Source organism: Lygodium microphyllum, chromosome 2 (assembly GCF_053477565.2).
Source record: "Lygodium microphyllum isolate KBCC chromosome 2, Lygodium_microphyllum_v1.1.10, whole genome shotgun sequence".
Taxonomy (NCBI): Eukaryota; Viridiplantae; Streptophyta; class Polypodiopsida; order Schizaeales; family Lygodiaceae; genus Lygodium; species Lygodium microphyllum.
Genome location: NC_141136.1, coordinates 71070721 through 71214899, shown reverse-complemented (window position 1 = coordinate 71214899; position 144179 = coordinate 71070721). Strand labels below are relative to the sequence as shown.

The following is a 144179-nucleotide window of genomic DNA, read 5'->3' as shown; positions in this document are numbered from 1 at the left end:
TGTTTCTCTTCTTGTTTTTCATCTTTTGACCAGTGAAACACGAAATAATATCTCTGGTTAGTGGTATTTTGCTAACTATCACGTTTCACTGGTGAGATCTTCAAATAACTTTCATCTTCAAGTAGTGTCCGGTGAAACGCGATTTCTTCACTGGCTTTTGCCTTGAACACCTTGTTTTCGCGTTTCACCAGTTAATTTAAAAATGTTCTCCTTTTTTTATTTTTTCTCTTGAAAAATGCAATTTTGGCGCCTCTTTCCATGGTTCCATCTTGTTTTATTGGACATTGTTGCCATTCTGCTTTGTTTTCAGGGATAAATCTTTTGTTGGTCAATATGACAAAGAGAAAGCTATCTCTAGAAGGAATGGATGAGGAGGAGCTAATGGAGACTTCTGATAATATGCTCTTTGATTTCTTACACACAACTGGAAATTCTTCCAAGTTTAGCTATATCAGAGAAATTTTCAATGTTCCTTTTGATTTGAAGGAGTTATTGGAGGATCTTGAAGATAAACTTAAGGAGTACATATATTTTTATGATAGACATGTGCAAGGTTTAGAAGTCAATGGATTTGTTCATTATAGTGATGTCATGGGAGCCACCAGTACATCCAGGTCAACTTTGCTAGGTAGGTTCAACCTCATTGATGAGGAATTCAAAAAGAGAGAAACATGTTGCCCTTTCCACAAGTATCAACACCAATGCCTTCTGATCCACAAGGACGTTGGATTTATTGTGTATCTTCAGTACATGGAAAATTCTTCTCCAAATATAGACCAACAGGGAAAGCTAGAGGATATTGTAAGTATGGATAATGAGGTCAAAAAGAAGGAGGAGATGTTCCAAGAAGATATTGAGAATCAACTTGTCCAAGGTTTTGATGTAGGTTTGTTCAAGCGTGACAATATCACAATGGTGGAAGAAAAGGAGATCGAGCCAAGTCACAGGTTGATGAAGAAGGTCCTCTTGCATGTGTTCCAACATTTTCCACTTATCTTATCAACAAGAAGAGATATGTGTTGCTAAATGATATTCCATATCTTTTTTATCTTAGAGAAGATTATTGCTTAGCAATCCTTGCAGGTTGGGACAAAAATGACATGAATTTTATAGGTTATGAATAAGAACCACTAGCAAGTCTTGATGTTGAGGGAGAGAATTTCCAAGACAGCTCTATAGCCTTACATACATGTATTAATCAGATCGTAGAATACGAAAAGGGGGGGCTACCTACAGAAGAAGAATTCTTGCAGGTCCAGAAGAAACTTCATATTGATGATGTAGGGTATAAAGAGAGATTGAAGTCTCCATCAGATGAGAAACCCCAGAGTTCAATAAATCTTTATGATGGTAGTCTTCTCGAAGAAGACGAACACCCTAAGGTATGAAATATAATTCGAAGTTACCCATTGAGTTTATGTTAGACTATATTATGCATTATAGATAAATATATTATATCTTATAATGTTATGGTTTGTTGTGTAGATTGAGATTGAAGATCTGGACAACTTTCTTGGAAGGGCCAAGGGCTCTAGGCCAATGAAGCTTGGAAAAAATCAAAGCCTTGGCCATTATATTGGAAACTTAAACAATCAAAAAATTGTAATATATCATAGTAGATTGTCAAGCTCTCCAAGTCTACCAATGATGGCTTTGAGAGCTATCTCAAAGGTAATTGGATCTCAAGTTTTCAGCAGAGGTTTGGACAAGATCATTTTAGTGGAGAAGGAAGAAGCCATAAGAGTTTTTGGCTTCATGCCTGGATACAGTGGATCTAGAGCTGGATATTTTGGAGTTCTTGGCTCCTATTTGCTCTCTTATGTAGGAGATAGTAAGAATTTGAAGCTTCTTCCAGGCTATCGGAAACAGGAGTTTTTGAAATACAGAGGTCTTATTGAGTGGGATGAAACAAAAGATTCCTCTAGAGGCCTTGTCGAGCTACCTGAAACTAAGGACTCCTCCGAAGGCCCTGTTGAGGTGCCTGAAACTAAGGACTCCTCTGGAGGCCCTGTTGAGGTTCCTAAAACTAAGGACTCTTCTGCAACACAATCAGACTAGAAGATGCCAAAGATTAAGGGTTTCTTGAAACCCATCTTTTCCCAACTCTTTGTTTGGTTTGTAACCATTCTGTAAATCTTTGCTTTGCGCAAGAATTTAAATGTCTATCTTTTCTTCTTTGGGTAACAATTTGTATAGTCCTTGCTAAAGATGATGTATTGCTTGATGTGGTTTTATCTTTAAGCTTGAATTTATGCCAGATTTGTCGATAGGACCATTGAAAGACCTCTAATAAACTGTTGCCTTTGTGTCTTCCACATCCATGTCTTGTGTGTCTAAAATATTTTGTTCTTGCTTGATAATGTGATTTTTCCATACCTTGGGTTGACCACATAGATAGAGATCCATATTGTTTAATAAAGTATGTAGCATGGTTGTATAGAATATGCTGCATAGTCAACAAATAAAGAAAGTTATTAAAAAACATTATATGAGTTCGACAATGAACAAACAAACATATACAAACTTCTTACCATATAGTGAGTAAAGTGTTGATCACCCCAAGCTTCTATCATCGCCTTTTTGAAAAGGTTCAATTGGTTTTTAAAGTCTTTGAGATCATCATCATTCCATTCAGTCTTATCACAATAAAAAAACACTTTGTCTAGTGTTTCCCAAACTTTAGATTTTCTATTCCGAGCTTGTCCATTATCAGTGTGATCCTTAACTGCATTATGTAGGGATTCCCACTTATTAAATTTAATAGTTGAGCCACCATTTCTCAAGTTTATCTTGCCAAGTCTCCCATGAAAGCCTAGAAACCTTCTAGCCTTCACTCCACCAATAGATGGTTTTTTTGGGACACAATTACCATCCTTAGACTTCTGAAGATCTAGTTCAATAACAACATTGCCACCATACAAACCAATTGTAGAGAGAACTTTTTCAACCTTTTTTATAGCATCTGTTCTAGTTGATAATGGCTTCAGCTTCCGTGCAAATCCTATATAGAGATGAACAAGCTTTTCAATTATCCTGCAAAGTGCATGAAGTGTATAAATATGGGCATTCGCTAAAGGAATGTCCAAGACAGGTTTAAACTGTGGATCCTTATTGTGCCTAGAGGGAGCTCTATTCCAATTGCTTGAGTTTAACTCTACAGTTGGTGACATGCAGTATAAGCAAGGAGATCTCGAGTTGGCTCCCTTTGATACATTATACATACATTTGAGTGTCTTTAGGTCACTAGCTATGTGCCACTCAATCCTGTAGTTCCCAAATCCTTCAACAAATAGCTCTTCTCCCGCTTGTTGCCTTTGAATAACATTAGGTATTGATATTTGATGAAAAACCCAATATAATATATCAAAATTCTCAGTATCTACCTTAAATGCTCCTAGCCACTAGATGTTATATTCAGATTGAATACTAAATGATGTTGAGTGAGACGAAAGTGCTCTATTCATCAAGGTGATAGAGATTCTCTCCAATTTTTTACATTTCAGAATCTCACTTTCATCAAGTTTAATCACAAATCTAGCCACTCCCTGTGCCTCTGCTGACAAGTCATAAAATTTGATCATTAAGCATTGTAGGGTGGGCAAGTCAAGGAAAATATTGTTAAATTCATTGCATGTAACCTCCTTTTTCTTGCCCTTGAAGCTAGCCTTGATATGAAAAGGCTCACCTAGAATCCCCATCACTTTGTTATTAACTCTCTGTCTAATAGTCCTAACCACAAATAGCTTCGGAAGTATGCAATTGCGTACCTGTCCTTGCTTCATATTTGATTGTAAAAGCTAGAAAAGTTGCATATAAGCATCTCGACTAATACCAATACTATCTAGTGTCTTCTGTACTAACTCAGAATCCAAAGAATGATCCTTTACAAATGACTCCAAGCATTGTTTCTTTGCCTTTTTAAATTTCTTCTTCTCCAAAATATCCTTTGAAACTACTGAAGGAAGAAGATGATAATAAAACTGAGCTGCTTTTAAAGAATCTCTTTCACTTACATTTGGTTGTAGAAGAGATCTAAGCAAAATTAACATCACAAATCAATGCAAGTAATTTAAATAAAGCCATATTTAAGATTTTTCAAGTGAAAAAAAATATACCTTGCTACTTGGATTCTTTTACCACAGCCTCCTCCTCCTCGTTTGAGATTCTCAATATTTTTAAGAGCTCTTTGTCGATTTCGAAGGCCTAATAAAGTTTGCTTTCGTTGATAAGCTTTGATATGCTTTTCCAATGAATGAATTTTTTGTTGACAATCCTCTAGCTTCTGCAACAACTCTATATTGTGTTTCATCAAAAGATGATTCTCTAGTCCAAGGATATCCTTTTCTGCAACAAGGTTAAGTGTATAACCTAAAAATCCATTGTAGCCATCACCAATAAACCTCATTAATGATGAGCTATTATAGAAAGGAGGAGTGCTATTTCTGCTAGGATCTTTGGGATATAGCTTTCCATCTAACCAAAGACCAATATTCTTATTTCCTTCAAACCTCAGTATATGTTTCATAGACTCTGTAACCATGATAGATTTTGTTCTCTTTCTTATTGGTTCATGCTCACTATCCAACTCAATATGAAGATGATAGAGAGGTCTTTTATGAGAGCTACAGAGATCATTGGATGATTGATTCATAGTTGAGTTACAAAGATCATTGGGTGATTGATCCACAGCTGAGGATATGATTAGAAGCAAGAACGAAAACAAAGAAGAGACTACTAAGGAGAAAAAAAGAAGAGATCATTGGGTGATTGATCCATAGCTAAGGATATGATTAGAAGCAAGAATGAAAACAAAGAAGAGACTACTAAGGAGGAGAAAAAAAGAAGAGAGAAACGATGGAGGGAGGCAATCGAGTATCCACCAAAATTCAAATTGAATATTACTTTTCACTTTAATGAGGAGAGGTAAGATCTTCATTATGACAACCTTGCCAACTTTATGGCGGCCTAGATTTCTAGATTTGATGTGACCACGAGAATATCACGACAATGACTTATTAACAAATTTTGATATTTTAACTTACCAAAATATAAACCTTTTAAAATTCTATAAAATGATTTTATTTCTTAAATTGTTTTCTCTCTCTAGGATCTCTTACAGGGCATTTTCGAGATCTCAAAACTCCCCTAATGAAGCAATAGAAATGGGATGGAGATGGATTATGCTAACATTGTCATTGCTAGCATGAACATGGAAGAGCTAGAGAAGAAGATGTGGGGTGACCAAAATTATTTCAATGAGAATTAAAAGAGAGTCACAATAGAATTTGGGGAGCAAGTGCTATGTGCATGAGTGGTATCTTTTTTGCCGTGCATCAGCAAAGCAATGCTAAGTATTCTCTATGCAACATGTACATGTATTTTTAAGGGAAGGTCCCCCTTGAGGATGAGTTTGCTAGATTGTTTTGGCTCACCTCTAGATCAAAGTGGTGCTCACATTGTTTTGCTTGCCATGAGGTTTCTTTTGGGTCTTGCTTTCATCTAAAGCAAAAAGAGATTGGGTTTTGGGTTCAGTTGTTTGGCTTAAAGTGAGCCTTGTTTACATGCTTCCATGGCATGTTGATTTTATTCCTTAAGAGGTCTTGCAAATTGAATGTCCAATATGGGGTAGTTTTCATGAACTTCCTTCTTTGCTAGATAGAGAAGTTAATGTGCTAGCTAGAGCGTTCTATGTTCTTACAATAATATCAACTAGTGGAACAAGTGGCCTCTCATACTTTGGGATAAGAGAAAGAAGATCCTTGAGATGTTCTAGCTTTTTGATCCTAATGGGATTGAGTTGTTGGTCGATGTCAAGAAGATGGGTGCTTTGCAAAGGAATGCCCAAAAAGGAATTGAGCTAAGAAGAACCCAAGGAGAAAATCGTGGAGATAAGAAATAACTTCAAAAGAAGTAAAAAGAAAAAAGCATAGGTTGAGGAAGATAAATCCAAGGAAACAAACAAGCCTCAGAAGGAGGAACCTAAGGAGCAACCTAATTATCAGTCGCGATCCTAGAGATATCGAAGTTAAAGCAGGATGGAAACAAATAAATTCAACTACCAAATTCTTTGAAGTCTAACGGAGGTAAGAAATAAAAACTTTCCCTTTAAAAGCTTATTGCAAATGTTTTGTTGACAAGGCTATTTGCTATTTTGGATTATAGAGGTTCAAAAAAATATATAATGTTAATTAGCTGGCTCACTATGAACTCTTGGAATGTGAAGTGCCTAGGAAGTCCATCCAAGAAGGATGTGTTTAGTAGGAGAAAGAAATGGAAGCCCCTCTCTTTCAACAGCTCCTTTTCTGGAAAAGGAAGGATTCAACCTATAATTGAAGGATGCTTGGAAAAAAACCAACAATCGAATGGCTAATCCAATGTAGAATTAGATGAGATCCATAGCTATCATCATTGAGATTACCAAGATGTATGGCAAAGATCAGGATAGACTTCAAAGAGAGTTGCATGTTGGTAGTTAGCAATGCAGGGAGTATATTATTACAAGTCTTGCTAAGTGTTCTAGTAATGGGATGTTTTATCAACTTCTCAAAGAAGTGGAGCATTACATGGAGGATTTGCAAAAACATAAAGGTGAAGTTGCCAAAATTTAGTCTAAGGGAAATGGTATCTTATGCGGCTTGTGCTTCAACCAATTAATTTTATAAATTGATGAAGCAAAAGAAGCAATAAGAGTTCACTACTATGATAGATGATGGAGGAGGAATCGTTGAATTTCTGTAGGGATGTTTCAATCTCTTTAGAATGTGTTTGTAAATGGTCTATGCTTAGGTCCATTTGAGGTAAAGAGGTCGATGCGAAAGGGTGTTCCATTGCCCCATTACTCTTTGCCACTATAATCACCAACCCTTTGCTTAGGAATTTGGATTTGAAGGTGCAACATTGAGTAAGCAAGGGGCTTCCTATACCATTCAGAAAACACTTGGTCTCCCAATTCTTTGCCAGCAATAAATTACCAATATTGTGCAAGTAGAGAAGCAACTAGTAGATGTATTTGATGAAAGTGTATGAAAGTTTTCTAGAGCTATCTAGGGTTGTGACTAATGTGAGAAAAAGCAAGCATATTTACCTAGGATTTAATGAGTCAGCAAAGTTGCTAAGGGAGTCAGGCTTCCAAGTAGCAAAATTGGAGCAAGGGATTAGGTACTTAGGATGCCCATTGGGCATAGGTAGTAAGACACATGTAAAAGGTCATTAAACCTTGGGCAATGCAAGTGAAGAAAAAGAAAGATGCAAATAAAAGTAGCCATTTTTTTAAATGGGAGCTAAGCGTTCCTCCAAGATTCAAGGAGATAGAAAAATTTTATTTGATTCAAGAAAATTCCATTCTCTCACGCACAACCAAGTCCCACAGCTTCTCACATTCACACAATCTCATCATCCATTCTCTCGCGCACAACCAGGTCCATCTTCTTGCATGCACACAATCTTATCCTTGTTCACCACACCGCCCAATTTCCTGGGATGCATGCATGTATTGTAGTCATCAGTTGCGCAGTACAAGTTTTGTTATCAAGCATTGATAGACACTGTTCGTGGCAATACTTGGATTATCAACAAGCTGTAATCAATCATTCGTATTGCATCAAAGAATTGTAAGGCACAACATGAGAGCAATTCTGAAACATTTTTTTCTCTTAAAGCTACAACACGAGGGCAATTCTAGAACATTGGTTTCAAGTTTTTGTGGCACTCCTAAAAGATCAAGTGTATTTGATCAGAGATTGTAAGTAATGTTTGATTCCATGCTTTGGATTCTACGTCAAAGTTATCTCTTTTACCTTTCCCTATTATCCAACTTTGTAGTTGCTTGATTCTAAAGAATTTGGGTGATTTCAAGATTTCTAGCATCACACCTTATTTATTTGATTATCATGTGTCAAGATTGTGGGAGAGAAGGAAGGAGTCTCGCTTGAAGCTTTCTTGCTTGCACAATGGGGGAAGACACACAAGGGTGGAGGCTGAAAAACAGTTTTCCTCTTCTTAGTTGTGTAAGCCAAAAGAACTCTCGTACAAAGAAATAGAAGAACCCTATATATGGGTCTCAAACCAAACTCAACTAACTAAGGTGGCATACTAACTGAGCCACGAACTAGAGTAGATAAGGATAGCTATCATGTAGCTATTATTCATGGGCGGTGTACCAACCGCGTCTGCAACTGACAAGTCGGTGACATAAATACACAACGGTCACCCTGGCGTATCACGAGTGGAGCTCGATATCTCAACACTCCCCCTCGAGCTCAATCCCAATTCCTGCACACCAAGCAGGTCTCTGAACTTCGCAGCTTCTCTGCGCCCAATGCCTTCGTGAATATGTCAGCTACCTGATCCTCTGTGCTGACATAAACTAGATCAATAAGACCTAGTAAAACCCTCTCTCGCACATAGTGATAATGCACCTCAATGTGCTTTGTTCTAGCATGAAAGACTGGGTTATTTGCCAAGTGTATACTACTCATGTTGTCACAATAACTGACAACTGGTCCATCTGTAGACTGATGCATATCATAAAGTAGCTTATGCAACCAAGCTACCTCACATGCAGCCATTGCTGCACCCCTGTACTCAGCCTCTGTGCTCGACAAGGCAACTGTAGGCTGTTTCTTGCTGCTCCAAGTGACTGCAGCACTCCCAAAAGAGAACACATATCCACTGGTAGATCGTTTATCAGAAATACTACCAGCCCAATCAGCATCAGTGTATCCATGCAACTGTATCTGAACCCCAGTCTCATAAAATAGTCCATACTGCAATGTGGACTTCACATACCTGAGTATGCGTCTAGCCGCATCCAAATGCGATTTCCTTGGAGCCTGCATAAACTGACTTACCAATCCAACAGCATAGCTCAAATCTGGCCTGGTAATAGTCATATAAATCAAGCTTCCTACTATGCGTCTGTACATAGTAGGGTCTTCCAGAAGCTCGCCTGCATCTGCGCTCAGCTTCACATTCTGCTCCAAAGGAACTGAAATAGGCTTACAGCCTGTCATCCCATATTTGGACAGCATGTCCAATCCATACTGCCTCTGCAAGAGCTGTATCCCACTTGGTGATCTAATCACCTCAATGCCCAAGAAATAACGCAGCTCTCCCAAATCCTTCATCTCAAACTTCTGCTTCAATAGCATTTTCACATGAAGGATATCTTCATCACTGTCACCTGTCATAATCAAATCATCAACATAAATGACAAGTAGCATAACACCTTTCTCTATTTTTCTCACATAAAGTGAGAAATCTGCCTTGGAAATCTGAAAGCCAATAGTGACAAGATACTGTCCTATCTTGTCAGACCATGCTCTAGGTGCTTGCTTCAAACCATACAAGGCTTTCTTCAACCTGCAAACAAACTCAGGATGAACAGCATGCACATAACCTGGTGGCTGCTCCATATAGACCTCTTCTTGCAAATCACCATGCAAGAAGGCATTCTTTACATCCATTTGATGTAAAGACCATCCCTTTGATGCAGCCATAGCAATGACCGCTCTTACGGTTGCCATCCTTGCAACCGGACTGAATGTTTCTTCATAGTCAATACCATATGTTTGTGCATACCCCTTGACTACTAATCTTGCCTTGTATCTGTTCACAGAACCATCTGCATTGTGCTTCACCTTATAAACCCACTTACAGCCAATTGCATTTTTACCTTTAGGCAAAGGTACCAATTCCCATGTAGCATTTGCTTCCAAGGCATCCATTTCTTCATCCATGGCTTTCTCCCATTTTTCTTTTCCCATGGCTTCCTCAAAAGAAGTGGGTTCTGGTTCCTGTATCACTTTAACCATATATGCATAGTGAATGGCTGTAAATCCATCATATTTCAGCCTATCCACAGGATACCTAGCTCTCGTAGACCTGCGCAAAGTAGGTTCACTCCCAGGTGCTCTCAAAACATCCCTGGTCTTCCTTACTCCAGGTGTAACAATAGAAGGAATACCCAACTCATCATCAATGCTCTGTTCTGAGCCACTGGATTCACCATCCACATAAGAGTGACCTGCATTCACATCAAACATGGGCTGATCAACCTTCTCTTTTCCTTTTCGTGATACCTACATACCACTATCTGCATTACTTTGAGAAGATTCTCTTGATCTCAATCTGCCTGTCCATGGCGAAGAATGTGAACCACTACTAGAGGACGCTCCAGGTCCACTAATATTTTGTGACTGCTGCTGTGAATTTTGTGCAGCATTACCATTTTGTGCATCTACATCATCAATCACATTTACTGGTTTATACCAGCTACTCATCTCATCAAAAACAACATCTCTGCTCACTATAAACTTACGAGTAGAAGGGTTATAGCATCTGTACCCTTTTTGCTGCAGAGAGTAACCAATAAAGATGCACTTCTCAGCTTTTGGATCCAACTTGGATCTCAACTCATCTGGCACATGTACATAGGCAATGCAACCAAAAATTTTCAAATGAGAAATATCTGGTTTCCTACCAGTATACCTCTCCTCTGGAGTCATTCCATGTATTGCTGCAGTGGGAGTCCTGTTCATTATGTAGACTGCTGTAGCAACTGCTTCAGCCCAATAAAAATCTGGCAAGTCTTTTTCATTGAGCATGGCACGAGATATCTCTCCAATATGCCTGTTTTTTCTTTCTGCAATTCCATTTTGTTGTGGGGTATGACTGCATGAATATTGTTGCTTTATGCCATGCTCTTGCAGAAACCTTGCAAACTCATTTGAGAGGTACTCTCCCCCTCCATCTGACCTTAGGCATTTTATCTGCAAGCCTGTTTCTTTTTCAACCATAGCTTTAAGAGTTTTGAAATGCCCAAAAACTTCACTTTTCTTTTTCATAAAATACACCCAAACTTTTCTGCTATAGTCATCAATAAAACTGACAAAATAATGACAGCCTCCAAGAGATGCAGCTTTAGTTGTCCACACATCAGAGTGGATTAATTCCAATGGGTTCTTACTCTCTTGAACATGTCTAGGAAATGGTTTCCTTGCCTGTTTTCCAAACTGACAGGCTTCACATACCTTATGCATTTCTGCAACCTTGAATTTCGGCAAACCTGCAACAATATTTTGGGCCTGCATTGATTTAAGTCGCTGTACATTAACATGACCAATGCGTTTATGCCAGATATCAATATCTGCAACTACACCGGTCCCATGTGCAAACATTGCTGCACTCAATTCAGACATGTCTGCATCCAATGTAAACATTCTGCCCTTCTTCTTTCCTTTTGCTATCAAGCGACCTTTATTTTTCATATCCTCAACAAAACATCCATGAGGATTAAATCTGACCTCCAAGCCCTGCTCAACCATTTGACCAACAGAAACCAGATTCTTGGTGATATTCGGGACATGAAATACATCGGACGGGTATTTCTTTTTCCCATCCTGCATAGACAAAGGAATTTTTCCAATCTGCACAATAGGATGTGCAGTATCATCACCAGTCTCCACAAATCCTGGTTTTTCCATTTTTCTTGCATCCTCCATCCATTCTGCATGACCTGTCATGTGGTTTGATGCACCTGAGTCAACATACCATACATCATTGCTTTCTTCTGCACTTGTCACAGAATTATTCATGTGCTGCACCATAAACAGATGCTCATTTCTGTCATCACCCTGTCTACTAGAGGATGCATAATTTCCTTGTTGCAGTTTTCCATTCATGATGTCATTCTGCTTTTTATAGCAGTCTTTAGCCATATGACCCATTTTACCACAGTAGTAGCATTCAACATTATTGTTTGCATTTTGGCCTCTTTGCCATCCACCACGACCTCTTTGGCTCCCCCTGCCTCTAGAGTTACCACGTCCTCCTCCATAGGACTGGTTTTCTTGAGTTTGCTGCATATTCTGATTTCTACCACGGCCTCCATATCGGCCAACATTACTGTTTGCATTTTGGCCTCTTTGCCATCCACCACGACCTCTTTGGCTCCCCCTGCCTCTAGAGTTACCACGTCCTCCTCCATAGGACTGGTTTTCTTGAGTTTGCTGCATATTCTGATTTCTACCACGGCCTCCATATCGGCCTCCTCTACCTCTACCTCTACCTCTTCCAGCATTTGAGTAGAAGACAGCTTCTTTTGAAGTTCCTCCTGAAGAAGATGCACCACCATTTCTTTGCTCCTCAGAAATTAGAAGAGCAATCAGCTCCTCAAAATCAGGAAATCTTTCACGAACTGAAATGGATGTCCGAAACTGTGCATAATCCTTTCCTAGACTATTCAAGGTCACAGAAACTAAATCATCATCTTCCACTGGTGACCCAATGGAAGCAAGTGCATCTGCAATCTTCTTCACCTTCATGTGGTAGTCGTTGATGCTCATATTTTCTCTTTGCACATTGTGCAACTCTTGCTTGAGCTGCATTTTCCTGGCTTGTGTATTTGTGCTATACATTTTTGACAAAGTATCCCATGCCTCCTTTGGCGTACTTGCATCCTGAATATGCACAATCATAGAGTCTGAAATACTGATAGACAGCCAGTACATAACTTTCCTGGCTCTCTCATGCCATGCTTTGAATGCCTGCATTTGCTGTTGATTGGGAACATCAGGAAGAACTGGTTCTTCTTCATTTCCTGCAACAAATTCCCAATATCCTTTTCCCATAAGGAAATTCGTCATTCTAAACTTCCATGCCTGGAAGTTGTTCTTGTCAAGCTTTTCAGTGACAATCTGTGAAAGAGAATCAGATGCCATTACAGAAGACTGCAAAAAATTCTGTCACTGCAAAAACCACAGCTTCACCCTCACAAGGGAAAATCTGCAAAACTGGCGAAAGTGGTATTTGACCACACAGTCACTTCCTAGTGACGATTTTGCATAAACAGGAACCAAGGATGATTCTGAAACTCCCAATGTCTCTGCGCACAAGCATACGATGCAATTTCTACAGTAACTTTTCACCGACCTGTAGAACAGTGGCTGCACAGCATAAAACTAAGCCTTTTTCTGAGTGCGTGCAGAAAACTTCCACCTCCAAAACAGGCCCCGAAATGGCCTCAAATCAAAAAAACAGGGTCGCCAAGAGCTAAAGCTCTTTCCCGCAGCATATACTGCCCTCTTGCTTCACCGCGAAGGGCGTCTCAACCTGAGACAATGCACTCCTGCACTTTCCGGCTGTGCTACCTGCAGAGATCTGCTCCCAAAACAGAAAATGAAAGCAACACTGCTCCTCTTACCAGAACACCGCGAGCTTGGCTTGCTTTCTTGAGCTCCTTACCACGAACAAGGCTCTGATACCATGTCAAGATTGTGGGAGAGAAGGAAGGAGTCTCGCTTGAAGCTTTCTTGCTTGCACAATGGGGGAAGACACACAAGGGTGGAGGCTGAAAAACAGTTTTCCTCTTCTTAGTTGTGTAAGCCAAAAGAACTCTCGTACAAAGAAATAGAAGAACCCTATATATGGGTCTCAAACCAAACTCAACTAACTAAGGTGGCATACTAACTGAGCCACGAACTAGAGTAGATAAGGATAGCTATCATGTAGCTATTATTCATGGGCGGTGTACCAACCGCGTCTGCAACTGACAAGTCGGTGACATAAATACACAATGGTCACCCTGGCGTATCACGAGTGGAGCTCGATATCTCAACATCTTGTACATTATGTATGTTGTGAATCAAGTAACATGCAACAGTGTGACCAATTGCATGCACAAGAAAGGCCTAATTTTGGCATCATGAATCCAATGAGATTAATGAAGGCTGAAGATTCATAGCCTAGATTATCATATAAGACACTAGAAGTGAAGTAGGACTCTTGTTTCCCCCATTGTAACCAGGGTAATGGCCAACAATGAGAGAGGGATGGTCAATGCTAGCTTGAGTTGATCCAGACCACTAGGCGGACACACTTGAATTTGTGTGTTATCTTAAAGATAACAAACAAAAACTTTAATGCTGCCCTTTACACAATGATTATGCTTGCAAATCTAAATCCTAACATGCAATTATCTATATCTTTTTCTATGAAAATAGTTTGAAGAAATTCTAGTAAATGACTAAAGCATGTGTACAATTCTAAATCACTAGGAGGAGACTTACCCCCATTGCATGAATTCATGTAATGCATTGTTCACCACATAGTCCTTTGAACATAGTCCCTTGACATAGTCCTTTGAGCTTGGTTCATGTAGGCTATCTAGTACACTCCTCAGCCTATCCTCTTTAGAAGCTTGGTACAAGTAGGTTGTGTGGTAATCCTCTTGAGTAGCTTGGTACAAGTAAGTTGTTTTGGGTTTCAATAGGCATCCATCTTAAGTAGAAGCTATCCCCTAGAATCTCATGTCAAGAAGCATATTAGACTCAACTTGGAAGTGTATTGTGGTGGTGGTCATGTTTCATCATCATGAAGGGTATAGACTACAACATCCTGCTACGCCAACCCTGGTTGCGGAGCTCATTGTCAGAGCATTTGGGGTCGAAAGTCTACCATGAGGGTAAGAGACAGCAAGGTGAAGGGAGATTCAGGAAGAGGAGTAGATGGAAGAGAAGGGGCTTAAAGAAATAGAAGATGTAGAAGAATACTCACAGAGGTGGAGCCTGTCAATTTATTTATGCATTATGAGAAGATAAATCTCTTGTAGACAAAGAGAAATACTTAATGACATTGATCAACCTAGCTATAACATACTAGATGCCTGCCTAGGTGTCATAGCAGTTTAAAGCAAGTAGCTTGCCTAGTGTTTTCAGAGTAGGTAGCTTGAAATTTATTTGGGCTCTTATCTTGCAATAGTGCTGCTTACTACAGAGATGCTTGCCAGACTACTGCTATCAAAGGAAATTGGTGCAGCTACACATGATTTCCCTTGATTTCTAGCTTCAAGTTCATTGCTTTTAGTTGAAAATTCTTTTAGACATAAGAAACTCTGAATAAAAATGATGACCATAATCTTGGACATGCAAGGACATAATCCTGGTCTAGCTAGCTGCATGGTAGCAAGAGGCTCCTCCTGAAAGATCACCATGCGTACCTTAACCACCTACACAGGTTGCTTATGCATCTTTTCTTCATGGAAAAGGACATCATGGCTGTGAATAACCGTACGAGCTTACAAATGCCATAGGTGATAGCCCATCTCACCTACATCTCCATAACCAATAAAAATGCATTTGTATATTTGTGACAAAAGTGCATCATATAGTTTCCCTTCATTAGAATCTTGGATATATGTATACCACTTTATAATTGAAGATGATACCAAAGGAAAACCCGTGTCTATGTGTCATTCATCAGATGCCTCCCAAACCTAAAAAACTATTGAAAACTCTTGGAAAAATAGCACTTTCTATTCGATTGCCAATGTGGCATCACAGGTTCTTTTATTACCCTCCCCCTCTCCCTACCAGTTTGGTACCCCCCCAACAGCCACACATACACACACACACACACACACACACACTCTCTCTCTCTCTCTCTCTCTCTCTCTCTCTCTCTCTCTCTCTCTCTCTCTCTCTCTCTCTCTCTCTCTCTCTCTCTCTCTCTCTCTCTCTCTCTCTCTCTCTCTCTCTCTCTCTCTCTCTCTCTCTCTCTCTCTCTCTCTCTCTCTCTCTCTCTCTCTCTCTCTCTCTCTCTCTCTCTCTCTCTCTTTGTGGTGCCCTCAAGGGTCTTCAGGCGATGTTCCCCAAAGCCATATGGAAACAGATTACAAAAAAAGCTTGTGAACCCATCACTTTGAGAAAAAGTTGTTGGCTTAACCATTCTAGAGCATGAATCCAAATTGCAAATTTGTATGCTTACTAGAAGATCCTAAGCTTTTTTAGGTAGCTAGAGTATATAACATACTATCCTTGCATTTTAAGAACTTGTACAATAAAATTAGAGCTCATTGGAAGCTTATGATCATTATGGTAGTCAAAGGCGAGCAACATCATCCTTAATTAAAGAGTATATTTTCTTCTACTAAGATCAATAGGATGCCCCAAAAATTTCAACCATTTGACTAAGCAATTAAAACACTACAACAATTGATGGTTTCTCATCCAAAGCATATAAGGTGTAGAACCAAGACTATGTTTATATTGGCATGTCCAAGTTTGCAATTAGGAGTAGATTCTCACCATAGATCTTTAGCCTTGTTGTAACCCACATTATAAAAGCTTGCCTTAATTACTACAACCATATCAGCCATAGCTTTAAAAACACCCATCCATTATGTAGATACGATGTGAAAATGGACACACTAATTCAAACAATAAATCTTCATAAGTTGGGAACAAGGATTCAACCATTGTATCTAAAAGACATTCTCAATATGTTCTACCCAGGGATAGTAAGTGCTGTAGAGCCACGCAACAATTGGGAGGAAATGATCCTTTGACCAGTTGAAACACATACACCCACCTTAGCCAACTAAGCTAGGGCTCCTTGATATGGGTTCACAAGTTACCTTTGGCTCTTTATGTCCTTAACCTAGTACATCCAAGTGACATTGTAGCACCGTTCCAAGTCCATTCATACCCTGGTTGGTTTGTTAGGAGCTAAAACATGCTCCAACTTAGAATTATCACTATCATTATCAAAGGTACAATTTTAATTAAATTGATGAGAATACGTCAAAGAGAGAAACACGCATGAACAAAAACACTGAGAACAGAGAAGCAATAACAGTTTTTATTCTGGTTATGTTGCATCAGCTCCTAATGGAAATGGAGCCTTGGAAACTTGACGTGCACTAGTGATGATTGAAGCAGATTCTAGGCTCTCATATGCTGTCCTCCCCCATCCTCTCCTGCAAGGACAAGAGCCCCTACATCCATATCCGCACAGTCTTCCCCTAGAAGAGCTGTCGAAACCTCCTATGCTGCTCCTTCGCCACTACTGCCGCTGCAATTTTTCGGTACTCGTTCCCTGTCACGAGCCAGGATACTGGATACATGATCCTGGTCAATTGGGTCCGTGGCTCCCAGCCCAGCTCTTGGCACTTTGGCCTCCAGCTCCAGTGGAATGAGCCCCATGAGCCCCCCTGCTCGTCTGATAACCAGTGTGGTGGGAACTCCACATGCATGCCCAACTCTACAACTGGCCTCACCAAGGTCTGTTTGTGCAACAAGGGCTACCTCTGGGAATCGAGCATAGGCATATGCCCCAAAGGTACTATGCTTATTTGCTAATTTGGTAACTTTTTACTATTTACCTTCATGGTAATTGTGTTCACCAATAACCAAATAGGTATTTGCATTTCCAAAACCCTTTTCTCAAAGTTTTGCATCACTCGGAAAGTGTCTAGCTCTCATTGGCAATTGAATTGACTCTCATTTCATTTTAAGCCAAACATCAAAAGTTCAGTGCAGTAATAATAGTAAAATTGCAGGTGTGTATGCACATGCATGCTCATATCATAATAGCAGCAGTAGTGATAATGCTTTACAGAAGAGGGGCTACATCAAGGAGAACACCTGGGCATGCAATTTAATTTTAATTACTATTTAAAAACAAGTTAAGATGTTTGGTTACTTTTGCAAAAAAGGTTTTGGAAACCTGTGCATACACAGAATCTAGACAATTAAGGAATGCTTGGCACATAAGAATGCATGTATACAGTGAGGGAATGAAGCTAAACAAACGAGAAGCACTTGAAATGCATTAGTGTGCAGACAAACTTGCATATTTCAATGGTGATGTTATATTTATCAATGTTGACTTGTTGTATATCGAGGTTGCCAAATCACAAACTTGTGTATTCTGATAACTCAGCTAGGAGAAACAAAGAAGTGGAACAAGCTTGTTTTTTCTTCGCTAAAATGATTTTACTAAGTCTTTTATATCAATGATGCCTTCTTGATTTTCAGCTTCAACTAGAAAAGGTTATTGGGCTCACAACTGGCAATGCAAATGGGTGGGCTTGTAACTTGTAATGGGTGATGTTACAATGACTCCAAAAGCATTGGCATGTGTTGCTTATTCACCTCATGGAGGCAAAATTATTGCTGCTGGAGAGGTATATATCATCTACAAAATGACTGCGATTTCAGTCCTCCACCAACAACCAGTTGAAAAGTTCTTATGTAGAGAGCCATAGGGCTGGAGGTTTCCTGGCACTAAGCTGGGTGGTTTTTTGTTGTTTTAGTCTGGGCATCAGCCAGTTGCTGTTATTTGGTATGTGACAAATGGGTCGTGCCTAGCTGAGCTGAAATTGCATAAATATGGAGTTCCTATTATGACAAATGGGTCTTGCCTAGCTGAGCTGAAATTGCTACTGTTATCAAGTATGGTAGTGTGTTGTTCCTTGGAATCATAATGCCAAATGTGGTGGAAGCTGCTCAACTTGCTAACTTACCTATATCCATCATAGTGGCTCTATTGACAGTTGTCTTTTTTTTTAGCAAGGCCCTTGATTTTGAAAATCATTTGGCCCATGTTATTTGCCATGTGAGCTATGTTTGCATGCTTGGAAAAGGTCTGGAGTTGTAGCTAGCAATCAGAATACTGGTAGCTACTTGTGGAGAGAGCTTGTTGTAACAGTCAAGATTTTTGAGAGCTGCTTAGAAGAAGGGACTGTGGGCTGCAGGAATAGAGAGATCATGAAGAATTCGGTCACTTCAGGTGATAATCATGGTGAATTCGGTCAAGATATCCTAAACAACAGCAACCTCCTCGAGATCAAGGCCAACATGGCTACAAAGAATTCTGATCCATCTGATCAGTCCGGCCATATCATGAATCAAGTGAGTTAAGCTGATATTGCAGGGTCAGGTGGTATGATTAGCATGTCCTTAAATTGGCCATGGACATCCATGCTACTTAGCAGATCAAGCCCAGGCAGCAATGGTCAAGCATGTGTTGCAGCTCAACAACATGGGTGGATCAAGAGGCATGATTGGTGATGATGATCTACAAAATTTGCAGGATAACTTCAATTGGGTATCTTCTGCTGCTAGACATCTTCAAGTTGATAACTCAACAAAAGTGATGGATTTGGAGTTAGTAAACAATAGCCTGAATGCAGGTTTGGTTGGAGCCACTGGTTCTGGTGGCCTCTCGGGCCAACCTGTCTTCTCAACCATGCATCATGAATAACCCTGCATCATTGTCTTACCATCATCAACATCAACATCACAATGTGAGATCAGCTGGAGCTGGACTAGCTACTGCAGTAGCTTGTTGTGATCTAAAGGTACATCTATATTACATCATCATCTTGCATTTTCTTGCAAGCTCAATATTACAAGACCTGACATTGGTGGTTGTCATGCCTGTTTTAAGTATGATCAACCCTGTAGTCAAACAAGAATATCAAGATATGCAAGTACCATTAAACTTGCCTCTAGTGCTTGATCAACATCAAATCAAGATGCATAATCCTCTGAATCCATTGATGAATATTAGTGCTCCTAGTGGTTACAGACTAGCCTGTCAAAACCACATCAATTCAAACCAGAGCTCTATGCAAGCTGTGATAAATAGTTTATCTGTTAACTATTTACATCAGGGAGCTTTGCCAGCTACATCAATAGTAGGGCAACACATGCAGAATCCAGGTATCATGAATAATCCTACATCATTGTCCTACCATCATCAGCATCAACATCACAATGTGAGATCAGCTAGAGCTAGACTAGTTGCTGCAGCAGCTAGTAGTTGTGATCTGAAGGTACATCTATATTACATCATCATCTCTTAAAAGGGACAACACTAGCCGAGAGTACGTTGGAGTTCAGGTTTTCTCACTCTCAATGTTCAAAATGTGTGCTAATATTTCAAGGACTAGCAACATCAAGCACCATGGCATGGCTTTCATTAGAGGCGCCATTAGTAATGTTTAAGCACATGTACTAATTATCGGTCAATTTTGGTTTCCAGCTTGCAAGATGTCTGTGGGATGCTACCTTAAGATGATCAAATATGAAATGCCAAAGGATCATAACACAAAGGAAGTAATCACAAATGATTAGGTGAGAGTTTTAAGAATTCTTCTTGTCCTTTTCTTCAACATGGGTTTTTTAGTAGTGGATCAAATTTGAAGAGATGCAAAATTGACTTGATTCTTACGAGGACAAGTTTTGTAGTCAAATGTCTACATGCATCAAAAGTGGTCGTTTTGCTGGTCTACTTGAAAGAGGTAAAGAAAGAGATCATTGGCTCAATTTATGAAGGCAAATCACAACAACTACTTGAAGGAAGAGAGAAATTCTTGCAGTTGTTGCAAATGAAGACAACTTGTAACTAGGTTGGGATTGCCAGGTACTTTCCTGCTTAGGGCTGGTCTAATAATGTTTTTAGAGAAAGTATGTTTGCTCCAATCATGCATTGAATTGTGTTTGAAAATTTAGAGCATATCTTTCCTCTCTCAATACTAGGTGGTAAACTTCATATAGTTTATGAAGTGGTTTGAGAAAGCTTTTATGTCGTGTAGAGTATGGTTTGTTGGCTACATGTTGGTAGGGTCTTTTCCCACTATTTTGGAGCTTGTGCTAGCATATGAGCTTGAGAAGAGCTTGTGGTAGCATATGAGCTTGAGAAGAGCTTGTGGTAGCATATGAGCTTGAGAAAGAAGAGCTTGTGGGTTGGGAGCAGCTTTAAGGAGATGCTTGACATCAAGAGAGCTTGGGCAGTTGTTCCTTCATACCGGGTTTGCCTAGCTCCTTGGCTTCTCTTTCCCAATCCCCCCAAATGGCCTTATGAGGCCTTGTATTCATGATGTGTGATGTCAGCTTTCAGCTCCAGCTATGTTGTTGAGACCTTGGTAGTTCTTTAATGGTTCTGAATAGTACAATTAGCCACACTTTATTTTACCAGAAAAGGCTAAATTGGTGGGTCAAGAGGCATTAAGTGGTGGGCACGAAAGTCGAAGACAGAGCTCGAGGAAGGAATAACAGGGCAGGGAGCTGATGTATGATATACAGAAAGTTATACACTAGAAAGGAGAGGGGTGGGTCAGGCCGAGGATAAGTAAGGATGGGCATGGCAAGCTGGGAGGGGCTGCCTTATGATTTTGTAAAACACTATTGCTCTGTTTTTCTGTGATTCTGTAGTATTAAGTGGTGTTAAGGTGTAACCAACTAAAAGCTTTGTATGTATGAGTGTATAAAAAATGAATTTGGTTTCTTTATAATGCTATCAGTATACTAACTCCACAATTTGCAGCCATCATGTGAAGGATTGCAAGCTGCAACTTTACTGGTGCTAATTTTAACTCTTCAAACAGGTTATCGTCGCTGAGGGAGCAACAACACATCATTTGAAATTATTGATCCCTACATTGCTCGGGTATGAATTTTCACCAACAAAAATCTTACTTTTGATGCACAATCACTATCAAATTTTTTTCTAGGATAGCAATTAAGAACATAGTGCATGCCTTTCTCCTTTGAAGCACCCCCTATCATAGGCCCTGTCAAAAAGCATGTGGATAGACATGTTTGGGAGTACAGTCATCAATGCAAACATCATTAGCAGCAATGGGTAAGCTAAGGGTTACAGGCTCACAGTGACACATGGAAGAAGTAGGAGATGTATTCAGTAGAGATCACGCTAAATTCCATGATGCACAGAATCTGTAGAAGTAAACTCAAAAATGATCCCTTTTGTATCGACTTCTTGGAGCTTAATGAATTAATAAGAATCATTGGGCATACTGGATTTGAAGGAGTGGCTTCTTGAGTTCTCTTGAGACCATCTATGGATTGGTACTTTAGTTCACCTTGGATATTCAATAGCTAGGACCAATCTAACTTCTTGTGAAATATGGCTTGCTTGTAGGACATTTTTCATCAACATCATTTCTAATAAGAGTATCAATGTTTAGCTAGCATTTGAGCAAATCAAGGCTTATTTCTTGTGAATATTTGTCTAATCTTTTAGATGAAGCCTATGCGCACTTGAAACCTCACTACTGAGAGGCTTGTTCTATCTAGCAACTTTTGCCTATGGAGTCAGAGTGATCATGGTAGGAGCTCTTCTAGACACGGACAATGCCAACAATGTGCTTGGAGGAGGTGAAGCATATCAAACCGCATTAGCTTTATGCACTTGCAACATGGAACACATGATGCATTAGCTTTATGTACTTGGTTAGCCCTAGTAGTATGACCTTGCATACAAGGTCTGACATAAAGCTGGCCCAACATCCTGATTTCCATTAGGCCTTAGCTTTATGCATGTGCAACATGGAACACATGATCACTGTCTCAAGATACTTCTTGAATAGAGACATCTCTTTAAAACTATGGGTCTTAAATTGTATGAATGAAAATATCTTCTTATCCATATCCCTATAGTCTAGACAACAATGTTCATGATGAAGCTAAACCTAGAGGACTAGTATGCTTCTTCATTAAAAAAGGGTCATGTATTGTAGCATATGGAATACTCATGAAGCATATATTGCTTCCTCTTCAAATCTATTTGCCTACTATGGTCTGGAAATAAAATTTATGGCTTTTAATTGATCTGTTGGATGAGTTGTTCGATTTCAGAAGTAATTGGTAGTTAGTTGATGGTGCACAATGTCTTTCCCATTGAGTTGTATTCTTTGTGATTGTCATTACATATTGTTGCTACATAGTGTTTATTTGACATGTGGTTTTGCATCTCCATTAAAAGTAATTATCTTATTTTACATTTTGAAAAGGATGTGAGTGAGAGCCTTTCATAATGCAATACAAGGTTTTGTTATCAAACCATTGACCTTCTAAAATTAGTTTTTTGAATTTATGCATCCAATTCATGTTTATCCTGAATAAGATGTGTAGGCCCACAAGCAGATCTTGTATGTTTTTTGACAAATGAAAGTTGCGACATGTATTATGGTAAATGACTCGCCTCATTTTATACTATGCTTTGTAAATTTCTTGCATCATTTGTGATGATGTAGCATACTAACATCGGCCCCACTCAAGGCCCTGAAGTTGTATGTAAAGTTGGAAATCTTTGGCAACATATTCGTGCTCTTGGCTTTGAAAAACTCACTTTAAAAGTACTAATGGTAAGATTGATGCACTCAAGCCCACACCCAATTAAGTGAATATTGCAATTATAATGATAGAGCAAATCATCGTTTGCCCTTAAATAAGCTCTCAACCATAGATTCATATATAGTATATATGCCACCCACATAAAATTTTCTATTTGGCCGTTAAAATGTTAAATGTTAGCATTAATTCTTGAATGCATTTGATTTTTGAGTTTCTTAGTATCAATATCTAACCCTACATGGGTAATTATTGTGTTTGTTGAATTTATATGATTTATATGGATCCAAATCACAAATTTCTAATGTTCACACCTTCGATTCAAGTCTGTAATACATTCATGAAACAGCCTACAAGTTGTAATTGTATTCATTTAGTAGTCTTTCTTTCAACAAGTGAAAATTTGACTATATTCATTCTCAATATTTAGATTATTCTAGACATATAACAATTTGGCCATGGCAAACTTATATTAAAGATAACACTTCAATGTCATATACATGTGTTGTTTTGCGATTCCTAAGTACTCTATTTTTTATATGGCATCATGTCTTTTCCCATGGCTTTATAGTAAATGCACACATCACATACCACCAATCTTTTAAACTCATAAACATAATGCCCTTCTATTGTGCAAGGGAGATTATTTAAGTTCCTATAATAATACATTTCTTATAAAAATATCTCATTTGTAGTACTCAATGTCCTAGGCTTCAAGGGCTCTTGCTTCACTTGCATCACATTCATCCCTCGCTTTTGATGCCCCATCAAATGGTTTTGATAGTGATAGTGTTGATGTAGCTCCATTGAATCAATGCCCTGATGAGGCATTTCATGAGTTTGAGATCTCTATGTTCAATTATCCAATATCAATACCCTCAATAGCTCCACAACCACCTTCCTCTCCCACTATACAACCCTCTTGAATGTTCCAACCTCTTGTGGCTCCACAATAACTACCTACAACATCTTTGGAAAGTGTTTTTGAGCATGCCTCTCCTAGTCTTGTTTGTCTTGTTAGGCTGTCCCACTCTTTGTTGGTTCATCCTTCACATATTCCATTCCTTTCTAGAAATTTCCAAGGTCTAGAGCATAATGTAGTTATGCCTTTCCCAATCAATGTACCTCATGCTCTTCATTCACCCTCTATAGTTCCATAGTCTAGCACAAGCCAACCCATCCCTATATCTTTAGGTGATACCAACACTATGACTAGCTCATCTGCAACAACTTTAGAATCCCTTGCTCCTTCACACACTCCTTCATTGAACTCCAAAACTCGATATTCTAGTGATATAGGCTCTAATGAGAGTAACAAGAGATATAGAGGTAGCAACAATGTGTTTGCCCCAATTGACACCAACAATGATGAGAACGTCGACGATCAAGCTTAGAACACTCCAAGGTTTCTATGGGATTTTCATTCCACATGTTGTTTGGTGCAAGCAAAATGTGCACAAATCCAAGGGGGCTTGCAAGTGAGTCAAGACCCGGTAAGAGCAGTGGGAGGATGTGGCATGGATGTGTGAGGAGAGGGGACTCATGGTTTCTTCGAAGCAAGCATGGTTGAAGTGGACTCGATTATGGCCTACTTACAAGCAAATATCTGATTGGGATACCACATACCTAGCAAAAATAATAGCTATTGGATTATGTAATTCAATGATGGAGTGTATCTTTGGACACAAGCATGTTGTGGACCCTACATTAGCCATTATAGATTCATGAAATCCACCATGTTTTTTTATTCAAATGTAATTTTTGCTATACATAAATATTTCAATCCCAACTAAAAGCTTCTTGCACCTATCTAATTTTTTCTTGAACATATGAAGCTTCAAGTTCTACTAGTAGAGACCCATTCTAGAACAGATCCTAATGCCAATGGAGGTAATCTGAACACATCGACTGCAAGTGTGTCCAAGCACTCAAGGAAAAGGGTATAGTAGTAGATTTTGGGTTGAAAGGCGTGACCTCACACATTCTACAAGGAATGGAGATATCATATGAAGGGCACATGAAATGTCATGAGAAGGGACTAAATGCAGCTAGAGAAACTACATTGGAGGCTGCAAATGTCATTGCATGTTCCATTGTTGAGGTTGCTAGATCTATTAATAGGCTGGCAGATAGATTCTACAAATCTAAATTTTCTCCGTTAGGGGAAATACGGACTCAAAAAGGGCCCTTTAGCTTAAGAGTCAATGACTTTCCTAATGATAAGAGATTTAAGATAGATCAATGCGAGAGGGGGTGATGTGCACATTTTGTCCACTTCCTTTTTCCCCTTATCCCTAGCACTTATAGGCTTGTCTCCTTTTACCTCCCCCCTTTTATTTTTACTATCCCATGTTAGATAGGTCCCATGGGCATCCAAAAAGGCAACCCATAATTTGAAAATCCCCCATCCCCCCAAAATGACTTTTCCCCCCCAAAACCTCTTCTTATGACATGTATAGTCAAAAAATGCTTTTTTTTTGTGTCTTTCTACAAGACATGCTTTCAGTTTGTTCATTCTCTTACCTCCATTCCACAAATCTTCTCATTTTTCTATGCTCTCGACTTCTCTCAGCCATAGCCACATAGCCCCTAGCTTCTCTTAGCCATAGCCACACAGCATCTAGCTTCTCTCTTTCTTCCATGGTCATTCTCTTACCTCCATTCGATAAATCTTCTCATCTTTCTATGCTCACACAACCATAGTCACACAACCCCTAGCTTCTCCTAGTCATAGCCACATAGAATCCAATCTCTCTCTTTCTTTTGAGCATAATCATAGCCACACACGCTCCCATAGTCTTCCAACCATAGCCTGGTACTACCCAACTTCTTCTCCTTCATCCATGGTAATTTTCTTACTTCCATTCCACAAAATTCCTCACCTTTTTGTACTCACACAGTCATAGCCACACAGCCCTTCTTACCATCATTACCGTTCCAAGAGCATTTACATGTCAACAAACGCGACCTTGTGATTCCATATATATTGTCTATGTACACAATACAAAAGATGAATATGGCAAATGGAAAGAAGCATTGCTCAAAAAGGATTCATGGGTCTACATGCAACCTTTAGCAATAGGGCCTCATTGAGTTCATCGTCATCATGGTATACTACAAAATCATTGGAAGGGTAGAGTGCTTCAATTTTTGAAGGCTTGAGATTATGGTTTTATTGCATCAGTTCAACGTATGTAAGGTGTGAAGAACTTAAAGCTACCTCTTGGGACAACTTGATAATTTTTTTCCTTGAATTGTGCATTACTACTTTTATATTCTTAACTTCTCATAGATTTTTGAATTTTTTACTTATTCTCTCTTATCAGACATTTTTCATTTGAATCTTCTTGAGGATTAGCCTTTGGGAAGCTTGTTTGGGAGATACAAAGCTCTGCATGTGGATGTGAGTGAGATTATGATTGAAAATTCATCACAATATCTTTTATATTGCAAGATTTTCTTCTACAATTTCATGTATATAGTGTCTACATCAATTGATTCGTATGGTTCTCTTGAAGTACTTCCTTGTCCACCTCTCAATTCTTTGAAATGGCCCATTTTGCATGAGTTGACACTTCTTCAGACATCAAAAATGGAGATCACGCATGACATTTATAGTTCGTTGAGATTCAAGAGAGCTTGAATATCAGTGGATCTTTCATGGTTTGTACCAATTCTTATTTTTGCATATATCTTCAAAAGCACTAATGTGCATCAATGTCCCTCCCTGTTCATTTGTAAGGACATAACTGAGGACTTTCTTAATTCCAATTTTGAAAAAGGATGGAATGACGTTCATAATTGTATATGCACTTCTATTACTAACGTTGGATGAAGAAAGCAAGCCAATGGATTCCCTTGGAGTCCACTAAAGACATGGGACAAGCATTTGATATTTAAATTCATTTGCCAAGTGAAATGATCGATTCAATCATAGTCAGTGATTGTTGGAGTCTCCCAGATCTGCGAGAGCATCTTGTCTTGATAGGAAGTGTTCGTACACGGAGAGGTTCAGCTTTTGTATTCGTGGTAGAAAGGTGAGCTTATTTAATATTGCTTTTTTTTTTTGTTGAGACATAGTATTTCAAATCTTATTGGTCTTTTTCCTTTCAGATGGGTAAAAGAATGAAGAATTATATGTTATCAAGTACTTTGTAATAAGTTAGAATTTGTGTACAAAATGATGTATCAAAAATTAACAATGAATAGATCATTGATTTTTATTTTTGATTCTTTATATATTTTTTAGATTCTCTAATATTCTATATTTTGAATTTTTTTGGTGGATTTTTTTAACTTTTTAAAACTCTATTTAAAAATTTAATGGATTTTTAAAACTGAAACTTTAAATCCATGGCCTATTAAAATGATTTACTTGGTCTTATTTTCATTTTCCATCTCTCCAACTACTTCTCCTCTCCCAAACACTCCTCCACTTGCCTCCTTCACTTCTTCTTCCACAATGAATCGCACTCTTAATAGCTTCATGCAATTTCTTCATAACATGAAATTCACCAGGAGATTAGATCTTTACATGATCTTTTGTCCCAATATCAAGTTCTATGATACGATATTGTGGCACGGTCCAAGCTTGCAATACCCTATCATGTATATGAACATGTACTTACAAGAATATACCATTGGATTTGAGGATTATGATGAGGAATGGGCACCATACAATCTCTTGAAGTATATCAATGGTAGAGGCATTTCAAAAATGACTAGGTCATTTATGTATAAATCTCACCCATGCTTACTTCAAATACCCCACTCCTCAACAAGCTAGGGACACTTTTGGAAGAGTGGTGGTCCCAACTTGGAGGATAAAAATGGCTAGTTACCAAGGTGAAAAGGAAGGGAGACCCCCCTCCTTTCTAAGTAGGGTCCATCACAAAATATGGATAAAGCTTAGGAATGTAGAGGGGCCATGGGATAAAAAGATATGTAATGATGTCCATTAAAGATGGACTAATCCAAGATTAAGGATTTCTAATTAATTTCTTATGAGGCCCTTTTTGAGTCTGTATTCCACCTAATGATTTAGTCTTACATGTACCCCGCTTTTGATAATCTTGATTGATCTCTCTATCATTGCAATGGAAACACATTCTTCCATCCATGTATTGTCTTTCGCAAATGAATGAAAGTTTATTTGATTCATCCTCGGCTTAAATTTTGTATAAATACAAATAGCAAGGTGCAGTTATTTTTCGTCGCAAGTTTTCTGGCATTCTATCGATTAAGAACGAGTGGATATTGATACACTATGACTTCCTTCAACTTGTTTATTTTGATACATTAGGTCCTCCTTCAACTTATAAATGTTTTTTTTCTTAATCTCTCTAGCAAGACATGGCAACAATTGGGAAGTTTGTTGAAGCAATTTTTGAGGAGATCGCATTGAAGAACATATTTGTATGAGCAAAGCGTAGTCTTGATAAGATAGCCAATAAGAAATAAGGGGACAACCAAGTTACTTTGAAAGAGGTTTCATTAGTCATTTGCGAAATGACATGTGTAATGGAGTATATATTAGAAGCTGATAATGCACTTGATTATGTTAAAATCAAAATGTTTGATTTGTGCCTACCAATGGCTATAGCATACATTGAGGCCTTTTAGATCATTTCTAAGAATGAAGAAATTAAGATTTCTGAGTCAACTAATTCAATGATGATGCATGACGTGTGATTGAAGCATCGAGCAGTGCTTATTAGTTGCCATTGTGTGGTTGCATACAATAAAGGGGAGCATATTTTGAGGATTTTATGTTTCAAGACTTGATTAAGCTCCATGAAAAAAGGTAATGTTCCAATAAGAATGGATAATGGCTTGGGGATGATATAAAGCTTAGGGCCTTTGCATGCACTTTGACAAAGTACCTTATCATTTTCCATGGGAGACTTTTGACTACAAGAAGTAGCCAATGTGGTAATTCTTTAGGTCAAATATGTTGACAAAGCCAATTTCATGCTCTTGCTCTTTCTAGTAGCTACAAGATTGTGCTTCACAATTGTAAAAGGTTGAGCATTTTCTTAAGATAAAAGAACCTCATATAAATTATAAAATAAATAAATTGCTTATCCACTTTTCTAATCATAGTCATGGAAGATTGAAAGGACTAGGATCCCTCTTAGATCAAACCACTTAGAAGAAAAGAATCATACATGTGTGAAAAACAACATAAATTCTATATGTTGCATAGAATCCTTGTGAAATATAATAAGATGGAGTTGTCACACATATAGCTTGAATTCTTGCCTTATTTTTTGCCATTTGGAAAACTTGATGATTGTATATACATTAAATATACATGAATACTCTTTAAAGACCTACACACACACAAATCTTAGGTTTGAGAGCATGATGTGCATGATAGGGTATAGAATTGACATTTTTTTTACTTTTTATATCATAATATTGATACAAAATATAGATGTTATATTTTGATTTCCAATCATACTCCTTGTGCCAATTAACAATGCATGCAACAAATGGCAAATAAAACATGTGCTTTGTAGGAGTTACAGGTGTTGTAGTGGAATTATTGAACTGCAAAAGCAAAATCATGTACTATGAGATTGATTATTCGATTTATGTAATAATCCTGATAAAGGATACAAAGTCCATCAAAAGAAGGTGCAAATTTTGGTGAAAGACACATGTTATGAGAAAAGTAAACTATGAAAGCGAAAATATATATCAAACAAAACAAATTAGATTGAAATGGGTGCTTAAAGAGGATTGAAATTGCAATGAAGAAGATTGGAGCTAATAACTAAGACTCCTAGAGATCATTGCCCTCCCTCACAAGGTATGCATACTCCATGATATTATTCATTACAAGCTCTCCCTCCCTATGTTGAGAAGCCAAAAACACTTCATCATCCCAATCAATGTACTAAAGATGAGGGTTGTTGACTAGCGCACCATTCAAATCTAATTGGTCCACAATCTCTACTTCATCTTTCTCATGGTCAATGAGATGTTTGTAAAATACAACATGTATTAATAATTTTTGGCAAAAAATGAAGATCGGGTTCTTAATAATTTTACCTAAATAAACCCATGAGCATTTAAGTCTTCTAAAAGCACACTCAACCACGATCCTAGTTGAAGATTGTGTGTAGTCGAAGCTGCATCTATCTTCACTAGTGAGTTCAATCCTTTGAAATGGTGTGATCAACCATAGCAAAAGAGGGTATCCACCATCACCAACAATGAACTCTTTGATGTTGATTTCAAGAAACTCAAAGGAAGCATATATCGATCTTCTTTGGATGTGGCAATGTTTGAAGAAAGTGGAGTTAAATCACACTCTATTGTCACAAGCACACCCATACAACCCAATGTTGTTGACATAGAGGAAATGCATATCTGTGTCCTTAATACCTTACACTACCATACAATAGTGCCTATAGTGATTGACCTAGTCTGGCCCACTTTCTAATGGAGACAAATCAAGCTCTGAGTATTTTCTTCCCAATGAAGACACGACTACATCCAAAATGCTCAAAGACATCTATACATCCCATTCTAGATATAAGGCAAAGGATAGCAGTTGTTACTTTCCTCTCCATAGAGAAAATCCTACCAAGAACCTTGCAAAGGACAAGAGGAATACAACCTTGTTGTTGCAGGTCATTCTGGACCAAAGAGAAAACAACCTTGAACAAGATGGTGGGAAAGCAAAAAACCTCCCAAAATCTTGCATCATTTTTCAGTAATGTAGTGGCACCATCATCACACCATATTAACGGCAATTTCTACAAAACAAAAGCTTCATCATCATCACTATTTTCTTCTTCTAGAATTTTGGCATTATAAGAATTAAAAAATCAAGGGCTCTCCCAAGAATGATCAACAATGTGACGAGTGTTTGGAGTAGGGTTATCAATATGAAACTTGTGTTGCATGCCTTGGATGATAGCTACATGTCAATAGGCATTGACGAAAGGATCTCTTCACCAATATGTCATGATATTGTGTGTTCAAGCATAAAGAGAGAGAGAGAGAGAGAGAGACGGGGGGAGGGGCATAGAAGAGGGGTCATGGATTAGACATTTGTAGTGGGAGCTCACGCTTAACCACCAACATCCACGGACCACATGTTTCAAGCGTTTCAAGTGAGCTCTAATGGCTATCTCTCACCTAACCAATGCGCTTCTGATTCTACAAGCGTAGTGAGCTTACCTTGATGGACCAAATGAGTAGCCTCCTCTCTCAAGCACTCTAGTAGCTCCACGATCCTAGATGCAAGCTCAAGCAACCTCAAGCCTCCTCCTTCGAGCTCCATCCTCCATAGTCATGCACGAGACAAGAGAAGAGGAGAGGAGAGGAGAAGATGGAGAGCTTCTCCACCCCGGTCTATAACTATCAAGGTACAACATGAAGGGAGAAGCCCAAGTGGAAGTATGAGCAAGTGGAAGCAAGACAGGTGTGAGCTATGGCAAATGGAGAGAGAGAGAGAGAGAGAGAGAGAGAGAGAGAGAGAGAGAGAGAGAGAGAGAGAGAGAGAGAGAGATTGAAGATGTGGGAACTCCAAGAGTCACAATGTGTGACTGACCTTCCCTTTATTCAAATGCTAAAAGAATAAAGAATGAAGTGACAATGATGGGTGCCCGCCGCATGTAGTGTGTAGGTGCCACTATCGTTGTAGTAATATCTACACAATCAACTAGGCGCACAGGTGCCTTTACACCTAGCAACCTCTCATTTAAAGGAAAATGTGTCTTAACTAGAGAGCCTCCTTGCAAGCCTCAGTGGCTGCAACATACTCGGTCTCTAGTAGTAGAGAGGGTTGTGCATTTCTACACCCTGGACATCCAAGAAAGAGCACCCTTAGCAAAGGGTAAACACATAACCAGAGGTGGATTTCCTATTGTCTGCATGTCCTACATAATCAGACTCAATGTACCCCATGACTTAGGTATCCTAGCCACCATAACATATGCACATATATGTTGTGCCATTCACGTACCTCATGATACCCTTGAATGAGAGCATCTCAATGCCGCCTGCCAGGGGTAGCCATATAGTGTGCCACAACTCCCATTGCAAAAGCTATGTCAAGACGAGTGGATGCATAAGGGATCTTGGCTATCTCAGCCTTCTGCTCATCAGACTGTGGACAATCGGTTTAGCTTACCTTTACATGAGAAAGCAAAGCACATCCAATAAGCTTAACATCCTACATATGAAACCGCTCAAGGACCTTCTAGACATACTCCTTCTATGACAAGTAAAGGAGCCCCTGAGAGGAGTCACGTGTAATGCGCATCCCAAGAATATGTGAGGCATATCCCATGTCTTTCATCTCAAAGGTCTTCTTGAGCTGACTTTTTTGAGCATCAAACTTATCAGGAGCTCTCCCAGCAATCAACATGTCATCCACATAGAGTACCAAAATCAAAAGGCTGTCATCACGAGCCTTCTTCATGTATAAACATGGATCCATATCACTGCATGTATTTAGGGCTGTGAATGCATAAAAGCATCAAACTTGTGGTACCATTCACTAGGTGCCTACTTGAGGCCATAAAGGCTCTTTCTTGACTTTACGGCAATGCCCAAACCTTATGTGAGTAACCATCAATGAATGTGACAAAGTACTTCACATCTCCTAATGACTGATAGGGCACATGTCCACAATCATCAAAATGAACAAGAGCCAAAGACTCACCAATGCGTAAAGTGCCAAACTTCTTATGTGTACTATGTGTTTGCTTGCCATACAAACAATGATCACATGACTCAAAACACCTATAGTCAAGGAGTGAAAGATATTCCAAATGAGTAAGCATTCTCATTCCCTTTAAGACATGTACCCAAGGCAACAATGCCAAAGAGATACATGTGGAACTACAATCACGGTTAAAATATGATCTATGAATCCAGATACAACCATGGGATATAAAGTACCGGACTTGGCACCACATGCTAGAACAAGGTTACCACAGTGAGTGTTCTTCCGAGAAGAATCTCCAAGGTAGTGTGCTAGCAAAGATAAGACTCTTCGTGAGAGTTGATATATATGTCAAACATTATGAAAAGTAAACATACTGCCCTGAATCAAAATGCATCGGAATATCACCAATACTATCTTCAATGCCAAGTCATTCCCCAAACGGACAGATCTAGTCGTATTGCGATAGGAGTGGAACCACTCTCTATGAGGGGTTGCATGAAGAAAGGAAGACACTGAATCCATCATCCAACAGTGAGTAAAACCAAGTGAGGCATCAGTCAATTGTGACTCATCCAAAGAAAAAGTTGCAAGCATGTAATCATCATCAAAGTTAGGTTGTTGCACTAGATTAATCTCTTCAATATTAATGCTGGACTTACCAAGAGGGACAATGCTACGATCATCAGACTTAACCTCCACTTTCCCTTTGCCCTTTTCCTTGGGCTTGTCATTGCGCATTTTATGGCATTGTGGCCTGATATGTCCTACTTTTCCACAATAATGGCACGTCAAATCGAACTTACGTTCGCGGGACTTACTGCGAGACTATCCATGGGACTTTGAATAAGACTTCTGCAAGTCTCTACCACGACGGTCATGACGGTCATTCCTGCTCTTGCCATCATGGTAACCCCGAATAATCAAATCAAGTAAGCATCTCCTGCCGGAACAAAAGTTAGATATGCTAGATAAGCAAACAAAACTCAAATCATCATTTGAGTGGTATCCAAGCATCCAAGATACATCAAGTACATAGCTAAAAGCATACCACCCAATAAAGGCTTCAAGCCCATAAGATCATAGACCTCTGAAGCATCCAATGAAGTAACTGACAACCAATGTCAAATGTCCTAAGCTCAAATCAAAGCTCAAATGCATTCAATAGCATAACCAAGTATAGAGCTTCAATGCCATACACCAATCCATCTGATAGAATGCTCGAATAGCATAAAAGAGCATTAGGCAGGCATAAATTGACCCTATTAAAAGCTTGTTTGTCCTACTAACACATCTGTATGTACAGCACTAAAATGGCAGTCAAGACTGAGTAAAAGTGAGCTCAATCGAAGCATCATCCCAAAGGAAAGCATCAACAAGCACTAGGCATATGCTTTCACTAATAAAAAAGCCTTCACTCTTGCTTATTACAGCAATCAAAATGATAATAAAATTGAGCCAAATATGAACTCAAATCTGTCCAAAAGCATTCCAATGCATTGGCTAAACATTCCCCAAGTGTCTAGCATCAAATGAACATCACATAAGCTAACAGCATGATATTTTTCAAACAAATAACATTCAATCCTATTATGACATCATTGATATCTATGAGAAAACTAAGCGAAAAGAGTGCTCAAATCAGTCCAATAGCATCTCAAACTAATGGCATATGATCCCCCAAGTATCCAACCACAAAACATAGATATACACGCATCTCAAGAAACATTGAAGATATGGTTGTCCCTATTTTATGACAACATGCTATCATGTTTATACAGTTAATAGATGAAGCTCAATGACTCAAAACTAATTATCAATGCCGAGAGTAGTAAGCAATACCAAAGCCTTTGACCAATGCCGGGGAGTAGTTGAGCAAGCACAAGTGCTTGAAAATTGCCACAATTGAAAAAAGGTTTTTGTATTTTCAATCCTAAATACTGAGCTAAATACTCCCTAAAATAAGCTCAATGTAAGCTCAAAAATACCTTGAGATAGCCCGAGTAGGTCTTGAAGTTCTAAGGCAATGAGAGCTTAATATAAACCTCAAGAGGTGGAGCTATGGCTATCAATGGTAAAACCCTGCCATAAATAACTCAAATTAGAGCTGAAGCAATGCCGGATTGAGCTCGAGCTCACAAAGAAGCCACTAATACCAATTGAAGATAAAAACCTAAGTGAAAGTACGAGCAAGCGAAAGCAAGAGAGGTGTGAGCTATGGAGGATAAAATAAGAAAGCAAGAGAGAAACTCAAGATGTGAAAACTTAAACAATCACAATGTGTAACCAATCTTTCCTTTATTCAAATGTCACTAAAAGATTAAAGAATGAAGTGACAATGATGGGCATCCATCGCATGTAGTGTGCAGTGCAGATACTATTAGTGTATTGACACACAAGCGACTATGCACATGCACCTTGCCACCCAACACAACAAGAGTATAAAAGGAAATGAAAATAAGAAAGAAGAAAGATCAAGTACATTTTAAAAAAACAAATAAGAAAGTAAATCAAGGTATACCAAACACCATCTTTTCAATAGTTAATGAAGCTATATCATAAAAGAAAACTACATTTCATACACATATAGATGTCCTCTTGGAGGGATGGCGTGAAAAAACATGAAAAACTAGCTCATGAAAAGTGATAAAAATGCTCATAATCATATGGTCTAGAGACCAAAGGCCAATATTGAAAGAAAAATGCTTCGAGTGCACGGTACCATGGCAAGTCACCAAGCAAGGAAATAACTAAGAAACTCTAGTGTTCGAAAACATGGAAGATAAAGTTAAAGTATTAAAACAATCAAAATGTTTCAAGAGAACCAAACAATGGATCACAGATAAACTTACACCAATACAACTCAAAGCACAACCAAACGAAATTGGCAAGACTAAGGCATCTAAAAAAGATTGTAAATGGGCAATTTATTGAGGTGGCAAAATCATCATCCAAAAGTTCAAAAAGCCTAAGCACTAAGTTTTGTTTGGGACAAATGAGCAATGCATCAAGGTAGCTAAGTCATCATAGAAAAATTAAGTTACTTTCAAGTCATGAAGTATCACGTAACTTCAATTGATTTAATCGTTGGTTTTCTTTTTTATGCTAATGGTGACTTGTCGTGGGTTTCTTTTTTATGCTAATGGTGACTTGCCGTGGGTTTCTTTTTGAGCCAATGGCTCCTTGAAGTGGATTGTAATTGAAACTTTGATATGTCTTTGTTCTATACGCCTTTGAGGTGTCCAAAAGAACCTCTCTCTCTCTCTCTCTCTCTCTCTCTCTCTCTCTCTCTCTCTCTCTCTCTCTCTGTGTGTGTGTGTGTGTGTGTGTGTGTGTGTGTGTGTGTGTGCAAGATCCAAACCTAATCCAGCTTCTTTTCCCCTCCTACACTTCTCAATCCTTCCACAATTGTTACATGCCTTTCTTTTTTCTTCTTAGAAGACGAAAACCTAGACCCAAGTTGATATGCACTCCATTTGCTAATACTAGCCAAGAATATACATACTAATATTTTCCCATGCATATGTAAAGCCAATGAAACTTGTTAAACTGATAACACTCATAAAGGACACACAAGAAATGAGCCATGTTAGATAAGACCATTCATACAACTACCCATATAAAGTTAATTGCATTTTACAATGTCAATGTATTTTTGTGATGTACCAATTGCTATGTGATATTATTTGCATCCCATTCCTCTTGGTTATGTTAATCAACCTCATTATTGAGACCTAAAGGATAGATTGTTTTATCTAATGTTTTAATTGTTGCAACTACTTATGAATTTTGTAAGTGAACCTGCACCTTAAGGGACACATTAATTTACTTGCTTGATATAGCTTAGAGTCGTTTCTAGTGCTTATACATCAATGGCATTGGTTTTCCATTAAGATTTGACAAAATCTCCCTTATCAAGATTTGTTTACCATCAAGATTTCAATCTCAGCAAATTCTTCATAGAAAACCATTACTAAATTTGCAATCAATTCAGGAATTACATTTTTACCAAGTCTAATTGAATAATGTAACATAAACAATCTATCTAAAATATTGTATGTGCATGCAAGTACAAGTAGATTCTATCCAACTTGGTAAGGAAAATACAACGTCCAATTTGGATTCATTGTAAGTTCCTTGTTAGTATCGAAGAAGCAAGCCTATTCCTTAATTCAAGCTAACCATTGGGTCCCCTTGTTTTCGTACTATCCCTTGTAAGAGGATTGCATCAAAAATACAAGCATACAGGCACAATATGCTTGCACCTTGCAATACATTTTCCACAACATACTGAACACTGCAAAGAATGATAAATAGTGAAGATACAATCTCAAAGAAGAAAATACAATCATGCAGGCCATGATAAAGTCACATCCGAATTGGAGAACGACTCTTTCCTTTGATCTGATCAAATCAGCCAACATGTTCAACTCTGCATGACTCCACCAGACACCTCTGTTGATAGTTCATCCTCTGCAGGCCCTCCACAATCACTCACAAGTTTAGGTTGCTTGTTTGCATGTTCTGATGTGAGAGTATCCTGTGCTGGCCTTTTTGATCCCAACTGAAATCGTACATAGAAGGCTAAGGTTGGAGTACAAATAGATAACAACCATTTACAAGAAAATCTTTTTGCAAAAGATACATATCAAAAAATATGAAGTGGGTAAATCCATCATATGTAAGTGCCAATCTAACTTAATACAGCAACAATTTTAATCATCCTAGGTCCACAACCTTTACTTTAGATAGATATTTTTAATCCTGAAGTATGCATATCAACTGCACCCTGCATAGCCTGTAGCATGCAGCAATCACTAGTACATCATAAATTACATCACATCATACCTGCATTGAGCAGTAATAAATACTCTCCGATCTTTAATTAGGCCTTATACCATGTAGGCATAATGTAAACACAATGTCAACCTATTACCAAGGGTAAAATATCAGGCCATCTATTAGGGAATCTGAACTTTTTATTTAATAATCATTGATGAGTCACTCTGTCTTGAACAGAGCAATCATAAACTGGCCATCTCCTATTGCTAGAAAGGGCAAGAAGAGTCAAAATGATCTCCCTTTGTGCAGTAGAGGCGAAGGTATCATCAAAACTTATGCCGAGTTTCTGAGCAAAACCCTTGGCCACCAAACTGGCCTTGTATTTGTCCAAAGAGCTGCCACTTCAATAACTTTCCATTTAGCTGTTTGAGGCACCAGCCCACATGGCATTCTGCACAATGTGTTTGAGTTTTGCTCCATGGCTCTCCGCCAATGGTCATACTGTAAGGCTTCTCCAACTGATGTGGGGCCCCTATCCACAGGTTGCCACTTCACTCCAGTAACTTTCCATTTAGCTGTTTGAGACACGATCTCCCACATTCCATTCCGCCAATTTGATTTGAGTTTTTGCTCCATGGCTCTCTACTAATAGTCATACTATAAGGCCTCTCAAACTGATGTGGGATCCCTACCGCCAAAGCATGGAGTCATCAACCTATAGTTGGTATGAAAAAACTCTCCTAAATGGGCAGAATGCTGATGAGATCATCATGGCACATCTTGCCACTTCCCCTCTCGGACACCCTCAATACCTGCATCTCTAAGGGTCTAGAATGCCCACCAAGGAGATCAATAATTACCCCCCCCCCCCCAAAAAAAGCAGCTCTTCTGTCTCTGAAACTCGATTTGGATTGGCCATCAATCGCAAAGCAGGTAGTAATCTCATCCTCCTTGAGAGCCTCAATCTTTGGCAGCTCCGCTTAAACTAGCAAAAGCAACCATCTCTCTCGTCTAGATCACCAAGAATGGGGTGCTCCTCACCCCCCTCTAAGGCTGGAAATCTCCACAAAGCATATGTCTCTGTTGGCATAAACGTCATGAGTTTTTGGATGTACAAACCATAAACCACTAACAAGGTGTCATAGCCCACGAACAAGTGCCTTGAGGCTTTCAAATCCATCTTCCTCACTCCTTCAAATGTGGACATACATGTCACACCCAAAGATCTTGAAATAAGAAGCATCAAGTTTAGTGAGAAAATACACCTCAAATGGCATCATGCACGGAACTATTGATGTTGGGGATCAGTTAAGGATAGGTGTCATAGCCCACGAACAAGTGCCTTGAGGCTTTCAAATCCATCTTCCTCACTCTTTCAGAATGTGGACATACATGTCACACCCAACGATCTTGAAATAAGAAGCATCAAGTTTGGTGCCAAAATGCACCTCAAATGGCATTATGCATGGAACTATTGATGTTGGGGATTAGTTAAGGATATGAACAGTCATGCGGCCTTTATACAAAGAGCCTAGGGCACCTTACAATGCCCCAACATGGTCCTCACCATCTCCACCGCTGTCCTGTTCTTGTGTTCCAACACCCCATTTTCAGATGCAGTCTTGGTATTGGCAAACTCTTGATGTTTCTCTTTATCCACACAAAATCGTGCCATTTCCTTCAAGGTAAACTTGCCGACTTTGTCAACTCTGATGGCCTTCAACTTCTACCCAGATTGTATTTCTTCATAGATCAGCCAATCTGTACAAAGAGAGAATGCCTATGACTTTTGCTACAAAAACAAAGTCCACATCATTCTACTAAAATCATCGATAATGAGCATAAGATATCTCCTTCCCCTAACGGATTCTTGTTGCATAAATCTGTGAAGACCAACTCCAAGGGGATCTTGGCCCGTTGAGATGCCTTGTTGGGGATGTAATCTCATTGCAACTCCCATTTGATTAAGGAGACACATGGGGTTTGGCTCACCCCAACCTCTTGTAAGCCATGAACCATGTTACCAACAAGCTGCCTTTTGAAGGTACTCATGGTTGAGGTGACCAAACCGAGCATGCCATAGCGCAATCTAGGACTAAGAAGAAAGAACATACTGAGAAAAAGTGGTTGCATTCTTCAGTTTGTGGACACCATGCTCCTCACGTCCTTAGCACCACCTCTCCTATATGACCATCACAATTTTGGAATCACTCAATATCAAAAACAACAATCAGCCCTAGGCAATGAATCTTGCTCATCCACAACACGAAAAGCCAATATGGGACACATGGAGGACTTCCAATGTAAAAGCACCACCATGCCCATCGAGAATGACACGAATCTCACCAATACAACGAATAGGAACAAAAGAGCTGTTTCCAATATAGACATTGCTTTACATTATACATAAGTGCTCAATGCCTTCTTTGGATGGAGCCATGTAGCAAGAAGTGCCACTGTCCACAATCCACTCTCAAGCCATACCATCAACATTGCATACTTCGATGAAAATGTCTCTAACATCTCCAAATGAAGAGACATGGATGAGATTGGAATAGCCACTGCACAGATTGGAGTCATTCTTGGAATCTTCTTTTTATCATCCTCCTCATCCTTATTTGGGCAATTCTTCTTCCAATGGCCCATCTTGCCAAACTTGTGGCAAGCAGAGCCCTTCTCCTTGGATTTGTCATCATTTTTTCTCCTTGTTTAAGTCTGGCCCATCAAAGCCTTGAAATCCCCTCCATTGGAGACTGTAGCTTTGAAACAATCCTCCTAATCCAACATCATGTGAGAAATGCACCAACTATGTGTTCGGTTAGGGTTTAGTAGCACATGTGCACTCACACACACTCGTAGTGAATAAATGAACAGCAAGAGAGAAGAGAGTGCTGTCAAGTCACATCCATTATGTGAGAATCAATATGAAAGTACAACCCCTCAGTCACTAAGTACCACACCCTCTAACAACTGTTCACACGGGGATAAAACCCTTCTCCAACTAAAAGGTAAAAAGTGCCCTTGGATAAGAGAGCATTCACACTAGAACATAGGAGGAAAACGATAAGTATAACAAACCCCCCTCGAGTGAAAGATGTGGATTCAAAGTGCCCGTGGATAAGGGAGCATTCACACCAAAACAGAGGAACACTATAAGTGTAACAAACCCCCTCAAGTGAAAGATGTGAATGTATACAAGGAATAGGCAGATTAATCCCCAAATGGTATCAAGCCTAGAGCCTTGCAAAAGGCTTCAAACTTCTCTCTAAAGAAAGCTTCGTAAACACATCTGCCAAGTTGTCCTATGTAGGCATAAACCAAGTCAATCTCCCCTGCATGGAGCCTTTCTCTGACATAATGATAATGCACCTCAATGTGTTTAGTGCGAGCATGAAAAATTGGATTCCTCGCAACTACCCTGGCACTCTTAACTGTCAGTATACATAAGAGTGGGTGACTGCTGTCCCATACTAAGATCGATCAAAAGACATCTAGGCCATACACATTCCAATGTAGTTGTAAATGATGCCATGTATTTAGCTTCATAGCTAGATGTGGCCACTATAGACTGCTTGCTCTGCCAGAAATGCATAAATCACCGAGCATGAAACAATTGCAAAATATGTGTCTCATGAGGTCCAGTCAACAGCATGTCATCCACATAAAGAATGAGAATCAAGGGGCTATTCCCATCTTTGAGGACATAAAGTGAGCATTCAATGCATGGATTACTGAAGCCAAGAGCAATCACGTATGCATATATCTTCTCATGCCATGCCCTAGGTGCCTGCTTTAAACCAAAGAGGGCCTTATACATGGCACACTTTCCTTTCAGACCCTTTCTGAACAAAGCCAAGAGGTTAAGTTACATAAACCTCCTCATGAAGATCAACATTCAGAAAAATAGTATTTACATCCAACTTACACACATGCCAATCATAATGAGCAACCAAAGCAATGACACTATGAATGGTGGTCATACATAAAGTGGGTGTACACGTCTCATCATAGTCAATCCCATGCTATTGGGCATACCCTTCGGCAACAAGGTGTGCCTTGTAGCAGTTAATGTTACCATCAAATCTGCATTTTAATTTGTAACCCACTTTGTGCCTATAGCACGCTTGCCAACAAGCAAGTCACGTAACTCCCATGTGCCATTTTTATGAATAGAGGTGATTTCTAATTGCATAGCTGCTGTCCAATGTTCATCTTGTAAAGCATCACGTAAAGAAACAAGTTTCTCATTGCAGGTAGTACCAAGTGCCTTCGCAACCAAGTTACCCTCTGCATAACGAGTGGCTGCTCTAGTTCTATCAGGAAGAGGAATGAGCTGTTTATTGCCCCTAATGTATCTAACAACTATCTAGGGACTATTTTAGCTTATTATGTGACAGCATGCTATTTCCATCAAAGTGCAATTTTTTCTTTCAACCACACCATTTCATTGAGGTGTATAAGGCATACTACACTGATGGATAATACCCCTTTCAGCCAAAAAGGAGTTGAACTACCATGACATATATCCCCCACCCCATCGGTACAAAGTGTAATCAGCTTGCATTCGCTACCATTTTCAGCCAAAGCCAAGAATTTTTTAAAGCATGCAAACACTTCGGATTTGTGCCTAAAAGCATATTTCCAGAAATGAGGAGTAATGTCATGAACGTAACAAAGTACAAGTATCCTTCAATGGATTTGACACGCATGGGCCTACAAACATCACTATGGACAAGCTATAATTTTTTATTAACACGTATAGAACCACCCTTAGGAAACGAAACACGATGCATATAAACTTTCACATTCATTGTGATTAGGTGCTTTCAACAGAGGAAGATCAAGCACCATACTTTTGCTTTTTAGGCAAAGCAAACTGCCATAATTAAGATTATCAAACCAAGCATGCCATAACTCAGTGTCATTCACCATGGGGACATCAACTTGTAATGCATCCCTTGATGCTCTCCTCTCATATAAATCAAGCTGATAGAATCCATTGTACCAAGTACCAATGACAACGAGGGCATCCCCATCACTACCGTCATAGATACTGCATCGGTCCATTTGAAATTTAACCACAAAACCAGCACATGCAATGGCTAATACTGAAAGCAAATTTTTCTTTATACCTAGCACATACAAGACCTTTTCAAGCATGATGGTTTTCCCATCCATCACAATAATGGAAATCGCCGTGAATCACATACGAAGCATTGTTTGCACATACAACGGATCCCCCCTTTTGTGCATTTGCGTATGATACAAACAAGTCACTCTCAAAAGATAAAGTACCAGCGAGACAGTAGAATTTGCGGGGAGGAACACGGAGTGAACTCGGCAAACATGGAGAAGAGAAGAGAAGAGAGAAGAAACTCTGATGAATGGAATGATGAAGATTTGAATCATGGAGTGAATGTGATACAAGGGAACAAGGGTGCCGTAGCACAAGGAAGATGATGAAGACAGCCACAAACCACGAGCCGCAATGTCCTCCTGAAGGGGTGTGAGGGTAGTGGAGAGGCATGAGCGAAGAGGTGACGGACTGAATGAATCAACCATGAGGAATGAATGAGAGAATGGCCTATAAATAGGCACAATCAGTCTAGGATGGCACCCCTTTTTGGGGACTGCAAACCCTAAACACAAAACGCAGAAATGCAAAAACGTAAACTGCGGATGAAGGGTGAAGGGTTTTTCAACAGTCACAAAATGACATTATGTGCTTAGAAGCTCCACTATCAAAATACCATGTGCTGCAATTTTCAACAACTGAAAGACCATGCTCATGTGAAAAAGGATCATACAAACAACGCACAATAAAGGCATAATACTATCCAAGCTTACCAAATGTGCAGTTGCATCCTTCGCATTTGTGGAATTGTCAGCAACACTTATGCCCGATGGTTTCTTCTTTTCACTTGACATCCTCTTTGTGCATTCTTCAATAACGTGCTCCTTCCTGCCATAATTGACCTCTTTTTATTAGCACCATCATCCTTGGTGCTTGAGGAGTCCATAGAAAAAACGGCTTTGCCTTTTCCCATTGAGTTTGAGGGCTGCCATGACTTCCCTTTGTTTTGATGGCTGGCTGAAAATGCTTAAACTGTCCATACTTACATTAGAGTGATTCCACCTTGACTGCTCTTCTTGCAACAATAGTGATACCAACGCATCAAATGTATATGCATTAGCATCTCCTTTTGCAAGTAAACGAAATGTAGTGGCAAAGCTCTGATAAGTATCAAGTAGATCAGCCAAGATTGTAGATACAAAAGAGGCATCAAGAATTATTTCATCAATGTTAGCAAGCTGCTTTGTAATGTCCTTGATATGTATAATGTATCCATCCACAGAAACACCTTTTGTCATGTGCTCCATCTCAAGCTACTTGCACAAATAGGCCACATGAGTCTCATTGTGCACCTGATACAATGAAGCAAGTTTTTCCCAAGCATCCTTGGATGTTATGCATGCCCATAAATGCAAGATGACATGTCTCTTGCATGAAAGTGCAATCAAAGCATGAGCTTGGGCATCATGCCCATCCCATTTCAACTAATCTGCTGTGGAAAGTGCAGAGGGAGTTGGAACGGAAGATCAACTGCTGAGAGTGGATGAGCTAGAAGAACCTCTGACATTCTATGTAGCGGGGCCTACATGTCTAACTTCTAAACCACATACATAACCCAAAAGCTACTTGGCAACAAGTACATGCTTCATCATGTATGTCTGCATGGGATAATTAGTGCCATCCAATTTGTATGAGTCCTCAAACAAGTTGAGCAAATCATTTTTCCCTACCATTGCTTGCTGAAATATCTAGTGTTTGGTTAACCATCCACTGTCCAAAGTGCGAATGCAGTTGCAACATAAAAATAAAGCAAAGAAAGACCAAAAACTCACAATCTTTTGAAAAATTGATGGAGTCAATGAAGAATTTGCAGTTGAAATGGCTCTAATGTGTGCAAATGTCGATGTAGAACATGTAATTGGCCTCAATGTCGGTAAAATTTAGAAAATCTCACAAAAGCCCAAATTTTAATTGGTAAAATTTGAGCTCAAATGAAAAAAGCCCCAAATTTTAGTGCAAAATTGAGCAATTTTGAGCACAAAGTACAAAATCTCCAAAATTTTGCAAAGAGTTGAGATTTTTAGGCAAACGCCCCAATTTCTTGAAGAAATTTGGGAGAATTTTGTGCTTGTTGTAAAATCCCCAAATTTTAAATGACTTAATGTTGACTAAGGCTTGGGAGGAGAATATTTCAAAGGAAAATAATGACAAGCAACATGTGCGCAAGTTGTCTAGCAAAGACGTCAGCTTTGCAAAGACTATCACAACTATATATCATATGGCGTAGCTGACATGTAGCTGTCAGCAGCTTTCACGGCAAGCGGTAGGCATGAGGAGTCAAGCAGCACATTTGAAAAACCAACAAGTATCAACACTGACTATTCTCGTTTTCTAGTCAACACAGTCAGGAAACATACTGTCAGGAGCAATGTAGCTAGTCGACAAGCAATTGTGATAGACTGGATAGCATGCAAAGCTGCCGGTACAGATGTGCAATAAGTAGCCGAGCTTGCATTGATAGTGGCACGCAAACACAGAAGGAAAGCAGTCGAACTCAAGGCTCAAAGCCAACTATGGCAGCACGCAAGCAAGGTGGCAACTAAAAGGTATAGCTTTGATACCACTTTAGGTTAGGCTTTAGCAACACATGCACACTCACATACAATCGCAATGAACAAGTGAATAGCAAGAGAAGAGAGTACTAGAAGGTCACATCCACTATGTGAGAATAATATGAAAGTACAATCCCTAAGGTGCTAAGTACCACACCAACTAATCGGTGTTCACATGGGAAAAAAACCCTTCTCTAGCTAGAAGCTAAAAAGTGCACCTAGATAAGAGAGCATTCACAATCGAACATAGGAAGAACACAATAAGTGTAATACTATAGAGGAGAGAGAAACTAGAGACAATGACAGTGAGTGAACTAAAAGAAGAGAGTAGAGTGTGCTTGCTGAACTGAAAGATAGAGTGAAAGTACAAGACTATTTTAGGTCATAGGTTGATCTAATTAGCCTTCCACCAACTACGTTAGGCTAACTTACTCTAGTCTCTAGTGTCACTACTTTAATGTCTAAAGACATTAGGTACAAACACGCTACATTGACGCTTTAATAAGTATCCACACCACACGAATTACATAGGCACTGCCCAAAACTCGCAAATTCTAATACCGTCCTGCAATGCCGATGTGATGAAGAACAAGGCTGATCAATCATTAAAGAGTAATAAGTTCAAGCACTTTCAAAAAGCCTCAAACTTCTCACGTGGTAATGCTTTGGTAAAAATGTTTGCAACATTTTCATGTGTGGGTACATATATCAAGTTGATCTCTCCTCCATAACATCTCTCTCTAACACAATGGTAATGCACCTCAATGTGTTTCATGTGACCATAAAACACAAGATTTCGTGCTATTGCAATAGTACTCTGACTATCAGAAAGAATGGGCGTTAGACCCTCCAATGGTATATATAAATCAACTAACAATCTGTGGAGCCATACACGTTCCATTGTTGCCATGAAGGCTCCCCTATACTCAACCTCACAAGGCAAGGTAACCACTACAAGTTATTTCTTACTTAACCATGAAATGCATGAGCAGCCCAGAAAGAAACAATGTCCACTAGTAGATTGCCTAGTTTCTGAATCACTAGCTCAATTTGAATCACTATAAGCCCGTAGATGCAAGTCTCCCCCCTTAGGAAATAACAATACATGTGACTAAGTACCTTGCAAATATCTGAAGATCCACTTAATAGCTTGCCAATGTATGGTCTGTGGGCTATGCACATACCTGCTCACCTAAGATACACTGAATGTCAGGACGTGTTGCAAAGATGAATAGTGAATTGCAACATCAGATATTACTTCACCATCATGCATAGACAACTTTAAGCCTAGGAGTGGACATATGTTTACAATCTTGCATGTTGAACCTATATAAAAGCTTGTCAACATACTTTGACTATGACATGATGGTGCCATTTTGGGTGAATTGAATCCCCAAATAATAGTGTAGACAGCCCATATCTAACATAGCAAATGCATGTTTCAATTCAACCTTGAAATCTGCAATTTTATCCTCTTTAGATCCAGTGAGTAACATGTCATCCACATAAAGAATGATAATCCGCAAGTCCCCCCCCTTCATTGTTAATGTATAGAGTGGAAGCAATTAAACTATTTCTGAAAACTTTGCTAGCCAAATACCCCTTGTCAGTGGCAAAACTGACGCAACCTTCAGCCTGGATCTTGACCGAGGAGTTGTTTCCTACGTGGACCCACCCCCCGACTATAGGGCCTCGGGTATGGAAGATGTCCTCTATAGGAATCATGTGATGTGTAGCTCCACTATCCACAATCCAAACACATGTTGATGTACTTGGCTATGATAAGTGCGCCTCTGTGGTAACCTAGTCGGGAGGCAACTCACAGATGTGGATGAGACTCGCATCGAATATCCCTACGAAGACGATATGGGGCTCAGCAAACCAGTCAAACAAACCCTCTAGAGTTGAGAACATTATCGACTGAGATGGTTGACCGGTGGCAATGAAATTCTGACATTTCCACTGTCCCTTGCCATCACTCTACCTCTCCTGATGGGGGTTGCCCAACTAACAGGCAGGGACTTGGGTTTTGGTGCTATGCCTCTTGCCTTTGATCAACACTCATCATCAAAATGGTCAATCTTTTGACAATGTTGACAATACCTATTATTCTTAGGTACATTCTACCACCTGGGTTTGAGTTGAGACTGCAAGTTTCCTTATGATTCCCTTGCTTGGTTTTGATTTTGCTTTTGATTTTGATTTGAAATTTGATTTGATTAACCCTTCCCTTGCTGCCCCTTTTGAGAATGAGTAACAAGAGCCCCCTTTGAGGGATTATTCATATCAAACTAATCGAACAACCGTGCATAACGCAATAGCTGACATTCAAATTCATAAAATGTGGGTAAATTGGACAGAGAAACCACTTGTTGCACAAAATTCAAGTATTTACGCAGTAGCTTGTTAAGAAACAATGTGATCGGATCGTCAGAGGCCTTAGAAGTCCCTGTAGTGGAGAATTTAGCAAGGAGACACCGATTCTCAGTCAACTTGACTTTTAAGTCATCCAGATTAGAGATTTTGAAGTTCAAAAGCTCATGATCAAGATTTATTCGACGGGTCCTATCCCGAGCCACATAGCGGTCAGTCAAGTGTATCCATCGCTCTAACGCTAAGTCAAAATATTGAAGCTGAGAATGAAACTTAGGCAATAAGCCCTGCATCAGGTCGACAATAGCGGAGGCATTCCTAGCTTTCCATGAGCTGACGACCTCGTATGGAACAAGTGCGCGATTGGGTTGGGGTTCCAACCCCTACACAAGATCCCATAGATTCTGTGAGTCAAGGACATGTCTCATGAAGTTCGACCAAGTTATAAAATTTAGCCCGTTAAGACGAGTCTTGGCATTGAATACATGCTTGGCGGAAGATGAGGTAGAGCCATGAGGTGTCAGGAATGTGAAGTAAGATGAATGTGGAGGATAAGATGGTGGTGGTGGTGGTGGTAGTGGAGGTTTCTAATAAGGAGGAGGAGGGGAAAGAGGTAGATAGGCAAAAATAGGCTATGAGTATCCAATGAGAGCCGATTGATGCGGAGGCACTCGAACATGTAAGCCCTATCCAAATGTCAGCTAGGACACAACATAATGACCAGAGGGTCCACTAGATAATATCATGGAGGCAAATTGTGGCACCAACTGATCCACACTCAAGAGAGATTGGGGAAAATACCCAGGCTACAATGATCTCGAAAGTGTGTGAGGAGAAGCCGGAACACCGCTCGACTAAGAAAGAGATGAGGTCCACATAAGTTTGAAGAATCCCCCGGTATGGTAACTAAAAATACATATGATTCTACATGAGAGGCAACATGTGGTGCACTTAATGGAGGCCAAAAGCATGTGGCAGCGGAATAAGAGGATAGGATGGAAGGGAGATTAAATGAATTTGAGATAGGTGTAGATGTGAAAAATAATATGGGTTTCTTTTATCCATTAAATGCATTAAATTAAAATAATGATGATGATTATGCACCTACTTCATTTTAACCTTTGAAAACAAAAGTATTTGAAGGAAAAGAAGAGGAAGGAGTACTCATAGTTTCTTGTTTCAACTGCTTACCTAAACTTAAGTTCATAAAGAAATATCTATCTTCCTCATTAATCATAAACCAAAAATTGTTTTACCCACATCCTTCATCATGAAAATCATCCATACCAATAGGAAAAGAAAAATCATCATTGTTAGAATCTGAAATGGTAGACATACTTGGCTTGGGAGAAAATAAGTATAAAGGCAATGGAGTGTACTCTGTGCCAGTTTCCACTTGTGGATGGCCTGTCCTAAGTGGAGATTCCGCCCTTCTTCCATGGTCAGTAGATCGGTGCATTGAATCTAAAGGGTGAAATTCAAACTTACCTTTTATCTATTGTTGGACTCTATACATCAAAATGAGATCGTACTCGATTGTACTGATCTGGTAAAATCGTGGAACTCCATGGTAGTCCAATGTATGTATGGCCATGTCGAGAGCTTGTAAAGCAAGCTATGAGGCCCACCCCGACTCTTTCCTCGATGGATTTAGCTCGAATGTGAGAAGTGGTGCGGAATAAGTGTTCGAAGCCATCTGCCCTTATGTTGTGTCTGCTTCTTGTGTAGAGCTTTCAAATCAAGGTCTGAGTTTCTCTCAAAGAACTCGACTTTGATACCATGTGAAGAAAATACCCTAAGATAGAAACACAAATAACATTGTGCGACAAAGCACAGATTGATAGAAAAATACAATTAGGGTTAGAGTAACTCAAAGACAATGAACATAGAGAATGAATGAAATGATATGACTATTAAAAATACAATGCTCATGCAACAGACACACTATGTAGTGAATGAATATTGTACCTCGAACTTCCATATCTAAAGGATCAAAGCAGAGGTAATGAGCTAGAGGGTGTCTCGTACTCCGAGCAGATTCCGAATCACAGCAAGGCAACCTCCAAATGTCAAACACCAGCAAACGCAATCAAGGAAGGCTGAATCTAATGCAAACGGCAATGCAAGAGAGAGAAATACTAAAAACGTAGGTGAGGAGAGAGAAATACTAAAAACACAGGGGAGCAGAGAGTACGACCAAAAACGTAGATTGCAAGAGAGAGAAAACAGCAAACGCAGGCTGCAGAAGAAAGAAAGACTAAAAATGCAAGAAAAACTAGCAACAACAATCGGCATGCTAAAATCAGCTTCAAACAATGTGGTAGGCTGAAAACAGGCGCCAAACTATTGTAGATAACAATGGCCAGCTTGGACCGCGACGTCCTCTGCATCCGAGGTGTGGGCAGCAAGCTGAAATGCTTGAAATCTACAAAAGCGAGATTAAGGCTGAATGGAGGGCAACATACCTATTTATAGAAAATTTGGGCCCTCCCAAGTGGGTTTGTGCTTATGGGATTTATACACTCTCTAGAAACCCTTTTTTTTTTAATAAACAAGGTTTCTTCCTTAATTAAGGATGTTTTGGGAATATTTAAGTAAAGCTAATGCATTTTTAGCTCAACATCCACCACAATCTTTGTCGCAAGTTTGAGAGGGAAAAAGAAGAATAAAGTAAAGTCAAAGGCTAAACGACATGAGAGTTCATTAAGCTCAAACTCCAACTCAAAGAAGCCTAGATGCCCATATTGTGGGAAGGGAAAGAAGTACCCTCACCTTCCTCTGAGAGTAAAGGATGGAGCTAAAACATTTGGTTGACTTGGAGGAGTCATCTTTAGTGGTTACCTCATCTTCTGAGAGGCCTTGGCTAGTTAATAGTGAAGCTTCTAGTCATATGACTCCTCCACATGATTTGTTGCAAGATCTATGCCCTTTTTAGGGTTTTGTCACTGTTGGTGACATTGTATCGGAGCCTATTTGTGGTGTTGGCACTTTGCCTTTGTTTCCCAACCGTGCATTGAGCTCCCTTTTACCGGCCCTTTATGTTCTAGATTTGGGCTTTTCACTCCTCTCGGTTTATCACCTTACTAGGCTTGGTACCCAAGTTGTCTTCACCAATGAAACCGTTTGTATTAAGGATTCTTCTACATGGATTGTTATCGCAACCGATTGGCAGGAGCACGAGCCTTACAGGCTTCATTTCCCTTTGTTGAGCTAAAATATGCATTACTTGCTGATTAGTCTCTTAAACAGCCCCAAAACACACTAAAAACACTCTTTTAGAGTAAAACCCTAAAACAAGGAGCGGTTCGAGAGAGTTCAGTGGAAACCCTAAAACGGGGAGCGGTTCGAGAGAGTTTAGTGGAAACCCTAATTTTTGGGGCGCCCTTCCACATCTATAAATAGTTAGGCTTGCCCCATTCAACCATCATCCTTGTTTGCAGGTTACACCAGCCCACACACCCTCTACTGCTGTTGTAGCCCGCATCCATCTGCTGTCCAGCCATCATCGACTGCAGCCACATTATCTTCAGCCTGTCCATTGCTGCTGGCGACTGCTCTCAGCTGCTGGCGACTGCTCTAGACTGTCCCAGACTGCTGTTCAGCCTACTGTCCATCATCTCAAGGGTCAGTCAACCTGCGTTTTCAGCACTACAGGCCCTGACACTCTCAGACACTGTTTCAGCCTGCTGTTTACAGCAGACTGTGCATAGTTTCCAGCCTCCGATCGGTGGTACACTGCTGCGTTTACCAGTTTCCAGCCTCCAAGCTGCTGCGTTTTGGTGACCAGCCTGCTACCATTCACTATTCAGCACTCCTACACTCCGACTGGTGGTCAAAGACTTGGGATCCGTCTTCGGTGGACGTCACACTCCGACATTGCTCTGCCCTTGAGCACACCGTACACTCTTACATTCATTTACAGCATTCATTCACTTTAGAGTTGTGTTCTCTCTCTCCCTTCTTCTGTTTGTGTTTGAGTTTTGGGTTTTGCGTTTAGGGTTTGAGTTTTGAGTTTTGTGTTTAGGGTTTGAGTTTTGGCCTCTGTCTCTGTGTCTATCTCTTTTTCTTTCTGTCATGGTCGTACACTTTGTGTGTCCTCATTGCAAACTCTAGCAGTTTCCTTCGCATGGTATCAGAGTCAGTGCTCTTGTAAAGAGTATCCTGCAGATATTGTGGAGAGCTAGTCTTTGTGTGAGACACACAATACGACTCGTAACCGAATCACAATGTCCCAAACACCTTCTTCTCCAGTTCCTATGATGTCTTATCAAGCTTCTCCATCATTGGAGGCCCTGAGACAGCATTATGGACTCGGTGAGGAGGACAACACTCCACCTTCACCAGATTTCACTAGCATGACAGAGGAGAACTTTGAGGAGTACTATCGCAACAAGTATGGTGATGCTTACACCCCTCCTAATAGTTTTGCTACCACATCTGGACTGGTTGCTGAGGCTAGCTTGGCGATCCATCTTCATCATCTCAGCCATGTCCAATGTTAGGTTTGTACAATTCTTTTGTGTTGCATGAATCAAAACCCTCGCCTATTTCTTCTTTTGAGCTACAGGATCCGGATGGCTTTGCGTATGTGAACTTCAATAGAGGGGGCTCACGAAGCAGATGAAATTCAAGAACATCTACAGCTTCTGTTTCATTTGAGCATATCACACACACTTCTCACTTCCCTCCCATCCCACCATCTTCTATATCACACCTCTCATCATCTTTCCAAAACCTTGGATTACACTCCACATCTACATCACACACCCTAGGGGTTGGATCTTCCATCTCCGCTCCTAGCACCTTTTCCTTCTCCACCCCATTCTCTACCTCTTTGCACCATGGTACTTCATTAGGGGAAATGCCACCCTTTAGCATAGTGCCTCTCACCTTTCAGCAAATGAGCACACCCATAACTCCTGGGACGACTGTGATGGGCATCACCCTCACTATCCCCAGCTGCACATCTCCCATGACCACTCATACGCAGGGGTTTCCATCCTCAGCTTATGGTGCGTCTTCACACTCTCCTTGGGTTACACCTATGCAAGGATTCCCATCTTCTGCTCACCGTGTTCCCATCCCACCTCCTTGGGTTTCTCATGTGGCTACCATGCCCATGCCTAGTCAACGCATCCCTACCTATGGATCCACCTTACATACTACACGCATGCTTGGTGGGCACTCTGGGGCTCATTCTCAAGTGTACTCCACTCCCCCATTCTACCCACACTACACTTTTTCACACTATCCATCTCCGAGCACTACCACTCCTGTTGCAACGGCCAAAATTGCTTTCACGGATAAGACACGTTTTAATGGGTCCAATTTCACCACTTGGTCTAATTTCATGCAACAAGTGCTTGAATCTCAGGGTCTTTGGGACCTCGTCATTGGTCTAGAGCCTATGCCAGCAAACCCTCGACTAGCTCACCCTTATTACATCCGTCAATGGAGAGCCCACAGTGCCACAACCAATGTTGAGCTAATGCAAGGATTGCTTCCTGAGTTTCACTCTCAGTTGCAGCACTTCCCGCTCGCGTCAGAGCGTTGGAGCCACCTTCTCAACCGCTATGCGGCTCGTGATCGTACTCGGCGCATCAATCTCGACTTTGAGCTTCAAGAGTTCTCTATTAAGGAAGGGGATGATCTGAAAGTCAAGTTGGCTGAACATAGGCAGTTACTTGCCAAGTTCGCCACTACTGGCTCTCCAAAGTCAGATGACGATCAGGTTACATTCTTCTTGAATAAGTTACCCGACAAGTACTTCAATTTCATTCAACACATCATCTCCCAACCTAGATTGCCAACCTCCTACGACTTTGAGTGTCAGTTCTTGCGTTATGCGAGGTTGTATGATCAAGTCCACAAAAAATCCTCATCACAGCCTTATTCAGAGCAGAGGGGGTTGGTTGCTTCTTCTTCGGGAGGGACAACTGCTAGTGGCAAGAACTCGCTAGATAGGAAGGCAAGCCAATCAAAGGGTGACTCCTCTTCCTCAGATGGAACCAAAGAATCTAGACCTAACTGGCAGCAACACCCTAAGCAAAATCGGTTTTGCACACATTGCCAGAGAGCAAGCCATGTGGACGAGGAGTGTCGCTCCAAGGCCCAAGGTCTTCCACCTAAAAAGCCTTCGCAGACTGCTGCGACTGCACAATCCAATGGGGCTATGCCCTCTGCTCCTGCTTCATCTGCTCCTTTAGCACCCGTTGTTGTTACTATTGGACATGTGGCTTGAGGACAACCTCGACGGCCCATCTCTTTCACTACCCCTGAGGGATTGGCTGATTGGTCTGCAGGTTCCAATCCCGTTGCACTTCATGCATCCATTTCACCTTCCTCTCCACCTCATTAGGCGTTCCCTTGACAGAGCCCTGCTACTGGATATACGCAATGAGCCACCTTCTTCGACTCGCATGCCTCTAGGTCCTTTTGAATACCCTAGGTCAGTCTAGCATTCATTTTTCACTCTTAGAGTCGAACCCATGGGATTCATTGTCCTTTGCTTTTTCATTCTTTTGTCTTCTGCTGCATTTACTCACACATTCATTGCATTTATTTCGAGTTAGATATTCTTTCTGTTATGTTTTGCTTTGGAGCATCTCACCACTAACCTCTGTGTTTGCAAATTCTCATCTCTTTTGCAGGGTTTTGTCTTTTAGTGTAGGACTAACTTGCAGATTGCTTTGGTTCGATCTGGGCTAGAGACGTGGGAATACGCACCGTTCCTTTCATGGTTTCATCATCCTAGGAGTGCTTGCTCTTCTTCCAGCATGGTGGTTTCTCCTCCCGAGGCGGATCGTGCAACATCTCTCTCGATGCTATCATGGCGGTGACTTCTACCTTGCTCTTCTAGTGGGGTGCTTCATCCACTTCATCTTCTTTTATTCCTTATGGTTCTCGGCACCATATGAAGACCCACATCAAGCTCCTCTTCCTTCTTCGACATATACATCCAGGTTGAGAGGGGGTTTCTACCCTTCTTGGTATTCTACAGGCTTCAACACTTTGTCTTCAACATCGGCTTCTTCCCCCTGTTGTACCTTACCCTTTGCATTGCATGATTACATCATCCTTATACTAGGGCACTTGGGCAAGTGAACAATTTCCCCACGAGGAACACTGTCCGAGTGGCATCTGCTGCATGAGCATTATTCAGCATGTAGCATACCTTGCATCTCATTGTGCAGAGCACCACTTGCGCGGATCCTAAGGTGTTTCCACCAGCGGCTATTGTTACCACACCACCATGCTTCTTCATCACATGGATACCTCATCACCTATTTTTCCTTATCATCGATACCCTGAGTGGATGGGTTAGCTTGTACTGTTTTGTGATGTGTTGGATGTACCCTCTCTACTCCCATCTTTTGGGTCAATTATACTCAATCGGCCACATCCCATTAAATTTACTTCACTTATTCAAACCAAAAAAAAAAATCCATGTAGTTCCATCCGCCTTTATAGGGCTTGGTAGGCCACTGGGCAGCCGATGTGCACCCTTTGTCCGATGCACTGTCCTCTCTAGGGTGACTACTTGGATTTCCTTGGTAAGATAACCATCGCCTCTGTAGTCTTGGTAGGGCATAGGGCAACTGAAGTGCACCCTTTGTCCGATGCCTTATCTGCTTTGAGGTGGGACGCCTTGGGGTACATAAACATCACAATGGCTGGCCTAACCTTTCAACTCAGTTTTGGGCCTGACAGGGCGTGTTGAGCTAAAATATGCATTACTTGTTGCTGATTAGTCTCTTAAACAGCCCCAAAACACACTAAAAATGCTCTTTTAGAGTAAAATCCTAAAACAGGGAGCGGTTCGAGAGAGTTCAGTGGAAACCCTAAAACAGGGAACGGTTCGAGAGAGTTTAGTGGAAACCCTAATTTTTGGGGCGCCCTTCCACATCTATAAATAGACAGGCCGCCCCCATTCAGCCATCATCCTTGTTTGCAGGTTACACCAGCCCACACACCCTCTGCTGCTGTTGGCGCCCAATTTCTAGCCTGCAGCCTGCCTCCATCTGCTGTCCAACCAAGTATTGATGTCCAAATTGCGTGGAATTCAACCTGCATGTACATAAAATGACCAAATGCTGCACAAATTTTGCCCAAACTGCAAAAGCCCTAAGTTGCACGGGGTCCAATGTGCATCAATGTCGAGAAATTGGGTAAATTTCAGCGCAATTTGCGCTTGTACATGAAAAGCCCCAAATGTAGGAGGCAGAATGTCACAAATTCCTGCAATTTCTGAGACAAATTTGTTTGTCCTGCATCACATTCCCCAAATCTGGGAAAAGCCCCAAATTTTCTGGCCAAGATTGCACAGATTTCAGTGAAATTGACTTATCCAAGACAAATCTCACTTGCATTTGAAAATCCCCAAAAATTTTCCTGAGGCCTACGCATTCAATGTCTGCAATTTCTGGTCTAGAGAACACTGCAATGTGTGTCGGGCACAAATTTGGGAAAACCTCCAAATTTCAAGAGGAAATTTTGCACAGATTCGGGCTCCGTGCTTGCTCACGTGAACACCTGGAAGAAGGGGGAAATAAATCAAACTGAAAAAGGAAATTTTATTTCAATTTTTTTTTGAAAACAGGCGTTGACTGCCCGTGGTCCGTGCGGCTACGTGATGTCCGTAGTCTGTGCAGCCGACACCCTGTATCCGTCGCGTGTGAGCGTTTGATGCATGCCTCCAACCCCATTGCTTTGATGCACACCTCCAGCCCCGTCGCACAGCAGTCCGTTGCGACTGGACGCCTCCAGTCAACGCAATAGTCGTGCAGCAGTTGCCCGTTACGCCTCTCACCTAATCCTCAATGATTGTTGCTCCCGTTTGACGTTGGCCTGTCAGATCTGGTCACCCACTAGCAGGTGCCTGCTGGTCTTGCTAGTCTTCCGCTTGGCTGCTTGCTGGCGCCGTTGGTCTTCTACTGGACCCACTCGCTTCAGTTGTCGAGTGGACTTCTGTCAGTCCTGCGACTACTCACGATGTCTGCAGTTATCTATTGTTCTCACTGCTTGCGATGACTACCCACGATGCCTGCAGCTGTCTCTTGCCAGCTCTGATACCAGTTTGTAGTAACGGGTTAGGCACGAAGATTGAGACAGTGAGTCATTACGAGCAGGGAGAGACATAGAGAGTGAGATAGAGCAGAGTAGAGAGTGAGCACGTTTTTAGGTACAATAACGAGTGTGTATCTTTAGGTTTTTAGATAGATATATATGTGTAAGTACAAGTGCTAAGGGTGTGTTCACACCCGAGCACATTTAAAAGGCACGAGGCCTTTATTCCCAACAAGGAGTTGGACCTCTTTGTGTCCTTCTACACATGGATAGCATGCAAATTAAAGGCCTCATGCTTCTCACGTGTCACGATGCCGACGGAGGGGAGAGGGAGAGTCAAAGTCAAAGTTAGAGAGAGAGACTTGGACAGAACAAGAACATTCATTGTATGCGATCTGATTTACATTTGGACTGTTCTGCACAAGTCTGGACTTGATTTTGGGCTGAAAAGACATGTTTAGTATTCAATCTCTTGTATTGCTGATTCAGAAGCTTGTTGGTTGAATTATTTTGGGTTTTTTTTCTGAGCCATAGCCTTAGAAGTATATTGCCCACAAGCAGATTTATTTATTGTACAGGGTTGAGCTAAAGCTCCTTTGCAGTTAATACAAACCACAGATGGATTTAAATAGTTTATTGAGTTTCTCTTGGATTTTCACCTTCTCCTTCCATAGAATCTCTTAACTTCCTTATGTTAACTCTTCTAGCCAGAACCCCAGTGGTTTAGGCCCGGCATAGTAAATACCCCAGCATTTTTGGTGAATCTGATGTGAAAGGACGACCAAACAGGTATACACGATGGGAGATGCTTCAAGATCTAGTTCTGCAGATAAAGTAAGGCAGTTACTTTAGACTTTCATTGCCTATTTGCAGTAGCAACAGTTGGATTCACTCTCTAAGCATGAATCCGTTGTCCCTAAATGTTACATTAATAAATGTAACTTATTGGGTAACAAGCGCGAGAGATGACCGTCCGGGGGCCTTGGGCGCCCATACAGGTTAAGGGGAGCTTAGGAAGTAAGTGAGTCATAAAAATAGTAGAACTCACCAGGTAATGACAGCTGGCAGAGGGAGTCACAATGGAGTTCCACTCCAGCATCTTCTTGAGCATGGTTGGGTGGAGAGAGATTTTTCTCGTGCTCGTTTTCCTAGAGCTGAGTGGGGGCATCGGCAGAAGACAAAAAGAAAGTCGCGTATATAATACTAGTATCAGAGTGACTTTGATCACGTCCTGTGTTGGCGACTGCAGTCGGGCCACGCCAATCAAACCGTTGATGCCATGCCGTTTTCAAGTCGGGCCACGTTTCGCAAAACGATTACGTCCCACCAAAACGATTACGCCCCATTTCTAGCCGTTTCGGCCACGTCCTGCGTCAATACATGCCACATTAATTATAGCTCTGGCCACGGCCTTGTTCCCACGCGACCTGGCTGTGGTGTTTAATCACACCCTTACCCAACGCTCCTACCGAAAGGCGTTCTTCCCACGCCACCTGCACACAACCACTACAGATAGGAGGAAAGTCACACTGTTCCTCACGTTCTTTCTACCACTGAGCTGTAAAGGCCGTCGACATCTATCCTATCTTTGTAATCAAGAAAGTATCCCACCTTTGTCTACAAATTTCTTATATTTTCTTTCCAATTCCAGTGTATTAATGGGGGGAAAAAGAGAGAGGGGGGGCTACGAAAGCCTCTAGTTCCAGGGACCACCCTATGGTGGATCCCCATGAAACTGAAATGCAAGAAGAACACTGGGAAGAATTTTTTGCTACACAAGAACAATTTGATGATCTAATAGCTCGTGTGCAAGCACAGGTGGTTCAAATGGAGTTGCTAACTCAAGCACTCACCGAAATAAAATCCCAATTAGCTTTATTACTAGAAAGGGATAAAGGTAAGGTAGAGACCTCAAAATTTCCATCTTCATCAAAAGATCTAGATGTGACTATGCGAGATTCTAGCGAACCCCACCAAAAGCTGAGGGATAACCTAGTGTTAAAAGATATGAAACCCCCTCAGTTTCATGGGGAGGAAAAAGATAGAAATAAAGATACTATCTTTAATTTCCTCCAAAAATGGGAAGATTTGCACAAACTTAAGAATACTCCACCACATCTCCAAGCGCTGGATGCCAGTCTAACCTTGGGGCCAAAAGCATATAAATGGTGGAGAACTTTAAAGGAGGCAAATAAAATACCTGAAACTTGGGCTCAATTTGAATCGGTCTTTTTGAAAGAATTCCTTCCTGAAAGGAAATGAAAAGAAATTGGGAAGATTGGGATTTTTTCAGAAAAAAGGGAATACCTTTGCTAACATATCTCGAGGAGTATCGTGAGATAATCCTCAAATTGAAAGGAATAGATGAATTTCAAAAGACAAGAGGATTCATAAGGGGACTAGATAAGGCCTGTAAAAAGGAAGTGAAAAGGAGTTCACACAAGACTCTTGAAGAGGTAATTAAATTTGCATTAATCAATTAAGATAATATGCGTCCAGGTGCACTCACTAGTCTCACTGATATTGAGCCCAAGTCTAAGGAATTTGAGACCTCAAAATTTGTAGGCAAATCCAAAAGGAAAATGCCATTCCTTAAGAGTAAGAAACTGTTAGAGAGATCACAGCCAGGCAGGAGGTTTCAGCCTGGTGCAGTCGGACTGCACAGTCGGACTGCCATGTGGCAGTCCGACCTGCAGCAGGCAGTCGGCGCAGCCGACTAGGCATTTCTGGCGCCCTATTTCCAGGCAGTTGTCAGCTATAAATACCCGACATTCTCAGCAGTCTGACACACTTCTCTGCTCGCAGATTACAGACCGGTGACACGCGCAGATTCCGTCTCTGTTCGTAGATTTCAGACAGCAGACAGTGCAGACTGCAGCGGACTTCGAGGTGGACAGCAGGTTGCATCGTCGAGGTGGAGACACGCAGTCCAGCGCACTGCGCCCGTGTATATATCTGCATATCTTAGTATTCAGCACTCTTTATACAGCAGATCTTTATCATCCACTGTCTCTCTCTCTTCTCTCTCTGCGTTCTCTCTCTCTCAGTCCTACGCTTCCGCACCGCTGCACTCTGACATGGTATCAGAGCAGTGTTTGAGGGCTGACTGAGCGCAGAATCAACCTGAAGAGAAGTTTCCATCGGGACATAAATTTGCGTTTTTTGCGTTTAAGGGCAGACAGGAGGGCTGCGCCTTGGAACAAGGCTGAAACGAGTGTGGGCGCACAGGAAAGGAGTATAGGTGGTGGATTTGCTGCTGTTTACTGCTGTTTGACGCGGAGGAAGTTTGAGTTTTCAGCCTACAAGTGCAGGTTTTGCTTTTTCATCGCCTCCGGCAGGTAAAGAAGGTTCAGGACGCGGAAGAACCTTAGCAGGCTGAGTTTTCCCAGTCAGAGGGGGTTGCTTTTGCGTTTGTGAGGGCATTGCAGGTGAAGATGTCTACAGAGATTGACTTGGAGTTCCAGGCGATTATGGACCAGAAGGTGCCTGTCTTACTGGCTCTTCCTGCAGATCAGAAGCTCGACGGCGACAACTACCGCATTTGGCGTGTCATGATGTTGGCCATCCTTGAGTCCTATGATTTGGCGGAGTTGGTACAGGAGGAGATTGACCGGCCTTCGGTAAGAGATGAGTCCAAACTCTCTTCCGATGCTCGTGCTGAGCTGGCCAAGGCTCAGTCTCATTGGGACAAACTGAATGCCAGGATTCGATCCTTTCTCTTTCTATCATGCACTACAGCCGTGATCGCTCACATCGAGCACTTGACGGTGGCTCGAGAGATATGGCTGGAGCTTGATCAGATGTACAATCGGATGGCCCTAATGAAGCGGGTTTCTTTGGAGGTACAGATGCGGACCTTGTCCGTAAATAAGTCTTCTTCGCTACGAGAGCACATTAACAAGCTAAGGCAGCTACAAATGCAGGTTCAGAATGCGGGGAAGCCGATTTCCTCCGAAGACATGGCGATCACACTATTGTCCCAGTTGCCGCCACGATTCGGTACATTTTACTCTGCCCTTATTGCTTCGGGGCAAGAGTCTACTCTTCGTTGGGAAGAGTTGGTTCCTATGGTCTTGGACCAAGAGGAACAGTTAAAGGAACAGAATGCTTCCAAGTCAGAGGCGCTGACAGGTCAAGCCTCTCAGAAGAAGGGGAAGGACCAAAAGAAGAAGAAGGGGGATAACAAGTCCAAGAAGGACAAGGAGAAGGACAAGGACAAAGACTCCACATGTCATATTTGTGGAAAGACTGGCCATTGGAAGAAGGATTGCCCTGACAAAGACACGAAGGACACCAAGAAGAAGGACACCAAGGATTCTGGAGCGGTGGCTGCACCCTCATCAGCTGCATTTCTTCATCTAGCTATCATTGAGGACGCTTCACCGAATGCTTCTGATGCTGCGATGACGGCTCCCCAGGCCCGAGAGTGGATCGTTGATAGTGGTGCCTCACGACACATGACTCCTTCATCAGATGGTGTTGCCCAGCTGCGACCCTCGCGTGGGCAGATTCTCATTGGAGACAGCTCTTCAGTTTCTGTTGCAGGTCGGGATAAGATGCAGCTTATTCCGAATGGACGAGGTGGTACCCATACCTCAGAGGCTTTGCATGTACCAGGCTTAGGGTACCATCTCCTTTCAGTTCATAAGATTTGCTCCCTTGGCCTTTTGGTGGAGTTTGACAGTACTACGGTGCGAGTCCTTGATCGTGGATCGAGGAAGGTTCTCTCATCCGGATATGAGGAGAACGGCATTTACAAACTGAAGTCTTCCACCGCCCTCTCTACTCTTCTTCTTACCTCTCAGTCACAGTCCGAGTTATGGCATGCTCGGTTTGGTCACCTGAACTATGACTATCTTCGGAGGGCGTCACGTGGACAGCTTGTTCGAGGGTTACCGGATATAGTGGTGAGCCAGCAGCCATGTGTCTCCTGCATACGGGGGAAGCAGCATAGGAATGCCATTCCCCACACAGCTTCAAGGCGGTCTACTTCACCGATGAAGCTAGTATCTACAGATCTATGTGGCCCTATGAGGAATGAGTCCCTGCGTGGGAGCTCGTACTTCATGCTGATCGTGGATGACTACAGCAGGATGAGATGGGCCTACTTTTTGGCACTAAAGTCAGAAGCTTTCTCGCACTTCAAGGATTGGCTTCTCTTTGAGGAGAACCGATCAGGCCGGAAGTTGAAGACCTTGCGATCCGACAAGGGAGGTGAATTTATTTCTAATGAGTTTGCTCGGTTTTGTGCAAATAGAGGAATTCACCAGGAGTTTGCCAATACCAACACTCCTCAAGAAAATGGTATTCTTGAACGGAAGAACCGCAGTGTGATCGAGATGGCGCGCACCATGATGGAGCACCGACAAACCCCTCAGGTTCTCTGGGCCGAGGCTGTGGCTACTGCAGTCCACATCCTTAATCGATCCCCTACTTCGGCCGTGGAAGGGATGACCCCATTTGAGGCTTATTTTGGAACGAAGCCAGATGTTTCTTACTTTCGGGTCTTTGGGTGTGATGCCTATGTTCACATTCCCAAGGCTCACCGTGATAAATTTGAAGCAGCTTCCCGAAAACAGGTATTTGTTGGCTACAGCTCCCAGTCCCAAGGCTACCGACTGTATGATCCCGTCAAGCGGGATGTGTACACTAGCCGTGATGTGCAGTTTGTGGAGGTTCCAGCTACTTCAACGGGTGAGGAGCATCCCGTTCTTGGAGATCCAGGGGAGAGTTGGGCTCCTTCTACAGTTCCACTGGAGCCCGTGCCTTTTGATTATGATTCTGTTTCTGACACAGAGTCTACTGTTCCACCGGACACCTCTGAGGAGTTACCGCCGGTGGATATTTCAGAGTCTTCTGCTGATGGAGAACGACGAGGGGAGATTCGGCCTCCTCCTCGCTGGGCCCGTGACACACTCCGTGATTCAGGGATCGAGGGGGTTCCTGAGGAATGGGGACCGCAGGTTGGTCCACGGCGGTCACGGAGGCACCAGGCATATTCTACGGAGCTTGTTTGCTCCAACTATTGTTTGATGACCCGTGTTATGCAGGATCGAGAGCCCACCTCCGTAAAGGAGGCTTTACAGTCCGCACCATGGAAGAAAGCTATGGAAGCCGAGTTGGAGGCTATTGAGAGGAATGGCACTTGGTCACTCGTGCCTCGCCCCCCGAAGAAGAAGGTGATTGGAGTCAAGTGGGTCTTCAAGACCAAATACCTCAGCGATGGTACTTTGGATAAGCACAAGGCTCGCCTTGTTGCTAAAGGTTTTGCACAGCGCCCAGGGATTGACTGTCATGACACTTTTGCCCCCACAGCTCGTATGGCGACCATTAGAGCTGTTCTTGCTTTGGCTGGCCATAGGAGATGGCCTGTTTATCGGTTGGATGTGAAGTCGGCCTTCCTCAATGATGATCTGAAGGAGGAGATCTATGTTGAGCAGCCTCCTGGCTTTGGATCTTCCGATGGGAAAGTCTACAGGTTGAAGAAGGCCTTGTATAGCCTCAAGCAGGCTCCGCGTGCATGGAACGAGAAGATTGATTCGTTCCTCCAATCTCAGTTGGGATATCGGCGGTCCAAGGCCGATCCGCAGCTGTATGTTCACACTTCCGAGGATGGTTGTGTGCTGTTTGTCTTATATGTTGATGATTTGATTGTCACAGGTGATGATGCACAGCAGGTCCAAGAGACGAAGTCAGCTTTACATCGGACGTTCGAGATAACGGACTTGGGTCTACTCCATTTCTTTTTGGGCCATGAGATTTAACAGTCTCAGAGGGGGATCTTTATCTCTCAACAGAGATATGTACAGGAGCTCTTGGTGTCTTTTGAGATGGAGGATTGTCGGGCTCTATCTACTCCTATGGATCCGAACTGGAAGGCCACTTCCCATTCAGCTTCTCCTTTGGCGGATGCGTCCCGCTGTCGTCAGTTGATTGGGTCTTTGATTTGGCTTCTCAACACCAGGGTTGATCTATGTTTTGCTGTTGGGCTCTTGGCAAGGTTCATGAGTGAACCTAAGACGGTGCATTGGCAGGCTGCTCAGAGGATACTTCGGTATCTGAGGGGGACGTCTGATTTAGGGATTCATTACCCCGCAAGAACAGATGGGTCAGATCTTGTACTTGCAGGTTGGAGCGACTCGGACTGGGCCGGTGATGTGGACCACAGGCGGTCTACTACAGGTTACTGTTTTACCTTGGGTGCAGGTGTTATTTCATGGAGTAGCAAGAAGCAGCCCACGGTAGCCCTTTCGTCTACTGAGACGGAGTATCGGGCCGCGTCTTCCACCACATGCGAGGTTGTGTGGCTTCGGAGATTATTGGAGGAGCTTGGGTGCCCCCAGACTCGTCCTACATTGCTGCGATGTGACAATGAGAGTTGCATTGCCTTGGCAAGGAATCCTGTTTTTCATGCCCAGACGAAGCACATCGAGATCCAGTACCACTTCATCCGAGAAAAGCTTCTGGATGAGACTATCACTGTGGAGTACTGCAAGACGGAGGACAATCTTGCGGATTTGTTTACGAAGGCGCTTCCTCAGGCTCTACTTCGGAGACATTCCAGATCCCTCAGGCTTCTGCCCTGCCCAGGCTCTGAGAGGGGGTGTTAGAGAGATCACAGCCAGGCAGGAGGTTTCAGCCTGGTGCAGTCGGACTGCATGCAGTCGGACTGCACAGTCGGACTGCCACGTGGCAGTCCGACCTGCAGCAGGCAGTCGGCTGCACCGACTGGCCATTTCTGGCGCCCTATTTCCAGGCAGTTGTCGGCTATAAATACCCGACATTCTCAGCAGTCTGACACACTTCTTTGCTCGCAGATTACAGACCGGTGACACGCGCAGATTCCGTCTCTGTTCGCAGATTTCAGACAGCAGACAATGCAAACTGCAGTGGACTTCGAGGTGGACAGCAGGTTGCATCGTCGAGGTGGAGACACGCAGTCCAGCGCACTGCGCCCGTGTATATATCTGCATATCTTTGTATTCAGCACTCTTTATACAGCAGATCTTCATCGTCCACTGTCTCTTTCTCTCTCTTCTCTCTCTGCGTTCTCTCTCTCTCTCAGTCCTACGCTTCCGCACCGCTGCACTCTGACAGAAACAACCCTTTGAAAAGAAACAATATATACGGCCGAAGCTAAGTCAAGATGACTGTGATAAGGCCAAAAAAGAAAGATTGTGTTTCAATTGTCTATCCCCTAACCATGCTGCTTGGAATTGCCCTCAAAAAAAGAAGGGGGAAGATAAAGGAAAGGATAAGGACAAGGGCAAGGGAAAAGAGAAACAAATCCATATAGTGCAGACCCTGGTATTAAAGGGGCATGAAAAGTATAAATCTTTAGAGGTCTTGCACAAGGATGTACAACACAGGTGTTGTATGTAACCTTCTATGTGGCAGCCTACTTTCGGGCCACATGATTTAGTTAGACTGCGAGGATTGATAGCTGGAAAGAGGGTTAGAGTCATGATTGATGACTCTCCCACCCACAACTTCATAAATTATGCACTTGTTAAAAAGTTGAAACTTCCCCAACAACAGAGTGAGCATCAATATGTTGTTCGTATGATGCAAGGTCAGGATAATAAAATATGGGATACAATGATATCCAATTTGAAAATCGAGATCCAAGGATATAAAGACAAGCTTGATTTCCAAATTATGAATATGGAAAGAGCCAATATTGCTTTAGGGAGGGAGTGGCTATGGGGATTGGAACCATCCTTAAAGCGTAGTTATCATCATAATACATTGGAATTTGAAAGGAATGATAAGACTTTTGTGATTCAAGATGAACATGAAGTATCTGATAACCCTTTGATGTGTTCCCTTGAAGTTCAGAAGCTGACAAAGAAGGAAGCTTGTGAGGTATATATGTTATGGTCCCTTCCTGTACAAGACACTTTTATTTCTTATAATATAAAGCAACAATTTTCTTACGTTTGTGAGTTGAATGTAAATAATGAATTAAGTGATTTGTTAGATGAATTTAAAGGTGTGTCTCCATCTGACTTACCTAGTGGCCTTCCACCAAATAGGGGTGATGTAAATCACCCAATTGACATAGATAGGGATGCACACCCTATTTCTAAACCACCTTACAGGCTAAGTGAAACACAGCACCAAGAAGTCGAAAGACAAATCAAAGATTTCCTTGATAAGGGGTTTATACAACCCAACAATTCACCTTGGGCTTCGCCAATTTTATTGGTGAAGAAAAAAGATGGTTCTATGCGACTTTGTGTTGATTATAGAGCACTTAATAAAATAACAGTGAATAATAAATTTCCTATGCCCAGAATGGAAGATCTTTTTGATCATTTACAAGGGGCAAAATTCTTCACAAAGATTGATTTAAGATCAAGCTATCACCAAGTAAGAATTAAGGCCTAGGATGTTCCTAAGACGGCATTTCGTACTAGATATGGGCATTATGATTTTTTGGTGATGCCTTTTGGCATCACTAATGTACCAGCTACTTTTATGCAACTGATGAATAGTGTGTTACGGCCCTATCTGGGACAGTTTGTAGTAGTCTTCTTGGATGATATCTTGATCTTTAGTAAATCAAGAGAAAAACATTTGGAACACTTACGATTAGTATTCCAATTGCTAAGAACCCATTCCCTTTATGCGAAGAAAACTAAATGTGAATTCTTCGCACAAGAGGTCAAATATTTGGGACATATTATCTCGAAAGAGGGAATCAAGATGGATCCAGAAAAAGTAAGGGCAATTATTGAATAGCCATCTCCAAGGAACTTGGAAGAGCTGCAGATCTTCCTAGGTTTATCTGGATATTATCATAGATTCATTCGAGATTATGCCAAGTTAGTTGTTCCAATGACGGACCAACTTCAAGGAAAAGGGAAGAGTTTTAATTGGAGAACAGACCAAAATGAAAGTTTTCAAAAACTTAAGATAGCTATTGCTACAGCTCCAGTACTATTAAATGTGGATCCCAATAAACCATTCGTGGTCGAAGTCGATGCCAGTGATAGGGCAGTAGGCGCAGTCTTATTACAAGAACGTCGACCAGTTGCTTTTGAAAGCAAGAAATTAGACCGTGCAAAACCGAATTATTCTGTTTATGAGAGGGAGCTGTATGTAATAGTACATGCAATGAAAAAATGGAGACACTATCTGTACGGTGTCAAACTTTTGATCTTGTCGGATCATGAAAGCATTAAGTGGCTTAATGACCAACCAGATCTACAAGGGCATAAAGCTAGATGGGCCGAACTCCTCCAAGAGTTCGACTATGAGATAAGGTATAGAAAAGGAAAGTACAATATAGTGATTGATGCGCTCAGTAGAATGCCCATCATAAATGAATTGAGTTTTACTCAGTTCACTTCCGATTTGCTCGAATCCTTATAAGGGAAATGCCAAGTTGATCCGGCATATTCCAACATATCAAAAGTAATAGAAAATGGGGATCCAAATGGAAGGGCCTCCATTGAGGAAGGAACATCTAAGGATGTTCAACAAGAAAACGGAGCATCAGGGGTTGCTCAAATGGGATTCACGTGCAAGAATTTTACCATTGGTAATGGTTATTTACTCTACAAGGGTAGAGTATATGTCTCGAGAGATGAAGAAATAAGGCACCAGATACTCTTTGAGTGTCATGATACCCCTAGTGCAGGACATCCAGGAGATAATAAGACTTATAGTCTTATTAAAAGGCAATTCTATTGGACTGGAATGAATAAGGACGTCCTCGACTATGTGGTCAAATGTAATAAATGCTAGGTTAATAAAGCTGAAAGATTGAAAATGAAAGGACTTCTCCACCCATTAGAGATTCCTTCAGGAAAATGGGAGAGTATCTCCATGGACTTTATTGTCACATTACCCAAGACATAGAGGGGGCACGACTCTGAGTGGGTAACTGTGGATAGGTTAACCAAAATGGCTAGGTTTATTCCAACTTCAACTAATGTTAAAACACCAGAATTGGCTAGATTGTTCATAGAGAACATATACCGATTGTATGGCCTTCCAGCAAATATAATTTCTGATCGGGATAGAAAAATTGATAGTCAATTTTAGCGCACTATATTTAGGAAGTTGGATACTAAGCTTAGCATGAGCACAGCGGAGCACCCGCAAACTGATGGACAAACTGAAAGGGTTGACCAAATCCTTGAACATATGTTGAGAGCATATGTAAGTAAAAGACAAACTAATTGGGAAGAGTATTTACCGATAGCCGAGCTTGCATATAATAGTACCAAGCACTCTTCCACTGGATATAGTCCATTTATGCTAATGTATAGGTTTCAGCCCAGAGCTCCTCATGCAGTAGGATTGCACAAGGAAAAGGTTCAGGCAGCAAAGGATTTTTTAGAGGATATGAATAGTATGTTAAAATTTGCTCAAGAAAATATTAAGAAAGCTCAAGACCGAGCTAGAGCTTATGCAGATCCTCACCAAAGAGACATCTCCTTTGAGGAAGGGGAATTGGTCTATCTTAAGGTGCTTGAACAAACTAAAACCATGAAAATTGGATGATGTCCAAAACTTTCACCCAAGTATTGTGATCCTTTCACAATACTTAAGAGGGTGGGAAAACAGGCTTATAAGCTCCAACTGCCTGCTCGTAGTAAAACACATCCAGTTTTCCATGTAAGTAAGCTAAGAAAGAAGCTCGGTGATATGGATAATCTAATCTTAAATGATAACATTGAGGAGCTATTAGGTGACCAATTTATTCCACATAAACCAGAAAGAATTTTAAATGTTCGTAACAAACGAACAAGGAATACTATTTATCAAGAATATCTAGTGAAATGGAAAGATTGTTCAGAAGAAAGCTCAACATGGGAGCGAGTAAGTACTTTAGGGAAAAGGTTTCCCAATCTACAGTTGGACTTCCAAGTATCGTTTTCGAGGACGGAACCAATTCTTAAGGGGGAGGAAATATTAAATAAATAAATGTAACTTATTGGGAAACAAGCGCAAGAGATGACCGTCCAGGGACCTTGGGCGCCCGTACAGGGTTAAGCCCTAAGGGAAGCTTAGGAATTAAGTGAGTCATAAAAATAGTAGAACTCACCAGGTAATGACAGCTGGCAGAGGGAGTCATGACGGGGTTCCACTCTAGCATCTTCTTGAGCATGGTTGGGTGGAGAGAGATTTTTCTCGTGCTCGTTTCCCTAGAGCTAAGTGGGGGCATCGGCAGAAGACAAAATGACAGTCCTATATGTAATACTAAAGTTTTATAGGCTGTGGAAAGCCAACTGAAATTGTTTGATGGCCAAAATGTTTCTATATTCCTGAAGGTCCATGCTGAAAAGATGGACGTCTATGGGATTCCTCCACAAAAGATGAGCCAATATTTTTATTAGGATTTACAATTGCAAAAACACAACTACACTTCACCAAGGCCTAAAAATCGCTGAAATCTACTTAGGGATTTCTTGTAGAGAAGAGAGATATCTCTGGTTTCTATTGCAAGAAAGTACTCAAATTTGTTGTTGCTCCACTAGAAATGGCTGATTGAGTGCAACCAAACACCAACACGAGTCCCACATGCAATCGCCTATTCTTATGGGCCCAAACTTACTCCACTTGCCTGTAGACAGCCTACAAGGGCTATCACCTACCTCCAACGGCCTCTTGATCACCTAGCAGCAGCTCTCTAATCTTCAATGGTTAGCCTACTCAACAATGGCTAGAAAATTGCAACAACAATTCTCTCTCCTCCTCTCCTAACCTTCACAATGTTGCAATGAGGCTCCACCAACCTCTAACAGCCTTTCCCTCACTTGCATGGTCAAGTTTTGCCAAGTGTAAGCCTTCTAAATGCATTTTCTCAGCTCAGCCATTTAATTAATTTTTAAGAAGTAATAATTTTGAAAATTAATTTAACCCTTTCTCCTTTCCCAAAAAATTAGCAATGCCCATCCACAAGTAAATTGGCTAAGTCATTTTGACTCCCAACTTCCAAGTGGTCCTATGCATGAATTGACCCTTGAACTAGCATTAATTTATTAATTAATGCCTAGTTTCCAGTATTAGCACTAACACTTACTGGTCAAAAAAATGCCCTAGGCTAAAATTGACACTAGGCATAGTACATATCCAGTATAAATTATTACAACTTTTTCCTTCGACACCCACTAACTTCTTAGGGTCCTTGACCTGCCATTGTGAAATAACTAACTTGCACATCACATGTGCACCCCACATTTGCACATTTGATTGACAACTAAATCAAACGCTAAGCAAACTATCAAAAATTCACATCCTCGTAACAAGTAGAAAGAGAGAAAATCACACTTTTTTCATTTTTTATCAACAGAACATTATGGTTTCTATTTTCCTTTTAAGATGGAATAAGAGCTCAAAAATGACAAAACAATAGTTAGAAAAGAGAGAAACTAATAGATTTAATGATGAAGAAGTGGAGGATGATAAAGATAGCTAAAACAAAATTTGGAGCTATCTCTAGTTGCTTTGTTTCAGTCGTAGTCACATGGGATGAGACATGGGAAGAAAGAAGCTACCATCCCTAGAATTCCTCAAGTTCCCAAAATGATTGTCCCCTCTGACTATGGTTTCAGCATTGAGAACTTTTACCTTCGATATGTGGCAAGTTGGAGTTGCGCTAATGGGTTACCTATGATGGCACATGGTGACTTATTGCTTTTTCAACAAGCATGGCATCTTAAAGGCATTATTGGTTGCTCTTTTTCATCAAGCTCTCTACATGTGGCCTTGCATCTACTAAGAGGGATTACTTTTGTGTACCAAAGATGATTTGCACTCCATCTAAGGATCTTCTCTTCTAGAGGATTTTTGAAGTGTTAGCTTTACTTTCAACCATCATCGTGTTCTTCTTCATTGACTACATGACCCTAACGGAGCCTTCACGTCCCTTACTGTGCAGAGAAGACATAAGCAAGGGGCATATTTTCCTCATGGACCAGCTCAAGACCCCCGAAGTGCTTTTCTGGAGCTGATCTCATGCTCACAATACTATTTAGAATTGAGAGCTCATGTTTTGGTTGGTTGTTTTATTTTTTGGGCTACTTAAGTGAGAGTAGTGCAACACAAATTTTCTTTTTCCATGTGGTGTGAACTTCTTGAACACCATGTTCTTTTTTCTTCTTCTACCTCCCAATTGAGCTGAAAGGAGGTTCGCTAGCTTTCCTGAGAGCATACTGAGCATCTCTACATATGAGCCCACCAAAGTCTAAAGGACATCTGAGTGCCTTGGCCTAGGGTTTCTTTTTGGGCGCTTTGGCTGGCTGTTTAACTCCCACCTTGGGTGCACGGTTAGTCTCATCTAGAGTCCCATTTAGTCTCATATGACATCCTCGGACCCTACTGAATGCATAGTTCATTGGTGTTGTTGCTTCTCTCTTTTACTCTCACCCTCTCCAAGTTTGGAATTGCTGTGGCTTCCATCATCACTTGTCATAATATGGGACATTGTATTGATTGACCTTGGTATAAGCACCTTAAGATATTCCAATGGAAAGTCAACATAGTTATCAATCCTTTCTGATAATCTGGAATTCAACCTTGTATTCATTACAGCTTGCTGGAAATACAAAGGGTAGCAGTCAGCACAATCGTAAAAAGCAGAACTGACCTTACAGACAATCTAAATCAGTAATATTTGTAGTTAGCAATATTTGGCATGGTCTTAGGTTCCTCAAGCATCTACCAATGCTTTCATTTTGAAACGCCAAGAAGTTAGCAATATACACCCTAATAGAATACCAAGAAATAGGAGCTAACGTTTACAGACACTATCTCAAAGTAAAACATTTGCACATAACTTATCATAGGAGCAGAATAGTTACTTTCTGTTTTGCATGCTGATAAAATTGTCGCAGTAAGATATTGGTTGCCTCAGTTGATATAACTGCAGGAGTGCAGGGAGAAAAAAGTGGCAGAACAGCATATAGCTGATTAGTATCTAAAACAACTTTAGATATGACGAATGAAAGAGCAAAGAACCAACAGAAAACCACTCACCTTGATTAGATGGAGGTATTGTCCGATTATGTGTGGCATAGTATGTAGCAGGAGTAAGTTGCTGAAAACAGTTGCATCCAAATCATAAGTTCATGTGTGTAAGTTACTGACAACAGTTGCATTCAAAGCATAACTTCAAAAGTCTATGAAAGGTTCCACTTCTGAAGAGAAAGCAAAACAAGGAGGGAAAACAGGTGTCCAAGACAGTGGAAAACAACAGAAGATGTACATTACCCCCAAAGAATTCTTAAGAAGCCTGTTGACCGCTCTGAAAGTTGGGTTCAAGACAAACTCAAGGATAAAGCACAAGCACTAACAGGTAAACTTGCACACCCTTCACAAAACTTGCAATTATACTAAGACATACCATACAAGCAACTGTCTCTGTATATATTAATGATCCAATAAAATTCAAGGATTCAAATGTGAGCAACCTTATCTCCATCCGTAATCCAATATCAAGATCCACCAACATCTGTGTTTGCAGTAAATGCAGCATCCTCTACATCATGCAATCTCTTCTAGCTGTAGGCGAAAACCCTTCTACCCCTAGCAAACAGGTTTATGGGCAAGAGACAATATCCATGTTTCACACAAGGCCCAGTCTACTGGCCTCAAAACGCCACCTATGGCACCCTCTATACAGGTACTCGTACTCCCTTCTTCGCCCAAAGAAGAAGACTGGCACAATAGTTCAAACTATTCACTTTGGTCATGTAAAGTGGAGTGTATCCTTGATACCTTCAATCTTTGGGAGTTTATAACCCATCCTTGTAGAGGCGATCAACCGCCGAGACCCACGGACCACTTATTGTTTCAAGCGTTCCAAGCCGAGCACTAATGGCTACCTCTCACATAGCTGACACGCCTTCCATCTCTACGGGTATAGTGAGCTTACCTCCATGCCGATCAAGTTACCTTCTCTCCCGAGCACTCCGGTAGCTCCACAATCCAAGTGCAAGCTTCAAGCAAGCTCCATCCTCAAGCTCCACACACGAGCAAGACAAGAGAAGAAAATAGAAGAGAATAAGAGAGGAGAAGATGAAGAGCTTCTCCTCTCCAGTCCCTCACCCTCACACACTCACTCCCTCACACTCTCACACTCCCTCTTTCAAGCACAAGCTCAAGCAAACAAGCAAGAAGAAGAAGAAGAAGAAGAGAGCTCCTGTTAACCCTCAAACGAACGAAGGTGGAAAATCCGGAAAAGCTAAAGCAGAAGACAAAGACAAATGCCAAGGCAAAGAGAAACGGAAGACAAAGACGCACAAGGAGAAGAGTCCTAAATAAGGGAGAAAGGCACACAAGGAAAAGCGCAAGTCAAAACTTTTGTAAAAGAGCGCAAGCGCATCATGGTTTAATTCAGGGAGCGTCAGGCTCTCACCCGTGCAATTTGTAAATGTAGACGGGCGGTGGAAAGGAAGCTAGGAAGATAGAAGGACAATGGGAAAAAGGGCCTAGGCTATAGCTGGCCATATAAAAAAGAGGAAAAGGGGATGATCACCCAAAAGGGATTTAGGGTTTTGTATATAAAGTTGAAAAGTGAATGAGAAGCTCATTCTTGTGTGTGGCCAAAAGTAGCTCTCCTCTTCTTCTTCTTCTTCTTCTTCTTCTTGCTTGCTTGAGCTTGTGCTTGAGAGAGGGAGTGTGAGAGTGTGAGGGAGTGAGTGTGTGAGAGTGAGGGACCATGGGGTGGAGAAGCTCTCCATCTTCTCCTCTCTTCTTCTCTGCTCTTCTCTTCTCTTATCTTGCTCGCGGCGATGGAGCTTGGAGCTTGGAGCGAGAGGATCGAGCTTGCTTAAAGCTTGCACTTGGATCGTGGAGCTACCGGAGTGTGCGGAAGAGGAGGCAACTCGATCGGCATGAAGATAAACTCACTACACTCATAGGATCGACGGCACGTCGGCTAGGTGAGAGATAGCCATTAGAGTTCGCTTGAAACGCTTGAAGCAATAAGCGGTCCGTGGATCTTGGCGGTTGAGCGTGACCTCCCACTACATTTTGGTTCCATTGCCGGGACCAACGGATTCAAGCTTGAGCACTTGCGCGCCTCATATCGAGCATCGAAGTAAGGGATTCATCCCTGAAACGGAGCTTGAGATAGGTAGGAAGTTTGGATGTTTTTTATCTTCAAAACAAGTAAGTATTTTGGGATATTTTGTTTGTTTGATGATTGGGAAACATGGAGAAATTATTTCAGTTTTTTGCTTTCAATTCTTGTTGCATTTAGCGTAGGTTAGGATTAGGAAATCGCACCGGAGAAGGGTAGGGTTTACTGTTGCAAAACAAGGTAAAACAAGGCAAAAATCGTGCAAAAAATGGTTAAAAGCTCGCTTGTGATGCCTAAGATCGGCAAGTGAGTGATTGGGGGCATCAACACCATACCCGCGAAGAGGTATAAGAGCTAAGAGGACAAGGGAGAGCTCATTTGTGACCATTTCAGTGTGTGTGTGAGAGAGAGAGAGAGAGCCATCGCACGATTCGATCCGATCTCGCCATCGACGAGCCTACCGCTCTATTCAGGTATATGAATCCCTTCCCCTATCCCCCTAGATAGGATCTAGAGGTTTATGCTTGCTATGATTGATTAAATCACAAGAATCGAGCAAAATCGACCTCTCGCTATCGTCATCGCGCGGCGTTCGGCCCGTCCAAGCGGTCGCTTCTGGGCCGAGTCCCAGAATCGGCCCTCGGCCCTCTTTTGTTCGGCCCACTCGGCCCGAAACCCTAATCAGCCCTCGACCCAAATCTACTCGGCCATCCGACTCGACCATTCGGACCATCGACTAATTCGGCCCTCAACCGGTCCGAGCCAAACCGTCCAAGCCATAGGATTCGGCCCTCGGCCACATGTCATATTCGGCCCTCGGCCCAAGTGCCTCGGCCCGTCCAAGCCAAAATGTCCGAGCGACTTTGTCCGAGTCTGCGCCTCGGCCCGTCCGAGTCTACCCTGTCCAAGTCACGAATTCAGCCCTCGACCCATGTACCTCAGCCCGTCCGAGTGACCCACTCGGACCCTACAATTCGAACCAACTGGGCCGAGTGTAAATTTTTATCAAATTCTCAAAAATTTGACCTGACCCGGCTAGAGCTCAGCAGCACAAACTGTCCAAAGTCCTTCTGACACTCAGAACTTGATTCTGGCACATGGAATAGACGAAATCGTAGGGAGCAGCCGCTTAGCAGCTTGAAGTAGACAGCAGCGAGACCCAGAGACCTAGACGCAAAGCGCTGAGCAGTTAAAACCTAATTGGCCAAAAACAAACGAGGCACCATATTAGAAAAACCTTGAACCCTGTCAAGGCGGCCAGAAAATTGACCAACAAGCCTATCAGGCCCGAAACAAAGCGAGAGTGCGTAAAACGCTTCGAGATTGTTTACTGCACTCACCTTGAATTTCCGCACTCGAATGCACTTAAGGAAATTGAAAGCCTGATTGAGCACAAGTACACGAGAAGCAACACGCACACTGAGTGACCATAAATTGAGGATTGTATTCAATAATTGAAGGAACTCACTTAAATAAACCACCCAGAGTCGGACCAACCAGGATCGGAACCACCCAGAGTCGGACATCTAAGAATCGGATAGAAAACTGTCAAAATCGGACAGGTATCTAGAACACAAATTTTGACGCATCTAAACCCCGAAATTGACCCCAAAGGCTACGTAGAGCTAAAGGCACATCACAGATCCATCACTGGGCTGAAACTTAGAGCAAGTAGTTCAAAATTTGGCTAAACTGTCCTCCAAATTAGACCCTAGTGTAGTAATGGCTCTACACGAACATGGATTCTCACTGACAAAAGAGCAACCAAAAGCCCATACCCGAACCGAGAGAAACAGAGACCCTAGAACCTCAATGCGCCAATCTAGCCAACAGGGGCAAAAAGGCCACACTGCAAAAACACATACGTGTTGCATTCGGACTGCATCTAGTCAAAGCGGAAAGCAACAACATCAAGCTACAATAGCGAGAATGACTAGATATGACAGTCCTGACAATAGATGCTCCTTGAATAGCACTGCACTGACGAGCCAAGACATCAGTGGAAAATCCACATCTGGTTGTGCAGTTGGGGACTCAAGGGCATTTGTCAAAAGGCTTAAATTTACAAGCCAAGACCCGGAAGATGAAAACATAGTACCACCTGCTTATCTTAGGGTCAAACTCACCGCGAAAAGAGAGCATACTATCGATGCTCTGATTGATGAAGGAGCAGATTTTAATGTATTGACCCATGAGGCATGGACCCTACTAGACCAACCAGAGCTGACACCAACTAATGCAACTCTTAGCCCTTATGGGGGACCTCCACAAGCACTCATAGGGAAGTGCAATATCCTTGCAACAATTGAAACTGAAAGCTTGCCTATCCTATTTCAGATTCCTCCAAATAGTGCTAAATATGGTAAGGAAACCCTCCTGGGAAGACCCTTCAAAAGGGCGACCAAATGTGAGGCTGACTATGTAGCACAGAGGATACACTTGACACTACCGGGTGTGAGGATAGTCACAACCTTTAGCAAGGGTGACCTCAGCGAACCTAGGGGGAAAGGCAAGGAAGGTGCTGACGTAACAGTCAAGCCTACTAACGAGAGCAAGGACTTGATGGAAGAGTTGATACAAGCACAGGTCGAACAATGAGAACCAGTGAGTGAGGCCATGCTTGAAACAAGAAGATCAAGAGACAATGCCAAGGACGGGCTTTGGACTTACAAATATCGTAGAAGACCCCAAAAGAAGCCCAAGCCTTATAGACGAAGGCATCGATGGAGGGTCAGCACAACGCCGCGATGAATATCCAAAGCGTTGCTACGTGCTCAAGGGTATTACGCAGGTAACCCATGGATTTGGGTACCAAAATCCCCTGCTAAACCATCTCTATCAACTGAAGGCAAGATTGCATCAAAAGCAATGAAGCACAGGAGGAAATCTAAGAGAAACTCTAGGTCTCGAGGCAAGAAACCAGACATGAGTGTTCGAAAGAAAGAGCCTCAGCCTAGCATGCTTAATAAGCAGATGTCATATATAGCAATTGAGCATGCACAAAAGCCATTAGTGCCCAAAGAGCCTTTGATTTTCCAAGAGTATAACAGGCATCATAGGCACGACATTGCTCATGGCAAGACTAATCGCTCAACAAAGCAAATGGCACAATCGTCTAATAGCCTCGAGCAAATCATTCAACCAGTGAGAAGTCCACCTAAGAGTCCTAGATCTCCTACATCCTCTTTTTCCAAACGGACATAGGAAGCACAACAGCGGTCGTCAATGGCAGCTGCTCACTCCCAATCTCTATCTCCATCAAAGCTTCCAAATATCCAAGAGGGGGGACATGACACTAGCCGTAGCTCTCGGCCCAAGGATATGCCTGTGCAACCCAATGTGACCAAATCAACTCATCCTCGATCTACACAGATGAATGCTCAAAGGGCAACAAAAGACGCGACCACTTCCGATCGCCAAGAGTAGCCAGCCCACTGGACTAGCCGCTACTACTTCCAATCAAGGATCACAGCAGTCACAGCCCTTGGCTGTGACAATGCCCCTTGCGGAATACGTCCTTAGCAGTTTACCTGTGAAGGAGGTGTCACAACCAACTTCCTTGACAACTCCAGCACTTCCAAAGTACCTAAAGCCTAGGCTGGAGGAGTTAAACACATGGGAATTGGCTGAAGAGCTAGACTCTCCCAAAAGGGAGACAGTTGTACCCTCACAACCTGGCGAGGCTATTCAACAGGCCACGGCTATGTCCCATGAGGACACACTAGAGAAAGGAAATGCTGAGGCCCAACCAAGCACATCAACGATTGACCTAGTCCAGGGTCCTGAGTGTTGAGAGATGCACCTTCACTGACCAAGAAAAAAAGGAGAAAACAACGAAAACAACAACAGTTGTAGGTGGTTGTGGACCCCAAGAACATTGAGACGAAGAGCGCTGGAGAGCTGATGAATAAAGCATCGAGTCCATCCACCAATGAACCCATTGATGCCTCTCCTAATAGTGGTGAAACCTCAGACACATCCGTGTGCTCTGAAAAATCAAAGCACTCGTTACCATCAATGGCTGCTTGCAACACTCAATCCACCGACAATAGCACTTGCATTGACCAATCAAGAGTGGATATAACACTATCACAGCAGGGTGACAACCCTATACCAGTCACATCCAAGGAGAACCATGACGCAATAACGAAGCCTCAGGAGAAACATGGAAACCCCAAGAGCATAAGAAATCCTAACATTGGCCAAACTTGCGCATCTAGGCTTGAGCCCCCAGCTACGCTAAAGCCCAGGAAAACTCCTAGAACCTTGCAGGAGATAGCAACCGAGCAAGCCCTCGTTGAACATAGAAGTGTCACAGAGTACTTAACTGAGTTGGATGCTAAGCTCAAAGTGTTCGCACGTGTTTATGTCCTGGCAGACATGCGCGCATTCCCTAAAGAGCAACTCGAAGAATACTTGCCATTTCCCTTATCTTGGGAAGAGCAAGAACATCTTGACGAGCACTATAACAGGCTCCTATATGAACGCATGCAACTCATCTCTGGCGAGGAAGCCGACGAACTGTGCTTAACTATCACATTCAATGATGCGCTCTGCCAACCAAATCTCTTAGAGATAGAGCAACTAAAGCGACTATTACAGGGCCAAAGTCAATTTGAACAGCATTGGTGTGAAAACCGCGTTGCAATGGCCGAACTAGGAGCCCAGATCATGACAGTCTCAGAGGAGCGATTGGCCAAATGGCGGTCTTAAAGACACCCAACCTATGTGGCACCAACTTCCCTTCAAGTGCTGACTGCCATTCGGGGCACGGACTTAGCTAAACCTAGCCAAGAGAACTCTCTGTTTGATAAGGTTCTCACTGAGGAGGAGTTCCATGTTGCCAGTAGACTCGGACAAGGTTCCATGCTACTCGATGTTGCAAAATATCTATCGGTATTAAGTAAGCTGCCACGAGTACTGGATGCGTGTGCCACGCTCCAGTACAATCCAGAGTTCTACAATTGGCTTTCATCCTCATGAAATGACATGGATTCATGGATATGTATATAAATAAACAATGACTTTTGTGACCTTGTATAGACACTATCAACACACACAAGCAATAATAGTCAAGCGCAGGGAGCAAAGTTGGGGTCAACAAGCTAAGCTCGTCAGGTCCTCCTCTCATCACATATTTAGAAGTTGTGTGACCATTTTCACCTCCGGGCGGAGGACATACACCCCTCATTACCACCATAGGAAGCCCTGACCAACATCTTTGATGGTGTGGACAGGGTGCAATCTCTTTCTATATACCTTTTTCCCTTTCCGGTCTATCCTTCCGAGGATGAGCCCTGTCCCAATCCATGACCACCAGTCTACGTAACTTAGCATGAGCCAAGATCTGCTAATGGCTGGAGGCTAAATGAACATCATGGAGGCCATCCCTCTACAACAAGCACTGCATGCCTCACCCCTCCCCTTCTCGTCATATGCGCTTGATAACCCACACTATAATCCCTTACATGCGAATCGTTTTATCCTGTATCAAGGCCTAATCCTTGGTTCGCATCTTGCAGGTCCCCCTATGAAGAAGACATGGAGCACCTAGGGCAGCTGGCTTGCAAAGACACTCTCCGTTGTCGACAGGAACATGCAGCATACGCCTCTCTGCCGGTGCGCTACGTGCCTACCCTCAAAAGGTATGCAAAGAAACAAGGTCCCAAGCGACACCGCCCCTATCGTTAATATATACCACGTCTTTAACAAGCATTGGAATAGGCATTGCAATCAGCATCATAGCATTTTGAAAAGTTGTATCTTGACATGATTGCATTTGTTCGTTGTACTTGACGCATGCGACTTGCATATACTCTTATGAAGTGACAAGTGGATGCAGGATGACACAGGTCTTCGTGCAAACGTGTTCAATGCCCAAGTCACCGCAAGACCACCAACCGCACAAAGAACCGCAACAAAGCCACGCTGCCGAACGCGAAAAATCACCTTTGTGAGGACCCACATCGCACGAACCAAAGCATAGTCATGGGCTAGGCTCTCTTCTTGGGTCAAGCTCTACAGTCAGCTCACGACGGTTGTTACCTCAATCATATCAACATCGCAACAACGGCTTCTCTAACAACGAGGCTAGGGCACAATCATCACTGTCATATCCATTTCCTGAGCCTTCGAAGCTTGACATTTCCCAACCCATTGAAAGGCTGATAGCCTCAACATATTGTAATGGTTGTACTCAGGCAAGTCAAAAAAAAAAAAAAAAAAAAAAAAAAAAAGATAGAAAGAAAGAAAAAAGGCATTAAAAAAAGAAACAAAAAAGAAAACAAAAGAACGAAAAGATAAGAAGCACCCATGATCACAGCACCGCACCTAGGGTTCCTCAAATTAGGTGCGTCCAGTGACCTTGCGGCTGCCTCTGTCCCTAGTCCCCTAGCCCCCTAGCATTACCCACAATAGTTCAGGGCACATCAAGGGCAGGACAGACCTAGGGAGCTTGTCTCGCCTATGGTTAGACCTATCACCCTGACCCATTCACACAATTCCCTCTTGCACTCTACCTTAATACCATTGCAATCAATTGTGATAAGCACTGCACGAATGGCCATGAAAAGTGTTCTATTATGTTATGTCGTGCAATCACAATGCACAGGATGTCGCATACGCCTTCACATGTACTTCTTCCCACCATGGACGACTTTGCTTCATCCACACGTCGTTATGAGAAACCAGCCCGCAGTCTTCTACCTATGTAATATCTAAGTATGCACGAGCACTCACATAATATCTGCACCGAAGTATATACACAGTTTGGGTCCTCAAGTGCAGGACAATACTCTCAGCTTGCTTAGAGTTCGACATGTCTCCCAAACTAATTAAACTATGTCTTGTGCACGATAAAGAAGACTAGCACTACCCCTAGGGAGAAACCACCTATGAGAGGTTTTCAATTGCAGGTATTGAAGACTCCAACGAGAGTGTCGTTCGCTCTTCATCAACACTCAACTCTGAATTCCTATCCTTATCACCTTGTAAGCCTGCCAAGAATCATCATGTACAGAATCCCCAACAAAACGCCACTTGTACTCCATCAGTGCAAACCCACCCCCCCCTCCCAGAGAACAGCCCTACCACCAACTCCCATTGCCCTACCACCTACCACTTAACCCACCAATGTGCCCCCAACGACCTTCCTCCCCACCACTACCAACACTCCGCCATGGCAACCACAGACGTCCTTGCCACCCACGTCTTCGGTGCATGCTAACGCCTGCTACCTATGACGATGAGTGTCATGGGACTGGCACTCGTCTAGGAGGGGGATAATGTTAACCCTCAAACGAACGAAGGTGGAAAATCCGGAAAAGCTAAAGCAGAAGACAAAGACAAATGCCAAGGCAAAGAGAAACGGAAGACAAAGACGCACAAGGAGAAGAGTCCTAAATAAGGGAGAAAGGCGCACAAGGAAAAGCGCAAGTCAAAACTTTTGTAAAAGAGCGCAAGCGCATCATGGTTTATTCAAGGAGCGCCGGGCTCTCACCCGTGCAATTTGTAAATGTAGACGGGCGGTGGAAAGGAAGCTAGGAAGATAGAAGGACAATGGGAAAAAGGGCCTAGGCTACGGCCGGCCATGTAAAAAAGAGGAAAAGAGGATGACCGCCCAAAAGGGATTTAGGGTTTTGTATATAAAGTTGAAAAGTGAATGAGAAGCTCATTCTTGTGTATGGCCAAAAGTGGCTCTCCTCTTCTTCTTCTTCTTCTTTTTCTTGCTTGCTTAAGCTTGTGCTTAAGAGAGGGAGTGTGAGAGTGTGAGGGAGTGAGTGTGTGAGGGTGAGGGACCGTGGGGTGGAGAAGCTCTCCATCTTCTCCTCTCTTCTTCTCTGCTCTTCTCTTCTCTTATCTTGCTCGCAGCGATGGAGCTTGGAGCTTGGAGCAGGAGGATCGAGCTTGCTTGAAGCTTGCACTTGGATCGTGGAGCTGCCGGAGTGTGCGGGAGAGGAGGCAACTCGATCGGCATGAAGGTAAGCTCACTACACTCATAGGATCGATGGCGCGTCGGCTAGGTGAGAGATAGCCATTAGAGCTCGCTTGAAACGCTTGAAGCAATAAGCGGTCCGTGGGTCTTGGCGGTTGAGCGTGAGCTCCCACTACAACTCCTTTTGGCCACACACAAGAATAAGCTTCTCATTCACTTTTCAACTTTATATACAAAACTCTAAATCCCTTTTGGGCGGTCATCCCCTTATCCCCTTTTTTACATGGCCGGTCATGGCCTAGGCCCTTTTTCCCATTGTCCTCTTATCTTCCTAGCTTCCTTTCCACCACCCGTCTACATTTACAAATTACACGAGTGAGAGCCTGGCACTCTTAAAATAAATCATGGTGAGCCTTGCGCTTTTTTACAAAAGTATTGACTTGCACTTTTTCTTGTGCACCTTTTTCCTTTATTTAGAACTTTTCTGCACTTCTTATGTTTCCATATTTTCCTTGGCGTGCCTTCGTCTTCAGTTTCACTTTTGCCTTGGCCTTTGTATTCTGCTTTAGATTTTCCGGATTTTTTACCTTGTCCATCTGAGGGTTAACATTCCCCCCTCTTAGACGAGTGTTAGTCCCATGGCACTCACAGTCATAGATAGCAGGCTTTAGCATGCACCAAAGACATGGGTGGCAATGACATCTGTGGTTGCCTTGGAAGGTTTCTGGTGGTGGGCAGATGAAGGTTGTTAGGGTCACATTGTTGGTGTGGGTGGCTCCTGGTAGGGTGGTTGGAGTTTAGGGTAGGGCTGTTTGCTGTTGGGAATTGCGCTAGGCTGGCACATGTATTGGTTTTTTGGAGATTCTGCACATGACCATTCTTGCCGGGCTTGCAGGATGATAAAGGATAAGAATTCAAAGTTGAGTGTCGATAAAGAGCGAACAACACTTTCGTTGGAGTCTTCAATACCAGTAATTGAAAAACTCTCATATGTGGTCTCTCCCTGGGGGTAATTTGATTAGTTTGGGAGACAGGTCAAACTCTAAGCAAGCTAAGAGTATTGTCCTGCACTTAAGGACCCAAACTGTGCATATATTTCAGTGCAAATATTATGTGAGTGCTCGTGCATACTTAGATATTACGTAGTTGAAAGACCGCAGGCTGGTTTCTCGTAACAATGTGTGGATGAAGCAAAGTTGTTCATGTTGAGAAGTACACATGAAGGTGTATGAGACATCCTTTGCGTTGTGACAGCATGATGTAGCATAATTGAACACATTGACACCGAACTTTCGGTTGTTGGTAACCACTGGACGTACTCGACGAGTACGGTGTACTTCTCATGGCCATTCATGCGGTGCTTACCACGATCGATTGCAATGATACTAAGGCAGAGTGCAAAAAGGAATCATGCAAATGGGTCAGAGTGACAAGTCTAACCATAGGCGAGACAAGCTCCCTAGGTATGTCCTACCCTTAATGTGCCCTAAACAATTGTGGGGGATGTATAGAGAGCTAAGGGACTAGGGACAAGGCCAACCGACCAAGGTCACTGGGCGTACCTAATTTAAGGACCCCTAGGTGTCGTGCTCTGATTGTGAGTGTTTTTTTCTTTTCTTTTCTTTTCTTTTTTTCTTTTTCTTTTTCTTTTTCTTCTTTCCTTTTCTTTCCCACACTTTTTCTTCTTCTTCTTTTCTTTTTTTTTTTTAAGAATAACATGAGTACAACCATTGCAATACGTTGAGGCCACAGCCCTTCAATTGGATCAGAAAATGTCGAGATTCAAAGGCTGCGAAACTGGATATTACAGCAATGATTGTGTCCGAGCCTCGTTGCTAGAGGAACAATTGTTGGGATGGGGAGATACACTAGAGATTTTGCAAAACCTTTTTGTAACATGCGATGTTGGTACAATTGAGGTAACAGCTGCCGCGAGTGCCAGGTGTAGAGTTTGACCCAGAAAGAGAAAGTGGCCACTGATCACGCTGTGGGCCATGCGATATGGACAATCGCAAGGGTGATTTTCACTTCCGACGGTGAGGCTTCCGTCATGGCTCTTGTGAGGTTGGTGGTCTTGCGGTGACTTGGGCACTGAACACTTTCACACACAGATCTGTGTCATCTTGCATCCACTTGATGCTTCGTGAGAGTATATGTAAATCACATGCGTCAATTATGATGAACAGCTGCAACGCAAAAATATATTACTTCATCTAAATCCTGGTATTGATTGCGATGCATCTCATCTGAGCTTGTTAAAGACGTATCATGCATTAGTAGTAAGGAAGGATTGTACAGTTGGGGGAGGCTTGCCCCTTTAACCACTTAAAAACAAAAAGTTATGGTAGGATGGCGTTTAACAAGTAGCTCATACAACATAGGGCCTACTCGATTTGTATGAGGCGGGGTGAATTTGGGTGGTCAGGCGATTGGGACTGTGCCGATGGTGGGCTCCTGGCAGGCTGGGCAGGGAAGACGTCGACTGGGACCCAAAAGGTATAGTCCCTGGCCGTCTCGATCTCAAGAATGCCTCGAAGCAATTCATCAAATTCCTTCTTGAATCGAGCTTCCTTCTCCTCCTTTGAGTACCTAGTGCCCGAGCTTCTGGGGAGGGCCCGCACAGCCGAGGTTGCCACTCCCCGGGCATTCCCCTGAGCTTTTGTTTTTCTGGCCTGGAAAGTTTTTGGCCTGCGTCCGGGGCGGTGTCGCTTGGGGCCTCATTTCTTTGCATACCTCTTAAGGGTAGGCACATAGCGTTCTGGCAGACTAGCTTGTGCCGCAAGCTCCCTCCGACGGCGAATAACGTCCTTGCAAGCCAACTGCACTAAATGCTCCATAACGGCTACTGTAGAGAAACTTGCAAAATGTAAACCAAGGTTAGGCTTTGAGGCAAGGTAGAATTATTTGTATGGAAGGGATTAAAGTGGATTATCAAGAGCATATGAGGAGAAGGGGCGAGCTGAGGCATGCAGTGTTTGTTGTAGAGGAACGGCCCCCGTGATGATGTTCGTCCTGCCTGGACTGCGGGGCGTATTCCAGCCATTAGCAGATCTTGGCTTATGCTAAGTTGCGTGGACTGGTTGTCATGGATTGACGCAAGGCTCGTCCCTGGAAGGATAGACCGAAAAGGAGAAAGGTGTATAGAAGGGGACGATGCCTCGTCTACGCCATCAGAGATGTTGGTCAAGGCTTCCTATGGCGGTAATGAGGGTTGCAAGCCCTCCGCCTGGAGGGCCTGGAGGCGGGAATGGTCACACGACTTCTAGATGTGTGGTGAGAGAAGGATCTGAGGAGCTCAACCTGTTAAACCCAACTCTTCTCCCTACGCTTGACTATCATTGCTTATGTGTATTGATATTATCTATATAGGGTCACAAAACTCATTGTTTATTTATGTACATATTTACGAATCCATGTCACTTCATGAGGATAAAAACCAATTGTAGAGCTCAGGATTGTACTGGAGTGTGCCACATGCATCCAATACTCCTGGCAGCTTACTCAATAATGATAGATATTTTGCAACATCGAGTAGCATGGTACCTTGTCCGAGTCTACTGGCAACATGTAACTCCTCCTCAGAAGAACCTTATCAGCCAGAGAGTTCTCCCGACTAGTTCCGGCTAAGTCCGTACCTCGAATGGTAGTCAGCACTCGAAAGGAAGTTGGAGCCACATAGGTTGGGTCTCTTTGAGACCGCCATTTGGCTAATCGCTCCTCTGAGACTGTCATAATCTGGGCTCCTAGTTCGGCCATTGTAACGCGGTTTTCAAACCAACGTTTTTCAAATTGACTTCGACTCTCTGATTGTCGCTTTAGTTGCTCTATCTCTGAGAGATTTAGCTGGCAGAGCACATCATTGAATGTCACAGTTAAGCGTAGTTCGTCGGCTTCCTCGTCAGAGGTGAGTCGCATGCGTTCGTGCAGGAGCCTGTCATAGTGCTCGTTAAGATGTTCTTGCTCTTCCCAGGATAGGAGAAATGGCAAGTATTATTTCAGCTGCCCCCTAGGGAATGCACCCATGTCTGCAAGGACGTAGACACATGCGAATACTTTGAGTTTAGCATCCAACTCAGTTAAGCATTCTGCGACACTTCTATGTTCAATGAGAGCTTGCTCGGTTGCTATCTCATGCCAAGTTCTAGGAGTTTCCCTAGGCTTTAGCATAGCTGGGGGCTCAAGCCTAGATGAGCAAGATTGGTCAACACTAGGATTACTTATGCTCTCGGGGTTTCCATGTTTCTCCTAAGGCCTTGCTGTTATTGTGTCATGGTTCTCCTCGGATGTGACTGGTATAGTCCTGTCACCTTGTTGTGACAGTGTTGTATCCACTCTTGATTGGTCAATGCGAGTTCTGTTGTCAGTGGATTGAGTGTTGCAAGCAACCATTGATGGTAATGGTTGCCTTGATTTTTCAAAGCACATGGATGTGTCTAAGGTTTCACTGTTGTTAGGAGATATGACAGTGGATACATTTGTGGGTGGACTCGATGCTTTATTCCTTAGCTTTTTGGCACTTTTAATCTCAATCTTCTTGGGGTCTACAACCGCTTGCGACTGCCGTTGTTATTTTCGTTGTTTTCTCTTCTCTTTCTTAGGCAATCGAGGTGTATCTCTGAAAGACTCAGGACCTTGAACTAGGTCAGTCGTTGATGTGCTTGGTCAAGCCTCAACATTCTCTTTCTCTAGTGTATCCTCGTGGGACATAGATGCGGCCTGCTGAACAACCCTGCTAGGTTGTACGGGTACAACTGCCTCTCTTTTTGGAGAGTCTAGCTCTGCAGCTGATTCCCCTCTGTTTAGCTCCTCAAGCCTAGGCTTTAGGTGTTTTGGAAGTGCTGGACTTGTCAAGGATGTTGGTTGCGACACCTCCTTCACAGGTGAATGGCTAAGGACACGTTCCGTAAGAAGCATTGTCACAGCCAAGTGTTGTGACTGCTGTGATCCCTGATTGGAAGTGGTAGCAACTAGTTCAGTGGACTGGTGGATTGCGGTATCAAGTCCTTAGGCCGATTAGAAGTGGTCGTGTCTTTTGTTGCCCTTTGAGCATTCACTTGCAAAGATCGAGCATCAATTGATCTACTCACATTAGGTTGCACAGGCATATCCTTGGGCCGAGAGCTACGGGTGGCGTCATGTCCCACCTCTTGGACATCTGGAAGCTTAGATGGAGATAGATGTTAGGATTGAGCAGCTGCACTTGACGGCTGTTGTTGTGCTTCCTGTGTCTGTTTAGGGAAAGAGGGTGTAGAAGATCTGGGACTCTTAGGTGGACTTGGCACTGATTGAAAGATTTTCTCGTGGCTGTTAGATGATTGTGCCATTTGCTTTGTTGAGCAATCAGCCTTCTTAGGAGCAGTGTTGTGCCTGTGGTGCTCATTATCCTCTTGGGAAGTCAAAAGCTCCTTGAACACTAGTGGTCCTTGTGCACGCTCAATGGTTACATCTGACATCTGCTTATTAAGCAGGCTAGGCTGAGGCTCTTCCTTTCGAATAATTATGTTTGGTTTCTTGCTCCGAGACCTGGATTTTCTCTTAGATTTCCTCCTGTGCTTCTTTGCTTTTGATGCAATCTAGCCTTCAGCTGATAGAGGTGGTTTAGCAAGGGGTTTTGGTACCCAAATCCATCGGTTACTTGCGTAATACCCTTGAGCACGTAGCGACGCTTTGGATATCCATCGCGGCGTTGTGCTAGCTCTCCATCGTTGCCTTCGTCTATAAGGCTTGGGCTTCTTTCGTGGTCTTCTACGGTTTGTAAGTCCAAAGCCTACCCTTGGCATCGTCTCCTGACCTTTCAAGCCTCGCCTCACTCACTAGTTCTCTCTGTTCAACATGCGCTTGTATCAACTCTTTCAACAAGTCCTCACTCTCATTACTAGGCTTGCATGTTATGTTAGCACCTTCCTTGCCTTTCCCTCGAGGTTCGATGAGGTCATCCTTGCTAAAGGTTGTGACTATCCTCATACCCGATAGTGTCAAGTGTATCCTCTGTGCTATGTAATCAACCTCTCACTTTGTCACCCTTTTGAAGGGTCTTCCTAGGAGGGTTTCCTTTCCGCAATTAGCACTATTTGAAGAAACATGAAATAGGATAGGTAAGCTTTCAGTTTCAATTGTCGCGAGGATTTTGCACTTTCCTATAAGTGCTTGTGGGTGTCCTCCATAAGGACTAAGAGTTGCATTAGTCGGTGTGAGCTCTAGTTGGTCTAGTAGGGTCCATGCTTCATAGGTCAAGATATTAAAATCTGCTCCTTCATCAATCAGAGCATCGATGGTGTGCTCTCTTTTCGCAGAGTTTAACCCTAAGATAAGCAGGTGGTACTATGTCTTCATCTTCCGGGTCTTGGCTTATAAATTTAAGCCTTTTGACAAATGCCCTTGAGTCCCCAACTACACGACCAGATGTGGATTCTCCATTGATGTCTTGGATCATCTGTGCAGTGCTATTCAAGGTGCATCTATCGTTAGGACTATCATATCTAGTCATCCTCGACGTTGTAGCTTGATGTTGTTGCTTTCCGCTTTGACTAGATGCAGTCTGAATGCAACAGGTACGTGTTTTTGCAGTGTGGCCTTTTTGCCCTTGTTGGCTAGATTGGCCCATTGAGGTTCTAAGGTCTCTGTTTGTCTTTGTTCGGGTATGGGCTTTTGGTTGCTCCTTTGCAAGTGAGAATCCATGCTTGGGTAGAGCCATTACTACACTAGGATCTAATTTGGAGGACCTATCACGGCGCGCTTCTTCTCCCAAACCTACTTGGAGGAGGTGCAAGGGGGCAAGGCCCCCTCTGTGGGGGTCCGGCGAGGGAGGGCATGTGGGGGTCCGGGGAGGGAGGGCAGTCCCCTCCGGCCCGCAGGGCCATTATGGTAAATGCCATGCGCGATTTGAAGGACCGTTTATAGCCAAGTTTTGAACTACTTGCTCTAGATTTCAGCCCAATGATAGATCTATGATGTGGTTTCGGCTCTATATGGTCTCTCAGTCAGTTTCAGGGTCTACACGTTAAAATTTCAAAGAATCCAAATTCGGCCCAACAGGTCCGAATTGCAAGGGCCGAATGCAACTGGTCCGAATGTCAAATTCGGCCAGTCCCCGACAGTGGTTGTTCGAGGCCCGAGTGGCCGACTGGCCGAGGGCCGAGTCAGATGAGCCGAGTCAAGTGAACCAAGGCCGAATGGTGAATTCGTGTTGGTCCGAGTGCTTCACTCGGACAGGCCGAGTCAAAGGCGTCCGAGTATAGTTGGTCGAGGGCCGAATACTAAAGGGCCGAACGGCCGAGTGGTCAGAGGCCCGATTCTGGGACTCGGCCCAAAATCGCCGTCACTCGGATGGACCGAGCGGGACGCGATTTTTGCCGGACTTCAAAGAATTTGTCGCACCAAGAGATCGAGGCCTTCCTCCCTGTTGAGCACCTCCAGATCCAAGCTACTCATGTAGGAGAAGGTATGGAATTACCTGTGCTTGGCAAATAACTCCTAGATGACCAGATAGAAGCAAGTCCACGCAATGAAGCTCTCTCCAACTCTCATGAAACCCTGCAATGCAAAATGTGGCCTTTCTTGCTACTCCAGGCCCCTTATCACCCTGCCCAGGCCTGTACTCACCTTAGTCTTGCTTCCTTTACTAACATTTAACCCAAATTTTCATTTTTTGCCATTCTATTATCTATTTCAGCCTGTTATACAGCAACAGAAAACCCTACTGTGTGCTCCAATGTTTTGCTCCTATCCTTCCTAAATGCAAGAAAAAATCATAAGGGAAATACCTACACTACTCCATCATGCTTTCCCAAGTCCAAAAACCAAAAACCTACTTGCTAAGGAGATCGAATACCTCTTCAAACTCCCTCGCTTCCTACCTACCTACCTCAAGCACCAGTTCGGGGAAAACCCTACTTCAATGCTCGATTCAAAGCGCGCAAGCGCTCAAGGCTTGAATCCGTTGATCCCGACAACTAAACCAAAATGTAGAGGTGATTAATCGACAAGACCCACGGACCGCTTATTGTTTCAAGCGTTCCAAGCTGAGCACTAATGGCTACCTCTCACATAGCCGACGCACCTTCCATCTCTACGAGTATAGTGAGCTTACCTCCATACTGATCGAGTTACCTCCTCTCCCGAGCACTCTAGTAGCTCCACAATCCAAATGCAAGCTTCAAGCAAGCTCCATCCTCGAGCTCCACACTCCAAGCTCCATTGCCGCAAGCAAGATAAGATAAGAGAAGAGAAGAGAATAAGAGAGGAGAAGATGGAGAGCTTCTCCTCTCCGGTCCCTCACCCTCACACACTCAATCCCTCACACTCTCACACTCCCTCTCTCAAGCACAAGCTCAAGCAAGCAAGCAACAAGAAGAAGAAGAAGAAGAAGAGAGCTCCTTTTGGCTACACACAAGAATGAGCTTCTCATTCACTTTTCAACTTTATATACAAAACCCTAAATCCCTTTTGGGCGGTCATCCCCTTATCCCCTTTTTTACATGGCCGGCCATGGCCTAGGCCCTTTTTCCCCTTGTCCTCTTATCTTCCTAGCTTCCTTTCCACCACCCGTCTACATTTACAAATTGCACGAGTGAGAGCCTGGTACTCTTAAAATAAATCATGGTGAGCCTTGCGCTTTTTTACAAAAGTATTGACTTGCACTATTTCTTGTGCGCCTTTTTCCTTTATTTAGGACTTTTCTACACTTCTTGTGTTTCCATATTTTCCTTGGCGCGCCTTCGTCTTCCGTTTCACTTTTGCATTGGCCTTTGTCTTCTGCTTTTGATTTTCTGGATTTTCCATCTTGTTCGTCTGAGGGTTAACAACCCTATTGCTCATCCAATGGAGGATCCCAAAGTGGGATGGATCATGCAGCCCTATGAGATCAGCTCAACTCTAGAGCTCAATCTTTCTTCTTTATGAGCTTATAGGTTTCTGTCCTAATGCATGTGCACAGGTTGCGGCAAGCAACGTAGGTGTGGACAAAGCTTGCTTCTTTGTACCATCAGAAGACATTTACCCACCAGATTACTCTCCAATAGAAATTATGAATACTTGATGTTGATGACTCTTCCACACTAAAGGACCACATCAACAAGTTGGATGACATGAGGGATGAGCTTGCATCTCTTGGCAAGATGATATCTTCAAAGGATATGGCCATGATTCTTTTGACTCAACTACCCTCACCCCGGTTTGGTATCTTCTACACCAACCTTCTTATATCAAGGACCCGTGATAAGGAGCTTCTATGGGAAAAGCTTGCCATGTTTGTTTTGGAGCACGACAAGCAAGCCAAAGAGATAGCCAATGGATCCACCACCACCAAAGCTTTTTTTGCATATTCAAAAGAGGGGAAGAAGAAGAAATGGAAGTCAAAGGCTCAACAACAGGAGAGCTTCAAGCTCTAACTCTGACTCGAAGAACCCTAAATGCCCATACTATCGGAAAGAGACATACCCAAAGGAGAAGTGTTGGAAGTTATACCCTCACCTTAGTCCGAGAGCAAAGGCTAGAGCTAAATCATCCAAGCCTTGCTCTACCTCTACACCATTTGTTACCCAGAAACCTATGTTTCTTCATATCCATGTATTGGAGAAGCCTTCTTCAATGGTTGGCATGTCTTCAAAGAGCCCTTGGCTCATTGATATAGTGGAACTTTGAGTCATATGACTCCACAAGGAGATTTAGTACAAGATCTTCATCTCTCTGAGGGTTTTGTCACTATTGGTGACATTTGTTCCATGCCTATTAGTGGTGTTGGCATTGTGTTGTTATTACCAGACCGTACTTCCTACTCCCTTTCACAAGTCCTACATGTTTCAAACTTTAGCTTTCCACTCCTCTCCGTTTATGGCTTGACTAGACTTGGTATCCATATTGTCTTCATTGAGCAAGCCGTTTTTATTGAGGATTCTTCTTCGGGAGCTATTTTGGTGAAAGGTTGACAAGAGGGCGGGCTTTACAAGCTCCATTACCCTTCTTTTATGCAGGATCCTTCAAGGCAATTGTCTATTGCTACACCTATTCCCACTTGTGCACCCTCTATTCCACAAGTTCCTTCCCATCCCTCACCCTCTCCTCTAGTAATTCCCTCGTACCCTCCATCCCTTTCAAAGGGGGGCGATCTCAGTGATGCAGTTGTGGATTTCCTAGCCCCTAGTATTTCAGAGGGGGCTTCCAAGGATCTTGAGAAGCTTCTTCGTCGACGAACTTCATCGACATTGGCATTCCTCTTGCCATCCCACGATCTGTTTCTTCTTTGGCCTTTTGCCATATCCAGGATCTGAGAGGGGATGTTAGCAATCGTGATTATCATGCTTTGTCATCTCCAACCTATAAGTGTCAATATAAGTCATACGAGGACTTTATGAGCTCTGACATGTCTATCACGTTTTGATGGAGGAGGTAGCTCATTCTAGAGCAATCATCTAGATAGCTTGTTCGAAACAATGTGACTTGGTCATCAAGGAACTTTGGAGCCCCTATAGTGGAGAATTCAGCGAGAAGTCACCAATACTCGGCCAACTTGACCTTAAGGTCATCTCGAGCAATGATTTTGAAGTTTTGAAGCTCATGGTTGAGATTTATACGACAGGTCCTATCTCGAGTCACATAGCAGTTAGTCAAGTGTCTCCACCACTCTAATGCAAGGTCAAAGTGTTGTAGGTGTGAGTGAAATTCAGGTACAAGACCTTGCATCAACTTGATGATAACAGAGGCATTTTTGGCCTTCTATGAGCAGACAACCTCAAGTGGGACAAGTCATGGGTTTGGCTAGGGTTGATCGAGTGTCCCCCACTGACACCTTGGGCTGCGTGCAAGGAGTGATTCGTACTCATTGTATTCAGCTTTCTCTTTTGTTCAATGCAGATCATTCTTATCTTCTTGCTTTCTCTTCTTCTCTCCTTTTTTCTCTCCATGTTCATGATTCTCTTTCATTGCACACTCTCACATGGTATCATTCCTTATGTCCTGTCCTAGCCTTGGGATACCTATGATGGCACTGTCAACACAAGTGTTTGTTCTTCCTTCTCTTTCCAAAGAAGATCGTCTAGACAGATCAAATTATTCACTTTGGTCCTGTAAGGTGGAATGTATTCTTGACACCTTCAATCCTTGGGAGTTTGTTACCCAACCTACTCCCTATCTCGTGGTGGAGAATCCTCATGTGGGATCGATGATGGATCGTGCAACTCTATGGGATCGGCTCAATTCTAAAGCCCAATCTTTCCTCTTTATGAGCTTATAAGATTCTGTCCTAGTACATGCGCGTAGGTTGCAGCAAGCAGCAGAAGTGTGGACAAAGTTCTATGTGATCAGCTCAATTCTAGAGTCCAATCTTTCCTCTTTGCGAGCCTACAAGATTCTGTTCTAGTACATGTGTGCAAGTCTGCAAAGTAGCAGAAGTGTGGACAAAGCTTGCTTCTTTGTGCCATCACAAAACCTTTGCCCACAAGATTACTCTTGAGAAGAAATTAGGGATGCTCGCTATTGATGACTCTTCTTCCATGAAGGATTGCATCAATAGATTGGAAGATCTAAGGTATAAGCTTTTCTCCCACTACAAGATGATATCTTCAAAGGATATGGCCATGATTCTTTTGACTCAGCTACCATCTCCACAATATGATGTCTTCCACACCAACCTACTTACATCAAGGACCCGAGAGACTCTTCCATGGGAGAAGCTTGCCCCACATGTCTTGAAGTATGATAAGCGTCTCAAAGTGGTAGTCAGCAGATCCAACTCCAAGAAAGCTTTTACTTCAAGTATGAGAGGGAAAAAGGAGAAGAAGAAGAAAACAAAGGCTAAGCCCAAGAAGGAGAAACGGGAGCATTCTTCAGGCTCTAACACAAATTCAAAGAAGCCAAGATGCCCACATAGATCTAAGGGATGAGCTTTCCTCCCTCGACAAGACGATATCTTCAAAGGATATAGCCATGATTCTTTTGACTCAACTACCATCTTCACAATATGATGTCTTTCACACTAGCCTTCTTACATCGAGCACTCGAGGTTCTCTTCTATGGGAGGAGCGTCCCACGTGTCTTGAAGCATATCAAGCGTCGCAAAGAGGTAGCCAATGGATCCAACTCCATGAAAGCTTTTACTTCAAGTACAGGAGGGTGGAAGAAGAAGAAGGAGAAGACAAAGGCCAAGCCCAAGAAGGAGAAAGGAGGCTGTCAACTACTACAAAAAGACCTTGTAGATGCATGCAATACCATTTATGATGCCTACGAATATAAAGTGTCCATTTCAATATTTGTGAATTTACTAATTGTTGTAATTAAGTGCTTAATCAAGTTTTACCACCCTTTCCAAGAAGCAAGGTTAGTTTCATTGTGCCGTCAAAAATTGTAATCAAGGTGGTCAACCATCTGAGTCTCTAGTACTTACTGTTGGAGCTATATATAGCTCACCCTATCTAGACTAGGTCTCACCTATATATATATGTAGATTGTGATTGATATGAAATAGTCTTTAGGAGTGTACATAGTGTGTCTCTTCTCTCTCTCTCTCACGTCTCTACATATCTTCTCTCTCTACATCTCAACATGGTATCAGAGCTATCAAGATTAACTACAACCAATTCCTTCACGAAGACAATCAAGAAGTATACCTATGTAGTATCTCTTCAATTCTTGATTCATGTTCTTTTGATGCTTAAATTTGATGTATTGTGTACGTTATGAGCATCTTATGTTCTGAATTTTAAGCATAGAAAAAGTTCACTCAATCATCATCGCTCATCATTTAGATTGCAAATATGTTAAATTGTAGATGCGCCTTGCTTGGATACCCTAAAAGTTTCTATTTGGGAAACTCTTAAGGCGACGCCTTTCTCAAGAAAACCACTTTTTGTGATATGCTAGGACTCACAAGCTTTCTTCCTAGCAAATCCTGCTCAATTTGGAGTTTTATGGCAGAAGTTATGTCAATTCAAATAGATTGGACTTGAAACAAAAAAACAAATAGGAGAACAGCTTTTCATGCAGACTTCTACGACACGAGTTTCGTCACAATCTCACTCTTGAGTTTCCGCCAAAATTCACCAGATCATCATCTATTCTTGGACAAAAAGTAAAGCGATAACGTTTTCTCATCTTCGTTGGGCCAATTTATTCTCACACACATTTTGTCTATTCTGGGTCGCTTTATTCTCCCCACATTTCGTCTATATTGGGTCTCTTTCTTTTGGAATATGCTTTTTAAACTAAACCTCTTTCTTTACAACATAGCTTCTGTGTAAGACTTGTTGTGTTGTACTTTCATCGTCGTTTTATCTATGGTGTGTAGATTCTGTGATCTCATTTTGTACATATTCTCTCAGCCAAATATGTCAAATTCTATAATCATCAATGAATTTCCTTCTCGACAACATTCTATCCCTCACTTTTAAGGACAAGGATTCCTTCGATGTGTTAGAATTTGCCAATTCTATGGGCAATGCCCAATGTAATTTGTGTGGTGTGGACACTTATTATAGTGTCAATGTAAGGTGTGTACACCTAGTGTCTTAGAAACTTAAAGTAGTGACGCTAGGCTCTAGAGTAAAATAAACCTAACTCTAGTTAGTTCGTGGAAGGCTGGTTAGGTCAAACCCTTGACCTAAACATAAGTTGTACTTTCACTCTATCTTTCTTTCTAGCAAGTACACTTTTTTTTTTGCTTCAACTCACTCTCTTGCTGTCATTGTCTCTCCTCTCTCTCTCCATAGCTGGCTGCCATTTTCCAACATTTGGTATTAGAGCAGCTCGTATGCGCGGATTCCATTCAGCCACCGTTAGCCGATACCATCCCGCCCAAGGTCCTACTGCTGCCAGCTTGGTTCTCAGCTCGAGGAAGAGTTTTCAGCTCCTGTGAGGTGCTGTTGAAGTGGAGGAGCTGTAGCTGAGCCGTCTCTTGTCTACTCCAAATCTGTCCAGATCAGCCATCAGCTCCAAATCTGTGCATTTGCTCCAGATCTGTCCAGCTAAGTCATCTGCTCCAGATCTGCTGTTTTCAGCCTGCGCGCAGCCCTGCACGTAGTCCAACGCGCAGTCCCACATGCAATCTTGCACACAGCCCGAGGAGCTGCTGTTTTGGAGGAGCTGCTGCACGTAGTCCTGCCCGCCGATTTCTGCAAACCCTAAAAAGTGCAAAAACATTAATTTTCAGATTTTGGGGTTTTCTTGAAATTTCTAGAATTTCCAGTCTATTTCAGCCATCTCCTCTCGAATCTCAGCTCGTGCTGCTCAAAAAATTGGGGCTTTTGCCTGATTGGAGGCCCTTTGTGCAAATTGTTACCAAACTCATAGACATTGCGCAATTTCTTCCACATTGGCTCAAGAAAATTTGGGGCTTTTCAATTTTTTGGATCCGGCACGCATCATAAGGCAGATTTCAGCTGTTGTTCACTGCTGACACACATCCCAAGGTGACATTTCTGCAAAAATTCCAGCTGTAAGGTACAAATTTCTTCAATTTCTTAGAAATTTTAGAAGAAAATTGGGACTTTCGCCCGGCACGCATTCCAAGGCAAGCAACAAGTAGTATAGTAGCATTTAATTGCTGTTACAGTCAAATTGGGCATAGAATTTTTGGAAATTTTAGTAAATTTTGGTAAGAATCAACATTAAGTTGCTGTATTTTGTACTTTTGTGGGCTCACATTTCGAGGCGAGTGTGGTACAGCAGTATAGTGCTGTAATTTACTGGCTGAGTGTTGATTTGGGTGGCATTGTGCACACTTTGGCATTTGAGTGACAGTTTGGTATTTGTTTCTTAATCCCATGGAGGATTTTGGTACTCTAAGGAGTATACTCTACACTTCAGCATTGAAGTATTTGCCTGCCGATTTTTGTCTATCATTGACAGCATAGCACGCCAGGGGAATAATGATCAAAGTAACATCCTTCGTGTCCTCACTCAGGAGGACAAACTTGATGGCTCAAACTACCCACTGTGGAGTTTTATGGTCCGTAACCTTCTTGTGGTGAAGGACTTGTGGAACTATGTTACAAGTGATTTGCAATGACCAGGAGGTCTTGCACCTCAGACACCTCAGCATAACGCTCGAGGACAGGTTGCTGGTGCTGCTCGTGGTGGTATTGATGCTGCTATTGCTGCTGCCCCTCCTCTCCCTCCTACCGAGGATCAGAGGAAATGAGACTCAAAAGATGCACAGGCACTTTCTCTGATTGCCTTGTCAGTGAAAAGGGCAATTATTCCGCACATTCGGTCTTGTAAGACCTCAAAATCAGCATGGAATGTACTTGAGCGTATATTTGCAGCACGCAATGAGGCCAGGATATCCTATCTCCGCAAAGAGTTGACCAATGTGACCATGGATGAAGGTGATAGCATGACAGAGCACCTTACTCACATACAGGATTTGCATGAGCAGCTACTCAATGTTGATGAGGTCATTCAGGATGCTGAATTGGTAAACATCACACTAAACTCTCTTCTAGAGTCGTATCTTGGTTCCCACACCTCTTTGATGTTGTCTTTGAGGGGGGGACAGCAGCCCCATACATTTGTGGAGTTGGAAGGCCTCTTGCTACAAGAGGCACAAACTCGAAAGAATGTGGCACTGCATTCAGGTAATGTGGATATGCTTTCCAAGTTCAAAGGCAAAGGAAATGTCAAGCAAAATGTAAAAAATCAGCAAAAGGGTAATTCTTGACAGCCATCAAATAAGGTTGTCCAAGACACGGAAAAGACTAAAAGGAAGGGGAAATGCCATTATTGCAAGAAGCCTGGTCACTATATCGATAAATACAGAAAGAGATTGGCCAAAGAGAACAAAAAGAACTCCAGTTTGGCTGTCTAAGAAACATTAGCCAACAAATCTATTGATGATGATACTTCAGCCAACTTTGTAGAGGAGGACTATACATTTCTTACATAAAATTATGATTCTTCAATGGCTAATTCAGCATTTAATGTTGCTGAAACGCAGCAAACATGGTATTTTGACAGTGGGGTATCAAAGCACATCACTTCCAAGAAGTGTTTGTTTACCTCTTTGCATTCAGCCCCTGCTAGGAAGCCTGTTACATGTGCGAACAGTAGCAGTTATGATGTATGTGGCATTGGGACAGTCACTATTGCTACTGTAGATGGTTGTGATTTCATGCTTCTAGATGTCTTGTTTGTACTTGGCATTACAAAGAACTTGTTGTCTATCTCTGCTTTTAATAAGCATGGATTTCAGGTCATCTTTGAGGATGACAAATGCATTGTTAGAGACAAAGAGATGGATTATGCACTTAGGCTGTCCGGCACCCTGCATAAGGGTCTATTTTGGTTGGGTACATATGACAGACAGTCTCATGATGCTTTAGCAGTCCCCACTCTTTCACCCGCTATACAAAATGCAGAGCTATGGTATGCCTGCTATGGACACATGAGCTTTGGGAGTTTGATGACCCTTCAGAGGTGTCATATGGTAGATGCATTGCCTCCAATGGAGACTCCACCTCCTCATGCATGTGAAGGGATGTATTTTAGGCAAGATGCATAGGTTTGCCTTCAAAAAGGATGGTGCAGTGCATGCTGTCCGAAAAATGCAGCTTATTCACTCTGATGTTTGTGGTCCCATGAGGACACGTGCACTTGGAGGTCATCAGTACTTTGTTACATTTATTAATGACTACTCTCGATATACATGGGTGTATGGGCTAAAGGCAAAATCTGATGTGTTCATGCATTTCAAACATCTTGTTGCAAAGCTTGAAGCTGAAACTAACTTAAAAGTGCAGACACTTCGCACAAATAGAGGGGGGGAGTACATGTCTCGTGCTTTTGAGACATATTTGCTTGATCATGGAATTATGCATGACTCGTTGTATGCTAAAAAGCAAGGGGCTACCTCATAAATTTTGGCTAGAAGGCCTTCAGTGTGCAAATCACGTGTTGAATCCTGCACCCACTAAGGCACTCAAGACAATCACACCGTTCGAAGCTTGGCATGACAAGAAACCCAAAGTAGACTACTTTCGAGTGTTTGGTTGCATAGCCTATGCACATGTTCCGAAAGAGCTTCATGGGAAGCTTGATGACAAGGCTGTAAAATGCATATTTATTGGCTACAGTTCGGAGAGCAACGGCTATCGCTTGTATGACCTATGCACAAAGAAAGTCTTTGTCAGTAGGGATGTCCTACTTGCTGAAAATGCTGCATTTTCACATGATTAGTTTCAAATGCCAGCCACCCATGACATTGGTGATGTCTTTGAGGGTCTTTTGCCACTTACTTTGGAGTCTGTGCCTGCTGTAAATGGCACAACAGACTTAATACAGCAAGTTGTTGTTGCACAATATGCTCCCAAACATCAGGGTATCAATGATGGTTTGCCACATGCAGTGGAAGAAGCAATACAGCATGAAAGGGCTACTGTAAATGCAGCCAAAACAGACCCAAGATGGCTGTTACAAACTCTCCAAGAGAGTAAAATGGATGCTCCTATACCTCAATGCACTAGAAGGGCTGCTAGAAATGCAGCAAATGATGTAGGGGGGGGACATTTGATTGATTTTACGGAAGTAGAGGATTGTGATGAGCATGTGTTTATGAGCTCACTATTGGATGATGATGAGCCTACTTCCTTGGGCGAAGCTCAGCAAGATGTACATTGGATACAGGCCATGCAGGATGAGTTAGACTCTATTGCCACTAACTCTACAAGGGATCTTGTGGATTTACCACCTGGCAAGAAGGCCATTGGCACAAAATGGGTTTTTAAACTCAACACAAGGCTAATGGTACAATTGACAAGTATAAAGCACGGTTGGTAGCAAAAGGCTATGCACAAAAGAAGTGCATAGAATATGAAGAAACTTTTGCTCCTACATCCCGTATGAGTACGGTGAGATGTGTGATTGCTATGGCTGGAAAGTACATCAGTTGGATATTAAGACAACATTCTTGAATGGGGATTTGCATGAGGATGTTTATGTGTCACAACCTCTAGGGTTTGTGATTAAAGGGAAAGAGCACATGGTATGCAATCTGCATAAAGCTCTTTATAGTCTCAAACAGGCTCCTCGTGCATGGTACTCCAAAATTGATGCTTATTTAGCTAGCAAAGGGTTCAAAAATAGTCCAACTGCTCCCACTCTATACATTAAGAATGAGGGGGGGACTTGCTGATTATCATTCTTTATGTAGATGACATGCTGCTCACTGGACCTACAAAAGAAAAAATTGCAGATTTTAAGGCTGAATTAAAACATGCATTTGCTGTGTCAGATATGGGCTGCCTACACTATTATTTGGGGATTCAATTCATCCAAAATCAGTATGGTATCATCATGTCACAGTCACAATATGTGGATAAGCTGTTACATAGGTTTAGTATCAAAGATTGCAAACCTATGTGCACTCCTATGGAGCCACAGGCTTAAAGCTGTCTATGCATAATGGTGAAGAGATGTTTGATGTTACAATTTACAGTCAGGCTATTAGCTATCTTATTTATCTTTGCAACACACGCCCTGACATTCAGTATGCAGTATTTCACCTGAGCAAGTATATGCATAGCCCACGGACCATACATTGGCAAGCTATTAAGCGAATCTTCAGATATTTGCAAGGTACTCAGTCACATGCATTATTATTTCCTAGGGGGAGAGACTTGCACTTACAGGCTTACAGTGATTCAAATTGGGCTGGTGATATAGACACTAGGCAGTCTACTAGTGGACACTATTTCTTTCCAGGCCATTCATGCATTTCATGGCTAAGCAAGAAACAACCTACAGTGGCTACCTCGTCTCATGAGACTGAGTACAGGGCAGCCTTCACAACAACAATGAAATGTGTATGGTTGCGCAGATTGTTGGTTGATCTACATTTACCATTGGAGGGTCCTACACCCATTCTTTCTGATAGTCACAGTGCTATTGCAGTAGCACGAAATCCTGTGTTTCATGCTCGCACGAAACACATAGAGGTGCATTACCATTATGTTAGAGAGAGATGCTATACAAGAGAGATCAGCTTGATGTATATACCCACACAAAAAAATGTTACAAACATTTTCACCAAGGCACTACCACACAAGAAGTTTGAGGCTTTTCAAAAGTCCTTAAACTTGTTACCCTTTGGTAATTGATCATCTTTGTACTTCATCACATTAACACTGCAGGGGGGTGTTAGAATTTGCTGATTCAATGGGCAGTGCCCAATGTAATTTGTGTTGTGGACACTTATTAAAGTGTCAATGTAAGGTGTGTACACCTAATGTCTTAGAAACTTAAAGTAGTGACACTAGGCTCTAGAGTAAAATAAACCTAACTCTAGTTAGTTCGTGGAAGGCTGGTTAGGTCAACCCTTGACTTAAACATAAGTTGTACTTTCACTCTATCTTTCTTTCTAGCAAGTACTCTCTTTTTTTTTTGCTTCAACTCACTCTCTTGCTGTCATTGTCTCTCCTCTCTCTCTCCATAGCTGGCTGCCATTTTCCAACAGGATGGAAAGTAAAGATGTTGCTAATCCTTGAAGGCAATGACATGCATGATATTGTTCTTGGTGATTATGAATATCCACCTCAATCAATTGATTAGGCTCGTAATAATACCCTTGTAACTGAAGGACCTATCTTTAAAGAATGACAAACTATTTATAATGAGTAGGTCACAGACGCAACAAAGTAGCTCGTCGGTATATCCTTTCTACTCTTCAAGAATCTCTTATACTTTGATGTATGTAATCTTTCAACCTCACAAGCTACATGGGTTGATAGCAAATTTTGAGAAGAAATCTATTATAGAGATACTTTATCTTCATAGTCAACTCACAGAGTTACAATACAAGTTACAACATCGGAACAAATATGACAACACATATCAAATCATTCAAGAACGTTATCAATCAGCTTGTTGCTGTTGGTGATGCCATTCCACGAAAGCAATTGGTAACATAGCTTCTTGACACTGTAAAGGATCCTGCTTATGAGAATATTGTTGTCATATTATCTAACAAAGATGGGATCAATTTTGATTAAGTTTGCATATCTTTGATTGAATATTTACAATGACATGAATGACGACACACAAATCAAGAAACAACTATAATCTCACAAGAAAACACATAGTCACAACAAATCGACCAAGCTTTACTTGCTTGAAGGCGTTCCTTTCTATGCTTCACATGTAGGAGTCATCGTGGTGGTAACTTCTCTCGTCGCAAGTTTCCAAATAGACATTGTTATTATTGCAATAGAAATGGTCACACTACAGATGATCGCTGGGCAAAACAATATGATGAAGAACATTGTATTACAAATAAACAACCATGTTTATCCAAAGATTATTCTCCTTGTGACTACTGCAAAAAGAGTGATCATCCGACCCATCTATGTTTCAAGAGGCGTTTTGATTCAGATCGTAATAGAGTATATGCTACTACACATGACAACACTACTAAAGAAGCAAATTGTGTGAGTTATTCTATCTCCGAAAATGATACTTTATATTTGTGATGGATCTCTTTTTATTATTGATTTGACATTGTTATTATTTTGAATGTGAGTTTGTTTTGATTTCTTGTGATTGTTGAAAATGGTTGATAATTTTCCTGAGTTCCATGGTAATCATACTGACGATCCTGAAAGATTTTTAGAAAAAATAGAGCTGTGTTGTTTGATAGAGAGAGTGACTAATCCTAAGGATAAACTCCATATTCTTAGGTATCAATTGTAGGGAGAAGCACGAAATTGGTTGCTTGACTTTAAGAGAAACGAGCAACATGACATATATGATATCAGTCCCAATGGTTACATAATTATTATTCTATTCCTGTCAAGAAATTGGTTTATATTACTGATGACACAAACTGTCAAGTCAAAGGTATAGGTGATTTGTATCTCGGTACTCTTTTTCCAACAAGAATTCTGCATGGAGTTTTACATGTCCCAGATCTACAAAGGAATCTTCATTCAATTGCAAGTCTTGTGGATCTTAGTCTCTTTGTTGGTTTTGACCTTACCAAGTGTCACATTAAGAAAGACGGCCAAACCATAGCTGTCGCTCCTCGAAATGGTAATCTTTTTAAGTTATCTTTAAATGAAGATGTTGCAAATGTTGTTACAACTCCTGGTGATCTTAATAGCAAATTATGGCATCATCACTTTGTTCATTCTAATTTTTCTAAGCTTGTCGATCTTTATTGGCATGACCTTGTTCAAGGCATGGAGTTCAAAGCTCATCCTCACATGGGTATTTGTGAATATTGTGCACTTGAAAAGCATTTTCGAGTACCCTTTTCCACTTCCTACGACTGCTCCTGGTAAAATATCAATTACTACTTGGACAAGTGAAACTCCTTCTGTTTCATATTTCGAATCTTTGGATATATTGCTTATACTCATGTACCCAAAGAGACTCGCAAAAAACTTCATCCTCCTAGTTTGAATGTTATTTTCATTGGATATTCAATTTTTTCTGAGAGGTATAAGTTTTATAATCCATCCTCCAAGAAAATAATCATAAGTTGTGATGCTATTTTCAATGAGCAACTTATGGGCAACACATGGTCTCAGGAGGATGCTGGGAGGAGAACACCAATACCCATCAGTATAGTTGGGATAGCTTCTTTGTTTAGTAAAGGTCCTAGGTCAACCATCCCCCATTCTCTTCAAAGGGCATAGATTACTCAATAGGATGAAAACTAATTGAAAACCCTCACTTAAAGTTAAATCTATTTAAAACAATCAAAAGCCCTCCAACAACATCAACAACAAAAAACATAGCAAAGTCCACTATGGTTACCTCCTTGTGGGCCACTTTGCAACCAATGAGCACCCTTTGTTTGATGCCTTGGCCTCTCTGAAGTGAGCATTTGGGGCTCCCTTGGCAAGATAACCATTGCCTCTGTAACCTTGGTAGGTCACTGGGTAGTTGATGTGTATCCTTTGCTCAATGCCCTGGCTGCCTTCGGGAAAAGAAATGAAAATTTGGGCTTGGGCTAGTGCAGTCTCTCTCTTTCTAGTTTTGGGCTTGAGAGAGGGCATTGAGCTAAAATAGTCTCAAAACTTAATTAAATTAAACCTTTATTTTAAAAAAATGGGTTCCTAGAGAGGGTATGTATTGTGAGAGTGCGCTGCGGAAGAAGGAATACGAACATGGAGAGAGAGAGAGAGAAAGCAGAAAATAAGGAAGAGAAATCTGCACTGACTGAAATGAATGCTGAATACAAACGGGAAGGCGGAAGGAGACTGATCAGTCCCTGCACACAGCCCACAGCGTCAGTGAGGGCACCAGATCAGGTTGATGATGATGCCAGCACCACCACGGGGGAGGAGTGTCGGAGGGGGGCTGCCTATAAATAGCCAAAATGAGGGAGCAGCCCCAAACCCTAAAAATGCCCTAAAATGGGCGCCCCACATCAATGACCAAAAAAGTGGCCGGGCAGCCAATGGCTGCCCACTAAAAGAGGCCAAAAAGAAATGCACATCCTAAGACAGCCAGTCGAGAGTGACAAGCCTCCCCCATCATAACACATGACAAACATGTCAGAGCTCCTAATGTCCTCGTCTAGATGACAAGGCATGACAAACATCACTGCTAACATGTATCCCATAGCCACAAACCCTCATTGGGAGGGCCAAAACTTTCTATAAATAGACATATTGCCCTCCATCCAACCTTAATCTCCTTTTCGTAGCTTGTAGGTGCCAAAGCTTTGCTGTCTACACCCTATATGTGGAAGATATCTCAGCCTGAAGCTATCTACCATTGTGTTCTTCCATTAAGCGCCTGCTTCTCAACCATTCCTCACAGATTTGGGTTGTTTCCAGCCATATCCACCCTACTGGTCATCAAGGCAAATGTTGTCTGCACCTCGAAATTTGCATTTATCACTACACACTACCTAAAACTCAACATTTGGTGCAACTGCGTTGTTATCTACAGTTGACGACCTCCAAACAACTTACCTCTTGCTTTATCTACTACTGTCCAACCTAAAACATCATTGCTAGTGCTGTGTTTTGCCTGTTCTGCTGCCCCCCAACCTCACCAACACTCCTAAGTGCTGCATTTTACTGATTGCAGCAATCACCAGCTCCCACATCGTGAACCTATTTTGCATTTTCTATCTTCTAACCATCTATCTCACTGATCCAACATCCTACTACTGCGTTTGCTGCTACTAGACACATACAAAGACTACCTTGCTGCATTTTGTGATTTGTCAGAGTACAACACACTCTCCAACTTACCCTAGCCCTAACTATGTCCTTTATCAGTCTATGCATTTGTCATAAGATTGCTTTTGTGTTTTCTGTGATAGAGTATTTCTTTAGAGGATCTAGTACCATTGCCCAAGGGCAAAAAAGCTATCGGTTATAAATGGATCTATAAAATAAAGCATAATGCAAATGGCTATATTAGCAAGTATAAGACTAGGTCGGTTGTGAAAGGCTATGCACAAACATATGGCATACACTATGAAGAGGCATTTAGTCCAATTGCCAAGATGCCCATTGTCAAATATACAATTGTTTTGGCAACAACAAAAGTTTAGAGTTTACAATGGATAGATGTAAAAAATTCTTTCTTGCATGGTGATTTACAAGGAGGGATGTATATGGAGCAGCTAGCAGGTTATGAGAATTTAGAGCATCCCACATATGTATGCAAGTTAAAGAAGACACTATATAAGCTGAAGCACCTAGAGCATGGTTTGACAAAATCGAAGAGCATCTTATCAACATTGGCTTTTTTGTTTCTAATGTAAATTATTCACTTTATGTAAAAAAGAGCGATGTAAACTTGGTCATCATAGTCATCTATGTTGATGATTTGATTATTACGTGTAATAATGACAATGGGATTGCTAATGACAATAGTCTTTTGAACTAGAAGTTTGAGATTAAGAACTTAGGTGAGCTAAGGATTACTTTCTTTGTATTGAGGTGATTAGATGTGCTTATGGTATATAGATATCCCAAATGCAATATGGCTTGCATATATTATCCAACTATGGTATGGCGACATGCAAGCCTCTTTTCATGCCATTGAAGCAAAATGTAAAGTTGAGGACTGATATTGGGAATGAGATAGAACACTCTACTAGATATGTGATGTCCACCTTGTATTTTGAACCTTTTTATACAGCAAGTAAGAATGTTTATGTATTTGAATATACAGATGCCGATTGGGCTGGTAGCATATCCGATAGAAGATCTACCAATGGATTCATGTTTTCTCTTGGTAGTACATGGATTGCTTAAAGCAACAAAAAACGACTAACAATTACTTTACCGAGTATAGAGGTTGAGTATAGATGTGCTACTATGGCAACATGTGAGATAGTATAGCTACAAAAGTTATTGGGTAATTTGGATGTGTAGAGAGATGGTCCAATTGTCATTCACTATGACAATATAAACAATGTACAATTGGCAAGAAACCCTGTGTTTCATGCTAGGAAAGACTACATTGAGATGCATTATTATCTTTGAGAGGAAACGTACTTGCAAGTCAAATTAACCTTGTATATGTTAGCACACAAAATCAAGTAGTTGACATTTTCACGACTGGTGGGTGCAAAGAAGCTTTGAGAATTTCAACACTTACTTGGAGTTACAAAAATGCAGTTGAGCTTGATGGGGACTATTGAGATAACAAGCTCAACACATGCAGACATTGATTATAGATTGCTTGGTTAGATGGGTCTGTACATTTATACTTAACACATCGATGGTCATTATGATTTTCATACGGCTATTGACTTATAACTTATTGTATTTGGTTAGCTACACCTACCTATAGCTGACTGAATTATAGTGTCAATCTATAGTCATGCACTATTTGACTTAGTAGATTACTTTCATTTTATATTGTATCTTATGTATACTTTATGTACCTTGTATTATGTGAGTAAGAAGAAAGAAAAACCAACAAGAAAACGTTTTGGTCTCCATCTCTCTTCTTGTGTTCTTGAGTGATCTTTTTATTATATGTATTATGTGTATTCAGCACGGTAGCTCAAGCTAGTCTCCCCATCACGCAATTCATGACAATAGAGACCTCATCGTTGTGCCTTTTATATTGGCATAAAAGCACACATAGTGGGAGAGATAAAAAACTTACATAGCCACTATTAGCAATGAGTCCATCATTGCACCTATAATAATGAGATTAAACATGCATACAATGGTGGAGAACTGATTGTCAACCCCTTGGGATAGAAAAGTTACTAGTTAAGAGCCTCAAACACTGTCGTTCTCATATTATATGGGCTTTTATTGCTTTTTGAATCTAGAGCCATTGTGAAACCTAGAAAAGATTGCTTAGTAGCTTCAAAGAGAGGTTCAAAAATTGGCTGCCTTATAGCCTTGCAAGCTAGAGTGTCCACTTGCCAATTTAACCAAGATAGAGTTGTGGAAGAATGCCACCCACAGACAAAATCATTTGTGTACCCTATAGGTAAACAATATCCTAGTGTTTCACATATTGGCTTGTGATGCCAAAGGAGGTAACATAAGCTCTTCTATGTCATGTGTTCTAGCTTTTGCTGAAGACAGGATTGCTAATTGAAAATAATTCAAACTTATCATCATTAAGAAACATTTGCCCTAGGTCACTGACAAATAAATATTATTGGAACCTGAGAAAGGGAAACCAACATGTTAGGGAGCTAGAAAATGCGAGAACTAGTTACCCGGCTCAATGTCAATTCAAGCTTTGAAACTTAAAGAGGTGGCATTTGCCTTTAGAAGTGAGGTCTCATATCATTAAATGGGAACTTCAAAATGAAAGAAAGCTGTTAGTTATCATTGTCGAGTACATTATGAAACTACAGCACAAAGAGTTCAAAGCAGTGATACTTTCCAGACACATTTAGGAGAGACAAACTAAATGTCAGGACGTGTTGCTAGATGCATCAAGATGTTTAATCGCTCCAGAGATGCCACTATTGTAGGGGTCTAAGCAACCAGAAAGGTATGATTTGCACAGCTTTAGAACATCTCTGCATTGGATCCCTACATTATCGATCTTCTGATTCACAAACAATGCATCTGGTTTTATGCAGAATGTTGGCACATACCATTGGGTGCGATGGATCTGAGGGTCTCAACTGGCTGAAATTGTGTGGATTGTATGATGGCCAATCTCCGAAAAGCGACCCCATTGGCCAACCGAATTAACCATACAGGAGTTCCTGCATCACATGAAAAGACTAGTCCATGTCATGATAGTGGAAACAATCACCATCATTGCCACCCATATCAGAGCAGCAGTTAGTTCGGCATCAGCATCACCATCTCCATGCTTGTAAACCAAAGGTTAGCAGCACCAATGCCTCTAGCGACAGCAAAGAACAGCCAAAACTGTGAAAACCGATGGTAGGATTCTTGCAATCCTTACATTCAGCAGCAATTAGTTCAGCGTCAATCACCAGCATCACCGAGGTTGTGAGCCATAGGTTAGGAGCAGCAATGCGTCTAGTAAAAGCAAAGAGCAGGCCCAAATTATAAAAAACCCATGGCCGCTTTCTTGGAATAAGATATGCAGAGGCCTCGAATCGACGAACCAAGGTGGGAAAAAATGGCTTAGCAAAGATGCCAGGAGCTCGAAGTGAGAGACAAACAAAAGCACAACAGACCACCAAAGGCGGGACAGTCAGAAAGAGGCTTACAGGAGCTTGCAGAACACGGACCTCTGGCTTCTGAGGAATCGGGATCTTCCTAGCAGAATGCTCGGTCACATGATCTTCATCTTCAGATGCATTACCTCTAACGAGCTTGCAACATAAAAAGGCCAATTAGTGCTTCGAGCATTACAAGATCGCCTCTTGTTTTTCGCCCCTTTGTCCTTCCGCAGCCTCTTGCCGGGGTGCGAAAACGTTCAATACGAATTAGGCCATAACCTGTCGGGTAGGACCATTGAAGGGGCCAATAGTGTCACGCTTCGCAATATTTTACTAAGGAAACAAGTAAATGTTACATTATATTATATAAGTAAATGTTATATTATATATGCCATATATATTATATATATGCCATATGATATGATGTACGCCTCTGATAAAAGGATGGAGCCAGCAATGCTCCAAAGAAAAAACCTTTTTCCTTTGAAAATGTAGAAACCCTTTTGAATGAAATTTTTAAAAAGTAAAATGCCTATATTTGAAGGTTTTCATACTAAAAGTCGGTTTTCTCACCTCTTAATCTTAGTTTGAGATAAATTTCAAATTTTGAAGATGAGAATACATCACACCAAGTTTTTTTCGAGCTCTAGGAGTCGACTATTCAAGCAATTATTTTTTCTAATATGAATCTTACTACTATATTATTTTTGCTGTAGGTTCAAAAAGCCCCAAACCTCCAGAGGGCTTCCCGAACCTACTCCATTTTTCAATCAAACCTTTTCCAATCCTTGAGTCCCTTCCCCTGTTTCTCACATGTAATCTCTTATTTTTTCTTCCGCCTCTCTTTTTCCATTAAAGCCTCCCTCACTCTCCCTCCCCCCTCCCCTCAACTCCCTTTTTTAAATTAAAACCCCCTCCCCTCTCCCTCACTTATAATCTCTCTCTTTCTTTTCCCCCTCCCCCCTCTCTCTCTCATGTGTAGGGCTTACGTTCTCTCTCTCTCTCTCTCTCTCTCTCTCTCTCTCTCTCTCTCTCTCTCTCTCTCTCATAGATTAAACTTTTTAATTTAAATTTTTTAATTGAAATAAGGAGAAATAGAAAAATATACAAAGAGAAAAAAAGAAAAAAGAGATGGAGGGAGAAAGGGGGAACAGAGAGAAAGAGAATTATAGAGATAGAAAATATACAATTTAAAAAAGAGAGAGGAGAGAGAGACAAAGAGAAGAAAAGGAGAGAGAAATAATAATGATAAGAGAGAGAATTTGAACACAGAGAGAGGAAATATTAAAAAAATTTAAAGAGATAATAATTAAAAAGGAAAAAAGAGGAGAGAGAAGGAAATGAGAGGAGAGGGGGGAGAGAGAGAGAGAAAGAAGAAGAAGGAGAAGAAGAAGAAAGAGGAAGAGAGATGGAAAAAATAGAAAATAGGAAAAAATTAAATTTAAATATTTTTTTGAGAGGAAGGGAGAGAGAAGGAGAGAGAGAAAATTTAAAATTTAAAAGAGAGTGAGGGAGAGAAGATAAAAAAAGAAAATTAGGAGAAAAAAAGGGAGCACAGAGAGAGAGAGAGGAGAAAAAGAGAGAAAATATAAACATAAAGAGAGAATTATATATAGGAAAATATAAATTTACATACTTTAAGAAAGATTAAGGGATGGGGGGAGGGGGGAAAGAAAGACGAAGAAGAAGAAGAAAAGAGAGAGAGAGAGAGAGAGAGAGAGAGAGAGAGATAGAGAGAGGGAGAGAAAAGTGTAGAGAGAAGAAAAGGAAAGAGAGAGAGAGAGAGAAAATAACATTTTTTAAAAGAGAATGAAGAGAGAGAGAGAAGAAAAAAAAAGGAAAAAAGAGGAGAGGGAGAGAGGAGGGGGGGAGAATAAAAGGAGAGAGAGAGAGAGAGAGAATAAAAGCGGGAGAGAAAAAAGGAGAGAGAGAGAGAGAGAATTAGACATAGGGAATTTGGGGGGGAGGGGGGAAGAGAGAGGGAGAAAGATAGTAAATTAAAAAATTAGAAACAGGTAGGAAAAAGAGGAGAGAGAAAGATAAGAAATGGATTGTTGAGGTAACTTTGCTAGGCTTCGTGCACACGGAATGCTAGTTGTATTTATAATATAATATTTATACTAGTCCACAAGTTTAGCTACCGTAAATCAATATTCCATAGTATAAGATGGCAAACCATGGCTTGTATCACAAGGAAGGTTGGGCCCTATCATGCATTCCCCTCTTGTTCTTTAAAAATTTGTTAACTTATTCGAGTTCATTTATGTTTAATAAAGTTGTCTATATCTAAGGTTTCAAATTTTAGATTCGCCATGTGGTCCACTTCACACAACAGCAACTAGGCATCCTTGAGAAGAGAATCACTGCTATAGAAATGAACTTAATGAAGTTGTTTCCAAATCCAAAGGCCTCCATGGAGAGAATAATCAAATCCAAGGAGATGCTTTCCTACACTTTCTCAAAATGGATTCATGGGCACTTACTAAGGCCCAATCTATTATTATAGTAAGGTTCAATATGCCATCTTGAATTTTTATTTGAAAGATAATTCCATATATATTATGGATGGATAATGCAAGGTAATAAGGATTTGATTTGGAGTAATAATACCTTAGCAGCTAGCATATAAGGCAAATTTTCCCGTTGCTTTTACAGAATGGATGTTAGTGTGAAACCTTTACCTTGCATGTAGTCTTGCGTATCACCTTAATTAACTCAATGTAAGTCTCCTTGGGGATTTCACCAATGCTAAAATAATGGATTATAAAAATAGTAATGTCTTGCTCACTTTCTTCCCATAACGACTCGGCATCGACCTCCTTGGTGATTCCACTACTACTTAAACAATGGCTAATAATTTTAGTAATGTCTTGGCTGCATTCTTCCCATAGCGACTTGAAAAACTCTATCAGTAAGACATCAAGGCTGAGTGACTTCTCGTCCTACAATTCCTCCATAACTCTAAAGAAGCTCGCTTTTTTCTTGAAAAACCCAAGGATAGTAATTATTTCTTCCAACACCTAGGTGAAAACATGATCTACCTCTCCATGAGCACATCTAGCTCTCCCAAACAAAACAAAATTTTTGCTTATATCAAAATGCTTTGCATATTACAACCCTAAGGATGGACCATATTTTCCAAGTTTCTTCATTGCGGTTTTCCTTGTTACCCAATAGAGCTTCACTACAAGGATATACGCGCATAGCGACGACGATTTCCAACGTAAATTAGCGGTGTCGCTATTTGCGTTGCACAAATAGCGACGGTACTCGGGTGAAAAATCGCGGGCCGAAAACCAAGCGCGTCATTTTGCGCAAACGAACGAAAGAGAGAGCGAAAGGGAGAGCGAAAGGAAAAGCGAACTCCATCTTGCATTTGTGAGGGAGAGGGAGATAAAGAGAGAAAGAGGGAGAATGAAAGCTTCTCTCACCACCGCTGTCGTTTGCGAAGAAGAGGAGGAAGTTCACAGAGGGCGAAGAGGAGCCGTCGAATCCATCCTTAGGCCTTTGCGGTGAGTGCATTGTTCCCTCTTGCTTTGTTTTTGTTTTTTCTCATTTTCTTTTGCTTGTTTTTGTTAAAAATCATGTGTATTGAGAGAGAAAGAGAGGAAATGAGAGAGGAAGAGGAAGTGAGAAAAGGAAAGAAGGAACGAGAGAGAGAGGGACAAAACATTAAACATAATAGAGAAAGAGAGGGAGAGGGAGGGAGGGAGAGAGAGAGAGAGGCTGTTGTTGTTTAATTTCTTATTTTCTTGTTTGTTGTTGTTGTGGTAGTCATATTAGTAGTAGTGGTGGTGGTAGTGGTAGTGGTAATTGTTGTTGTTTAATTTCTTATTTTCTTGTTTGCTGTTGTTATGGTAGTCGTAGTAGTAGTTGTTGTTGTTGTTTAATTTCTTCTTTTATTGTTTGTTATTGTTGTGGTAGTCGTAGTTGTGGTTATAGTAGTAGTAGTAGTAGTTTTCTTGTTTGTTATTGTAGTAGTAGTAGTATTTTTCTTTTCTTTTCTTGTTAATTGTTATTTAGTTTTCTTGTTTGTTGTTGTTGTAGTAGTAGTTTTTTCTTATTTTATTGTTTATTGCTGTTGTTGTAGTAGTAGTAGTAGTCGTTGTTGTTGTTTTTTCTTCTTTTATTGTTTATTGTAGTGGTAGTGGTAGTGGTAGTGGTAGTGGTAGTGGTAGTAGTAGTAGGAGAGAGAGAGAGAGAGAGAGAGAGAGAGGTTTTGTTAAAGGAAACGAGAGAGGGAGAGGAAGAAAAAAAGAAAGAATGAACTAGAGAGATGGAATAAATATACAACACAATAAAGAAATAGAAAAAGAGAGAGAGATGGAAGGAGAAAAGAGAATGAACGGATAAAGAACAAAGAGAGGGTAAGATATTGTTATTTAACATATTATTTTCTTGTTTGTAGTGGTGGTGGTGGTAGCGAGGTTCAGTAGCGAGGTCCGATGAGATCCAGTACAATATCACGAGACGTGAAACACTCTAACATACGTTAATTTGTGGGTGGGTGGAGACTTTACATACGTTAATTTTGTTGAGTTATAAGAGAAGAAATCCATTCTCAAACAATTCAAGAAAGAAAAAAAGAATGATAACAAGAACAAATTGTTTGTCGTAACGTAGCTCAAATGGAAAACGATAAAAGTCTTCATGTTCAAGATCGTGAGATATATCTTAATTAGTGTGTCCCATGTCCTTGCTCTCAATGTAAACTAGCAATTAGACAAAAACATCGATTGTCTATAGAACACGCACGACACTTTAGCGAGTTTCAATTAGAGATCATTGATCGGACGATCTCAAATTTTGAGTAAACGGTAAGAAAAGTGTATATCAATCATGCATTGTATCCACAAGCTACTTGAATACCATATACAAAAACATTGGGTGTGGCTAGCAAATTTTCTATCCAGGGAGATGACGTCTCATCCAAAGGAGGAGTACACCCTTTGCGGCCAGTTAGAAGAGTTCGTGGGTGTGCGATGGATGGAGTGCCTGAGCCAATCCACCACTTGGAAGGTACTACCCAATCTATACCGTCAATATCAAAGGAGACAGGCAGCCTTCCAGACTTACTTACAATCTTGGAGTCTGAGATGGAGGCAATGATCGATGCATTAATGCCCATGGATGTCGAGACTTCTGATCCGCTTAGATACGAAGCATCCATACCATTATATAATGGGTGCCGAGTATCTCACCTGAAGACACTCCTTGCACTCTTAAGTGTGCAAGCAAAATATGGGTGGAGTGATGCGAGTGTGACCGAGTTGTTCAGGTACCTTGTACGTACTCTTCGTTGATTCCTTTTCGGCACTATCATAAAGAATATTTGTTCTTTTCCAATGTGTTTTATGATTTTTTTAAGGTTACTGAAGTATGATATATTACCACTTACAAATACCATGCCCGAGTCTTGTGATGATGCGCGACATGTTTGACAAAATCTTGGTATAGACTACAACAACATCCATGCATGTATCAATGATTGCATACTGTTTCGAGGAGAATACGAGACTATGGAGACATGTCCAAAGTGTGGTACTCACAGGTATCGAAGGACTTGCAAGGGCAAACCATCCCTCAAAAAGTTCTTAGACACTTTCCGCTTATCCCTCACATAAACCACATGTTTCGTATGTGGCATAGTGAGCTTGACAATGTGGCATGTGTAGAATACGTCCATAGATGGAGTTCAACAAATATCAACGGATTCACGTGTATGGAGCCACATTGACTCTACCTTCATAGGCTCCCGAGAGCCAAGGAATCTTCGGCTCAGTCTTGCGATGGATGGCGTGAACCCATTCGGTTTGTGCTCAACTTCTTACAGTGTATGGCCTATAGTCCTTGTCGACTAAAATATCCCTCCATGGCTTTCTGCAAAGAAAAGGCATCTCAACCTTAGCTTACTCATTCCCGGCCGCTACAAAGTCAAACATATGGATGTGTATCTTCGTCCATTAGTCGATGAGCTTAAGATTTTGTGAGAGTAGGGGGTCACCGTGCAAGATATGAGCAAGTGCGATGGTCAACGATCCACCAATATTCAAGTCGTTCTCATGTGGACCATGCATGACTTTCTGGGATTCGGAGAGTGCTCAAGTAAGTAAGCTTCCGTTCTCATTGGTAATATCTATCATAGCTCATTCAAGTTTTTATTCATTTGGATAGAGGTGTTGGGGCAGGTCTGGTTACCTCATGTTATCATGCATGTCCATTGTGTGGGCCAAAGCTAGACTCCCGAAGATCACAAACCATGAAGAATATGGTATATGAAGGGCACACCACTTTCTTGCCAAAGGGTCATGAATGCATGAAAGGTTTTCTTGAACGACCTCCAACACCTATAAATGCCCAAAGCTGGTACGAGCTGAAAATGGTCCACACGGAGTCACATCCAAATGGAATACGACGGTTCTCAGTTTTCTACGAGTTGCCGTATTGGACCCACTTACAAATCAACCACTTATTAGATCCCATGCATATTTTCAAGAACATGGGTAGCTGACTATGGGACCACATCATATGAAAGAGAGACACTATAGGGGCACGAATGGATTTGAAGGAGGTAGGTAAGATGGAGGTGCTTTGGCCGAAGTCGAGTGCTGATGATCACTTGCAGCTACCTCACGCTCCTTGGGTTTCATCCACTAAAGAAGGGTGCATTGTGAAGCAAATAGTCAAGTCTATCTGCACTCTGATGGGTATGATGTATTCTCTCATGTCCGCGTTTTCTAAAGACGACCAATTATCAGGGCTAAAATCCCATGATTGGCATAAGATATGTCAGGTTTGTACTATGAATGAATTGTAAGTGGCTTGGGTATTTTGCTATTTGGAGTGTAGTTGTTGTTCATAATGCTTCCTCGTTTGTGGCAGTTTGTACTACCAATCACGATCGCAAGATGCCTTACTCCAGAAATACGTGGGGCGATTTACAGGTTATCAAATTTAGTGAAACGGTTCTCATAGAAGGAGATTAAGACGTCCTCTATTGAATTCGCAAGGCGGGGAGTAGTGGAGATGGTCCTTCTCTTTGAGAAATATCTGCCTACCATCATGTTCATGATACAAATCCACCTTCTTGTACATCTTGTAGATAAAGTGGAGATTGCTGGACCTGTCCATATACGATGGATGTTCTTCTTGGAGCGCTTCATGAAAACCTTGAAAGGCTATGTGTGATAACGAGCTCGACCGAAAGGTAGCATGGCTGAAGGTTGGTTGGTGTCTAAGGCGTTAGTGCATTTTTCACAATGACTACCAATGGTGTATTCAGACAACAGTATGCTATGGTCGCTGAAGGATGATGATAGACTGACCGGAGATGTGGTGGTTGAAAATGGGGTAGAAAAAAGAATGGATGCTGCAATGGAGGAGAAAGTGAATCGCTTTTGTATGTTGCACCATGCCTCTATGGAGATGTGGCTTGCTAGGTACCAGCAAGCTAGGAAAGATCGGGAGAAAGCGTGATCTGAATTTTAACGTTGTACATGCCATCGACCAATTCCATATCCCGAGGTCATGGAGGAGATGCCCCGATTTATGTCAACGTGATGGTTGCATAGAGCTTTGACCGCAGCATCTCGCGAAGGGGCGAAGGTCTCAACTGAGGAGTGAGAATTCTCGAGAGGATCTAATCAAAAGGTGATGACGTGTTTAGGGTTTTTCATATCTATATTTTAAATGCGACAACTAATTGAGTGTTTCAATATACAATACAAAATATATAGTGTGGAGTGGTCACACGGATGGTATTTTCATGTGGAGCGTATTGACAAAGTACGCTCCACAACAGATTGTGGTATTATAGCAAAGTTCGAGCAAGAGAGCCGATGATGAGCAACAGATCCAAACATGGTTATAGATGAGATGGAGTATTTTGGAAACTTGCAAAGTATTGTTATGGTGGATGATCATAGCTTCTCCATGATCCTATTCCATGTGCAATGGTTCAAAGTGGTACTTGAGAAGCTGGAATAACAGTTCGACGAGGTTCATCTGGATTTCTCGACATAGATTCCGAAAAAAATAGACGGATTTGTGCGACACGTTTGTGTTGTTGGCCCATTGTGAACATGTACATGAACTCATGTTTTTTTAAATTATATTACGACATGGTACATGTCACAATAGTTAAATCTCTCTTGTACGTTATTGTGAACATGTAATTTTCTATCCAAACCCTCGACAACCTCAATGGTGGTATGTTATACCTTCAGCTCCTCGAAGTGTGAGAGTATATGATCAAAGTGATGTTCCGAGCATAGACGAGGACATTATGCAAATAGAGGGATCGATATTGCAAGGGGTAGAGGCCACCAAAAGCTTGGAACATGTAGAGGAGGCAACATGATGGAAATACAGGAGTCCAAGATTTCTTTGAGAACGAGGTGGACTCATCCTTTTGTGGTGACATGTCTATCAACCTTCCAATGTATGCGAAGTTGTGTCAGGAGATTGACATGGGACCATAGGGTACTTCATACTTGGAGCATCCACCTACTCAATTTGTTGACGAATCACTTATAAGGGTACATAAGATATGCATTTTAAGTAAGATCATTTTTTTAAGATTTATATTATCATGCTTTGTATGATTTATATTGATTATGCTAACACCAAATTTTGTCTGTGCAGGTGATCTTTGTGGATATTTAGATCATCACGATGAGTCGAGGGATGAGCGACGAGGAGCTACATGAGATCTTCATGCATATGTCTCCAAATTAGATGGTGAGATTCAGAGATATGGAGGATGAGAAGCTGTCTCGGACACCATCAAGCCATTCTATTAGATCTACTTCTGTGCGCTTTGATGATTCAGTTTCCAGCAGACGAGGTCGATGCTCCAAACTTGGGCCTGACGGAGAGAGTGGTTTAGGGGGATGTTGCAGAGACCTGGATGTAGTGAGTCTACGGTTGGCTCAGGATACAAGTGCTACTCCTCGCTCTCGGGTATTTCGAGAAAGCATGGCTCACGTGGTTGTTGTGGAGGTACCGATGCAATGTCTCCGTCTCGTCGTTCTGCTGGAAATGGATCACCCATAGGATTTGTCACACCTGTGGGGACATCTACTCCAGTCACTCCAGTTTTTGCTCAGCCGTTCGCAGCAGGTGGCACCCCTATGGGTGCTACTCCGATAGATACTACTCCCGTAGGTACACTAGATGTACATGGGTCTCCTGGATATGCCCAGGAGTGTGGTCGCAGGTGGGAGAGGATACATCTTAGGCATACCCCAGAGGGGTATGGATACCTTGTAGATGATAGGACAGGAGGCATCCTCATGAATGGTGAGGGGAGGAGGGTGATGGCTCGTATGAGAGAGTTGTACTAACAAGTTTTTCGGCACAACTTCTTGGATCATTGGAAGAACATACAGGAGGGGAGCAAGGACTACATAGTAGCATCCTTACATGAGGAGTTTTCCGTACCAGCCATGGCAGATAGGTTTTCCATGAGCTGGATGATGAAGTGTATGCGTGTATACATGTCACACAGAAGATCAGATGCATGCAAGGTACTTAAGAGTGGGGCTTCAAAGCCGGAGTAGTTAGACCTGGATGACTGGCGGCCACTCAGGGAGGAGGCTACAGATTCTCTAGGACATTGGAGATACCAGTGCGAGGCGGCGAAGGCAAGACTGGAGGTTGGAGTGGTCCACCATCTTGGGAGTGGCGGCCACAGGACATATTTGGAGGACTATACTCTCAATGACTCTGATCCCACACCCTCTTTTTTGGGGAGCTAGGTAAAACTGATCCCAATAGATAACAACCCATCCTTTAGAGTCTTTGAAAGACCACCAACACTGTTTGAATAGAGAATCTAGCTTTCACCAAGAAGTCATTGCAAAGAGAATAATGCTCACATTAAATACAATGATAAGTGTCGTGCCATTTTTAAATCATTGTTCACCTATCTACTAACCTAAAAGCTGTATCACTTTTCTTTTCTAGATTTTATGTTTGAATCTCTTCATCAGGCAATCAAAGCATTAGGATGAAGCTACATCCAAACAAATGGGAACAATCAAGTGCCTTAATTATTGGCCTTTATTAATTATCTTGAACCCAAATCCTTTTCGTGAGCTAAAATCATCTTCCCAGTCAAGAAGCATGACTTCAATTTTAATATTGTCAATGATAGAATCTAACAAAGTAGCAAACTCATCATAGAGATGCACTAGCTCTAACTACCTCATTGCATGTAGGGGGTGGTAGATGTCAAGCATCTCTCTAGTATAGGCTATATGCACTCTGTTGATGTCATTCAAACTGCTCAACCTAACATGCAACAAGTTGAGAAGGGAAGCTATGAGCTATAAGCTATATGATCTTTGTGCATATTTTGAATGAAACCAAGGGATCTACTACTCATGGATGAGAAGGAATTTCAAAGGCTATTATGCCTTTTATCTATCTAGGCTTAAGAATAGGTATGCCAACTTCCTCTCTTGAACCTTATTTATTTATGTGTGGTTCTTTGAGTCATGTGAGAAAGGAGGGGGCACACACTTTTCCTTAATTAGAAAAGTTATAAATCCTTCTTTCTTTTGCAGCTTGATGGAGTTGGATACATATGACCTCATTGCTAAGTTGAGCATTGGTTAAATGTGATCTACTAGGATAGCATTATTCCCTCTTGTTTGCAGATCGGGACATGGAATGCAAAGAGGTTGACAAGTCACACAAGGTAACTAGATGATAGATGAAGAAGAAATAAGTGGAATTGTCTTTTGATCAGAAACCAATCAGTAGACAAAGTCCTAAGTTGGAGAGATGGAAGGGAGCCACCTTCATTGGCACAATAAACATGTTGATTTTTTATGTAGAGTAAGATGCTTAGATCATCTTTTGCTATTTCATCAAGTTTTATGAGTTGGTCCAAGCAGTAGACCATAGATACTTCATGATGTAATTGCTTCTAATCACATTATTGTCATGTTTTCCTTTTGGTTGACTTCTATATCTCACATTGTATATTTAATAGTAAGTTGTGACTTCTATATTGCTCCTCTATCCTTGTACCATTATTGCTTGTGTTATTGCTTTGCCTTGCTATCATTTTATCAAATTTGTTATTGAAAAATCCACATTTGATTTAGAAATTATGGTATTGGGGTGTAGAAATATGTTATGCAGTAGTCTAAAGTGAATTATTTTTTGGTATTTTATGTCACTAAAATACATTCAAGGTTATCTAGTGTCAATAAATCAGCAATCAAGCCATGTCTATGTTGTGCCAAAGACTAGTCAAATAGGAGAAAATATATAGCGTTATGTTACCATAATCAATGAAGAGGTGAAGACATGTTAGGGATTTTCTTTAGAGCTACATGAAGTAAATCCTAACTATATAAGAGGCTTATATAGATATATAAGTGTGAAATTTTTGCTAGATTTCTTATTGATCTCTTGAGCTCAAAGTGTCTCATTTCTTAACTCCAATATTCTTTGTCATTATCACTAATTATGTTCTTACTTTTTCATGGTAATTTTTCTACCATAGCTTCACGCTTTTGTTTAGTTCTTAATTGAAGTAGATGGGTACTAGTTTGTGGTCATAATGTTAGAGCCATAGGTCAAGTCCATCTCCCCATGAACTCTTTCATAAATTGCAAGAACCCTCTAGTACCAATAGTATCTCAAGATCCATATCTAGATTCATCCACTTTAAGCAACCATAGTTTGCATAGGAAAACTTGACTAAGTCTCGCGAAGTTGATCATATCTCAATAACCACAAATCCATCGATCAGCAAATTTTGTAATATTCTTGAAGACATAATGTCAGAACTTTGACTTCAACAAAACTTAGTCTAGGGAAACATTATAGTTGTCTTAATGTTCGAAAGTTTTGGATTAAGTTATAGGAAACTAGTGAGGTGCCTTTTGTAGAGATTTATGTTGGGAAGTAAGATATGGCACTTTCTTTTCTAGGCAAACATCAAAGCTTGGCAAGCTTTAGTAAATTTTGTTTTTAATTTGGTTTCCTATTGTTCTTTCATATTCTTCCATTGTTTTTGTGAAATTTCAAATATTTTAAAAAGTCCATTCAAGTTCATAAGCCGATCTAAACTTGTTTTTATGTTTTGATCATATTGCTCATGATTTGCATATATTGATGAGTTGCTCTACATATAATGATAGACTACTAGCTCTAGTCCTCCTTAAAATGTAGACACTATCCTTTGATACTCTAATCAAAGTTTGTTAAGACCTCCTTTATGCCAAAGTGTTAGATAATCTATTTAATAATACATCTAACTTTTAATGGAGATCAATTTTATAAATGGGAAATGAAGGCTATGTTCCATTCAATTAGACAATATATTTAGGACTTGTTTGAAGATAAAGTTGTTGATGATCACACAGATTGGAGGAAGATAACAAAGAGAAATTATACGAGGTCTATAAGATGATGTCTTGCATCACATATCAAGCATTAAAGAAGCCAAAGCTATGTGCAAAGAGCTTGATAAGATCTTTATGTCTTGAGCAAAGAATTTAAAGGTTAATCTTTTGATGTACTTTTCAAATTGGATCTTAAGAAGTTTGATACTTTGAATTAACTTGTCAATAGGTTTAAAAGTGAGAAAGTATATCTAGCTAGCATTAGAAACAACATAGAAGAAGATGAGGTCCATATACAACATGGATAAAGAAGATAAAAGCTATGACCCTAGCAAATATTCCAAAAAAGAAGTGGAGGATTGCAAAAGCAACATTTTATGAGCAAGAGGTTAAGCTTAAAACCATTTTTAAAACTCTATCTAGCTTTATAACTTTGAGGAACAACATGCTCTACACAAAATGACCAAGGTGCAAGGGTAAATAGCGAGATTTGTTGTAGCACTCGTGGAAAAGTTAGTCGTGATAAAAATTGCTATAATACACGAAAACAAAAATGTAGTTACTGTAATGAATTAGGTTGTGTTGAAAAGCAATGTTGGAATCAAAGAGCTCGCTTTATAATTGATTTTTCTTTAAGTGATATATTTTCTTTTTTTGGGGGAGAGAGAGAGAGAGAGAGAGAGAGAGAGAGAGAGAGAGAGAGAGAGAGAGAGAGAGTGTGTGTGTGTGTGTGTGTGTGTGTGTGTGTGAGTGAGTGAGAGAGTGAGCTAGTGCCAAAAGCAGGGGTGTTAAAAATTACAATGGGCTAGGTTCATTAGTATTTTGGCAGAGATCTTTGAGTTTCACTTTCCACCAAGCTAATGGCTCCTATCATGCTTGCTACAATAGCTTTTTATAGGCTTATGCAAGCTACTTTTAGCTACCCTTCAACTTACTAGCCGTTCTAAAATTCTTTTGCTTGGAGGGTTGTTTTAGCCTTTTTTCTTCTCTAGCCAAATAGCGAGGTTTACTAGTTGAGCCTTAAAATCCTCATTTTTGTAGTCCTACTTCTTGCTCCTTGGATTTTACTTCCAAGTCATGTTCCTTTAGTTGTGCATGGAGGTTTTGTATCTACTGACCAAACTATATTATGAATCTTTGGTAGGCCTATCGGGTCTCATCTAATCATGCATGCATTTCTTCCTTACCTTGAATAGCTTTAACCTTGTCTCCCTACAGCTCTTTACATAGTTGTTCTAAGGCACTGAAAGTACTTGTTGTACTTGGCACTACATTGCACTCCTATGCATCCATGGTGGAGCTAGCAAGTCGTTGTTTTTTCCCCTAACATGTGATGGTAACCTCTTCTATGGCCTTTTTTTGCTAATTTGTGATCTAGGCTTGCATATTTCTTGTGGTACACATCAACTCTAGTGAAAGATTCTTAGGTTGTCAAGTTCTCAACTATCTTCTCTTTCCCTTTGAAGTAGCTATCCTCCTCTCTCTTGGCTAATATTTCTTTCAACTATTATGAAAGGAATTGTTCTCTTCTTTACATATCCTCTTCATGGGAACTACAGAAGTGCTCTCTCTAAGTCCTCTTTTCTTTTCTAGGTTTGCCTACTAATCTTTTCATGCCCCTTTTAGACTTTTTATTGGTATTGCAAGATACTCTCCCAAAATGAATTATGCGAATGGTGAAGAGAGATGCCCACGTGGAAGTATGAGCAAGCGGAAGCAAGAGACATGTGAGCTATGGTGGATGGAGCAAGAGAGCAAGAGAGAGAGACTCAAGATGTGGAAACTCCAATAGTCACAATGTGTGATTGGCCTTCCCTTAATTCAAATGTCACCGAAAGAATAAAGAATGAAGTGGTAGTGATGGGCACTCGTCGCATGCAGTGGGCAGGTGCGGGTACTGACAGTGTAGTAATACACAAGTGACTAGGCACAAGCACCTTCACCCCCAGCATCCTCCCATTTAAAGGTGAATGTGCCTCAAACGAAGAGGGAATAAGAAAAAAAAGTGACAAAGTATAATGTGTACATAGAGTACAACAAAATGTGTAATAGAGGTCATCTCATCCAATGCCCATGAACTTCCTAAGGACGAAAAAGAGCTTTGCTGGGAGACTTTTTGTGTGCAAATTTGCAGGATTTTGGTCAATTGAGATCTTGACAAGGTCAATAGAGTTGTCCTCAACGACCTCTCTGATAAAGTGGTACCACACCTCAATGTGCTTCATCTTCTCATAGAAGTACAAAACCCTAAATTCCTTTTAGGCGACCATCCCCTTATCCTCTTTTTTACATGGCCGGCCGTGGCCTAGGCCCTTTTTCCCATTGTCATCCTATCTTCCTAGCTTCCTTCCTACCGCCCATCTTCCTTTACAAATTGCACAGGTGAGAGCAGGCTTTAGCATGCATCGAAGACGTGGGTAGCAAGGACGTCTATGGTTGCCTTGTTTCTGGTGGTAGGTAGATGAAGATCGTTGGGGCCACATTGTTGGCGTGGGTGGCTAGTGGTAGGGTGGTTGGAGTTGGGGGTAGGGCTATTCGTTGTTGGGAATTGTGATGGGGGCTGGCACAGGTGGTGGTTTGTGGGGATTTTGCACAGGCCGATTGTTTGGTGGGCTTGCATGATAGGAATGGTCAAGAGGTCTGAATTGAGTGATGATGAAGAGCTGATGATGCATTTGATGGAGTCTTCAGTACCTGCAATTGAAAACCTCTCATATATGGTCTCGCTATGGGGTAGTGCTAGTCTTCTTATCGTGCACAAGACATAGTTTGATTAGTTTGGGAGATAGATTGAACTCTAAACATGTTGAGAGTAAAGTCTTGCACTTGAGGACCCGAACTGTGTATATATTTTGGTGCAGATATTATGTGAATACTTGTGCATACCTATATATTACATAGTTAGAAGACCGCGGGTCTGGTTCCTCATAATGACATGTGATGAAGCAAAGTTCTCCATGTCGAGGAGAAGTAAATAAGGTGTACGAGACATCCTTTGCATTGTTACAGCACGACGCAGCATAGTTGAACACAAGGACGTTGCACTTTCGGTAGTTGGTAGCTATTGGACTTGCTTGATGAGTACGGTGTACTTTTCATGGCCATTCTACTTACCACGATCAATTGCAATGATACCAAGGTGGAGTGCAAAAAGGAATCGTGCAATTGGGTCAGGGTGACAGGTCTAACCATAGACGAGACAAGCTCCCTAGGTATGTCCTATGCTCGATGTGCCCTGAACAATTATGGGGGATGTGTAGAGGGCTAGGGGACTAGGGACGGAGCTAGCTGACCAAGGTCACTGGGCATACCTAATTTGAGGACCCCTAGGTGTCGTGTTGTGATTGTGAGTGCTTTCTCTCTTTTTTTTCTCTCTTTTCTTTTCTTTTCTTCCTTTTCTTTCCCACCTCTTTTTTTTTTTTTTGGGAATAACACGAGTACAACCATTGCAATACCTTGAGGCTACTAGCATTTCAATTAGATCGGGAAATGTCGAGATTCAAAGGCTGCGAAACTGGATATTATAGCAATGATTGTGTCCCAGCCTCTTTGGTAAAGGAATAGTTGTTGAGATGGGGAGATATACTGGAGAGTTTGCAAAACCTCTTCGTAGCGTGCAATGTTGGTACCATTGAGGTAACAGCTGCCGTGAGCCAAATGTAGAGCTTGACCCAAAAAGAGAGCGTAGCCAATGACTATGCTTTGGGCCATGTGATGTGGGCGGTCTGCAAGAGTGATTCGCGCTTTTGGAAGTGAGGCTTCCATCAAGACTCTTTGTTCCTAGTATTTCTGTTGCTTTTTCTGTGATGGTGCTTTGTGGGGTTGGTGGTCTTGTGGTATCTTGGACATTGAACACTTTCATATAGAGACCTGTGTCGTCCTGCATCCATTTGACAACTTGTGAGAGTACATGCACCACATATGCCGCAACTATAACAAACATGTGCAACACAATGAGACATCACTTATCTGAATCCAATGGTGTTGACTTAGATACGTATCACCTGTGCTTAATTAGCTTTTTCTTTTGCTAAAGACGTGAAATATATTAAACATAGATATGAAAAGTTTGTACAATTGGGGAACCTGTCAGCATTTAACCATTTAAAGACAAAAAGTCATGGCCATGTAGCACTTGGTAAGCCTTTTATACAACATAGGGCTATTCTATTTGTGTGAGGCGAGGTGAGTCTAGGTGGTAGGGCGATTGGGGCTGTGCTGGTGGTGGGCTCCTGTCAGGCTGGCCGGGGAAGATATCAGCTGGGATCCATATGGTGCAGTCCCTAGCTGCAGTTGTTTCGAGAATGTTTTTAAACAATTCATCAAATTCCTTCTTGTTTCTAGCTTCCTTATCTTCCTTTGAGCACTTGGTGTTGCCCAGGCGTCTAGGGAGGGCCTGCACGGCCGGGGTTGCCACCCCCGGATTGAGCCTTTGTTTTCCTGACCTGGAAAGTTTTGGCTTGTGTCCGGGGCGATGTCGCTTAGGGTCTCTTTTTCGTGTATACCTCCTAAGGATAGGCACATATCGCTTTAGTGGAGGCACTTGTGCCCTGTGCTCCCTTCTACGGAGGAGAGCCTCCTTGCATGTGAGGAGCTTTGTGTGTTCCATGACAGCTATTGTGGGGAAATTTGCAAAATGTGAACTAAGGTTAGGCTTTGAAGCAAGATAGAATTATTTGCATGAAAGGGATTAAACAGTGGATTATCAAGCGCATATGATACCAGGAGCCATATACCACGGTGGATTTCGTGAGGTTTTGCGGTGGATTTCGTAAAATTATATTTGTTGTCAGGGCTCATACACAAGGTGGATTCCTTGTGTGAAAAGTCGATGGGGATGTCTGTCCTTTTCGGGCGTCTTGTTAATTTAATGTGCAAGTGGGTGATTCCGCAAAAATACATATTTAAATTAATGGATGTTTATGAGTTTAGAGTGTGCACTCGTAATAAATTAAGGTTAGGATTGAGTTCTAACCAATTTATTTATTTTGTAGTTGAAGACTGCTAGGTATTCACTTTTGTCAGTTTAATTTTATTATTTTCTAACAATTGTGAATGCTTCAATTGATGTGTAGAGCAAGCAATGGTGGCGTTGGAAAGCACTGGGCGATAGCGTGTATTCAAGTTATTTAGAAGAAATTATCATTTTAATGGGTGTGCATCTTAGACGTGGCACCAATATTTATTTTGACGCACTTATTTATTGAAGCACCTAATATTGATTTATTATTTTGTATGCACATGGGTGCACGATTTAAATATTTGTTATTGGACATTGTATATGGGCGCAACCTGACTCTTTGGACGTCCAATCACTTTAATTCTTTAGTGGGACAAAAGCAAACACAAAAGCTAAAGTGTGTTAATTGTAAATTGGGCTATTTTTTTAGCTTGGAGATGAATAATATATCAAATACATGCTTCATGGAGCACTCACACAAGGCATGGGGGAGATTGTATCCAATTAGTCTTTTGTTTCATGTCATGCAAGTCTTCTCTCTTGTTTTTTGTGCAAAAGTAGAGCTCTTTTGTTCTTGGGGACCTTCTAGTGCTTGCTACGTATGCATACAGCATCTGATCTCTGCACCGGCATATAACAAGGAGGGGTGGGGCGAGGCATGCAGTATTCGTTGTAGAGGGATGGGCCCTCTGATGATATATGTCCTGCTTAAATGTGGGGTGGATTCCAACCAGTAGCAGATCTTGGCTTAGGCTAAGTTGCGCAGACTGTTTGTGATGGAGTGGAGCAGGGCTGGTTCATCGAAGCATAGATCGATACGGAAAAGATGTATAGAACGAGATGACGTACGCCATCAGAGATGTTGGCTAGGGCTTCCTATGGCAGTAATGAGGGTTGCATGCCCTCCACCTCGAGGCGGAAATGGTCACATGACTTCTAGGTGTGTGGTGAGAGGAGGACCTAAGGAGCTCAACCTGTCAAACCCAACTCTTCTCCCTGTGCTTGACTATCATTGCTTGTGTGTGTTGATATTATCTATACAGAGTCACAAAACTCATTGTTTATTTATGTACATATTTACGAATCCATGTCACTTCATGAGGATAAAAACCAATTGTAGAACTCGAGATTGTATTGGAGTGTGGCACATGCATCTAGTACTCGTGGCAGCTTACTCAATAACAATAGATATTTTGCAACATCGAGTAGCATGGTACCTTGTTCGAGTCTACTGGCAACATGTAACTCCTCCTCAGTGAGAACCTTATCAGCCAGAGAGTTCTCTTGGCTAGTTCCAGCTAAGTCCGTACCCAGAATGGCAGTCAGTACTCGAAAGAAAGTTGGCGCCACATAGGTTGAGTCTCTTTGAGATTGCCATTTGGCCAATCGCTCCTCTAAGGCTATCATAATCTGGGCTCCTAGTTCAGCCATTGTGACGCGGATTTCAAACCAATGTTTTTCAAATTGACTTGACTCTCTGATTGTCGCTTTAGTTGCTCTATCTCTAAGAGATTTGGTTGGCAGAGCACATCATTGAATGTCACAATTAAGCCAGTTCCTTGACTTCCTCGTTGGAGATGATTTGCATGTGTTCATGCAGGAGCCTGTCATAGTGCTCGTCAAGATGTTCTTGCTCTTCCTAGGATAGGGGAAATGGCAAGTATTCCCTAAGTTGCTTCTTGGGAAATGCACCCATGTCCGCAAGGACGTAGACACGTGCGAATACTTTGAGTGTAGCATCCAACTCAATTAAGCATTTTGCGACACTTTTATGTTCAACGAGGGCTTGCTCGGTTGCTATCTCATGCAAGGTTCTGGGAGTTTCCCTAGGCTTTAGCATTGTTAGGGGCTCAGTCCTCCTAGATGAGCAAGATTGGTCAACGCTAGGATTGCTTATGCTCTCGGGGTTTCCATGTTTCTCCTGAGGCCTTGTTGCTATTGTGTCATGGTTCTCCTTGGATGTGACCGATATAGTCTTGTCACCCTATTGTGGCAGTGTTGTATCCACTCTTGATTGGTCAATGTGAGTTTTGTTATCAGTGGACTGTGTTGCAAGCAACCATTGATGGTAATGGTTACCTTGAAATTTCAGAGCATATGGATGTGTCTGAGGTTTCACTACTGTTAGGAGATATGACACTGAGTTCATTCATGGGTGGACTCGATGCTTTATTCCTTAGCTCTTCAGTGCTCTTGGTCTTGATCTTATTGGCGTCTACCACCACTTGCAACTGCTGTTGTTTATGTTGTTTTGTCCTCTTTTTATTGGGGAGTTGCGTTGTCTCCTTTAAGGATTCAGGACCCTAAACTAGGTCAATCGTTGATGTGTTTGGTTGGGTCTTAGGATTCTGCCATTAGATGATTCTGCCATTTGCCTTGTTGAGCATTTAGCCTTGCCCTGAGCAATGTTATGCCTGTGACACTTGTTATCCACTTGGGAAATCAAAGGCTCCTTGGGCACTAGTGGCTTTTGCGTGTCCTCAATGATTGCATCTGATATCTACTTGTAAAGCATGCTAGACTGAGGATCTACCCTTCGATTAGTCCCGTTTGGTTTCTTGATCTCGATCGTGAGAGGCTCGATCACTCCAATGTTTTTGACTCAAGACTTGGCTTTTCATTTAGACTTTCTCATGTGCTTCTTTGCTCTTGATACGTTGTGGCCTTCGACCGACAGAGGAGGTTTAGCAGGGGGTTTTGGTACCCAAATCCATCAGTTACGTGCATAATACCCTTGTGTATGTAGCAATGCTTTGGATATCCATTGCGGTGTTGTGCTAGCTCTCCATCTATGCCTTCCTCTATAAGGCTTGGGCTTATTTTGTGGTCTTCTATGATATTTATAAGTCCAAAGCCTATCCTTGGCATTGTCTCCTAACCTTCTTGTTTCAAGCACGACCTCGCTCACTAGTTCTCTCTGTTCAACATGTGCTTGTATCAACTCTCTCGACAAGTCCTTGCTCTCATTACTAGGCTTGCATGTTATGTCAACACCTTCCTTGCCTTTTCTTCGAGATTCGATGAGGTCACCCTTGCTAAAGGTTGTGATTATCCTCACACCCGATAGTGTCATGTGTATCCTCTGTGCTACATAGTTGGCCTCACACTTGGTTGCCCTTTGGAAGGGTCTTCTAATGAGGATTTCCTTTCCACAACTAACACTATTTAGAGGAACATGGAATATGACATGCAAGCTTTCAGTTTCAATAGTTACAAGGATTCTGCACTTTCTTATAAGTGCTTGTGGGTGTCCTCCGTATGGACTAATAGTTGCATTAGTCGGTGTGAGCTCTGGTTGGCCTAGCAGAGTCCATGCTTCATAGGTCAAGATATTAAAATCAGCTCCTTTATCGATGAGAGCGTCAACATAGTGCTCCCTTTTTGCGGTGAGTTTGATACTAAGATAAGTAGATGGTATTATGTCTTCATCTTCTGGGTCTTGGCTTATAAATTTAAGCCTTCTAATACATGTCCTTGAGTCCCTAACTGCACAACCAGATGTGGATTCTCCACTGATGTCTTGGATCATTTGTGTAGTGCTATTCAAGGAGCATTTATCGTCATGACTGTCATGTCTAGTCATCCTTGTAGTTGTAGCTTGATATTGTTGCCTTCCGCTTTGACTAGATGTAGTCCGAATACATCCAATACATGTTTTTGTAGTGTGGCCTTTTTTCTCTTGTTGGCTAGATTGGCCTATTGAGGTTCTACGATCTCTGTTTGTCATTGTTCGGGTATGGGTTTTTGCTTGCTCTTTTGCAGGTGATAATCCATGCTTGTGTAGAGCCATGATTACAATAGGATCTAATTTGAAGGACCTATCATGGCGTGCGTTTTCTCTCCAACGTACTTGGGGGAGGTGCGGAAGGGGCAGAGCCCCCTCTGTGGGGTCCAAGGGGCAGTCCCCCTCGGCCTGTAGGGCCATTATGGTAAATGCCATGCGCAATTTGAAGGACCATTTATAGCCAAGTTTTGAACTATTTGCTCTACATTTCAGCCCAATGATAGACCTATGATGTGGTTTCGACTCTATATGGTCTCTTAGTTAGTTTTAGGATCTACAGGTTAAAATTTGAAAAAGTCCAAATTCGGCCCAATAGGTTTGAATTGTAGGAACCGAATACCCGATTCGGCCCCTGTCCGAGGGTCGAGGGCCGACTGTAATTGGTCCGAATGTCAAATTCGGCCAGTTCGAGTGTGGTTGTCTGAGGGCCGAGTGGCGGAGTGGGCCAAGGGCCGAATGGAAACGATGGATTGAGGGCCAAATTGTGAATTCGACTGAGCTGAATGGCAACTTGTTCGAGTGGAGTTGGGCCGAGTCGACAGGGCCGAGGGTCGAATATCAAGTTGGTCTGAATGCTTGATTCGGATGGGCCAAGCGGAGGGCGTCCGAGCAAGATGGGCCAAATGGTTGATTCGATTGTCACCGAGGGCCCATTTTGGGACTTGGCCCAGAATCATTGTCACTCGGATGGCGGGCTGAACGCGTTGCAATTTTGGCTGGCGCAACAATAAATCACTCGAATCACATGATACAGGTCACGACCTATCACCTGCATCTCCAGATCAAAGCTATGGGTGGAGGGGAATTGCTGTATATACCTGGAATAGCAAATAAACTTCAAAATGCAAATCGGCAAGCAAATCAGACCCTCTTGCCTTGTTATGACAACAGAAACCATGATGCTTATTTTTCTTATTTTCCTTTGTTTTCCCTACCCTAATGCATCCAAATCACAAAGCAAATACATATACTACTCCAACATTCTTTTCCAAATCCAAATGACAAAAAACCTACTTGCTAAGGAGATAGAATACCTCTTCAAACTTCCTCACTTCCTACCCATCTACTCAAGCACCGGTTCGGGGAAAACCCTACTTCAATGCTCGATTCAAAGAGCACAAGCACTCAAGGCTTGAATTCGTTGGTCTCGGCAATGGAATCAAAATGTGGGAGCTCTTGCTCAATCGCCAAGACCCACGGACCACTTATTGCTTCAAGCGTTCCAAGCCGAGCACTAATGGCTACCTCTCTCATAGCCGATGCATTACCTATCCATGAGTGTAGTGAGCTTATCTCCATGCCGATCGAGTTACCTCCTCTCCCGCGCACTCCGGTAGCTCCATATTCCAAGTGCAAGCTTCAAGCAAGCTCCATCCTCAAGCTCCAGGCTCCAAGCTCCAAGCTCCATTGCTGCGAGCAAGAGAAGAGAAGAGAAGAGAAGAGAAGAAGAGAGGAGAAGATGGAGAGTTTCTCCTCCCCAGTCCCTCACCCTCACACACTCACTCCCTCACACTCTCACACTCCCTCTCTCAAGCACAAGCTCAAGCAATAAGAAGAAGAAGAAGAAGAAGAAGAAGAAGAAGAAGAAGAAGAAGAGAGCTCCTTTTGGCCACACACAAGAATGAGCTTCTCATTTACTTTTCAAGTTTATATACAAAACCCTAAATCCCTTTTGGGCGGTCATTCCCTTATCCCCTTTTTTACATGGCTGGCCATGGCTTAGGCCCTTCTTCCCCTTGTCCTCCTATCTTCCTAGCTTCATTTCCACCACTCGTCTACATTTACAAATTGCACGAGTGAGAGCCTTGCACTCTTAAAATAAATCATGGTGAGCCTTGTGCTTTTTTACAAAAGTATTGACTTGCGTTATTTCTTGTGCGCATTTTTCCTTTATTTAGGACTTTTCTACACTTCTTGTGTTTCTATATTTTCCTTGGGGCACCTTCGTTTTCCGTTTCACTTTTGCGTTGGTCTTTGTCTTCTGCTTTAGATTTTCGAGCTTTTCCACCTTATTCGTTTGAGGATTAACAACCAAATTCTTGGTTGATTGGATAGCACTCGTAGAATCCGGATGCAATGTAGTAACCATGTCAATCATATCAAGGTTTAGATGGCCTAACCAAAGAGCCTCTTTGCAAGTGGTGGCTACAACATACACGGCCTCTGTAGTAGAGAGTATTGTGCATTTTTGCATCCTAGATATCCAAGTAACAACACCCCTAGCAAAGCTAAACACATAGCCAGAGGTGGATTTTCTACTGTCTACATGTCCTACATAACCAGAGTCAATGTACCCCATGACTCTTATATCTCAGTCACCATAATATATGCCCATATCTATGTGCGCTTCAAGTATCTCATGATACCCTTGACGACATCCGAATGCTGCCTGCTAGGCGTAGCCATACAGCATGCCACAACTCCCACCACAAAAGCTATGTCAGGACGAGTGGCTATTACGGTATATATCAAACTACCCACTGCGGATGCATAAGGGATCTTGGCCATCTTGGCCTTCTACTTATCAGATTGCGGACAATTGGCTTGGCTCATCTTCACATGAGAAGGCAAAGGACAGCCCCAATAGGCTTAACATCCTACATATGAAACCATTCAAGGACCTTCTGGATATACTCCTTTTGTGACAAGTAAAAAATCTTGAGAGCAGTCATGTGCATAATGCACATCCCAAGAATATGTGAGGTTTGGTCCCCTGTCCTTCATCTCAAAGGTCTTATTGAGCCAACTTTCTAGAGCATCCAGTTCATCAAGAGCTCTCCCAGCAATCAACATGTTATCCACATATAGTGCCAAAATCAAAAGGATGCCCATCACGAGCCTTCTTTGGGTATAAACATAGATCCATATCAGTGCATATATACCCTTGTGAATACATAAAAGCATCAAACTTGTGGTCCCATTCCCTAGGTACCTACTTAAGGCCATATAGTCTCTTTCTAAATCTGCACACGAGGTGTTCCCTACCATTTTTCTCAAAGGCCTTAGTCTGCTACATAGAAATCTCCTCATGCAAGTCCCCATGTAAGAAAGTTGTCTTAACATCCATTTAATAAAGGTCCAGATCTAACAGAGCAACCAATGCTAGTACTAGGCGCATAGGGTAGTCCTCTTAACTATAGGAGAAAAGACTTCATCAAAGTCAATACCATGTGCCTAATAAAAACCCTTAGCAACCAATCTAGGCTTAGGAGCCTTGGGCCATCCAAGGATGCTCTTTAACTTGTACACCCACTTGCACGACAATGCACGCTTCCCACCAACCAAAGGAACCAACTCCCACGTATGATTTTTTTGTAAAGAGTCAAACTCTGATTGCATGGCCCTTTCCCAAGAGTGACTATCACCATGGCACATAGCCTCATCTAAGTGAGAGGCTCACTTGCATTTGTCACCATCACATAATCAACGGAGGGCTCAAACCACTCAAGAGGATGTCTAGCTCTAGCAAACCATCTCAAGGCAAGCTGAGGAGCCTGCATATTCTAGCTAACATCACAATCATGAGCTACTAGAGCATCAATTGCTCCTATAGGCTATCTAGCTAGATGTATAAGAGCAGGAGGCTCCTCCTAAAAGATAACCCTACGTATCTCCACTATCCACTCAGGCTAGTTATGCATATTTTTCTGATGGAAAACTAATCATGGCTGCAGATGACTTTTCGAGCCTATGGATTCCATAAGCGATAGCCCATCTCACATGCATCCCCATAATGAAGAAAGATGCATTTCAAGGACTTAGGATCTAGCTTTGTGCACTTGTCCTTGGATGCATGGCGGAAAGCCTCACAACCAAAGACACACAAATGATCATACAAGGGAGGTTTTCTGGACCACACCTCCTCTGTAACCTGAAAGTTAATCGAACTGTAAGGAGACTGATTGATCAAGTGTATGGCAGTAGTCACCATCTCATCCCCAAATTGTTGTGGTAAGCATGCATGGCTAAGCATACTCAGAACCCTTTCCTATATTGTCATGCTCATGCACTCAGTCATATCATTTTGGGGTGGGGTGTCCAAGGTAGTCAACTAACGCTTAATATCCCTCTCATCGCAAAACTGCTCATAGGCTTTAGAGACATACTCACCCCCATTAAAAGACTGTAGGCATTTTAGCCTATACCTAGCCTAGTTCTCAACCAATGCAAGCCAACGCTGCAAGGTAGCCAAAACATCAGACTTCAAATTTATGGAATATGCCCAGACCTTATGTGAGTAATTATCACTAAATGTGACAAAGTACTTGGCACCTCCTAACGAGACGACCGACAAGACATAGGTCCACAAACACTAGAATAAACAAGAGCCAAAGGCTCACCCATGCGCAAAGTGCTATACTTCTTATGCGTACTATGTGTATGCCTGCCATACTACAAACAATGATCACATGACTCAAAACACTTATAGTCAAGGGATTAAAGATACTACAAATGAGTAAGCATTTTCATTCCCTTTAAGAACATGTGCCTAAGGCAACAATGCCAAAGGGATACATGTGAAACTGCAGCCATAGATAAAACATGATCTATGGATCTAGATACAACCAAGGGATATAAAGCGCCACACTTGGCACCGTGCCAAAACAAGGTTCCCACAGGTGATATATCAAGAAGAATCCCCAAAGGAAACAAAGTAACCCTTATCATCACCAACACAAATAAGACTTTTCGTGAGATCTGGTACATGTCGAATGTCATGCAAAGTAAATATACTACCTAAACCAAACTAGAGTCGAGTATCATCAATATTAATTATCTACAATGCCAAGTCATTCCCCAAACAAACAGATCCAGTCATACTGCGATAGGAGTGGAACCATCCTCTATGAGGGGTCACATGAAAGGAAGCCCCTAAATCCATCAACCAATACTGAGTAAAACCAAGCAAGGCATCAGATGATTGTGACTCATCCAAAGAAGAAGTTACAAGTATGTAATCATCATTAGAGTCATGTTGTTGCCCTACATTGATTGAAAGGTGAGAAGGATCAAAGCTTACTTGGAAGAGTTATGGCAAGAGAGAAAGAGCAAGAAAGAAAGAGAGACCAAATGGGAACTCCAATAGTCACAATGTGCGACTTTGGGTCTTCCTTTATTCAAACTGTCACTAAAAGAATAAAGAATAAAGTGACGGTGATGGGCTCCCGCCACCTGTAGTGTGTAGTGGTGGGTGCTGTTAGTGTAGTAATACATGGGCAGCTAGACAGAGGCGCCTTTACCCCCAACAACCTCCCACTTAAAGGTGAATCTGCCCCAGTGAGGAGTGAAAAGAAAAAGAAAACACAATACAATGTAGACATATACAATAGGATGAGGAAAAACGTCATCTCATCCAATACCCATCAATCTTCTAAGGAAGGCAAAGCGCTCAGTAGTGAGGCTTTTCTGAGTAGATCTGCAAGATTTTCATTAGTGGAGATCTTAACAAGGTCAACAGACTTGTTCTCCATGACCCCACGTATGAAGTGATACCTCACCTCAATGTGTTTTGTCTTTGCATGGAAGACCAGATTCTTGGCTAGCTGAATAGAGCTCATAGAATCTGAATGCAGCATATGTATAGAATCAATCCCAAGGTTATGAACCAAACGGCCCAACCATATAGCCTCCTTGTAAGCCTCAGTGGCTACAACATACTCGGTCTTAGTGGTAGAGAGAGCCATACACTTCTAAATCCTGGGCATCCAAGAGATAGCACCTCTAGCATAGGTGAATACATAGCCATAAGTGGACTTCCTACTATCTGCATGTCTTACATAATCGGAGTTTGTGTATCCCACAACTCTTGTGTCATGGTTGCGATAGCAAATACACATATCTACTGTGCCCTTTAGGTGTTTCATGATACCCTTCACAACATCCCAATGTTTCTTGCCAGGTGTAGTCATATAGCATGCCACAACACCAACTACAAAAGCAATATCTGGATGAGTGGCTATCATGGCATACATCAAACTACCCACGACATAAGGAATCTTGGCCATCTTGGCCCTCTGCTCATTTGTCTATAGACAATCGGCCTATGAAACCTTCACATAAGAAGGTAATGGACAGCCAATAGGCTTGACATCCTGCATGTGGAAATACTCAAGGACTTTATGAATGTACTCCCTCTTTGAGAGGTAGAGTAGTCCTTGATGCTTGTTGCGTTTAATGCGCATACCAAGAATGTAAGAGGCATGTCCCAAATCCTATATCTCAAAGCTCTTCTTTAGCTGAGATTTAAGAGCATCCAACTCATCATGAGCTTTTCCTGCTATTAGCATATCATCCACATAAAGTACCAAAATAAGCAATGAGCCATCACGGGCTTTCTTCGTGTAAAGATATGGATCCATAGCACTCTTCGTGTAGCCCTATGACTGCATAAAGGCATCAAACTTATGATACCACTTCCTAGGTGCCTGCTTCAAGCCATAAATACTTTTATTCAACTTGCACACTAGGTGCTCTCTGCAAGGTTTTGCAAAGCCCTTATCATCATGCAAATCCCCATGCAAGAATGTAATCTTGACATCCATCTGATATATGTCCAATGATAAACAATACATTTCTTTAAAAGTTTAGTCAAAGGCAAAGCAAGTAATGAAAAATTTCGCACAAAATTCCTGTAAAAACTAGCAAGACCTAGAAAAGAACGTAACTCATGCACATTTTTAGGTATAGGCCAGTTCAATATTGCTTCTATCTTCTAAGGGTCAACCTTAATACCATCTAATGACACAATATAACCTAAATATTCAATTTCTGTTTGAAAGAACTCACTCTTTTCCGGATTAGCATACAATTGATTATCTTTCAACAACTTGAAAACCAAAGACAGATGTTCGTAATGTTCTTTCTTATTTTTACTAAATACCAAGATATCATCAAAGAATACAATGACACAATGTTGATTTTTCAAAAATATACGATTCATCATTCTACTCAATGTAGCAGGTGCATTAGTCAGTCCAAAAGGCATCACTAAAAATTCATAATGACCAAATTGTGTTCTAATTGCAATCTTGAATATGTCAGATTTATCTAATCTCACCTGATGATAACCAGATTTAAGATCTATTTTACTAAATATGGCAGAACCTTGTAGTCTATCCATAAGATCATCGACCCTAGGAATTGGATATCTATTCTTTACAGTAATCTTATTTAGGGCACGATAATCAATGCACATACGATAAGTATTATTCTTCTTCTTCTTTACCAACAAAACAGGTGCACCAAATGGAGAACTACTAGGTCTGATTAATCCTCTATTTAGTAATTCCTCAACTTGATTTTGAATTTCTTTTTGCTCTATCTAGTTATGCCTATATGGTGCTTTACAAGGTGGTTGTGTACCAGGAATCAAATCTATTTTGTGGTCTTCAGGACGTGAAGGAGGTAATCCAAGTGGTAGGTCTTCAACAAAACAATCTTTAAATTGTGCAAGGAATTCTTTATGCCTAGGGTGTATATATTTTTCTTTAGCTTGCAGTTCATTCACCCAAATTAGATAAGATTTACCACTTTTGTGTAATGCACGTTTAGCTTGAGTATGAGAAAGCAGTGGAAAAGCATTAGACGCATGCATATCATACAATGTAATGTTTTTTCCTTGAAAATGAATATTAATTGAATGCGTGGAATAATCTATATCAGGATTATGCTGATGACGCCAAGGCATACCTAAAATAATATCACTGGACTGTAACGGTACAACTAGAAAATTCCTTCTTTCAGTATATTCACCAATTTGAATTTCTAAATCATGCACCTCTTGTGTTCCATTATACCTTGTGCCTAAGAATGTTGCTTTAATGCGATAATGCGTAGGAACAGTTTGTAATTTCAATTCTTTCACTAACTTTGCAGAAATAAAATCATGTGTACTACCATCATTATGCAAAATGATCTTTTCTTTTCCATGCACTAAACATCTCATTGTCAATAAAGAATGTGGAGTTGGCATACCTGGTAAAGTATCCGAAGGAGTAGTAATGTCGTCTTCATCTTCCGTAAAGTCAGGCATTTCTTCATGTTCATCTTCCATTGCTCCAAGATAGTTGATATGGACAGGTGGCTTCTTCGATTGGCAATTGGCTGCTAGATGTCCAAGTTGATGGCATTTGTAACACACTATAGGTTTGGCTTTAGATACATTGTTTGCAATGGCAATAAGTCTAGGAATATTAGGATTTGGCTGTGAAGATGGCTTAGGGTTTTGATTAGTATTCGATGGCAAAGTAGGTGGTTTTGTCCAAGACTTACGAAAAGATGATGAAGGAAATCGACTTTGATTGAATCTTCTAAAATTTGAATTGAATTGCTTTGAACCATAGTTACCATTTGCTTGAAATTGTTGTCGACGTTTGTCTCTTCCTCGAAGCTTGTCTTCAGTGTCATGAGCTAAAGAAATTGCATCTTCAAGAGTTGCAAGCTTGAACATATTGACTTCAATGTAGTAATGCCCAAGTAATCCAGACATATACTTGCGCTTGTGAGTCGCTTCAGGTACGTCTTCAAGCATGCGTAATCGGAGTAAGGCATTCCAAAAGCATTCGGTGTATTGAGAAATAGGCTCACTATCTCTTTGCTAAAGAAGGGCCCATTGCTTTATGGCTTTTTCATGGAATTGTGGAGGAAGGAAATTTTGCATAAACTTCGTCTTGAAATTCTCCCAGGTAGTGGGACAATCTATACTCTTACGAACCACGGTCCACCAAAGAGATGCTCTATCCACTAAATGATTAGTGACACACTTGATTTTATCTTTTTCAGCGTATGTTTCCTCATGAAAGTAATCATCAAACTGACTCATGAATGCAAGAACAAGTTTTCCATCTCGAGTGCCATTGAAAGTACGGAATTTGAAATTTCTTTTACTTATCTTTGTTTCTTTGCGGATGGATTGAGCTTCGAGAGTCGCATCGATGGTACGTCGGATAAGATCTTCAGATTGTTGTTCCTCTTTATCGGTAGTCGATCTTTGTAAATTGGCCAATTGAACTTGCAATGCTTACCGGGCTCGTCGTTCTTCGTTCAACTGCATCATAATTAAATCCAACTTTTGTTCCACCATAGGTTCAGGAAGATCGCCTTCAGCCATTAAATCATCCATATTTTGTTCCGTCATCCTGCAAAACTTCAAAAGACCTCACACTCTCAAAATCCAATTAGCGGGATGAGTGTAGCTCAAGATCGGGTGTACAAGGCTTATATTTTTTTTTGTTTGGCTTTCACGGTCTTCGTCTTTGGCAATTGCGGGATTTGAAATCTTTGAAAAATCTGTGTTTTGACCTTCTGCGTATGCTGAAACTAGTTTAGCAAGTCTGTGTATACGAACAGACCCTTCCAGGGAACAACTTTGCAGGAACAGTCCTTATGGGAGTTTTGAGCACAAGTCAGTTCTGACTTCTAGTTACTTGCCGGACTTGCAGAGTTGCAGACTTACGAAACTTGTAGGGTTTTGAAACTTTGTGTGATTTAGGACTTGTGTAACTAAGCTTAGAGCTTAGTGATTAGTAAGTCATCAAATTTTAGGGGGGACGTTTTCTCATGCCGTTTTTTTCGGGATGCTGCCGCCCTCTACCGTCGAATTTAAAAAATGGAAGCTTTTAAGCTTCTTAAGCTTTATAAGCTTTATATTCAAGCATTTAAGCTTATGAAGTTATGAAACTTATCTCTGTTTACTGTAAGAAGACGACTTGGAGAAGAGGATGTAGGAGTGGTCCTCCGCCGTTACAGGGCGGTCCTTCGCGATCAGAAACTGTAAACAGAGGTTCTTGATCTCCAGGAATCCACCCATATCAACCGTTCGCAATGAGACTAACTGTAGAGCTCGATCGTTCCAGGAGCTTCGCCTTCGCACAAGATGGGTAGCGATTGGAAGCTCTCGATCTCAGCTTTACTCTGATACCACTAATGCGCAGATCGGACGTTGTATGCTTGCGTAGTGAATGCCGAAAGGTCCCCAAGAATAAAAAAACTCTACTTTTTGCACAAAACTCAAGGTAGAAAGCATGCACGACATGAACAAGAGACCAATTGGGTGCAATCTCCCCCCATGCCTTGTGTGAGCGCTCCACAGAGTATGTATTTTATGTATTAATCATCTTCAAGCTCAAATAATAGCCCAAATTACAAAATAGCACGCTTTTGGCTTTTGAGTTTGCTTTAGCACAAAATAGAAATAAAGCTAATGGGCGGCACCCAAAGAGTCAGGCATACCCAATACAATGTCCCAATACAAATATCATAATCGTGCGCCCATGCGCATACAAAATAATAAATAAATATCCAACGCCTCAATAAATAGGCGTGACAAAATATAGGCGCCATGCCTAAGGTATGCGCCCATCAAATTATAAGTGATAGCTCGAATACACACTATCCTCCAATGCTTTCCTCTGCCACTGCTGCTATCTCTACACATCAACTGAAGCATTCACAATCGTTAGTAAAATAATACAATTAAATCGACAAAAGTGAATACCTAGCAGTCTTCAACTACATAAATAAATCAACTGGTTAGAAATCAATCCTAACCTTAATTTATTACGAGTGCGCACTCTAAACTCATAAACGTTTATTAATTTAATATGTATTTTGCGGAATCACCCATGTACACACTAAATTAATGAAACGCCCGAAAAAGATAGGCGTTCCCATCAACTTCTCGCACAAAGAATCCACTTTGTGTATGAGCCTCGGTCAACAAAGTTTACGGAATCCACCGTAAAACCTCACGGAATCCACCGTGAAATATGCCTCATGGCCTCACTTGCTGTGCAACTTACCACACGACTTAGACCTAGACTTCTGTGAGTCTCTGCCACGGCCATTCCCATGGTCATTCTTGCCATTACCATCTCTACCTCTAATAGTCAAAGCATGTGACACATGAGAGGCATCCAAGTTCTTATGGTTGATCTTTTCCTGCAAAAGAGCACTCTTTACATCAAGCAAGTTCAAAATAGTAGCATGAGCACATAAGGTAGTGCGGAATACATCCCATGACTCACTTTGAGTCCCAATAAAAGACAATGGAGTAACCTCATCATTAAAGGTAACACCCAGCAAAGTCAAGTTCTTGAGAATAGTATGGAATTGGCTCAAATGAGCAGACATTGTCATATTCTCCTTCATGCATAGGTCCATAAGCTGCTTCAGTCATCAATACATCTGACTTGCTGGACTTTTCTTGTCATAGAGGTTCTTAATTTTATCCCAAAGCTGCAAAGCACTGTGTGCTTCCTCAACCACATTGTAATGCACCTAATCAATGAGAGACAAGATGAGGGCAGACTTGCATAACTCATCAAGCTCATCCCATTCGTCATTAATCATAGTTTTAGGCTACTCGCCATGCATCCTTAGTGACTCTATCTACGATTTTTGCACCAATACCTGCCAAACTTGGCTCTTTCGATAGGCATAATTCGTATCATCAAGCTTAATGATGTTGAAGATAGCACTGTCAGTGGAAGAAGATGCCATATTGCAGTCCAAAATGGTGTAGCCAGTTCAAAGTGCTTGTTGTTTTCTACTGTAAACAGCCAAAATACCACCAAAACCAAGGCAAAATGACCATGAATTGTTAGTTAATGATACTGCCCACCAAGTACCATCAAAAGTACATAAAATCAGGATGATTCAGCATGAAAATTCCACGATAGTCCATGCATAACTACTTGCTGTAATAAATTGCAGCTAGGTATAATGAGAGCAAACTGTAGGCAAAATGAATTCACCAAGTCAACCACTGACTGCCAAAGCATAACCAGCATCAAGTAGACATAAATCAGTATGTAACAGTCATATGGACATCGAGCAAAGACCCAAGCATGTCAAATGAATCCGTCACTAAGCCAGCACACCTCTTGTATAATAGGGCAAAGTGTATACAACATTGACAAGACTTGACACAAAGAGGTGTATGCTCAGGGAGTGTAAAGCCCAAATCAACCCAAGTACATCCGTGAGGACCACCCCATATCAACCATGCAACATCCAAGTGAAGACCCCAATCTCAAGTATTCGAATGCTCAAGTAGCATAAACTGCCTGCTCAATGTCTATTAAGTGTATCAAGGCACTCCCACTAGCACAAACGCCATAAATATCAAGCAAAGAAGCTCAACAAAAGGCATATGATAGCACTAGTGCCAAAGGATCCAAGATCAAGCATCAATAAGACCTCTGAGCATATAGGCCGTGTAGCATCCGTACATAGCATCCATAGACATCAAGTATATACTCTAGCAAGCTAAAAATTAGCCAAAGTAAGCTTCAATTAATCAAATGTCAAGCCAAATCAAGGCTCAGTAGCATCCAACTCCAAACAATGTAATGGGCATGTAGTAGTGGCATAGGCCAAGCATGTCAAAACCGGTCAGACATAAGCAAAGTACATGCCATAAGTACATCAAAGATGAAGATCCCAATGCTATGCGAAGCAAGCTCAAGCTCAACCAATGATTTGAGAGCACATCCAAGCTCTATGTCGATCCTCGAGAGTCGCTACATCAATGCATACATCCAAGACATAGCTCGAATCCAACAGGCATATCCAAACATAAGGAAAGAAGCTTCAGCCCTGAATATTCCAGTAGCAAATAAACATCCAAAATTGAGCAAATAGTATCTCAATCTAGGCTCAAAACCATAGACAAATTATAGCATACTTTTCCATATGTATAAACACCAACTAGGCATCAAATGACTATGTAGCACGAGCATAAAGTGTAATGACAGAGGGCTGCCCTATTTTGGGCGGTTTATATGGACTATGTAAAATAGTCAATGACTGAGAAAATTCGGTCCCAAAAACATCTCATATCATAGGCATATATTCCCCTACCATTCGGGAAGAATGCGGGACCAATCGAGTAACCAATGTCAATGCCAACCAAGCATAAACATAAAGTGCTAATGTAACATTGTTTGTGTCTACATGTGGACTATGAAAAACAGTCTTGGACTGAGGTAAATCAGTCCACAAATCAATGCCAATGATAACTACCAATGTCGAGCATCACGGGGGTGTTCCCAAGTACCAAATGAAGTGTTTTTAAGCTGCCAATGAGTGCCAGGGGAGGGCTGAAGTAAAAAACGAATTTTTTGTAGGTCTTCAAGCTAGCCCAAACTGATCTAGGGTGTGTGGAAGGGCTGGGCAAGGTCAAGGCAAGGTTGGGGGAGTAGTCAAGGACCCCTAGGAGCTCCCTTTTGAAGGGCAAAGTCACCGGTAGAGAGTAGGCATCACAAGAAGCAAGAGGACATGGCTGCCCTACTTCACAAAACTTGTGGACTGAAGTAAAATAACAAAAGAGAGCTCCAATACCTCTGAAAGAATGCCCTAACAGTACCCAAATGGGCCAGGTAGGTGCTCGAGAAGGTAAGGAGTAATGGGAGCTCAGGAGAGTCCGCTATTTCTATCGGAAAGGAGACCTAATGAGTGTAGGCAATCGATAGGAAGCTGAAGGAGTAATGAACCAAGTCGAAATGCTCGAGCAACCATGCTCTAATACCAATTGAAAGGTGAGAAGGATCAAAGCTTGCTTTGAAGAGCTATGGCGAGAGAGCAAGAGTAAGAAAGAGAGAGAGAGAGCTTGAATACCTCTGAAGGAATGCCTTGAGGGTGCCCAAATGGGCCAGGTAGGTGCTCGGGAAGCCGGGAAGTGATGGGAGCTAGAGAGAGTCAGCTATGGCTGTCTTGGGAAGGAGACCCAATGAGTGTAGGTAATCAATAGGAAGCTGAAGGAGTCACAAACCAAGTTGAAATGCTCGAGCAATGATGTTTTGATACCAGTTGAAGGTGAGAGAAAGGTGAGAAGAATTGAAGCTTGCTTGGAAGAGCTATGGCGAGAGAGCAAGAGCAAGAAAGAGGGAGAGACCAAATGGAAACTCCAATAGTCACAATGTGTGACTGGGCCTTCCTTTATTCAAACTATCACTAAAAGAATAAAGAATAAAGTGAGAGTGATGGGTGTCCACCACATGCAGTGTGCAGTGGCAGGTACTGTCAGTGTAGTAATACATGGGTGGCTAGGCAGAGGCACCTTTACCCCCAACATTGATCTCTTTAATCATACACTGGACTTAGCAGGGACAATGCTATGATCATCAGACTCTCCCTTTTCTTTCCCTTTGCCCTTTTCCTTGTGCTTATCATTGCATATTTGATGGAACTATGGCCTAATATGTCCTACTTTCCCACAATAATGGCATGTAAAATTGAACTTATGTTCGCCGAACTTATTGTGAGACCATCCATAAGACTAAGAATGAGAGTTCTACGAGTCTCTACCATAGTAGTTATTCTTGCTTTTGTCATCAAGGAGACCCTGAATAGTCAAAGCATGAGAAGTACGAGAAGCATCCACATTCTTCTTATTGATCTCCTCTATCAAGAGTGCACCCTCTACATCAGACAATTTTAGCCCATTCTCGAGCATATTTACAGATGTAGTAATATGGAATGTGTCCCAAGACTTAGGCAGTGTGAGCAACAAGAATAAAGGTGGAAGATTGTCCTTGAAATCAATACGCTTGCATGATAGCTGGCCAATGATAGCATGAAACTCGCTCAAATGCTTAGAAACACTGATATCTTCCTTCATATGAAGGTCCATCAACTACTTTAGCCAATACATCTGAGAAGAGGGCTCTGCCTATCATAGAGATTATGGATTTTCTCCCAAAGATCCAATGCAAACTGCCCATCTGTGACAACATTATAATAAACCTACTTGTTGTTGAGGGACAAGATAATCGTGGACCTACAAAGCTCATCTAAGTCATCCCATACATTCTGATCGTGACCTTCAGACTTAATACTTTTACATTTTATTGACCTAATTTGAGATTTCTGCACCAAAGCCTACCAAATTTGGATATTCCAATAGCCATAATTGCTGCCATTCAACTTTTGAATGTTGAAGATGGCATTGTCTCTTGAATAACCAACCATGCTGCAAGAAAAAGAGGCACACTATAGACCAAACAGGCTT

The 144179-nt window shown here is 41.7% G+C and overlaps 1 protein-coding gene across 3 annotated transcripts; it reads right to left on the bottom strand.

The window, feature by feature from the left end:
* Nucleotides 1–36642: 36642 nt before the first annotated feature.
* LOC148039878 (DET1 complexing ubiquitin ligase) lies at nt 36643–108344 on the bottom strand. 3 transcript variants are annotated; one of them, XM_087694999.1, is made up of 5 exons: nt 108207–108344; nt 107521–107634; nt 71518–71578; nt 71343–71404; nt 36643–37183 (listed from the first exon to the last, which is right to left on the bottom strand). In XM_087694999.1, the coding sequence occupies exons 2-5, from the start codon at nt 107602–107604 to the stop codon at nt 37046–37048; spliced, it is 345 nt and encodes a 114-aa protein (XP_087551125.1). In that variant the 5' UTR covers nt 107605–107634; nt 108207–108344; the 3' UTR covers nt 36643–37045. The 3 variants fall into 3 exon arrangements, with proteins under 3 accessions (XP_087551125.1, XP_087551115.1, XP_087551104.1); XM_087694989.1 differs by having other exon boundaries at nt 108112–108325; XM_087694978.1 differs by having other exon boundaries at nt 108133–108323.
* Between the last annotated feature and the right edge of the window lie 35835 nt (nt 108345–144179).

Excerpts from the sequence above, each read along its gene's own strand:
- LOC148039878 (XM_087694999.1), bottom strand. The coding sequence starts at position 107,604 with ATGGGGTCGCTTTTCGGAGATTGGCCATCATACAATCCACACAATTTC. Across the intron at positions 71,579-107,520 it reads CAGATCCATCGCACCCAATG|CAACTTACTCCTGCTACATA; the intron begins GTATGTGCCAAC and ends AACTGTTTTCAG. Across the intron at positions 71,405-71,517 it reads AATACCTCCATCTAATCAAG|TTATATCAACTGAGGCAACC; the intron begins GTGAGTGGTTTT and ends GCACTCCTGCAG.